We start from the raw sequence: 128,583 nt of genomic DNA on the forward strand, positions 1-128,583 counted from the left end.
TGAGCTACTAGTTGTTTGGCAGTCAGTGTTGACTGGGGATGTCGAAGTAACCATTGTTCCAGCATTCTTTGCATGTAACCTCTCTGACTAGGGTTACTTGAGTAGTAGCATTCCAACAGATCCATGTTTTCACCTCTCATCCATTTCCTCCGTCTTGTTCCAGTAGCCCATATATATATATATATATATACATATATATATATTATATGAAAAAAACATTACAATCCCATAAACTGAATAAATGCTGATGGTTTCAGTCTCACCAAGATGACTTATGTGATCAAAACTGTGTTTCCAGCATGTGCCTCTCAGAGACTTGGCTGTCAATGGTGATTTATTGTGACAGTTGGTAGCAGCTTATTCATCAGGCTGTTGAATGGATATCATCTTTCCATTACAAAGGTATTGGTGCAGCTGGCAGGGACCCATATTTAGATCCCCCTGGCAGACATAAGGTCCCAACAGCTTGACATCACGCTAAACTCCTGCCATCGCTCCGGGAGAAGTAAGAGTGACTGTTCAGTGATTATTAGAGACCATGATACAGACCAGAGAGGCACTAAACGCTGAGAAAAATTCCTACTTTATGTATGATTGTCACCCAGGCATTTAGTGATAAACCATAGGCATGATGAGAGGATCTGAATCTGTTGTTCTTAGAGGAACAGGATATTTCGTCCTGCCTGAAGCGATTCAACACCGTTTTACGAGAGGCCTCTGCGATAAATGGCAGCTTACAGCCCTGCTGCACATAATCCTCTGTACTCTATGTTCACACATACAGCTGCGTGTTATTAGACTCCGGGGCAAACGTTCTGCAGATTTAGGGAGAACGTTGACTGTCCAAACTTGGGGTCAGAAGGTCACGTTGCTCATTTCCTTGTCAATTTGATTTTCTAAATGGCGTCATCATAAAAGCACGGCTCAGGAAAATGTCAGCGTGATAACGAAAACATGTCATTTGAATGTTCAGGGTTGTTGATGCCTGGTGAAGTACCCTCCACATTTGACTGTAAAACACTAGTTGATACTGTCAATACAGTATCAACAGTACAGTAATACAGTAACACTACCTCAACATACAGTATGTGTTAGGGCATCTGTCCAGTGGTTTATGAGGTATTTTGCTAACAGACAGACAAACACACATGTGCTCAAACACATATTGTACATAATCACCCACCTTTAGCTGTGGACGATAAAGATGACAGAAGAAAACAAAGTCTTACAATTCCGCACATAGCAAACCCCAATTAGATGCTAATTTTCTGGATCTTTTCTATGGAAGTAACACAATAGAATTTATTCTGAGAGTAAAATATGCACCTTTGATACAATATGTGTAATTATGCAGAAGTATCAGTGCAGATTTTAAAAGGGATGTAAAGATTAGGTCCCCTCCAGCCCATAGCTAAAAACAAATCCATCCTGTCTAATGTTACAAATAGATGCAAGAACACGGTCAGCCCCCCTTGAACAATAAGTCCAGGGTTGTTGTACAATGGATCTGAAGTGTAACATAGTACAGTGACACTTCACAAAAACAACAACAACAAAAGAGGAAACACAATTGACGTTTCGGACCAGAAACAGGAAGCAAACAGGAAATAACTTCAACCTGCAGGAACAAACTTGGGTTATAATCACAAGCAAAAGCTGGCCTCCTTATCTTTTCTGGAAAATAGGATAAAAAAAAAACAACCAAAAAATAACAAAACAATTAATAAATATAAAAAAATGTTCTGTTTTTCACTTTAGGGCCACTGTACTAATGTGAAGCTTTGCCATTTGCACTTTTAAAGAAGTCACTGGCCAAAAAGAAGGACAAAAAATACATGAGAAGAGAAAAGAAAGGAATGGAGAGGAAATAATGTTGATTTAGCAAAGACAGAGAATAAATACATGAAAACAGAACAGAATTTTTATATCTGAAAACAATATGCTGTATTTGTGTAAATTGTCATCTGGTGTTTTTTGTGTTCAGACATTTTCATCATCATGACCTGAGGAGGAAAAAAAGTGTGATTTATTGCATTTTGCAAGAAATGGGTTCAGAATACACACCTAAAGGCTAAAGGGTGATAATGTTTTTGCCCATGTGTCTGTGTGTGTTTGTCTGTACAGTTAGTAAAATATCTCATGAGCCACTGAATGGATTTTAATGAAACTCTCAAGAAGTAATTCTTGGATGTGCATCTACAACTCATTGACTTTTGGACTCAACCCAATTCAAGATGGCCGCCACAGTTCATCAACATAACCCGCTCAGTGTTCCGGATAATGAGCTCAAATCTGGTGTGGTAGTAGCTGAGAGTCGTCTCCAACACACGCTCTGAGCACTAGACATCCTGTAACAGATGGCCGCCATTACCAACACAAAAATGGCGACTTAGCCAACCCAAAGGTGATGTAGTGAGTCTCATTCTCAAAACTTACTTTGAGCGCTACATGTACATAATACATCATGAGATCATAACCTCAATTTTAAAGTATGCATTTGTCAACACAAGGTGATCTCATTTTACAACTCTGACATGAAACCCGGCGGGTGATAGGCATTCCTTCAGGGAATATTCAAATTGTTTTAGGTAAAAATAAAATAATAACTGCCAGTGCATTTCGCGGTGCACCTCATAATTGAAGGTAATTAATTAAAACAGCAGCAGTTGAAGTGCATATAACTGGACTAATGCAAATAATGGATATAAAAAAAATACAAAAAATGACAAAAAGAGGAAACCCAGTGGCTGAACCCAGGATGTGAGGCTGAACGAGCAGCGCTGTTAATGTCTTTTATCAATTAGCGGCAGAGAGAGCAGGACCTCGCTCTTCCTGCCTCCTCATTGGTCAGAAGGCTGAACTCGTAGCGTTAAGCGCTCCCATATAAACCCATGCAGACCTGACACCGCTGCTATCTGTCATGCAAGTCCAAAGCATAGAGAGGAGAACAGTGTAGGGGAAACAGCCGGCCGCCGACTTCTCATCACATACTCAGCCTTTAGGTCTGCTCCTGCGAGAAGCTTCTTGGAGCCTCTCTCCATCCATCCATGAATCCCTCACAAAGCAGGAAGTGTCTCTGTGCATCCAGTGGCTGTGTGAGCTCCTGCGCTGAGAGGACGATGCTCTGGAGGACCGGACTTTTTCTCCTGATGGTGCTGAATGCATCTGCATATGAACTGGATCAGAACGAGTCCCATTCGCCCAGGAGGGCACGCTTCTCTGTCAACAGCCCTTGTAAGTACGGCGCCGCTTCCATCAGAGCGCACTGTCCAATTATGCTTTTTTTTAACATTGATGAAATCTTATCTTTGCTCATTAATCTCGTGGAGGTTGTGTCTCCCCCACATACTCCCTCCTTTCCCTCCCTTCCCCTCCCTCCTCATTGTGTTGGCCTATGCAGGCGTTTCTGTGTGAATGAGCGCGGTGATTCACGGATTAACGCTGTGGTTTTTGCCGGTCTCCTGCCGGCAACAGATGAGCATGGAGCTTGGTGCTGCTGACACCTGAGAGCGCAGGCTGTGTCTCTGCCTGCTGCATATATAGGTCCCACTAATCAGCATCGTGCTGTACTTTAGGAGCGGGGGGGTTTCAGGGCATGAAAAACACAGCGTTTCCTGTGCAGCCCTCCCCGTGGAGCTTTTGAAGTCAGATAAAAAAAAGAGAGAAAAAAAAAAGAAGAAGTAGGTTACACCTCGGCTTTCCTCATCAGGAGCTGTACTGTTTGCTTTATTGTAATTATTATTATGATGATGATTATTAGTAGCTGACATTTCTTATCTGGCAATAGAAAGGAAAACCCAAGTGGGAAATCATTTGTAAAAATCATTGCAAAGCATCAAACCCCTGATTTCTCCCCCACACACCTTTTTTTAACACAGATGAAAAGCAGTCACGGGGATGCTCATTCCCTTCTGCAGAAACTGCTTCATCATCACAAGATTTGCAGCTCACTCTCCTAATTTTCAGAGCCCATCTTTGGTCCCTGCATGACAGGCAGACTTCATCTGACTGTTCGGGTCAACAAAGGGCCCCAGATTCCAGAGACCGTCTCCTCTGAGGCATCTCTTTTAATGGCTGTTATGTAGGATTTGTGCCTGGCTGCTCTCCATCTCAGTGGATAAAGATTAAGAAAGGCCAACCTTCTGGATATGCTGAGTTGCAGATTATGTTGTATAGCTTTGTTTATGGTGTAAAATTTCAAGTCTGCTGCACAGACTTTGAGCTATGTCTTTATAATGAGCCAAATCTGTTCATGGATCTAAAGACTGATTGTTGCTGCAGGGTTTGTAGTTTCAAAAGATCTGAACTATTTGAGTCATGTGACACCCTGGAGATGACAAAGTAGTATGTGCATGGGATTGATTCTGGCTATCAGGTCTTGGTTTAGAGTTGATAGTGTGTGCGCAAAGGGTGTATTTTTGCATCTTATGTTGGCATGCCAACAATGTTCAGCAAACTCTTTGGTATTTCTGGTGCTGCTCATCTAAAAAGAACCAAACAGTAGAATACAAGCCCCTGCCAAGAGAGGAATGCAGCTGTGCCAAATACTCTGTGAGTTTCTTGGAACTATAAGTTGTCCAAACTCAAGTCAAGTCACTATTGGTCATGAGTGACTGTACATCTTTTGTGAATCACCAAAGTATGAAACATCCTTCCTTTGTTCACTGCATTTTTTTTAGCCGAATCCCTGGCAACCCTTGTGTAAATGAGCCCAGTGAGTGTGCAGTGACGCCCAGTGTTGGCTCCCATGCTGATGGTTCATTCTCTGTGCACACAGCAGATGTGGCACGCTGTCTCAACAGTGCCCTCCAAGTTGGCTGCGGAGCCTTCGCCTGCCTGGAAAACTCGACTTGTGACACAGATGGTTTGCATGACATCTGCAAGTCCTTCCTGTACAGTGCTGCTAAATTTGACACTCAGGTACACGCTTTGATTCCTTTCTTAATTCTGTGTGTTGGGTAGGGTTACATGGGCGTAACTGCCAGGGCGAGAATATGTGAAGCACTGCTGTTTTCTTTACAGGGTAAAGCATTTGTAAAGGAGAGCCTAAAGTGCATTGCCAATGGCATCACCTCCAAGGCATTCTCAACCATCCGTCGCTGCTCCACCTTCCAAAGAATGATAACCGAAGTCCAGGAGGAGTGTTACAGCAAGCTGGACATCTGCACCGTGGCCCAATCTAACCCAGATGCTATCGGTGAAGTGGCACAGCTGCCAAGTCATTTCCCCAATAGGTGAGCTCCTCTCAAACGCCACATTGTTCCACATATTCGTGTTTCTTTGTCTGCTGTGAGCTAAGAGGAGAGAATGATGCACATAGACAAAGAAATGAGCAAATTAAGAGTTATTCTTTTGGTTTCCTTTTAAACAATTTTCCGTTCAAAAAAATAAAAAAAATAAAACAGGAATATCAAGTTTGAATGTTTTTGTTCCTTTTGGCTGTTGGGATTGCAGTTTGGGAGGACACAAAAGGATCGGAGGGTGGAGCACAAGGCGTTGTAGTGACTAGAGCTACAGTTTGGTTACTCCCATATGCATGCCATCAGATTATCCACGTGTGCATTCATTTATGTCTTCTTGAACCGCTGCATATTTTTGTCCCTCCAGGTTGCCAGCTCTTAAAAAACTGTGATGTTTTTTTGTTGTTTTTTTTTGTTTGTTTTTTTGTTGACACAGATTTTACGGTAAGCTGCTGCAGAGCCTGATGGACTGTGATGAGGACACGGTGGACCGCATAAGAACCAGCATGGTGTCACGTCTGGGCCCGGAGATGACCATGCTCATCCAGCTGCTGCAGAACAAGCCCTGCCCATCCACTGCCGTGGCTGCAGTTGCCGCTGCCATCCCGACTGGCGTGGAGGCCCGTGGGAGCTGGCGCTGGTCCACGGGTCCCAATATGTATAAGATCCAGCCTAATCTGCGAAACAGAGACCCTGCCACTCATTTAGGCAAAAAGCGCTCGGCCAGTGACAACTCCTAACTTCCACTTCGATTTAAACAAAACAAAGCCCCACACACTATTCTCAAAACATCATGAAAGTTCGCCGATTCCCCAGGGGTGCAAACCCAACCCTCTGCTAGATTACAAGTTACTGTAACACACACCTCTAGGGAATACCGGACTGCCCATGGAGTTTATATCAGTTTGATTGTTGTTATATTATATATCCTACACGTTAGGCTTGAGAGAACCCTTCTTCCATTGACTGTTTTTAAATATGTCCGCTCACGAGTCAGTGTTGAACATGTGGCTGTTGCTTTTGTGCAACATAGTCTTGGTCACCTATTTTCATGTCCTCCAACAGAAATAAGTCCTTAACAAGTCTTTTGATGCCTAGCAAAAAAAAAAAAAAGACAAAAAATAAATTATTATAATGGCCCATGCCATTAGAGCACAAGCCAGTGGATTAAAAGACAAAAAAAATTGAATTTTTTCATAAATATATGTCAGTAGTTGGACTAAATATTAGTAATCTGGAGGAATGGGAAATTATTGGTAGATGTATCTAATGTTTCTGCACTGAGACCAGCCAATTGTATGCATGAGAAAAGACTGTCATAGCACTAACATAAACCTTAAATGTACTGTAAACTAACTTATAACAGACAGCCATAGCTAGCCCTCTGAAAGAGTGCTCAAACGTGAGTGAGGTTTTTAGGATTTCATGAGAAGTTTCCTTAAACCGACCAAAAACCAAACCCTTCAAACTGCCCTGAATGCTATTCTTAAAAATATCAAAATGATGTAGAGCTATAGCACTTAGATTTTATGGTTTGTTTTCTGATGGCAGGTAAAGCCATGGTCATAGGTTTCAATATATAATTCTGTACAGAAGGATTGTCCAGGTCATGGCCATGTCTATCAGAAAAAAAGTCCTTTTGCATATTTTATATCCAGACACTTGCAACGCATAAGACTGTTGAGCTGTACAGTATATGTGGGACCAGTTCATTTGGATCCATGCTCTTAACTGAGTGTGAAGCAGTTGTGTGCATGTGTGTACGTGTGTGTGCGTGCGTGCGGGTGTGTGCGGTAGCTGAAAAACATGCTCACTGATGAGACATCATTCTCTAAGGTGAGTCATGTGACATACACGCTGAATTTTTTCTATCAAGATAGAGAATGAATATTTAAAAAAACAAAACAAAAAGAAAGCCTTGTTGGAATGATATTTATTTTCCTACTATATTATTTAATGAATTTTTTTCTATTATTTTATTGTGTTATTATAGTTTGAGTTAGTTTACAGGTTAAAAAAAGCAGTTTTAGTCAGAACTCCTATTTGAACATGAGCTCTATGCCAAAAAAAAAAAAAAATCTGGTGACTGAATGGGACCCATGTCATGACTCTGTGCTGGCCATAGGGGAACACGGTTGGTCATTCATGTCAAGTGATCTCATTATTGGGCGTAACAAGAGAAAATAAAGGTTGCAGGTGCTTGAAGGCTGACCGAGTTGGTAAAACAAACACCAGTGTGACAAATCCTTTGAATAAAGTCTTTTGATGGTTCCGCACTACGCTGCAGCACCTCTTCTATCGACTAACTAACACTTTATTAGCTAGATCTGATTAAAGTTAATTGGTAACTCTAAATTGTCCTTATGTGTGAGTGAGAGCATGAATGGCTGTTTGTCTTGTTTGTCTCTATGTGGCTCTGTGATGGACTTGCGACCTGTCCAGGGTGTCCCTCGCCTCTCGCACAATGTCTGCTGGAAATAGGCACCAGCTCCCCTCCTTTACCTGGTTTTCCTGCATGGAAAAGCGGGTAAAGAAAGTGTATGGATGGATGGATCTGGTTCTTTTGGCCAATGCTGATTTGGGTTAGTTTGCTCCTGGTTGATCACTTAGTTAGATTCACTTGAAATGGCACGCTGTAGCTGTCCATCTTTGCAACTAAAACTACTGGCAGGTCTTATCCGCTGAGCAGTTCTTTTTCACAGGAAGACAATCATACAGAATCCGTAGTTCAGGACTGAGCCATGCAGGCGCTGAGAGGGGTCTTCATGCTGGTGTTTGCTTTTATTTGCAGATAGATGATGGCAGAATAAACTATAGACTGCATATATGTAGACCTTTAAACCGAGGCCTGAAGTTGAAGCCAGAATGAGCCCAGCTTTTCTTTATACTGGTGCCAGTTAAAGTTCGGCCACCTTTACGAAAACAAACTGAACATTTCTCTTGTTCTAAAATCACAACATGGCAGCTCCCGTAAACCGGGTCCTGTTGCCTTCAATACCCAATGAGAAATGGCAGAAACACTAAATAAATAAACCATCTTTGGTATAAAGTTAAAGACACAATAGACAATAGATAGCTTATGTTGATTTAGAGCAGAGTTAGTTGAATACCTTTATAGTAAATAATAATTCTTTCTGCACATTGAAACTGCAGCATAGAGAGGACCTTTGAGCCAGTGATCAGGTTTGGTTCAAAACTTCCCTTACTTGAAAACTGAAACCTTACAAATTGGTTTAATTAGAACCGATTTATAAAAACACTCAAATTTGGATTTATTTTTCTCCCCACTTTGACTCAGTGAAAAGAAAAGAATTGTGTCTCTTTTAAAACTAAAAGGACGTTGGCCTGGTTTACGGAGAGCGAAGCTTGAAAAGGCAAACTTTTCTTTCTCTCAGACTCAGCTGAAGAGCTATGTTAAGAATTCCAAACTATGCAATAATCACACGCAAAGGATTCAGAGCAATGCAGAAATTGACCTTTCTTTCGTTCAGTGCCAGCTGATGCTGTAAAGAGTTAGGAAGCAGCATGTGCGCTCTCACGCTGCACTCACAGTGTGAAGGCACTGCTCCTCTATAATGCTTTCTGTTTCTGAGTTTCTTTGTTCCAGGAATAAGGATAATTTCTTTAGTGTCATGCTGTGCAGAGGGAGAGACATTCTGAAGAAATTTCTTGGAAAGTTAGGAGTTATTGTGACACTGTAATATATATACTAGCTTATGGTTTATTTTGAATATGCACTTTGCATTATAACCACTATAAAGGGCATTGAAACATTCAGCACTCGTGCAACAGAGGCATATTTTATCTACCCTGTGAATGGAGATGAGTTTGAATATTTAGCATCCTGAAGGGTCAGGGCTTCTTCATGTACTATCGATTCATACGTCTGCATCTTTGTTGTCCGTGGGTAAATCCAAAACCCAACAGCTGCTGCTAAAACTATCCTGTATGATGCTGTGCGGTCGCCCCCTCTGCTGAGGTCGCTCTGATCTGTCAACACGATGAGCTCAGCATCCGTCTACATTTTCATTTTAAACATTTTGCGTGTTGTTTTCGTATTTATTTGAACATTCTTTCAATGTCAAATATCTTTTGGCAATGGCAAACAGACTGTTCCTCACCAAGTAAAATGTAACAGAAAATTTAGAGAATGTACCCGTAAAATGAATGTCTCTTTCGATGAGGACGTGACCCATGAAGGCTCGTAGGAAAACCAAAAGGAATGAAATTATTTTGATTTCTTTCTGCTTTAGATTCTAATCCAGGTATAGGGTGCTCAAGGTTGGTACTGGAGTATTGGTAAATTGACCCATGGTGAGGTTTTTTTTTTGTTTTTCCTTTAAGACTGTTCTTGTTTCAACTCGAGACTAAAACCTCCCTCACTTCTGGCACTTCATGGTACTCTTTCCCCTCAAGACTTGAAATAGACTGATAAATGTTGTTGTGCTTAATATCAAAAAGCTTCAGTGACTAGTAAAGTTTGTCTTGTTTTCATATATAAAAGATGGTTATTTTACTATCAGATTCAGAAACTTGTTGCAGATTATAGTATATTAACTGAAACTCTTGATACAGATGCTATGTAACGCATGATTGACCCTTGTGAATCACTTGCACTTTAAAATATACCCATACACATATATGCCCACACTGTGTATATGTTTGGGGTTTTTTTCCTCTGTACTGAAAAGTCATGAAAGATACAAGTGCATCAATTGTGTGTCTTTTGCTGATAAAGAAATAAATATTTCTCAAATGTGGCATATTGTGTGAAATGTGTTGCTTTGCTCTTCTTTCATTTATGTGGCTCCTCTAGAAGTTGCATACCTGCACATTAATCTGTTACATTACAAGTCTATCATACAGTGAGCTGCAATGGTTAAAAAATAGGTGTTTTATATGTTTCTTAATAATAAGACAAACTCTGTCAAGACAGCAAACTGAAAAGACCCTTGTCTCAAACATGGAGTCAGTTTATTCTGCATTGCTGCCACCTCCATCTCTACCCATCAACAACTAATTTCCTTTGCAAAAGATATAATAAAAAAGGAACTGGTGTTCAGTTTGCTGCCACGCAAAAAAAAAAAAACATTTGGCAACCAGCTGCCAGAGCTAAGAATCCAATTCAACTTGTTAATTTTAAAGCCTAAAATAATCCTGGAAAGCAAATAAAAATCAATCCAGTTAAAACAGTGGCTTTCCTAAGTGTGTAGGAAAGGAGGCTTCAACCGATAGTTGATCCATGGATTAAGGTGTGGTTTTGTCCAGGTTGTGCAACAGTGGACCAGATCTTTACTCTCTCAGATGTATGGGAGTTTGACTGTCCAGTAAAAGGTGTGTTACAACCTAGGCAAAGGGTTCAAATTCCTGGTTTATCCACCTTTCACCCTCACTGATGGCCATGAGATATGGGCTTTGGTGAACTGTAGAGCAAAGCAGATTATTATTGTTAGGCAAATTTCTGATCTGCCCCTTTTATATTATGTCTTTATAAAAAAAAAGATGCATTGATAAAGAAGAAATATTGAGAAAAACACTTAAATGAAATGATTTAGGATGGAAAAAGGGTGCACTGGTTTGTGAGCTGTTAATAGGAGGTTCAGCTCTATGTTTTATTGCTCTTCTCATTATGTTTGTCCTGGAGGTGAAGTGAAGACAATTGCTCCCTCTTTCCTCTTAGTTTGAGCTCAGGTAGTCAGGCTCACCTTGTAGAGATGCCTGACTTCTTTCATAACAGCCAAAAACTAAAATAGATCTCTGAAACAATGCAAATGCTCTGTGTAGCATAGAGAGTCCTGATCGTGTAGCGCTCGGTTCTGCGTATCATTTTAGCTTTTTTAATTTTTTTTTTACCACAATATATTTCAAAAGAAGACTTGTGTACCAGTAAGTTGTGCACCACATGTCCTGAAATTAACATAGCATCGCATTCTTTCCACTGAATGATGCAATGCCATAAGCCCCAATAATTAGAACAAAAATTGTTCTGGTTAACCACATGCCCGCAGCATATGTTACAAATCCTGCAGCACACCAAGCAGGAAGCTGAGGGACACATCCAGTGCCTCCTGATGAAAATGAACTTACTTAAACTTAGCACAAATGAGCTGAAACTGCAAAGTGCTGTTTGGTTTGAGAGCCTGAGGAAAAAGAGGGGGCAGAGCGCAAGAGGCTCCATGAGCACTAATCTCAGTCAGAGGGAGATATAATTTCATGCCTATTTAGAGAAGAGTCCTGAAGGGCTTTTTCAGCTGCTCTCCAGTCTCATGGATAGGTGATGCAGCAGCTCTGCACACAGATTCTATCACGTCCTTCTTTAAAGAGACAATCCCTCTCAGTCCGTGCACAGATAAAGCAGAATGGACAGAGCACAACACCTTTCAACATCACCAAATGGTCTCTTTAAAACCGTGTCTCGCGTAGCTGTAGTTATGTAGTGGGCAACTTTTAAAAAGCAATTTGGATGGAATTACTGCTTTCAACACGGAGGAGCATCTTGTTGCCAGGAAACATTTGAGCAGAATTTTTGACCCTGACTATTCATTTTGTTGCCTGTTGCTTGGACTGCTGCCGAGCGTATCAGCACCCTGACAATCACAGCCCAGAGTAATAATGAATAATGACAAAATTACATTGTCATTATGCAGATGCAATCCATACCATCTGCTTGTGTTTTCCTTTGTGTTTCTAATTTGATGCTACAGCTTTTTCTAAAACTGGTAGTGAAACTGTGCAACGTTTGAGCCATGAATGCACCGCTGTGGAGCACTCCTCTCGGAAATGATAAACCTTCTGCAAGCGTGCAAGTGCGCAAGATAAATCTGCATGCAGTCTTTGCAAATGCGAGCAGCTCATGCATACATTTCCCACAGACAGGCCTGCAGAAAATAAACTCTCATGCACAGTTTTATGGGGTTGCATTCCCTACGGGTGACCCTGACATCAGCGATCATAGCGTTTGCAATATGCAGGCGAGCAACAGACCCAGCATAGTTTGTCATTGTTTTAACCTCTTGATCAAATTCTGCGGGAGGAAAGCAATGTATTCATAGTGCATGCAAAGTGGCAGCAATTTGATGGGGGGGAAAATGAACAATGCGCTGCGGTTAGTGCGGTACAGCAATTCTTCCCTCTCCCAGTGTGTTTTATATTCATTATGTCCTCCTCTTTCCCATGAAACTTGTGGCATATTCATCAGCACTGTGACAAATTAGATGTGCAGTGAAATGGATTATGACAGAGAGCAGTGGAAGATTAGATCCACTCCAATCTTACCCAGCAATCACTATCCCTTCATTTCTGTGGGGAAATACCCAAGGACAGGAAAGAAAATTAGATCAAATTTTACTGAAGAAAGAGCTGGAGTGGCAGGGGAAAGAGAGGAAACAGAGCTTCTCTTTTTTTTTCACTTCTGCCAAAGCATCTGCCTCGAAACGCGTTTGTCTTGGAATCAACTGCAGTTTTTTTCTGGTTCTGAATAGGCCCAAACACATACAACTGGAAAACGCGTGTAAAGATAAGTAGGTTCTCTGCTTTCTTTCATGATCCAGTTTCACAAAGCTTTGCTATTCCTGCAGGAAGAGTCTGTTTTTGTCTTAGGGACTGATAGAGCCAAAGGAGCAACAAATTCAGTCACTTGACAGCTTAAAACGCTTTTGAGGACCTTCAGAAGCAGAAGGTTTACCAGCTTTGTAACGAAGCACAATAAAAGTACACTGTACAAGGTGCAGCAATGCTCCACGCAGACAGAGTTTACGGTTATCCACAGTTGCATTCTTGCCTTTTGTGTGAGACCTGGAGGAAACCAGAAACACGCCTACACAAGACCGAACCACGGTTTTTAATCTCACGTGGATGGTGTCCTTCAGAAATGGAGCTAAACTTTATTTAACGCCTCGTGCTGAGATTCAGACGCACAAACTGCCTGTATCTGGGGGGTTTATATGTCTTAAAAGTTTGTATTCAACAAGGTGCAAATAACATAATACTCCAGAAATTTAGGGAATAAAAAAAGCATCTTTGTACTTAAAACAGAGCAGCAGGGACATCTAGTGGACAAAAATGGGTTTCACCAAACTTATTATTATTATTATTATTATTATTATTATTATTATTATTATTATTATTATTATTAGCAGTGATTCTGTAGTTTGACATGTCAAATGAAATGTTTTATAAGAGTTGTGTTCATTTCATAATTCACTTATTGGATTTTTCTGTTTTAGGGATGTAGAACAACCATAAAACCTCTCATATGTTTTCAAACTACAAAGATGCTGAGGGCACTCAGAAAGTGTGCTTAGTTTGGTAAATGGTAGGTAGAAAAACAAAACTCCACACCATTCTATTAAATATAAAACATAAATTGCCCCAAAAAATTAATTTTAAAAAGTGAGGTAACACCGGTTTATGGGAGTTAATAAAACAAAGCAAGTTTGCTTTAAATTGGCTTAAACATACATAAAAAATACATGTTGCTGTATTATTAAAAATAAACTTTTTGCAGAAATATTTAGATGTTCAGATTTATTACAGATGTTTAGCAGCAAATAAAGGAAACAAGAAAGCAAAGTTTCTGAAAACTATTCAGTTTTTATCTTTTTAAAATTTTTGACAAAGCTTATCTTTTATTTCTTTTATTTATCTATTGAACTATTTTTTTTTTGTTGTTGTGAAATGAATGTACATGTATCCTTATTGGACCTCCTCCTCCCCCAAAGTTATAGTTTATTGTTGGATTTCTGATGTTATCATGAGGGAAGTTTTTCCACGCAGCTTATATTAATTTAGTTGCACTGCGTGTTTCCTGTCAGATCTTACCATAACATCCTGTTGGTTTTGACTGACTGAAACTGACTGAAAAAACAACAAGCTTTTATGAAACAGTATTTTATGATGGCAAAAGGTAGTTCACTGTATGACCCTGTTGATTTATTCATTCTTAATTCAAGAAAATTGATTAAATACATTATTTATTTTTATTATTTAAGAGTTACTGTACAATCATTTTACCCCACAAAAAGAACAGATTTGGTAATACAGTGACCCATATGTTGTTTGATGGAGTGCAGTGTTTCATTTTTCTTTTGAACCCGGCTCCTTAGATTTATTTATCTGTTGTGGCTAAATGTTGTTTCTTTCACTTTGTCTCTCTTTGGGAGTCTCATAACTGCTCTTTGTTCAACATTAAAGTTCCTAAAACTTGACATAAAGTTAGTGCTGCATGCAGTACCAATGAATCCTCCTCCTCTTCAGTTACTTTATCAAAGTAACAACCACGACGTCCATGTTTGACACTATATGCTAAGGGTTGACAAGACTAATATTAAAGCTCTTCCATTTTGTCTTTTTAAAGTAAATAAAATGCTGGAAGGTAGAAAACATGCTTCAGTCCTTCTATGACGTTGCGTGATTTTAAGCTAAGACATTCTTTCTGTTTTTATCCGTCTGTTCTCAGAGCTTGTGTTTGATTATTGAGGTGATGGCTGAAAATAAGATTTCCTCAGATTTCACACTCCAGTGTCGGCGGTCCTGTTCAGTCTACAGCTCAGTTCTGACCTCTGGCGCACCCTTCTGTCTGAAGAAGCGCCTTTCAGCTTCACTAAACCACAATGCACATAATGTAGAATGTAAAACTGTAACATATCTCATGATTATAGCTGAAAGGTATCCTCCTCTCCTAAATGCGAACATCATTGTCACCTCAAGTTTAGGATCTTTAGCTGAGGAAGGCTGGGTTCAGTTTCACCCCCTGTAAGTCGACTCTCTCTCCTCTTTCACCTGCCTTCAGCCTCCTATTTTACTGTATGATGAATTAGGGCTATTTGTGGTAAACTGCACGTCTTATGTTACAGCGAGGGGGACACGTGGTGGAATCAACAGGAAGGGCTTTCAAAGATTTGAAGCTACATTATAGGCGCAGAGAGTCAGGATGGGCCTCGCTTCGAGGCTTCACAGAACACCGGTGCAGTGATTAAGGCGTCAGCTCATCAAGCTGGACGTGCAGAAATGCCCCTGGTGTCAAAATGTTATGTCGTTTGTACTTTTGAAGATCAGGTTTCTTGGTTTGTACGTTTGTGTCACAAATTGTAGCCTGAAGATCGAGTTTTAAAATCCTGTTTAAAGCCTCTGAACAGAAAGCTCTCATTATATGAAACACTGGGCCATGAAAGCGCACAGAGTACAGCAACACATCAACTAAAATCACATTTTAAAGCAAATTTAATGTCTTCTTGTCATTTAGATCCCCTCCTCTGGTGGTCTGCAGAGTCGGCTGACAGTGAGGTGGTCTCTCTCTCTCTGGTTGCAGGCTGTTAGTCTGCATGCTCACCTTGTGAACATGGATTTTATTCCCCAGTGGAAGAAATGTGTCTGAGTGGAATTGCTCTCAAAAATATTCAACCCGTGACAAAGAGCTGATCATATAGGGATGACTTTTAAGCCTTCCATCATAATAAATGGTTTATAAATGACATTTTTTTTATATTCAGAACTGTTTTTCCTGTTTGCTTTGCTGGTAATAACTCATTCTTTTGTACTCTAAAAGCAAAGATAAAAACACATCTGTCTTTAAACAGCTCAACTGTCTTGGACAGGTATGTTCTGTAAGACCTGGCTGTACCCACAGAGCTCAGTAAACAGGAAGAAGGTCTGGAGTTTATTTCCTGTGAGCTCAGGTGAGCAGTCTGAGCACAAAATATAGGTTGTGGTTAAAACAAAAAGGTATCAAAAGGTTTCAATAAACACTGAGAACAAATGGGATGTGCACACATTGTTTAATAGATATGTTTTTTGTGAATATTGTAGAGATACAAGAAAGTAAAAACGTACTTTTGAACAAATCAATAAAAGCAACACAAAAGGTACAACAAAGGACTGGTTGTCTTCCCTCAGGCCACTAAACAGCACAGCAGACTGTACTGCAGCTGCACACAGAGCAGCTCCACAAAACACAAACCAGTGAAATTTAAAAGAAATCATCGTGTCTGATGATTGCAGGTGTTACAATCCGGGCCAGTAAATGCACGGTTTTTGATAACCAAAATCAAGATTTATAAATGTGTGTGTGTTTTTACTCTTTATTTGGTTCTATTAATTCTATTTTTCACACCTTTGGTCTGTATTTGTGACTGCTCTTATCTGGCTTAATAATATGTAGTGAGTACAGCTTGACTAGATGGATGATTAAATTGTTATGGTTTATTTGCACAAATAATAATAATAATAAGAAGAAGAAGAAAACCTGTTCCTTACAGGCTTTTTAATCAGATCTGTTTTTACCTGCGGGGCTCCTTTGTAGAAGTAGGTTCTTGTGGTGCTCAGTAAAAGTCTATGTAATCCTATATTTTTTCCCTCAAAATGTAAAATTTACACACACGTGTCATCAGCTCCCTTTCTGTGTTTTTATACATCAGCGAAAACAGGAGTTTTATTGAAATAGTTTTTTTTAATGCATGGCAATTAAAGGTAACTTTTAAAATGTTAAATGCCAGGGACTTGTAGTTATGAGTTAAGGATAAACTATGAGTGTTTGAGAGGCAGTTAGTCTGTTTTTTATTTACTAGATACTCAGACATCTTAGTCAGAAACAGGCTGATTTGTACAAACTATGAGGACATATCCAACCAAAACTCAAAAGAGCAAAAACTAAGTTGTGAAAGCTAAAAGGAGCCCAATTTTACCTCATAGCTAAATGTAGAAAAATGTTGCAAAACACTAGTCAAAAACAAAAAGTCAGGAAAATGCCAGCTAAAAGTAGCAAAATTCTACCTAAAAGCTAAAACTAATAAAAGGCTATTTGAAATTAGAGTTAGCAAAAGCTTAGCTAAAGGCTAAATAGAGCAGAAGTCTAAAGCTAAAAGAAAACAAAGCTAGATAAAAGCTAAAAGTAACAGAAGTTCAGCTAAAAGCTGAAAACAGCAACAGGGAGCAGATCCAAAAGGTTCAAGAAACTTCTCCAGAAAATTAAAGTTTTCTTTCATAAGTTCCCAAAATATTATTTTAAAAACTCACTTTAAATTTGAAGTATTACAAGTGAAAATATGAAGAATGCTAAACTTTTCAACTAATTAATTCATAAATAATGACTTTCTGATTTAGACTTTCCTGAAACTCTGCAGGCTGGATCATGTTGACTGGATTTCTATGCCTTTCTGCTCCTGCTGTCTTCTCCACCTGTTTGCACGTCTCTAACTCTCTGTGTTTCTTCAAACTGTGGTTTCTCATCACTGAGGCTTTACAGAAACATTACAAGTATTGTTTTTTTATGACATGATTCATATGACTTATTCTTCCTAATATGTGCAACAAGTAAAATTATAGTTATTTTACAGAAGTTTCTTTCGGACTTGTGGACCTTCTGATCACTGAGGAGATGATGAAAACATGGTCAGAAGGAGGGAAATGGTGACGAGAGGATCAGTGATCAGTTCTGTAAACTTCTCTGTAAATAACTAAGCAGTTACTTGTCCGTCAGGATGACACCCCCACTTAGAATAAGAAAGAAGGAGGCTTAATGAAGCGGTGACAATAAAGTCAGTCAGCATTTACTGTGACCTGAGGGGACAAAAAAGAAGAAGGCATAAGATACAGCAGTGTTGATTCCCTGAGAGACTTCTCATTCACCACACAGTTTGATTTCTCATCAGCTGGACAGCACAATAAGATCAGCTAAGGACTGATCAATTCTATATGTCTGCAACTATCAGGAACATCTCATCAAAAAAATGAACAAAGACTGAAATAAACTCATAAAATGATGATTGATAAATAGGATCTCTGCTTGTCCTCTTTTTATGTATTTACAAAGCTTTTATCAATATATATTTTAAGATATTCTTCATTCATTCAAGTGTTTAAACCCTGTCTTTGGTTTCTTTTAATTTAGGACTTCATTTTTCATTACTAACAGAGCTTTTATGCCGATCAGCTCCTGTTCTGCTCAGAAGTTACAGCTTTCTTTAAAGTCTCCATCTGTTGTGACTCCTTCGGTCCCAGGACACCGCAGGACCCTTTTCAACAAACTCAACAACAGCTTAAACCTGTCTGAAAGAAGGGGGGGTGTCGGTCCTCGTGCAGGGGGACAGGTCGTGTCTCTGTCTCTGTGGACGCGCGCGTCTCGGCCTCAGTGAAGCATCGCGGGCTGGCGCCGCCGCCTCTCCACTTCCACAACATCAGGTGTAAAGTTACTGTTTGTTGTGGCCTGAAAGGGCTAATAACAAGGCTGGAAAACAATGAAGCTGTTCCACACCGATCCCCCCAACACACACATACACACCTACACACACACACACACACACACACACACACATACATACATACACACACACACACACACCCAGAGGGAGCTGATTAACAGGATTAGTGGCTGCACCAGAAAACAGTTTTGTCAGTCTGGAAGAGTTTCACTTTTTACAAATTTATTTATGTTCTTATTTTGAGCCAGCTTTGTTATTCAGAAATAATTTCATTTTTTCTCCAATTATAATTAATTATTTATGTATTTTATTTAATTCTTTTTTTTTTTTTTTTACTTAACAGCGCGGCTGGAGCTTTATTATTATTATTATTATTTTACTTCTTCTGCTTTGTTCTTCGTTTAGTTAAAAAAATTATGTTTTATTCAGAATTTCTCTTGTAGCATTCATGCTAAAGATCCTTGGCAGTCTGTTCAAAAATTAGGCGTGAAACAAATACCAAAACTGTTTAAAATGTGAGCCTAATTTAGTTATTTACTAGAAATAAAACGTTCAAATATACCAATTAAATGAAAAATGGGATTAGAAAACCCTTCAGGGTTACAAAAACATCTCATCCTATCCCTATACATGCATGAGAATTAAGCTCCAAAAGTAGACTTCAGATGACAGAAACAAGGAAGATATTTTGATGGAAGTGTCGCTCTACAGCGCAGCTCGTTCTGGTTTTGACCACACATGAACTGGACGTCTAGCCCTCCGTCTGATCTCCTAATGATGCTTCTTAATGAGTCTGTTTCTCGTTGACAGAAGGGCGGATATGATGCGAGGTGTTCCTGAAAGGTGAGAAGAGCAGAAACTACAGGAGTGTGCGCGCGCGCGGCCTGGGTGTTGGTCAGTGTGTCTGACGGGGACCGATATCTATCTCACTTGCCCATTAGCTGGGCCCTTGAAGGACTTAAATCATTCTGAGGCCCCTCGCTCATCAGTCAGTGAACAGATCCGGCCATCATCCTCAGAAGCAGCATTAGCAGCACTAGCAGCAGCAGCAGCAGTAGCAGTAGCAGTAGCAGTAGCAGTAGCAGTAACAGCAGCAGCAGCAGCAGTAGCAGCAGTAGCGCACCGTGCGTAAAACCAGCTGCGGCAAAAAGGTCAGGATGCACCCCGGTTCAACGACCTCCACCCCGTTTTCTGTCAAAGATATTCTGAGGCTGGACTTCCACGATGAGTATGAGAGTGACTTTTTGATGAGTGATCAGGTTGTTCCGATGCATCACTATCATCATCATCAGCTCGTGCGCGCTGCGTCCAGAAGCTACGACTTTTACGACTGTCCGTCTGAGAGGCGCGTCTGTGGGAGGCAGGAGAAGCTGGAGGCTCACAGTTCGGCCGCAGGAGAAGAGCTGAGGGGGAAAGGTGAGCCGATATTCCAAAATACAGGCACTGATGTGTTCATTTATGCAGCTCTGCGGAGTCTCCAAATATCCAAGAACCTTATATCACATTTTTATTTCCAATAATCATTTGAATTTATTAAATTCTCACTTAAGAAAATAACTTTCTTTCCCTGCATTCTGAATAAAAGGACCAAACCAATCTGATTTAACTGAAACCTAAAACACAAGATAAATGCAGACCAGATGGAGTTTGACAACCCCCAAATTAAAACCTAACGTTTAAGAAACTTTAGAGTTCGATGCCTTCAAGCTTTAAAAATAATCACTCAGATAGCTTTAAAACTTTATTTAAGTTCAGAAGTCTATTTTTAACAGGTGGCAGAATAATTACTAGTTTTTTTTCTTTTATTAGACGTTGTATGTTTATTTTGACTTTTCTTCAGTTATAATGATCTGTAAACAGCTCTAATATGTAAACTGAGTTTTGTTTGCAGTTTTCCGTTTAGTTTACTTTAGCTGGCACATTTAAAATAACCTTTTCCTTTTTTCAAAAACATGTATTCCGCCTTTTTTTTTTTTTGTTCTGTGCAGATATGAGCAGTCCTGACTCCCCACCTGACTGGGACAGGGATGAGAGACCCAGCAGCAGGCCGCGCAGGAAGCCCCGGGTCCTCTTCTCTCAGGCGCAGGTGTCCGAGCTGGAGAGGCGCTTCGGGCAGCAGCGCTACCTGTCCGCCCCGGAGAGGGAGCAGCTGGCCCACGCGCTGAAACTCACCTCCACCCAGGTCAAAATCTGGTTTCAGAACCGGAGGTACAAGTGCAAGAGGCAGAGGCAGGACCAGTCTCTGGAGCTGGCGGGCTTCCCGGCCGCGCCGCGGCGCGTGGCCGTGCCGGTCCTGGTGCGCGACGGGCAGCTCTGCGGCGCGGCTTCGGCTCCTTATAACGTCACGGTGGGACACTTGAACCCCGCGTTTGGGTGCGGGAGCAGCAACTTCTGCGGCTTTCCTCATCACAGCGGGTCACCTTCAGGCCAGATGTGCAACAACCAGCTGCTGGACCGAACAAGCAGCAGCGAGGGGCTCCTCCAGCAGCTCCACGCTGTCAGAGGCTGGTGACCACTTTCATCATTTGAACTTTTCAGACGAGTAAATAAATACATAAATGTGTTTTCCACCTTTTTTTTTTTAACTTTTTGGTAACTCTGATAGAGACACGTTTTGCATTAAAGAAAAAAAATCTCGCTGAAGGTTTTTATTTCATTTATAGCTCGCAAAATATTGTCGCCTGCTCTTCATATGCATCAGTCGAATTTGTAAAATTAGGCCATGAATTCACTGGAGAATGTCGACTTTATTTGTTTCATTCCATCAAATGTGACCCGGATGTCTTTCATTTAGAATCGACGGAAAACATCCCACCTGATCAGAAAGCCCTCGGAGAGCTGCGCGCCGTATCAAAGGGAGCCATCCCAGGGCCTAATGGATGAAGCGACCTCTGACCTTTCTGCGCCGCTCTTCTATCAAACTGAGCTCGTTATTGTCCCGATCCCAAACTCCCTGATAAGGCTGCAGAGAGCCTGTCCTGTCCCGTGGCTCTGCTTGGTAAACAAACCCGCAGACAGAGTGGCTCTTCAACCCTTTTTTTTTTTTCAACCAAGCTTTCAGTCAACCTTCTGCTCGGACCTGTCACTCACTGATCAGCCTCTAATGTGGAGACCATCACACCAAAAACTCACCTATGTTTTATCACTCCGAAGGACTGGAAACTAGTCTTACTTTGCTGACTGATAACTGAAAATGCTGTAAAAGAAAAAAAAACTCAGTTTGGGTCAGGATTAATAGAAACACAAGGGGCCTTAAAGAAGCATCTCTGCACAGATAAGAGGCTGCAGACAGAGAGGAGATGGACAGATCAGATAATACCATGTGTGTGTGTGTGTGTGTGTGTGTGTGGTTTACAAGCTACTGATTTTGTTTGATGATTCTTACTCACACAAAAGTGTCAAATAAAACAAATTATACAGTAATGTTGGATTGTACATTAAAAGAAACTGCTGCCTGAAAAACCGGCTTTTGAATGTTTTTATGCTGATATATTTTATTTATGATATGTATGGATTAATCAAAATCTGTAAGTGGGAAAGTAAAGCTTGTTTAAATGGTACCTTTTACAGATAAAAATCACAATAAAATACAATGCAATACAATAAACAGTACTAAAAGGTGGTAAGAACAGATCTAAATATGAAAAGAAAAACCTCCTCATAATAAAAATGTCTTCAGCTGCTTTTGAAAAGACTCAGCTCTGTCAGCGTGTCACAAAAGCAAGTTTATTCCACAGGCGAGGTGCAACGGCCCCTCTAATAGTTTCTGCTTAGAGGGCTAAGAATTAAAACATAAATCTTAAACATTTCACAAATATACTCAAGAGCTTGGCTGTGAAAAGCCCTGAAAGTCAACATCAATATTTTAAAATGACTGTACCAGGTAACCAGATAAGAGACGTTAAAACAGGATCCAAAACAATTTTTTTTTTGTTTTTATAAAACAAAGCATTTGAACTTCTGTTCTGCAGTTGAAGAGCTTTATCTTTCACTGGAGCGTGTGGCTTTAAACTGCATGAGATGTTAAATCTTAAAAGAGGAGTCGTGTGAGTTCTTCTGTTTCTTCTATGGAAAGTCTCGCAGCAGCATTTTGAGCCACCTGAAGACAACTGAGGGCTTTTGTTGTTAAATCAGGTAAAAAAGTGAGTTACAATAATCTAAGCAAGATGCAGTAAAAACATGTCTGATCATCTCCAGTTCTTGTTTTGACGGCAGACTTCTTAATGTGGAGACATCAGCTTCGGACCAGTTGTTTGGAGCGGCATCGACTGGTGAAACATAACACCTCAACTCCTCAGGTTTGGCTTGGCAGCTGAGTTTAAACGGCCAATTTGTTTCCTGTTTTATCCCAATTTAACTCAATTTTCATTTTTAAATCTCAGCTTCTGACAGGCTCTCAAACAGCTCTGACAATTAAAAACCTCAAAGGTCAGCTGGATGTCATCTGCAAAATAAATAAATAAATGTTCGGAAGTGTTATTACATTTATTAATATTTTCTCGAAAAAGGGAGGATGTACAGTGAGAAAAGGATTTATACTGATGCATCATGGTGATGAAGAGGAAAACCTCTCTTCTTGTTGACGATTAGAGCAATAATTAAAATTTTACTTTTTTATGTGAACAAGGAGGAGAAACAAACCTGGTCCAGCTGGTAACAATCAGTTTTTAAAATTGTGTTTGTCCAGAAAGCTTTACTTTAGAATGAACTTACGAGTTAAGCTTTAAAATACATCAGAGAGAGAAACAAAAACACAATGTTCTCTCTGCAATATGGTGCAATAAAAATGAACATATAATATATGTAGAAAAATAAAACATGAGCTTTAAAGCTGTATAGCTCTAAAAGAGTGGCTTCTTGGTCTGACGTTAAACAGTGGCAGTGCTGCTGGTGGATTTTAAAAGCAGTTTTAAAGCGTCCTCTAGTGGGAAAAGACAGCAACTTTTTAATGGCAAAGGCAGAAAAATTAACTTGAACATTTCAAGTCATATCAGGGTATGATTGATTGATTTATTTATTTTTACAATTTCAGACCCCCAAAAAATGAAGAAGTAACCATGCAAACAGTTTTGTTTTTGTACTTTAACTTTTGACAACATCTTAGAGCTGTTTGAATAAAGCTGCCACTAAAGATCTCAGCCCATTTTCATCTGAGAGTAACAAAAGCTTTCTTGTTTTTACTATAAAGAAAGTTAAGGGGATGCAAAATAAAACAACCAAAGCCCAGAAACAAAGATAAACCTGTTAGGAGGTGTGAGAGTGGTTTTATGCAGCCATAACAAACAGAAAACAGCAGGAAATGAGAACAGTGGACAACAAGTTACGGTCTGTAAAGTTAGAAACATTTTGCTTTTTGATCGCAAATGGCCAATGTGTGTTCGGTGATGCAGAATTGTATAAAATAAATGTCTTTTAAGCTCAAGAATTGAGCCTTTTTTCTTGTGTTCCAGTCAGGGGGTTGGGGATTATTTCACTGATTGTGCAAAAAGATTAATTAATAAAACACCAGCAAAGTCTGTCAGTAAAGATCAAAACATTTGCAAATATCTAAAGATTAGGAAAACAGTTTCTTATATGACAGAATATCAATCTGAAATGCTTTACAGAAAATATTTGGACGCAAACCATTGGTTTGCTTTTGCTTTTGCTAACAAAGCAGTGCATTCAAGTCAGCATTTACAGGACTTTGAGTCTGAAGAAAATGCGTGAAAATCTCACAAATAAAAATAAAATGTTTCAGTGGGGTGCAAACAGTTACAATGTATGACAAAGTACTTGCCTGACTAACCTAAAACTGACCTTTCAGAGTGACAACATATCTGTTTTGTCATCCAGTGAACAAGAGGGAGCATTTTCCTAAAAAAAAAAAACAGCTGAAGGATACACTACAAAAGTCTGATGCTGAGCAGATAGCAGGGCAGAGTTGTGACAAACGCACTGTAAAGCCACAACAATATACCCCTGCTTGTCGTTTTACACAATGAAACAGCAGAAGACTTGATGGCTCAGCGACATGCGGCGACACAAAGAAAACATTGTCACCGCATCGTTTATACTGCAGAAGACAAATGCCTTCTCGGGGTAAAAAGGTCGAAGCACAAGCAGGCGGCAACATACTTGGGCAGTGAACGCACGGCAAACACAATTAAAAAAAAAGGAAAATGTCACTGATTTCAGCAGAAAGACAACCGTGTGGATTGTCAAAGGATTTGATCCAGGATCATCTTCTGCCCGTATCCTAACAGAATGAAGGCAGGGGATGACAGCATCGGCCTTTGCTTAAAAGACCTGTTTTAAACATAATCCCCCTCCAACAGAAGCAACACAGGCCCTGACTCTTACTGCTGACTTTGTTTATACTCTTGTCATCACAGAACAGAACCAGTTTTCTCCAACAATGAGAAACCTGAAGCGAAAGAGCTTTTGAAGAAAAAAAAAACACAAATTACATGTTGATTTGGAGCAACTTCCAGGTCTTTAAATAAACACTTTTTCCCAGGATTTAAACATTTGTGACATTTCTTTCTTGTCTTTATTGTAACTAAAACTCAATAAACTCAGGAGATTTTAGGAGAGAGCCGAAAAATTGTGTCTAGACGTTAAAGGATAAAGGATCTCTTTGCTTACAGTTCAACATACCAAAGAAGACAGAGAGTCACAGACAAGGTCAGGGTGAAACATATCACACAGCTGATCTTAAAACTGTGTTGACAAGACAGCAGGTTATACTGGAAAAAAAGTCTCAGCAGATTTAAAGTAGATGTTTTGGGTTTTTTGTATATATACTGTGAATGATAGACAGAGTAGCAGCACTTGAATCACAAGCTATATTTTTATTGCACGTCCCACCACTTCCTGTATTTAAATGGACGCACCGGCGTGTGGTTGGAGTTAGAGCCGGTGGGAGCAGAGGGCGTGGTGGTGGTGGTGGGGTCATGTTTATCATACCTGAATTCATGGTTTTCCCTAATGTAGCATAAAATCCCAGAGCAACACGGTAAACGCCTCAGTCGGCGCAGAAAGGTCAGCCTGAGCCACGGAGAACAACAAATAAACAGCTCCCAAACAATGAGAGGGTGCATTCAGGAGCCGGCCTAAATGTGTCAGACTCATTAGTGCTCTGGGGTGTTTGACCACCCACTCTGACCCCCCCCCGTCATACTGCAGACAGAGCAGTCTCCCCGAGGCTGCCAGGTCACTGAGCTGATGGGGCTGAGAGGATGAACACATGAATCTATTTAATGGGACTATGTGCTCCAGTGTACTTAAGGAGCTCACAGCTTTACAACAGAGGAGCATTTTCTTTGAAATTGTCAATGCAGAATTCATTCGTAAAGATTATTAACAAACACCTAAACTTGATTCCCATGAGTTAAAGTGTTTGATTAGCTGAAACATACAGTAAATTCAGGGTTCAGAGGTGCAGATATGTGGTAAAGACAGAACAACTAACCAGCTATCACATAAATGCTCATTTAGGCAAAGCTTGGATGATTAAATGAATGATTTGCCAACATTTTCTAAACTGAAATATGACAGATTCAGAATTGATGCTTCATTTTGGATGTTATTGACAAAAAATAAAATATTTCTTCATATGTTTGTTGTTGAGTAAATAAAAAACAATGTCAACATCTAAAATACTGTACTTTGCAATTTTTTAAAAGAAAAAATTAAGCCAAAAATCTGTGTATAAATAGGACTTACACAAACCCTTCTGGATATAAAGTGGATAAAGGAACAAAACTGAGAAGTTTGACTTGTTCAGATTAGTTTAGAGACGATTTGTGACTCAAACAAAAAACATTATTTTAGATCAGGACTATTGATGGTAAGGATTGTCAATATCAGAGTAAATATCACTATAACATTTTCTCAGTTCAGATTATTACAGTAATAGTTTTTTGCGTTGCCAGTTTTTTTTTTCTAAAGAGTTTTTTATTTTTTAAATAAAGTGTCAAATTTTTTAATGTTTACTGAATTGCAGAGATGAATATGTTTTGCATAATATTTTGTTTTCGCTCGGAATAAAGGCACAATAATGAATCATAACATTAAAAGATGCAATTTGCTTGGAGTAATTATAACTTTCTCTTGTTCTCTCTCTCAGTAGTTCTTATCAAGTCTAAAGAGGCATAGCAAAGAAAGTTAAAACCCGCCTCCTTCACTTTAGGCCGATTGAACCCGCCTCTGCACTTCACATAAATTCGAACCTTGCGAGTGTGTGAGGACACACACACACACGCTGCCTCAACCGCAGCTGTCTGACACAGAGAGGCCTCGGCTTTCTGGGACACTGGATGGAAATGTCCGGCACTGCCAAGCCCCTGACGTCTTTCCTGATTGAGGACATCCTGTCCGCTAAGGACAGTGCAACAATGGATGGCGAGTGCTGCTCGATGAAGATGGACAGATGCTCACCGTGGGAAGAGGAATCTGAAAAGCTGTCAGCGCATGCTTATTCTCAGGAGTCCATGATTGGAATACAGACAGGTGAGCTTCCGCTTGAAATACAGCAGGAACGTTAAGGAGAGAAAATCCTGGAAATTTTGTTTTTGATAGCTTTGAAAGTGGAGTTTAGAGTTTAAATTTAATGAGATAAATAGTACTGTGCTGTGGAAAGTTGTAGCAATACATGATAATATATGATACAGCTTTAAAGTGTTTTTGTGGGAACCTTTTATTTCATATTAACGCTCGCTTATCTCCCATTACCCTCGTAAATCACAGCCGTTTACTGACACGTCTCTGTCCTGCATTCTTCAGAGTCTCACACGTCCTCTCCGGGCTCCTCAGAGTCAAGTTTGTCCTCCGCCGGGAAACAGAAGCGCTCCAGAGCTGCCTTCACCCATCTCCAAGTGCTTGAGCTCGAGAAGAAATTCAATCACCAGAAGTACCTGTCCGCCTCCGAGAGGGCCCACCTGGCCAGCACCTTGAGACTGACCGAGACCCAGGTGAAAATCTGGTTTCAGAACCGGCGGTACAAAACGAAACGAAAGCAGCAGTCGTCGGAGGTCTGCAAGGATGTGTACAGAGCAGAAGGACTGGGTCTGAGGGAGGATGTGATCAGATCGTCACTAATATCCTCTTTCTGTAAAGCGTATCAATACAGACCCTACCTGTGGGACTACAGTGGTGCCTGGGGCCCCATGATGTGGTGAAAAGATTTGTAATATTTACCAAAATCTTAGTATTAATAAACTTTAGATAGACGTTTACTGTTATTTAATTTTTTCTCTGTTAAGTGAATTCAGTAACTTCAGCAGACTGTTTTCTGAGCTAAATGAAGTTGTGTGGCATTGTTGATCAATTCATTAATAAATTATTGTTGATACAATTTACTTTTCTTTGACGTTCTGCATAAAAATTCTTCACAGACTTCGGGAATACCCATACTTTACCTACAGCTATGAAGTTTAAAATGTTTCAGAAAACGTCATTTTAGATTTAGCACTATTAGAACTGATAAAATACACAAAAACAAACTGATGTTGTTACAGAAAGGAAAACTCAAAGGAGTAAGACAGAAAAAATGAAGGCTGTGTACAGATTTGCTGCCGTTGATTTTGTGTTTTAAAGACACTTAGTTCTGACACGTGAGGCATTTCGCTGAAAACATTCAAACTATCTGCATGAACTCAATGAACTCACTAAGACAAGTATGATGCTATCAATACGGACTGAAGAATGAGAACTGATTCCTGTAAAGAGCCTCTGATCTGATTACATGAAGATAAACAGTTCTTCAGGTTCTTTGAGAGAGATGACATCATGTGGGAAGTTACTGTGTGAAACCAGACCCAGACCCAGACCCAGACCCAGAACCGGACCCAGACCCGGACCTATACCCAGACCCAGACCCAGACCCGGACCCAGACTGAGAGAGTTAAATTTATGCACACGTGGTCCAAAATGCGAACATTAAATTTGAGATTCTGTGTTGGTCGGAGTGTGAATCAGTATCAAACCAGATCTCCAGATGACACGTCAGGCTAGTTTGCTTGAGCCACAGGAGTGTGAAGCAGAACAGCCGCGTTCTGGAGTCACTTCACTTTAATGGTGCGTACGGTATCACAGCAGAGAGCCAGAACAGTCACAGAACCTGTTTGCTGAGCTGATAGCAGCACAAACACAAGACAACACATATAGATGCGGTTCATACTATACATGCATACTTGTTCCAGTTTCAACATATCTGATAACGGAAATGGAAACAACAACGCTTCTTTGTTTTACTGACTAAAAAATGTTGTTTTTTAGGGCACAGGCTCATTAGCAGGTGAGTTTGAAGTCATTGTGAAGCAAAAACCTTCAGGTTTAGCAAACTGTAGTGAATGACATTATTCTTTTCTCATTCAGGATTAATGCTGGAGTGTCAAAATCACAAATATTAACATGACGAATTTTGTCCAAAATCTATACAAATAAGAAATGTAATTGTATGAAATTGTATGCATTCCAGTTTGAAAGACAAATAAATTTTCATTTTAAGGATGTAAATAAAATCTTTGTTAACAAGAATAACACTTTAGAACAAAATACCTGAACAAATGTTTACACTTCTTTGAGGAAAGAGAAAAAAAAAAGAAGCCAGTACATGATTTATTACACAAGCCGAATCCACAAAAGGTTTGGACAAAATGTAAATAAAAACAAAATGCAATGATTTGCAAATCTCAAATCTATTTCTCTCAACAACAAAAAAAGATAAACAATGGAACAGTAAACACATCAAACATTCAAACTAAGAAATTGTACAATTTTCAGGTAACAACAGTAACAGAAAACTGAGAAAACTTTGACACTTCCATGAATCATTATCTCTAAACACAGTTCATCACACCATCCATAAATGTTAATTAAAGCTCTATCACACACAAAAAAACCCACATGTAAACACCATCTGTAAATGCAGCCATTTTCTCTTGACCAAAGCTCATTTCAAATGAACTGGGGCAAAGTGGAAAACTGCTCTGTGGTCAGACAAATCAAAACTTAAAATTCTGTTTGGAAACCATGAACTACACAAACTCCGTACTAAAGAGGAGAGGGCCCACCCAGCCTTTTATCAGCGCACAGTTTAAAAGCCCGCCTCTCTGATGGTATGGGGGTGCATTAGTTCCTCTGCCATGAGCAGCTTACACATCTGGAAAGAAACCATCAATGCAGAAAAGTATTCACAGGTTTTAGAGCAATATCTGCTCCCATCCAGAGAATGTCTTTTTCATGGAAGCCCTTACATATTTCAGCAAGAATAATGCTGAATCTTATACAGCAGCCATTACAGCAGCAGGGCTTCATAGCAGAAAAGTCCAGGTGACCTGCCTGCAGTCCAGACCTCTTCCCAATTGAAAATATGTTTTAAAAAATGGAATTTATGAGATTTGCTTTATTTAAATTTCCCTTATTTAAATGCTTATTTGAAGGAAATTACTAAGAACATTAAGTTTACAATGTGTCTCTGAGGAAACACGTGGTGTAAAATCTTCTACTGTCATTTGTGTAATATGAAAAAAAAAAATTATTTATTAGATATTATGTTGTCTAATCTTTAGGACTGCAGTCATTTACTGAAAGCATCTTTGAAATATTTATATATAAGCTGAAGGCCAGCGATATGGTCTGAGTCATGCAGGCTGGTATGCTGAGCTGATACCATACAGTGACTAATGGTGCTGATAAGATGGTACGCAGGATTTGGGGCTTTACATTTTTAGGAAGGGCATGTTTGTAGTAACGTAACCAAAGTGTGAGCTGAGTGTTGATGGAGCTGATAGAGGAAGATTTGAGAGCTCTCAGCCACTAATCTGACTTCATGAAGAATCCGCCCTCACAGGAACCTGGGTAACAAGTGACTGAAGACTTCAATCATTTTCCTGTTTACTTTTATCTGTGTACTTAATCTCAACTATCATACACAGCTCTAAATTATATCATCGCATTGAAGCAATAGATGTTATAGCATATGTTTTTGTGGAAAGATTATGAATTTATAATATCTTACCTGTTGAAGATAGCACTTTTAGCATCATCAGTTGATTGCTGTGTAAGAACCGCTATGACATTTTTGAGATTGGAGTTGTTTTAAAACGGCAGGAATACACTCTGGTCTTGGCTCCAACCGGACAAGCTGTTAGCACGTCACTCTGGTTAGAATTAAACTTTATTCCTCCAAGCTGAGGTCATCTAACCAGCTACCTACAACAGGCAAGATACTATTTATAACCCCACTTCAAAAGATCTGAATTATCACCTCAAAAGCATCATTGAAATTTTATTACTGCATTGTCAGCTTATACACCGAGCAGAGTATTAAAAAATCATGCGAGCAGCCGCTTAATCAAACACAAATCTTAACTTTTATTGATTTCCTTAAACTGAAGTGAGTTTTTATCAACAGTAGCAGCTGAACTATTCACTAAGCCCTCAGAGTAAACAGGTAATTAGACATGAAGAGGGCAGATAACATCTGTTTTGACGGCACAGAGAATCTGGGCGTCTCTCTCAGGCTGTAGTATATGAGCAGGCTCATCAGATAAGGGAGTTTGTGAAAGGGTGAAGCTGAAGGTTAGGAGAACTGTCCCTATTGTCCTTGCTATTGTGATACCTGCACTTCCGCACGCTCAAAGAGACACGGTACATTGACTCCCAAACAGCAAGGACTTTAAACGCCAACTTCTTAACAGTCTCCCTCTCATTCAGCTCGGGGTGTGTCTGCAGAGCTGTCTGTGGGCCACCTGTGCTCACTGCATCAAGCAACCAAAAACCTTATCTGTACTTTGTCCTTTTCTTTGTATTTGAAACGAGACGTTTTCTGCGAGGGGAGAATCATAAACTGTAACAAATAAACTTTGTTGACACACATAATGGTTTTTCTTTTAAAGCAGTGACTTACAGTTTCCTGGTTTTTTATTAAGCTGCACTTGTTTTGCACTCTAACTACTTCTGCATACTTTGTGCTAATTTAGCCGTTCATGCATCAAAACGTTCAGCTCATTCAGGAGAAGAGTACCGTGACTTTTGGGTTTTTGTTTTGTCATTTAACACATTTCACAATGTTGAACTTTATTTTAAATGTTTTCCCAATGGAAATACATTGAGATCTTTTCAATTCTCTTCGAAAACAGTTCTATTTGAAATCTACTTCCACATACTTGTTCTAGTTTTGTCTTTTTATGCTACTTGAAGATTTTAGCTTCCATTCTGCTATCTTTAGCATTTAGCTATCCCCTGGTTACTTTTGGCTTACAGCTAGCATTTTAATACTTTTAGCTTCTTGCTAGTATTCTTTCTTTTTTAGCCTTAGCTAGTGTTCTGCTATTTTTAAGCTTTAACAATTAAGTTTCAGCTTCTTCTGCAAATTTCAGACAGCATTTCCACAAAAAATGCCATTTCCCTGGGTGTATTTTTAATTTGCCTCCATGCTTTTGTAGTCTAATGCGCAGATGTGGAAGTTACTGTGGTTCCTCTTCAAGGTGGCCAATGATGCTTTAAAAAAAACACAAAAAAAAACAAGCAGATCTCTAAAAGAGATTAGGAGAAATGTAACCCTGACCACAAAGACAGACTTTGTCAGTGCTCCAATATGCCGTGACTGTCTGACAAATTTGTCAGAGCTGATAAGGTGGTTTAACGCAGTCTTGATCTTCCCATGGAAACCCTTGAAGAACTTCCTCTGACATTGTAACTGGATCCCTTATGTTACGTACCCAGCAAAGCAGCTGCCTATTCTTCTCCCATCAGCAGCTATATGCCACACAACCTCCAACTTTTCTGATGGGTAACGTCGATTGTGCTGCTGCAAACAGTGCCTTTTTGTGTGGGACAGAGAGGAAAGAAACACGAGCATGCAGACTACGAGAGAAAAGTAATTTTCCAGCGGTGCTATCTCCGAGATAAAGTTATGAAGTGGTAAGACAGTTTACTGCAGATTAAAGTGATTAGAGAGAAGTACGACAAGATGGAGGACATGGACGTGAGGGGCGCTCATTGTGCGCTTCAGATAAACAACCTGCTCAGAGACAAGGGCTAAAATCAAACACTCCGGGGTTACGGCATAAGTGTACGTGTCCAAAGACATGTTGTTTGGGAATAAAGATATGCACGTTCACATATTTTTTTTTTTATTACATCAGTCCCCCCCCCCNACACCCTTTTTATTTTTTCTGTTATGGGAACGAAACAGAAGGCCTTACATGAAAATTAGGAGTCCTGCAAATTTTTGGCAATATGTTTATGGATGGCTAATGCAAAAAGGATAATAGTAACATAATGAAGGCAAATGACTTCAAGTCGATTAGGGTCTTTTAGAAGTTTTCAGTTGCAGCTGTTTTCCCCCCAAACATATCAGATGTTTTTGTTATTTTCTACAACATAAAGTAAAGTGGGCTTTAAAAGGTTTATCCTATGAAACCGCACTTAATTCTACTTACGTCAGACCTTGTTTTCTTTTACTGATGTATTGCTCCTCTGCACCCGCACAGGCATTTCATCCACAGTCCAACAGTCTATGGTGTGGTGCATAGTTTTTTTCTAATATTCTTGGTTTTTACTTTTTATGCATAATACTATTAATTTTGAACAGATTCTAGAGCAATTCCAAAAATGTTGGGATGGTGTGTAAAATGTAAATAAAAACAATGCAATAAAGCCATATTTTTCTTTCGCAATGGAATACAGTAAACATGTCAAATGTTTAAACAAAGACATTGTACCATTTTTTGAAAATAAAAAAGGTAATTTTGAATTCGATAGCAGCAACAGTGAAGTCTTCTGTGTGGCGAAGCTCATTTAAAATCAACTGAGGCCTGGTGGAAAACTGTTCTGCTGTAAGATAAATCACAATGACTAAAGAGGAGAGGGCTTATTATTAACACACAGTTCAAAAGCCTGCCTCTCTAATGGTATGGGGGTGCATTCATGACTATAGACTGGGCAACTTACACATCTGGCAAGGCACCATCAGTGCAGAAAAGTAAACACAGGTTTTAAAAAAAAAATCTGCTCCCATTCGGATTAAATGTTTTTCAGGGAAGGTCTTGCATATTTTAGCAAGACATTGTTAAACCTCATCCTGCATCCATTACAAGAGCATGGCTTCATAACTGAAGAGTGCCGTTCCTGAAGTGGTACAATTTTTTTAGTTTCAAGATATGATATGTTTTTATGTTCTATTGTGAGTGGAATATGAGTTTCTGAGGTTTGCAAATCCTTGCATTTGGTTTTTATTTATGTTTTACACATCTTCCCAACTATTTTGGTATTGTACAAGAACTGCAGATTTACAAAACCAGTTATCGCTCACAGAAAATGCACATTATTTTTTGAATGACTAAAACACGCCAACATTTTGACAGCTTAATGGATCATTTGGCACAAACTGAACAAAAAAAAGGTACCTTGCACTTTGCTTTTTTGAATAATGGCTACCAAAGCCTTAGCAAACAAAAAATGACTACAATTGAGCTAGAATCTGGTGTGTTAGTCACTCTGAGCGTTAAGAAATCACTTCAGATCTTTGTTTAAAATGTTGGCATGCAAGACCATAAGCAATGTGCTTTCCTTCAGTAAATGCTACTTTTATTTGTTTTGCTTCTTGCTACAGTCACGTTATGCTAAAAAAAATAGCAATTTACGATGGTGTCAAATTTCTTTTGCAATCAAACAGTCAAGAATTTTGTATTGCTATTATTTTTAGTTCCCATATCATTTGAAATCCATCTTTACAACTTTTTCTTGAAACATTTTGCAGCACTAAATCTTGCTGTTAAGATATTTCAGCAAGGAACACTAAAATAACAGTGTAGGTAGGTAGGTACTATTGCTCCTTTCTATACATGATGCTACACTGCCCTCTATTGGAGATCTATAGTGACTGCTGGACAAACAGGGATGCAGAAGAGAAAAATCCTTTAAATTACACTTTTTTTTCTTTATAAAACTATTCTTATTTAGAAACAAATACAAAGCGAAATACATATAAGCCAGATAAAAGGTCTGCCCTATTTTAACATGCTTTAAATCAGAGACCATTAAACTAAAACACAACTGTGTGAAAAGTTTTTGTAATAAATTAGAATTTAGAGTATTAGGCAAACCATTTCTAAAGAAGTGAATAAAACTCATCTTTTAAAGCTACTGGGGAATCTATCCTAACGCTGAAAGAAGAGGAAACATCTCATCCATCCTCTGCAATTAAAACAAATGCTATCCAAGCAAATACAGCTTTGAAATCAAACACAAACACATCACATTCCTCGTCTCCATTTATTTAGTTCAGCTCCAGTGGTTTCGTACTGTAGCAGCATTTTCACAATCATTTGTTGTTTGCATTGTCAAACTTCCAAACATTCCTGTTTTGGACAGAGAACTCAGCAAGAAAAAAATAATAAATCACTCCTGCTCCTATTTTTCCATCTTTTGTGCATAAATAACACGAAAATGTTTACAATATAAAATTTCCCACATAAGATCAACAGCTTTCCTCTGCAATAATAGAAAAAAAAAGAGTGCTGATTTAAAACCTTTCTTCCATGACTTTCTGTCATTAACACAAAAAATAAAATAAAAAAGACCGAGTGCCTGGCGACATTTTTGTTTTGTTCTTCGCGATTTTCTGAATGAACAGTAGAGAAATGTTTTCTCAGAGTGGACCCAACAACACAACGTGTGCAACAACTTACTGAGACGGGAAATGGGAAAAATGAATTTCACCATTCAGGCTGCTTTTATACTCAAGTTGGCAAACATCTCGCTGCCGTGTCTGCGCTGAATCCAACAAAAGCATCAAACTCAAACAGGTCAGCTGAGAAAAATTAGGTCACAATTTAACTTCTCAACCCAAACACAAAAACATTCAAAGACATTCGTAGAAACGTGTCGGTTCCACTTTCAGGAATGCGAGAACTGCAGAAGAACTCAACCTACGAAATTCAAGTTTCTCGTTACCAATTTAGTGCTACTTTGAGGGGAAGCTGTGAGGGTCGAGGAGAAGGAATCAGAGCGCTTCAGGATTCAAAGCAGAATGCGACGCCCGTCTTTGGTTCGTTAAGGTTTGCACGTCTGCGAGCGGCGGGAGCAACCGGCAGGGTTCGTAAGGACCCCTACAATCTATCTAGGAAAAAGAAACAAAAACAACCTTCATAGATGAAATCAAATAAATCAAGCTGCTTTCTGGATTGCATCAGTATCTGGCAGAATGTCCGGACCGCCGGATCGAAAATAGACTAAAGGCTGGACTAAGCAGAGCGCACACAGGAAACGTTTAACTACAACAGGATGAAGGAAAATAAAAGATTTAATCAAGGTTTTTTTTTGGTTTTGTTTTTTTTTTACTGGCTAGAAAAGAGTGCACAGCATTGTTGCTTCTTTTTAATAACATTTCATTTGTAAGGCAGCATTCAGAATCACAGAATCCGCGTGAGAAGGATCAAATAAACATATATTAGGCATTTATAAAATCTAAAAAAAATTTCATATAAACCACAGGCCACACAAAATCTAAACAGCAAATGTACAAAAGCGTAGGATCCATTTCCATCTTCTGAAGTAACAGACTTCTTCTGATCTTAGTTATTAGTCACTGTTGGTATATATTCATGTCTTGAACACATATAAAGTGAACCGGCTGCCAACATTCAGCAACAGCTACGGCTCTAAATTGTGCGTGATTCAGGAGCAATGTAGTACTGCACTTTACCAGGGCTAATAATTGGACCGGTACGGCCTACAAGTCTTAAAACGGAGAAAAACAAGATCTCTCATGATGGAAAAGTTCCAGCAATTAGTGCTTAACGCACACAAAATAAGACGAGAGTTTGTTTCTGAAAACGCTTAAAACACCATCCAGTTCATCACGTTTAGAGTTGACAAATTATGACTTGGTTTTATTTTAAAGTTCTGATTTATGGCAGCATTGTGCGTTTTTATTATGTAATGAACCTAACAAATATAAAAAAGGCTTCCTATGTGAAGAAAAGAAAATATAAAAACAGTGGAAGCTGCGTTTGATAATCAAGAGGCACTTGGAAAGAACTCCCGTCCCGACCTCAGAGGAGAGGAATTAAAGAATATGTTGTGATTTTTTTTTTTTTTTTTTATACAAACACATGATAAAAACCAAACAACCGGCACTGTGTTTCTTCCTCATCCATTAAATACAAGCTAAAGAACGCTGAGAAAATAAATAAAAAGTTCCAATATTTAGAAAAAAAACAAAAAAAACCAAACAAACATTGCTTAGGCGACTTCATCGTTAGCTCATCCCACATGGAGATCTTGGTAAAGTTGGGTAATGGAGTGAATTCGAGAAGAGATTCCACTCTTCATCTGTGTTGCATAGCATGACTGAGCTGCCTCACCGCAGCTCGGAGACAAACCTAGATAATAAAAAGGAAAAATGAGGAGTGGCGATCGACTCCACCTGGAGACTTCCTTGTGAGGTTGTACATGGCGCCGTTCCCCCAGCAGGACCCGTCGAACCACATCGACTCACACGCCTTTACTGTCTTTCGTCACTCGAAGGCGTCTGCAGCTCCACCTTCCATTACAGCGGCCCGGATCCAGCCTCCTGCTCCAGCTGCTGCTTCGTCAGGAAGTATTTGAAGAACTCGTACACCGACCAGGCGATGGCGGTAGAGGGCATCTGGTAGATCACCCGGGCTTGGACCCCTTTGAAGAAGGCCGCGGGGCCGCCGAGCCGGTACACCGTCCTGAAGGCGTTGGCCATTCCCGTCAGGTGGCCGCTGATGTTCATGGAGTTGAGCGCGACGTTCTCTTGCGTGTTGAGCAGCGTTTTGCAAACGTCCAGCGGCGTGGTGACGGCAGCGGAGACCGCGCCCGCCGCTGCTCCCGACAATATGTGGCTGCCGGGGTTGTAAAGCCTGTGGGGGTTCAGCTGCTCCTGCATCAGCTCATAGGTGATGAAGTGAACGGCCTGGAAGGGGATGTTCATGGTCAGCTGCGTGCTGTAGCTGCGGTAGAAGGCGCCGACGCCTTCCGTCCGCGTGATTGTTCGAACACAGTCCAATAGACCTCGATATGGAGAGTTGTACATCTGCATCCTCTGCTTTATCACTGAACAGGAGAGCACCAGAGACCGCATTAGCATGTTTCATTACATTTATCAGGAACAAATAGATATGTAAGAAGAACATTCTATATATGTATATAACCAGGGTGGAGTAATAACACCTGTTGTAGCAGTGTATCGTATTTCTGTGTAAATACCTTACAAAATTTAATTTCTGTTTGTCCTCTTTCATTCGTTCTGCAGACTTCAGCAGCAACATCAACGCATCTCAACTCCAACACCTTTTTTATTTTGCTTCTGTCATGACTTAGCCCTGCCTGCGCTCATCCTTGCAGAGCTCAAAAGAAAAATGTATCCTGTTCTCATCCTTTTAACAAATGTTTTGTAAAGTTTTAATCCCCCCCCCCCTCCCCTCTGCCAAGGACCGTGTAAGATTTTGTTTTTGGTTTTAATATTTTGCTGTCCAAGGAGGTAGACATAATGCCGTGTCCTTCGCACGATCTGAGCTTTGACACAAACTGTTTTTCAGGAAAAAAGATTGTGCATGTAGTTCACTGTTTGTAGTGTCACTGTGTTCATATATCAGTACTACATACAGCTCGTACGATACCTCCTGATTTCTGCAGCAGAAGAGTTCCCTCTGATTCTTGAACTGTTTACAAACCTGTGTACTTTTTTATCTTTAGGGTTTCTTGACGATGTTGCCTGTTTAGCTATAATAAGGTCCCAAATGGACGATATTCAAACAGTCCATGAATCTATGAAACATGTCATTCTTTGGCATCTGTTTGTAACTTTCTTATATAATTGGGCTAATTAAAAACTACAAAGGTACACAAGTTTGTTTCCATGATTACAGAGTTACTGACTTGTGTATCAATGAATGAATTATTTCCCACTTTCCCTTCAATGAATTCCAACATCGGGGCAGTATTTTTTAAGTTATTCTTCAGAACATTTTTGTTTGATTGTTTTTTTTTTAAAGATAAATATTGCTCAGTACTGTGCAAAGATTTTCAGTTCTTCCTTGTCCAAAGAGTCAGACTTTGTCATCATCTTTCTGGTGGTTTTGATCAATAGTTCGCCAGATGTTTTAAAAGTCTTATTTTGTAATCATTTTTACTCCAGTATCTGACCATTTTTTGAGCTATGTGTTTTTGTTTGTAACTTAATTTTGAGTTATGATTCTTTAGGGCCTAAAAAGGCTCCTAAGCAAAATGTTGTGTTGCATTTTTACTAGCTGTCTCTACTACTGACTTATAACTGCTGATTAAAAGCAATTCAATAAAAACTACAACAAAGTCTGCTTCTTTGGAGGCAAAATCAGGGTTTTGACATTTTGTACTAGAAAAAGTCTAAAATAGTTGAACATTTAGGTGAAATTGCAGAGGTGTGCAGTGTTGAGCAGTCTTTTAATCGGCATTCTCCATCTTGAAGATGTTTTTCTTACCTTCAGCTGGATTCATGATTGCATCGTGGAGAACAGTGGCCACACTCCCTGCAACACCTGATGAAACAGCAACAAACCTTGTTGAGTCTGAAGCCGTGACGGGGGTCACTAAAGCTCAGTTCTTACTCATTTTAAAGCAAGGATTTATGCCAAGTTGAGCTGAATGAGCAACCTTTTCCTCTTGAAGGAAAACAGAATAACAAACGGCATGTCCTGGATGGGATTTCTCGTGTTTCTTTCCTTCCTACTGTAAACAGTTTATGAATCACACTAACTAAGCGCTTCCAGGATACAGTGCTTAGTCTACTGTCCGAGCGGCTGATAAGATGTTAGAGAGAAATAAAAGCGCGTACCGTTGGCGATGTGGCTGTTGCCTCCACTCTGAATGATGTCACTTAGTGAGTGCTTCACCCGTTCGTAGCAGGCGAAGTAGAGAGCATGGGCCGGCCCCGCTCCCATCATCGTGATGTTGAGTCCCCTCAGCGGCCTGAAGACCCCCTCTGTCCGGATGATCTTCTTCAGAGCTTCATACACACTCCTGTATTGTGCATTAGGGTCCGGCTGCAGGCTCTGCATCCTCGTCTGCAGCAGAGAAAGAAACAAATGTGACAAATCTTTGTCTTAATCATCACTTATCATTTGTTATCAACTAAAAGCTCGGTACTGGCGCGTGACTTTAGCTCGGCGGCCTTGAAGAGAACACCTGGTGCTCAGTGAAACTAAATCCCTGATTTCTCCATCTGCTGTAAAGCTGTCGCGTTCTTCGGGCACAAAGTCCTGGCATAACTGCGACCCCCGAATCCAGGCTGGCGTAAGAGACTGTGGCAGCTCTTTGTTTTGCGCCACTAGGCCAAGTTCTCTGGACGACACAAAGCATGTTTTTTGTTTTTGCGAGGAGACAGGCCATGTCTATCTCCCTCAGCACGTCCGTCAGGGTTTCCTTCCTTCGGTTTGACAATAAAATATCAATTTCATTTCCGCTGGACACAGATTTGGGAATTTGGGCACATAAGAAGTGGGCAACACGGTTCACGATCCCAGCTTCTGTGGCTGCATGAGCGTCGAACACATCAAACCGCACAGTTCTGACTCACAGCTCACAAGGTTGGAGTACCCGAGGTCTGTGATAGATCAAATTAGTTAAAATAGTAAGATCAGTTTGCTACAGATACACTCCTGAAGTTTTATTTATGATAGAAGATAAGAAACCTGTAGAAAGTGCCAACAGCTTAAATGTTTGTTTTTTTTTTGAGCACCTGATGGATGTTTCTGAATTAACTAAACCTAGAGATGATTAATAAAAATAATCAACAAATACTGAAAGTAAATACAAATGTTTAACATTGATTAGTCAGAGATGAGACAAACCAGATCAGAACCATAACCTCAAAAACACTCTTTCATCTTGCAGCTAATAAATGTTGACCAAAAGATATGAAAAAAATAAATAAACTGAGGTTACCGCTAGTATTAAAGTGATAGTTCAGATCTTTAGAAATGGGGTTCTGGTTGCAGACAGCTCTTTGAACACCTCAGTTTGGAGAAAGGGTTCATTTCTGAGAGGACTCGTGAGCTAACGATCACAAAACCTCACTTCAAAAGATCCGAACTATCCCTTTAACAACTCGTTTCAAACTGAACTCTTTATGTTGAATTCCTGCAGCTGTAAATGTAAAACTGCGGGGTTTCAACACGACTGTCACAACCACCTGATGCAACAAAACAAGAAGCAGATACGACAGACAGACACAGCCCCAACTATTTCCCGCAGATTGGGCCTTATCATTTTAACTTTGTCTTATATGACTGTTTACTAATCACTTCTACAGAGAGGCAGCAGCGTACACACGCCCTGCGCTGAACGGGGCCGATTCCGAACCTGTGTGAGACCGATAAGACACCCCTCCTCGCCTTAAAGCAGGCTACTCCCTGATTCCTTTATCTGCGTCAGTTTCACTGGGAGATGGAGACAAACGCCGGGTGGACAGTTAAGCCTTTTCAGCAGAGCTCGAAATCTTAAAAAAAAACCAAACACCCTTCTCCTTCCTGTCCGAGCATCTCGGAAGATTAACGCAACACTTCCTCTGACGCGCCTCTTCATTCAACTGTACCTCCAGGGACTCTGATTTTTATTCTGTTAAAAATAGTGTTTTTCATGTCAGTGAAAACAGGACACGGTTGGGATTCACGATGCAGTCTGTCATCATGTTTACATGAGGTGAAACGAACAGGAGGTTTGACTCCAGAAATGCACCGGCAGCGCTGAACGGAGCTTGTGAAAACTTGGAAAACCCTCAGAGGAAATGACAACAGTGGTTGTAAAACCTCATGGGTCAATGTGTCCACGCATCAAGACGTCGACTGAGTAAAGTGGGAAGAATTACTCCATTAATGGCCGCGAACGTAACATTTCAAGACACCAACACGTCCAATGATCAACAACACCACATTGTTAGAGAACAATGGCTGAGCAGAAGCAAAGGGGGGGATTGCAGGTTCACACCAGGAGGCTGACATTTACTTTGGGGCCAATTTTTAACAAGCTCCAAACTACCTAGTAATTTCACTAAATTACTAAACATTCACTTGTTTTGCAGACTGTGGAGAGAACACCAATCCGAGCTACGTCCTGTTCCTCCTGCTTCCACCTCTCAGCCCATACGGAGGAACTTCAGATTTGAATAACCAACTTCACAACAGTTTTCTTACATCTTCTGACCTGAAACTTGATTTATTTTCCTCAGTTTTATGTTTGTTTGCTTTGAGAGGACCATAAAATGCCAAGGCTTCCTCTCGAACTTCATCACATCCTCAGAATAAAACTAATTCAAATATTCTTCTTTTTTTTTTTAAACCGTTTTCATCCCAGGATCAATATCGACTGGCCTCTGCTTCGTAGTATTTTTCTAATTACAATCAGACTATGACTGCCAATGCCTTGAAATAAAGCAAGAAACTACTTTTAACATTTAAGATTTGAGTGTGAAATCAGTAATAAGCTGTATTTGTATTTGTATTAAATAACACATTGTTGTTTTTTTATTTGACAAAAAGGTCTCAAAAAGTTCAAATCTGTCACCCATATTGTTAACATATGTTCAGATATGTGCCTAAAATGTTGTGTCTAGTGTTGTTATATATTTGTTTACCGTCACTAAATACTAAAATAATCTTTTTATTGTAGCTATGTATTGAAATCAACTGATCACAAAGGCACAACTGCTGATTTGGTCCAGAAATATGGTTTAATTGATTAAAATGTGCTTATTTTGCAGATGCACCACCAAGTTTCCAACAAAAGTAATAAGGCAGTTTTTTTTTTTAAACCAAAACAAACACACACAGTGGACACATTTTTTTTTCCTGAAACAATTAAAGCAGCCTGTCAGCTCGGACTCAGTTTATGATTTCAACAAATGAAAGCTCCGAAGTGATCCGGGTGAGCTGGTTATTGTTGCACTGACTGGGCGTTAGATAAGTAAGCTTGTTTATTAGTTTAACAAAGTTTGCATCATGGCACCGAGACGCCTGCTCGTTTCACGGAAGGTCTTTTTTTCAAATATTTTATTTTAGACTCTGAATCACCTCCGCAGCCTGTTGAACTAGTTGGTTGGGTCTGTTTGCGGTAAGAAGCGGCTAACACGCAGAGGCTAACAGGGGATGAGGAAGATTTCCCCAGCTAGCTGTTAGCACGCGCCGTCGGTGGCGCTCCTAAGGGCGGCTAGGCGTCGGAGCTGGAAGGGGTAAAAAATAATAAAATAAAATAAAATAAAGGGGGCGGGGTGGCTCGCGGAGAACCGTTTGTTTGCCTCGCGGCGCGTTACCTTGACAGAGTCCACGGGGTACATCACCGAGTGCTCCAGCACTCCTGCCACGGCTCCCGCTGTCATGTGGGTCGTCACGGAGGCATGAGGCGGCAGGCTCTCGTAGCTCTCCCCGTCACTTCGCGGAGACTCGTCGTCCTGACTCTGGGTCTGCGACATCTCCAGCGGGGCCACCACACGGTCCGAGCTCAGCTCCATGCGTGGGTGAGCTCTCACGGGCGGTGTTCCGTACGAGACGGCGCACGGAGAGAAAACTGCGGCGGCGTGGATAACCACAACATCACTTTACTTACATCACTTTACTTTTGCTGGAGTTCCAGCGCCCGTGTGACGTCGTCCGCGGGGGGGCGCGGCTCGTCCGAGCACCAACCAATCAAATTCAAAATTAAGACAAAGAAGGCGGGCTCTCAATTTGAGCGTCCAATGAGAAGTTTCCCTACTAAATTCCCGTTACGCCTCTCTTCCCCGTCAGTGTAACATTTTGTTCATCCATAAGTTTTTGAATGGGTTTGACAGAAGGGTGATTATCGCCCGTGCCTGCTCGTGTAGGATAAGCAGGTGGGGTCTCCTTATCTGGCAGCTCGTGCGCAATAATACAGAGAAACAGTGCTTCTTTTCTCAATTCAAGATACCCTATCTATCTGCAGCATGTGGGTTTCCTCTCACTGAAATGTACACGTGCTCAGACCATAAATAAATTAATAAATTATAGACAAAGTATCACAAGTGCAAGGAAAAGTATTGGTCAATTAGTAGTCCAGTTTATTTTGATCGATGACACAGCAAAATGTAGTCAAAAATGAAGCAAACCTACCTGGAATTCTACTAAACTGGAACATGATGATTTGCAAATATCCTTCTAACTGAAAATCATGTGAAAAGCCCACATGAAAAACAGCCTGGAGTGAAGAACAAGTTGTTCCGCCACGTCCGTGCTTTAGTTTCAGCTTCTGAATAAGAAGCATGGCTTTGTTGTCTCACTTTCAGACTTGTATGTTTGTGTCATCTTGCGGCTGATGTGAATTATTTGCTGAGACCTTGCAGTTTCTTACCCTTTAATGACTCTTTTGATGCTTCCAGAGGCTCTCACTTCTCTTTGATAGTCGGAAGACAATTCAAGGAAGGAAACGAATGGATTTATTTAAGATTGATTGGGGCCTCTGCCAGTTTACTTTCCTCCTTCCTCCAAATAAAATGGTCTAAACTGTTTGTTTGTTTTGTTTTGTTTCTTTCAGATGACTTAATCTGAACAAAATGATAAAACCAGTTAAGCACAAACAGGTTTGGCCTGATAAATGATCTTGTGTTGTGTTACCAACCATTGAAACATAAGTTCTGAACACAAAAGCACTCTGTCACTGTGGGCGTTGACAAAGCTTTGTGTCGTATCGCTGCCTTAGCATCATATGGGCCCAACAATCACGTGTTGTAGCAACATACTTATAACTCAAGCTCACATGCTCAGTAAAAAAGAATGTGATCACCAATTTATGGACCCGATAAATAGACTCGAGTCCTTCTCTCTCTCTTTTGAGGGCTTCCAGAGTGTTGATATGATATTTTTTAATTAGAGGAAACTGGCTTGAGTACATTAGTACCTGACAGGTCGTAAAGCTTTACCAAATTTTTTGTTTTTACATAAAACTTTAACCCTCACCTTTTAAAAAGTTAGGCAAATTAGCTCAATAAATATACTTGTTTTGGATTTCTTAATAAAATGATTTAATAAAACACACCTACAAGTGACAAAAGTGGTTTTTGGTGGTGCACAGCCTTGTGTGTCAGTATCTTATACGATTTGAGCAGCAGTTCTTGTGTCTTTATATATATATTTCATCTCAGGAAACGCTGGTTTGGTCTGTTTTACTCTTCGAAACAAAATATCTCCAGTGCACAGATGTTAATTGGTTTTCTCACATTCAAGTCCTTCTGCAACAGTAGTTTCCAAAGTTGGGGTTAGGACCCCGTTAAGGGTCACGCAACACAAAATGGGGGGTCCTTAAATAATCTCCAGATAACAACTTACATTTTAAAAACGCCTGATTATGGCATAATTTAATTATAATTGTTACAAAGAATAAAAACATTTGTTTTTATAAATAAACAAAAGTCATGGTGTGGTTATTGTAACTGTCTGTGTTGTCATTAAGCTCTTTTTTAATAGGGTTATTGGTAAAGTTTGGATTTAAACCGGTATTAAGGTCACAAGCCTTTGTTATTAATATTTTTGGTCAGAATCGCCCCCCAAAATGGGAACCACTGTTCTCCAACATGACTTTGACCAAACCAAATACAAAGCCTTTCACCCTGTTGATATTTAATTGTTTCTGGTGGGCTGACCCGCACACTTTGGGTTGCTGTTTTGCATAAATCATACTTTCTTTTTTTTTTTTAAAGGAGACACACACCCTTTTTGGTTGAATGTACCCAACTATAATTTCATAATCAAAATAAACTTATTAAGGTTACTCAGAACAAAAAAATTGAATTATTTTCCTAAAGGTATCTTTGAGTAATTTCTTCAAAAATATTTTAGAATCTATATGAACATTGGATGTTTCCAGACATATTTGACAAAAATGAGGCAAACTGGGAAAAAGGTGCAACATCACTATTTGCCCATCCTGGTGTCACTCAGCCAGAGATGAAAAAAATGGATTCATTTTTCTGCTGAAGCTGTAATGAAGGCTTTAAAATACCCCCTGCAGATTATTGCTCAGAATGGTTTCAGTTTCTTCTCCTGCAGACCATTCTAATCTTATTCTGTTCTGGAAAAAAAAAATGCATTGGCCACTTAACACATTAACATGGGGAATATTGTATCATATTTTTGCAAAATCTCAATACAGCCTGTGCGTCTCTCAACCCACACCTGATAAATCTGTTTTTACTAACAAGTTACAATTACATTATTCTGTTTTCTCCTGTTTCCTTCATTGAGAGTGGGGGGGGCAAGGTTTTAATAAGATAACACCTGACTGTGTAATGTCTGAATTCCAAGTCTTCTCTATGTTATGCATGGATTTCAAGACATGACTGTGTTCTGTCTGAATTCCACAGTCTGTGAGGTTTTCACCAAATGACCCTGTTACTCTTCACTGAAACCAGACTGACCTTGCTTCCTGTCTCTCCTCCTCACCTACCAACATTCTAATACCTCAGATATAAGCTCCTGTGTGGACTCTGGAGGGAGAGCTTTGATTCGGAGCTTCCTGTTTGGGCTGGGACTCTGATGTTAATTCTTAATTGTCTTTAAGGCTCTCTGTATGTCGTGCATGCACCATACATAAATAAACCTGTTTGAGTGTTTTCATCTAACAGTGCCAGGAAATTTATTTCTTCCACAACAAGAGTCTTTCTTTAGGTCAAGTCTAGAAACACCTCTCTCATCTGATCTGCCTGTCGAGCTCAAGCAGTCATTTTTATTGACATGCAGGCTGTCAGTTACCGGTTTGAGTTTTCACTTACATTACATCCAGACACCTCTCTGTTGGACTGAGCCAATGAAACCAGCAGACACGAAGCATCTCATAAAACCTTTATTACCGTGTTGCGGATGCACAACAGTTATTCCACATTCAGCTGTGAAAACACTTCACTAGAGTATTTTTTTTTCTTTAAATAACAGGACTTCCCCTTTCATTTACAATCTCCCCACAGTAGTAGTGATACGACAGCTTCTGAAAATGAAGCTTGAAATAAATATGTGTACCAAACATCCAACTTAAGTCAGAAAACAGAGGAAGGATTTTTCCAGCAGGGCCTTCAGGAGGGACTGATTCTCGGGTCAAAAAGGCAGATGGGCTTTTGGAGAGTTTCCCCAACAGTGACAAGGACATATATTGCACTCGGAAAGCTGATAAAGGCCTATTCTGCAACATAAATATGCAGAAACAGACAAACAATAAACACTTCAGTCGGGGCATGCAGTTGGACTGCATTTCAAAGTGCTTCTACAATTATGAGTAAACCCTATTGCATTAGAAGATTCTGGACAAATAAGAGACGGTTTATTCCAACTACTAGAACTGCAACAAAAATGTCATCACACACATAAAAAGACACAAAGAAAGGCAAATATCCACACATATAAACCAAATCGGATGTCAGTACAGTACATATGCCCAGTATGGTAAACTTTAAAGTGTAGACCAAGTATTATTTGGGAATAAAAAAACTGAAGAGAAACGTACCGATGTGGCTGTGATGTGAAAAAAAAAAAAAATAGAAAAATAAGACACTTGGAGGCAGTGGCCCTTGTGTACCAGAGGCAAAATTATGATGAAAATTATAAATTAATAAGATAACGAGACAAATACTGAACAATTTTCCTTATTCATCCAAAAGACAATAGTCTACAGCCTTATAGACACAAAGAGCAAGGAAACAGTCTCTGAAAGAAGCGATGTTTGGCTCTGCGAAGCCGGACTGACGGAAGTTCAGAGGTTGATGGGGAGTGTCGGGGAGCCGAGGCCCTGCTCCAGCCACGGGACAGAGGAGGGGGTGTAATGCTGCGCCGCACGCCGGTGGATGCGGCGGAGACGCAGCACGTACAGCATGTTGGAGAGCAGCACAATGAAGAAGCAAGCCAGAAACAAGTAGTGGTTGTTGACAAAGGAGAAGCTGTGTCGCCAGTGGGAGTGCGCTCCTTTCAGACTCTCCTGTGGGATGTCCCTGGAAGGGGCAAAAGCAAAAAACAACCCGGACAGATCGGTTTTAAACGAGAACAAAACCAGGATCTGAAAAGAGCTTTTCATAGATCACTCGTTACCAGTTAGGCACCGGGGAAGTCTGATTTAAAAACTGATCTGGACTGAAGTTTTTAGCTTTATTTGACTATTCTGGAGTCTTAATCTGAGCAGCACCCCATGAGCCTAACCTTATTTATGTTGTTTTTTTTGTTTTTTTTTTGTATAATGATTATCCTACCTGGGGACATGTACATAAAGCCCTAAACATAAAAGGAACTACAACAAGGCCACATCTGAGTCCTTTGACCATAATGAGGACGGGGAAGAAAAATAGAAGTGAAATTTACCACAAATTGACTTAAAATCTGTTGCAAAAATTAACCTTTCCTAACACACTACTACAACATGTGCATTCGTAAAACACACAGTCACAACAGGATTGCAGTTGTAAGTCACTAATTTGCAGAATTTTATTTCTTTTCTTAGAAAAGAACTTCAGGAAATTGCACAAGAAATTGAAAAACAGACGAATAACTGGTTTTTTTTCTTAATTGTTCCTTGTTTGTGTTTTCTTGGCTCGATGATTAGTAGTTCGCTCGAGCTTTGAACACTTTTTACGGAGACTGATGGTATTTCTCATCTAACAGAGCTGTGGGTTCTGCAAGCCTGAATAAGTGCCTAGTAGCGGCCTACTTTCTTCTCGTGTGTTAAGTACAGGAGTGCTCTTATTTCAGGCAGCTCTGCAGATTACCCAGTCATTTGTTCACAGACATTCAGGTTCAACGAGATCAAATTTCACGAGATAAAATTGAGGGTAGACGGGACCGAGGAGGAGGCAAACGTGAGAGAAAATCTATCTTACCTCAAAGGTAGAAACCTTGTTCTATAAAGAATAGCTCCGAGAGTCCACTGGACCTCCTTATCGTAGACCAATAAGGCAGTCCTCAGGTTTTTGTAGTTGGTTGGGAAGGAGAAACCCGAGTGCAACACTTCATACATCCAGGCTGATTTGAAGCACTGATACCTGCAGACATCAGAATAAAACTGCCGGTGAGCATCCGAGTGGTTAGGAAGCATCCCGTAGATCTATACGACTTACATCAGCCTGTGGAGGTCTGCATGTGAAGCGTACAGGCCGGAGTCGAAGCGCTCCTTCAGTGTTTTCCACTGGGTGGCGCAGTAACCCTGTAAATGTTGAACTACATCATTACTGGAGCCACCAAAGCAAAAACATCAGTTTTGAGCGGATCGGCCTTTATGTGTACTTGCAGACTTATACTTTTAAACCTACAGTAGCACTACACTGACAACATTCAAAGGCCAAAAACAAATAGATGTAATGTTTATTTACATACTATTCGGTCCTAGTTAGTACCTTTTTTACTTCATTTTATAAATGTTTAGGAAAGTTATATTTATGTAGCACTTACCCTGGCTGCCTGGGTGTATTTGGAGGCGTTATAATCCCCACCCATGCGCAGCACGTCCTCTGTACAGTAGTAGAACTCAGAGAAGCCATAAAACTGGCTGTTGCTGTAGTCGATCGCTGGCTGGTAGACGCCGTTGAGGGAGGTTTGGGTGTCGTTGGTGCGGTTGAGGAACGGCTGGAGAATCAGTCTGCACTGGTCAAAGTCTCCCGTTCCTCGCAGGTGGAGCCTCTGTGCAGGTGGTCCGATCTCATCCTGCAGGTCTGTGGGGAGACAGGGGTCCAGGAGCGGAGACTCCGCCGTCTCGCCGGCATGCTGACCAAAAAGTCTGAAGAGGTCAGAAAGACGTGAAGGTGATACTTGCAGTGCTGTGTGCCGAGTTCTCAGAAACATTCACAACTTAAAGTCCTAGCATTCCCTGAAGGAATGCCTATCGCCTGCTGCCTTTCATGCCAGAGTTTTAAACTAAGATCATCTTACATCAAGAAATGATGAAGTTGTAGCTGTTTCGGACAAAACTTGAAAATAATGACGTGCAACACAGTGAGTTCGTATCATGGTTCATCGGATATTTTGCCAACAGACAGACACACAAGCACAGACATGAGCATAAACATAATCGTCCACTCTCCCCTTTTGGCGGCGGGCGATACCAAAGCAGAGCTAAAGAGTCGGTGGTCTCACTTGTTTCGGGCAGCAGTGTTCCTAACGAGGCTCTCCTCGTATCTTTGGCGCGCTGCATTTCCTCCGAAGCCCAGAAAAGTGGACACGTAAACGCGGTAGACGTGATCAGTGCTATGTGCATCACAGCCTAAGTTGAACTCGGCTAGTAAGTTCTTGGCCACCTCCTCCTATGGAAGAAACACAAATGAGTCTAAGGAAGAAAAAATATATCAAAATATGCTCATACAAACCCCACATGGGGTTCACACTCACAAAGAAACACTTTAACTACTGAAGCAGATCAGACCAAGTTTACAACCACATGAGAGAAAAGCTAAATATAATCAGCTGAAGTGTATCTGAAGATTATGCGAGCAACTTTACAGTACATAAATCACTACAACAAATAAAAAAATGAAATAAATCGACAGGGGCGAGGACTATAGCTGTTGGTGGTTCATGTTCCCAGCCTGAAATCCTGCTCTGGAGTCATGCAGCTGGCTTACAGTGTGTGTTCGACAGAGATGAATGGAGAGCGGATCGTCTCCACGGGACAAAATGGTGCACAGAAGTTTAACCAGAGAAATGAAAAGGAGGTCGGAAGGAGGAAGAAAAACAAAGCGTAAGTGACAAAAAAACAAGGACGGCACGAGAACAGAATTGGTTGTGGATAATAACCTGCTGTGGAGAAGCAAAGCTTACAGTTTTGGGCACCTCGTACGCAATCTGGGTGGAGACGCCGCCCATGTCCAGGACACCGGCTGTCCTCTTCCTCATCATCGCCTCCTGCTGATCGCTGCCTGGAACATGGACCTCCACCACAGATCCCTCCTCTTGTGTGATTAACAAAAAAAAAAAAAAAGGAAGAGAGACACGAGTGTAAGGCAGAAAAGGCACGTCATGTAATCACTGTGATACTGGAGGCTTGTTTTCTTTAAAACTAAATCTTGGTAAAATCGTTCACATATGTCCCATGAGATGTTTAACAGCAATACATCTATGTTTTAAGACATTCCGCTTGTGTGAGGCCTTACCATTGTGCACATGGTTAAACCTTCCAAGGACAAAATTTATTCCAATCCATGCATAGACACCTAAAAGCAAGGAATACAAATGTCAGCGTTATAAGATAAACTTTTCTTAGTATTTTAAACACAGCTGTGTCTCTACAATCCAGCAGGAACTGTATCAAAGATCTGAGCTAAAAATACTGATTATTAACTCTCAGTTTTCCGTCTATTTACCTTCTTGTTTTCCAGAAATCACCTCCACATGGGAATCGGAGAAGAGGAAGTTGAAGTTGACCGGGATATCTGTGCGCAGATCCTCGAGAAGTGCTTCTTGCTGACTGGGAGTGAGTAACACAAAGACATTAAAGACCAGTTCTTTCTGTTTTCAAGTGTAATTTAAAGCAGTGTCTTTCAATTCTGAGGTCTGAACGTTTTCTTTTTTTTTGTTTTTGCAGCCACATTGATGCTCTTTGAATATTTGCTCATTCAGCTCATGTTTACCTCTCTGGTAGGATTCTCATCCCAGCTGTGCACAGGATGTACAGGGGGGTTTCTTGGTGCTTATTTTTGGGAATGTGCTGGGCTGCAAAGCTTAGAAGCGGATTTATGTAATCACTGGCCTTTTCCGGCGTTTTAGCCAATTTAGAGATTCCTGCGAGGAAAACACCAAAAGAACAGAATTTAATTACTACGAGTATATAAGAGAGTTATGATTACATGTTGTAATAACGGCGTAATCCAGCAGAATGGCGAGAAATTTACACTTTCTGCTTAAATGTTTTGATGAAAGAGAAGCCGAGAAGCGAGTGCCTCACCAGGCTTTATCTTCATGACCACTGGCTTGCGGTGTTGATCTCGCATTTGCCGGATGTCCAGCAGCTCACGAGGATTGCCGTTGTGCCGGGGCCAGCAGTACACAAACACCCTGGAGCCACTGCTGCCACAGTCCACCACCAGGCCGTAGTTCAAGTTGGGGTTGCTCGTGTCTGTCGCATCCAGATCCGTAACTCTCGCCAGGTGCCTTTGAAACAACGAGGAACTGTTGAGGTTAACCACAAACTGCGTCGCTAACGCCTGCTTTTGAGCAAGAGCTCGTCGCTTGGCGTACCGGTGGAAGCGATTCTCCTTGGTGACCCAGCTGGCGTGTCCCTTTGCAGCGACAAGCAGCAGGTAGAGCAGCCCGATGAGGCAGACCACCAGGCCGATGAAGAGCAGCTGTCTGAGCGAGGGCACCAGAAGGCGAGGGAGAACCTGGGACGACAGGCTGAAATGCCACGAGGCTGGGAAAAGGCATGAAAAGCTGATCCTGCCGACGAACAAAACGAGACGAGACTTTAAAGATAAATGCTACAGACAGAGGGAAAATAAAACGAAATGACATCAAACCCACCTTCCCATGGTGCAAATGTTCTTATTGGTTTATTATTTATCAGACTGATGAAGGAGGGAGATTGAGCTCGTTCCACAGCTCCATTATCTATTCATGATTTGTGACCACGACCTTTGGGAAAGAGGTATTATATAAGATTATTCTGGTATTAAACTGTTAAAAAAGGCCCATAAAGTGCTTCGACAAGTAGACTATCCAGACTTATATAGGATAAACTGATACCAATCGTGTACAATTTTGACTTATAGGAAGAACAACCAGGAAGCAGACTGTTAAACACGAAGCAGTGTTGTATAATATTACTGTAAACATGAGCGGGGCTTTTTTTAGTATCGCGAACTTCGTCTCAAAACACCTGAAACTTGTGTTTTTTCGCTGATAGTGTCCTTTCTGACAGTAACTTCATCTGACAGAAGATCATATTAGAGTTAATACTTACTAACAACCCCCACTTTTCCAGGAAACATGATCATTTTCGAGCAGCCAGATGCTCACCTCTGTGACGTGTAACACCGGCACCGCGTTGCGTTTGATTTTAATACCCGCGCAGCCCGGAGATAAAGCAACAAAACCGGCGGACCGTTAATAGCCAATAGCGGCCCACGTTACCGTTTCTTTTACAACTTAAGCGTTAAAGAAATCATTAAGACGTGTCACTAACAAACCTTGGATCTATTCGTTTAATTTAGATACTCATAAGGGACTCATAGGAGTTCTTAAAAGATAATTAAAGAGTTGTCATAATCCCAGCTGTATTTCACCGCAGAAGAATATGATTTTAGGTTCCACGCCTGTCAACTCTCCACGTGTCCTACACTTAATGTGCAGTTTTTTGTTTGTTTTTATAACATAATTCTCCCAGATGCTGCTAATCTATCGTTCCTGTTCGCTGTTAATGAAACGCACAGTCCAGACGATAAAAACGAACTAACCGGAAGTGTGCAACCCTTCTTCTTTTACGCACAATGAAGTGTTTCAATTAGGATGACAACTCATTACTGCCACCTACTGCCCAGCGCCGACAGCAGCGCCGTAATGCGACTAGTCCGAGTGGTTTTCCGCTTATAGAAGATATTTATCGGTTTCTCGTTTCTGTTCCACTGACAAAACTCGTTTTTTTCCAACCACATCATCAAAATCCCTTCTGTTCTACTGCTTTTATTACACTACATTATTTTAAAATGCAGATATGAATTTCTTTTACATTTTAAATACATGTCTAATGCAGTTGTAAGCCATAATGTAAATAATGCAAACTGTTAGTTGTATTTTTATCTTAGATTTTAAATTATAGTCACATTGCAAGCAAACACTACACATGTCAACAATGCAAATTTGAATTTTGAAGCTATAATCACCTTATTAAGTTTGCTATATCATGGCTTTTTATTATTCAGAGTGCTTTACAAAATATTTCATCAGAACAACAACAACAGTCAGACCAGAAAAGCAGCTTTTTATACACTTTTATTATAAAGTATTCAAAATACAATTTAAAAAGATACCAGGCTGGGTACCATCTGATTCATAATTTAAAATCAAAACACCAGATAAAAAGTAAATATTAGTCACACTTCTTTTGACTCTTATGGGACTTTACTGTGACACTGTAATAAAAAGAAACAATGTTTTACACACAATTAATTTTCATGTTTTTTTTTTCAGAAAACCTGCAGAGCAAAGAAAACCAACATGTGTAAATATGAGACAAGTAATAAAAATACAGTATACTATAGAGACTAATGTAAAAAAAAAGTGCTTTTTTTCCATGAATTCAAAGCCTCCTGAGACTGCTCTCACCTCACTACACCCAGACAACCTCCACTGAGCTGAACATCTTGCAGTTCATCCACTGGAGCAGACTGATCTCCCAGCAGTGGCTAACGTCCACAAGCCTCAGCCTCCTGCTGCGCTGCATCACGCTTCTCACGGTTACCATCTGCACGTCCGTTCGCACAAGGTCGAGGCGTCTTACCCGGCCGAGCGGCAGCGGGGGCGAGGCTGCTGCATCCGAGCTCGCGTGCTGCAGCGCGTCCTGCAAAACGCAGTCCAGAGGGCACGGCAGGGAGACCAGGGAGAGCTTCTCCAGCAGAGGGGAACCAATCAGGAGACACCGGAGCACCTTCCTCAGGGACATCCAGAACATGACGGGCCTCCTTTGGTTGGGATCGTGGGAGAAACTTCAGACATTTGGGAGACAAAAAGAAGATAAAAAAAAGGATCGATTTGAGTGGCTGGTGAAAGCAGGCGAACAGGTCAAATAAATTTATATTATAACATAAAACATGGGGCATCTGAAAAGTAAAATAACTTAAATGAGTGCACAAAATGTCACCATTCACCACCAAAAAGAAGTTTTACTCTACCCGCAAAGCTCCTATTAAACTGCTGTATTTTGGCTAAATAGTTCTCACCTCCAAAGCTGAGAGGCATTAATGTTTTTGCCCGTCTGTGTACGCGTTTGTGTGTTCTGTTGCCTGTTAGCAATATATCTCACGAACCAGCGGACTGATTTTAATGACATTCTCAGAAAGCAATCATGGGATGGACATCTACAACTGATTAACTTTGGGAGTCAACCCCGCTCAAGATGGCTGCCACAGCCAGCTATTCTAAGAAAACACAAAAATGGCAGTTTTACAGATATTGTGCGCTTCCTTCAGGGAATGCTTGGCTTTTAATGTTTCATGTTTCATGTCAGCACTGAGTCGGGGTCTGAAATGTTGGTTTTATTTTCAGGTTAAAAACTCATGCTGGATTAACTGCTTATAATAAACCATAACTGATGTAAATATGACATTAAATCAACTTCATATTGAGGATTTCAATTCAGCTAGATCCAAATGTGGGAGAATGAATTATTCTGTTCAGTATTTTTGGAATAAAACGTTTCTGCTTGTATTAGACTTCTGTCACAAAGTCTATTAGTTTTATCAGCATCAAGCCACAAGTGCTGTTTGTATCAGGAAAGAAAAAGCCTAAATCTATTGACTCTAAAGTGTTCTTTCAGGTAAGATTACCTGAGTTTGAGTGAGTGAAGATTCGGCAGGCGTGGGACATCGTCATCCTGCTGGTTGTCCTCGTACTCCAGCTGTGGCAAACCAGGAGGCTCGGCGCAGATGAGAAGGTCTCTGAGTCTGGGACACGCCCTGATGACCTCCAGCAGGGGAGTGCGAGGGCTGGTCTTCACCCCCTCCAGGGTGAGAGAGGTCAGGGACGAGCCCACAACCTGGAAGAGAAGGAGGAGGTCCCCCAGAGGGCCGGGGTACTGAAATGAAAGGCGCCGCAGCTGCCCCGACCAGGTCTGCAGGTCTGCCGCCAGCAGAGACCCATGTCCTCTCCCGCCGGTACCTTCGTACTTGTCGATGCTGACAGATAAGGACTTCATGTCTGGACATAAACGACACAGACTGTACAGAGAGTCACAGGTTACACACTGGACGTCCTTCAGCTGCAGGACCAGGCCTGACTGGGACAAAACTTTATGTCTTTCCTCTGTCTGACTGCAAGATGGCTGTTCATCTTCCTCACTCTCGTCCTCCTTCGAGTGCATGCTCTCTTCGTCCTCGCTCTCGTCCGTTTCTCTTTTCCTCTTCCTCGCCCAACTCTCCACGCCCTCTTCCTGCACCCTCTCCCTCCACACCTCTTCCAGGTGGGGCAGCCCCTCCCTGTCAGCGAACTCTTCCGTCCAGCTGAAGTCTCCGCGCTCGAGGAGACCGCAGGCCTGAGCGATGCCCTCCAACGCCACGCTTTCCAGACACGGCAAGGAGAGAAGGAGGTAGGCGGCTGCCGCTGTGGAGTCTTCCTCCTGCTCGCCGAACCCGATGTCCAGAGCCGACAGGCTGCTGAGGGGGAGGGGAGGGGAAAGGCGCAGGGACGGCGAGGACGAGGACGGACAGACGCCGCCAAGAGGAAGCAGTGAAGCTGGGGAAAGCAAGTGGCAACGGGACACGTCGAGGTGCCTCAACGAGCGGCAGTGGCAGACAACCGTCTGGATTACGCTCCGGTCGCAAGGAACGCCACAAAGGGAGAGGGAGCGAAGAGCCGGGAGGCTGTGGACGGTCTCACAGAGGACCTTCGAAGACAGCTGCTGGGCTCCAGAAAGGTCCAGACTCCACAGACCCTGAGAGACAGAAGAGGAAATACTCATTTCTAATGAACTGAGGAAATAAACACACACACACACTCATGTGTTATTTGTTAGTACTCAAGAGTATGTGTTGTGAATGACTCTCAGCTACTACCACACCAGATTTCAGGTCAGTCTCTGTAAAACTGACGGAGGTAGAAACAGTTTGGGCTAACCTGTACAGTTTTGTTTACCTCTGCCTTGAACAAAGGAGGGCAGATACGGATACAACAGCAGTATTTGAGCACAAAGACGAGAGCCGTGGACGTGGTGATTCCTGTTCTACCTGGCAACGAGCAGCGATGTGTCCACAGAGGGCCGCGGTCACCAGCCCGGGACACTTCTCCAGGGACAGGTCTCGGAGGTGGGGGACCAGCAGGAGGTGGAGGGCCGGTCGAGACAGCTGGTTCCTGTGGGACAGCAACAACGTCAGCTCCTCCACCAGCTCGCCGGCTGCAGACAGATGGGGGAGTCAGCCAGGAAGTTGTTATACCAGGATGAAATCACAGGAAAGTTGTAAGATTCACAGGACAAAGGTTTTCTTCAGCATGTTGGTCAGCATTACTCCTGTACGCCTCTGCGCCAAGAGGCAGCAACAAAGTGGGAGCGGACGGGTGTGTTAAAATGCATCTGAGCGTTAATGAAACCCTCACAGACTCACGCAGCAAGTTGAAAGGCCCCATGATGTATCTGAAGGAGTAATGGTCCAGGTAGTTGTTGGCGTAGTCCTTCACCCACACCTCCTTCATGTTGTCAGCCAGGTTCAATAGGCACGCGCGCCTCAGGGAAGGGACAGCGTCGTCCTCCTGGGACACACAGCAGCGTCCTGGCTCCCTTCGGACCTTCTGACCTCTCCGCTGGGGCTGAGCCTTCACCCCGGCCCGGTCACCCAACGCCCGAAACAGAGGCATGCTGGGACTTCTGATGGTTTCAGGGCCAAACAGGAAGCTGGATCTGTGTCAATAAACAGAACAGGACATGGAAACGCTGTTAAAACACCTGACCACATGACAGTGTAGTTACTTTCTCTTCTTTAGATTTTCCTGCAGTTTGGCAGCTGATTACATCTGTGCAGCTGACTGTTTGATTGTTTTGATGCAGGTAGTCAGGATCCAAAAGCAACAAGTAGGGAAGAGGAACTTGTATGAACTGTTTTGTTTCACAGGGTAACAAAATAAGTGAAACACACACATTTTTACATCAGTAATTCACAAGTTCTTGTCAACAGCCATAGTTAAAACCACGCTGGGAATTTTATTTATTTGGTTTACAGATTTTTAATCTTTGCAGTAGCTCAAAGTTGATTCTTGCTAGCATCTTTCCTGTTAGCTAAAACCGAAAGAAACAAAAAGCAGGGAGAGGATAGAAATAGTCAAAAGACACATACCTGGCATGTATTTGGTTTTGTTAGTTGGCTGGTTTAAAGAAAGCGTTGAAAAAAAGGAGAGTTTAGCAACAAACTACTTTTCAGGAGGACTTCCGGTTTACGCTTTCATGACGATGGGTTGTATTACTCCCTGAGTTCGGTCTCGCAGGAGCGCTCCTTCTCAGGCTGAAGAAGTCTCTGTCAGTTCTCCTCCTTGCTCTCAGCTCCACGTCGGACACAAACAACAAGACTTTAAGCGTTTTCTTGAAAGGAGCGGTGATTCACAGCGAAAGCCGTAACAAAGTGCTCCTTTAAAACCATATGTAGGGAGAAAAATACTCCATATTAATAAGGTGCGTTCACGGTCATAAAAAGTTTTAGTTCAAAGTCTAGTACCTCAGTGGGTTTATGGTATGCTTTAATAGCCGTAAACTATCTCTAGGGCAGTAATTATTAGACAACATGAGATATTATTTATACCTGAGAAATAAGGCTAAATACCTTCAATATATTAAACAACACTGAGTTATTATACTGTAACTACACAAATATATATATTTTTTATTTATTATTTTCCTCATAAACTACAACATCAAAATAAAGAGACCAATGACCTGTCTATAAATCGCCTCCCTGGCCAGACAGTCATATGCATAGTTTGTCTGTTAGCAAAATATCCCGTGAACCTCTTCAGGTTTCAATGAAGCTCCTGGTAAGTTATCGCTGGATGCACATCTTCCACTTATCAACTTCTGGAGTCAACACAACAAAATGGCAACAACTCAGACAGTTTTACAGATACCGAGCTAAAATCTAACCTGGTGGCAGCTGAGAGTTATACCTAACACATACTCTGAGCGTTAACAGACCGCATGAGGTCTTTGTTACAACTTTGGCAGCATACAAGGCAGCAGGCAATGTGTATTTTTTAATGGAATGCTAGTTTCAATCATAAATGTGAATTTAAGAGAGGAAGGGGTAAGCTTCATTACGTTGACTGTACTGTAATCAGGTAATAATCAAATATCAAGTTAAGAGAAAGTCAAGAACATGATGGTCAGGCACTGCCTCATGCTATTTATTAAATTAGAGGAGATACTCAAAATCCTTTTTTACAATTGGTGAAAATATTTGTTTTATTATCCTCATAACTGTTGAATAAAAATACCTGAGCTTAATTTGTTTGTTTAAATCTCTCATCTCTCACATGGATTCAAAGTTCATAAGTAGTACTAAAACAGATGACAGTAATAATAAATAATAACAGATGACAGTTAAAGTAAAACTGAGTTTATTATGTCCTTTATTTTGATTTTTATTATTACGTAACAGATCATAAAATGCACAGACCCTGACTTTCACACGTGAAGTTATTGTCATACAGTGTGATGTGACAAAATCAGCAACATATTCAGTAAAAAGTCAACTCGTCTTAAATAGCCAATAAAGAAAGTGCATATTTTAGGTCCACATTTCTTTAAAAACAAACAAACAAAAAAAACAACAACAACAAATGATCAAAATACAAAGCAATTTGAATTGAATCAAAGTTTAATAATACAATCAATATTCCCAACAGGTTCCCTTAAAACAGTAGTGAGGTAATTTGGCACCGAACACAATAAGGATAGGGTTTCTGGGATCATTTAGATAACGTTTTTTTCAAATGAAAATGGAAAGAAATCAATTGTCTCATAAAAGAATGCAATCTGCAGCAGGCTGCACTGTAGCCAAACAGAAAACTGCTGTCGAGAAAAATGTTTTAAAGTTGTATCCTCATGTCTCTCCTCTGCTTTAAATATTTAAACGGCTGCATTTTGATGGAGTGTCCTGTGAAATACTGAATTAGTTACGATTAAAACTCTATTCTAGCTTCAGTCATTGGCTAACAGAGCATTGTTTCACAACACAAGGTTCATCAAGCTGCAGACAATAAGGTCAGGCGATGCAGCCTCTGCTCCCTGAGTGCACCGAGAGGCACCAAGTCCCTACATTTGGAGATATTAGCAGCATTTCAATGTGCATGCGATTGGAAATATTTTTAAATGACATTCAAAGTTTGTCTCCCTGTTGGTTTAAACATTTGAGTAGAAAAGTCTGATGTTTAAGTGAAGAAAGAGGAGATAGGGTTTATTTTTAAGCTGACGTCTGAGCAGAAAGAGCAGAAATTTCAAGCATCTGGCTAATCACTAGCCTCAATTATTTCAGAAACCGCAAAGAGCGTTCAATGAGGCCCTTATTTCCTAAATAAAAGCCTGATAGGTATTTTTAACAGCCTGCCAGAATAAAAGTCAGGCTCAGCTGACCTCAGATCTGTTTGACCTGCATTAAATTGCATCTTTTGTCCTCCACATCTAAAAGGTTTGGCTGTACTAAATCTCTTGTGCACAAATCCGTGTTCACGCAGCCTCAAGTTCTTCAACTTCCATGTGATGCGCACGTTTCAGTCAGACTTTTCAGAGGCGAATGGTACCACCTTCCTCCCAGCCACAAACACCTCCACGATGTTTCGATCGTCACCTGGTGAAGAGCGAGCGAATGAGAAATTACACACAAGTAAAAATGCCAAAAAGTAAAAAAAATACAAAACCGCCACTCACCCAGGTTTAAGAACTTCTCCAGAAGGACCTGAAATTCAATTGTTCGTAAATTACTGATTCACTGAATTCTGGAGTTTCCACCTATTATTTATTTGTGTTTAGATAAATGAAGATGTCGCCTCGGTACCTTCGGTCCGTCAGACTGGATCAGATCGATGGGTCCATCTGGAGCTGCCACATTAACCCTTAAAGCGTCAAAGTCTTTTCCCACTTCGAAGTTTCCTATCTGGTCATCCAGGGACAAGGCTGCAAACAGAAATAACATCATAAAAAAAGCCATTGTGTCATTATGTACAGTATCTCTGACATGCAGATTGCTTATAGAGTCACTCATTTCTGCTGCAGCTTCTCATTTACAGACGATGCTCAGAGTCACTATAATGACTGATCAGGTCAGATATTTAGGATTTGTTTGTTGTTTGTTTGCATGTTAAGTCCAGGGTTGTAGCAACAGTACATTGCAGCAGAGAAATCAGGATTCATCGTGAAGCTCACAGCGTTTTTATCCACAAGCAGCTGTCAATCTGATCACACTGTCTCTTCGTTGTGTCCTGGATACATTTTAATGTTTTGGCAATAAGTCCTTACAAAGAACAGATTAGACGATAAAGACAACAGGACTAACAGAGGAGCTGAAGCAAAGTTAGTTTTCACATCTGGATGAGGCTGTTTCTGAGTTTGTTTGTTTTTTGTGGAGGGGTCTCACCTTGGCTGCCTCCCAGTGTGGCCAGTCTGAACACCTCCTCAAAAGAGAGCGTGTTGTGTTTCGGGTTCTGGATCGTCAGGACTTTGGAGGCGTCCACAGTTTTTCTCACGGCATCGAGCATAGAGGACGAGTAGCCCCCGGCCACATCTGGTGCACCAGCACAACCAGAAAACGGACATAAAAACACAAATACAAGGACTGATATGTTTTGGGAATTTGCCACTAACTATGAAGGGAAAATAACAGCCAATAGAAAAAATTCCAAAGGTTTGAATGAGGGATGGAAAGCTTCTACTTTAAAAAAATATAAGAATGAAAACCCACCTGTACCCAGCCCACACTTCACTTTGTGATTCAGGACATTACGGACATTTAACACTCCACTGCACAACCTGGGTGGACAAAAACACAGTAAAAGGAACTTTTGGAATGCACGTAATACCTACTTTATGCTGCATCTTTTAAAGTCAGATACTACAAACGACTGTCACATTGATATGTTTTAAAATCTGTATTCTGCACATCTGTCACTGATGCTTTATAATGAAGGAATACATGCAGCAGTTCTGAAGAGAGACTTACGAGAAGTTGGAATTGGGACAGTGGGACAAAGAGGCTCCTGTTTCCCTGAACAGAGCCAACTCTTCATCACTGAGGTGGCAGCCGTGGGCCATCACTGTCTGTGAATCATTGAGTGTTATCAACATCTGCCTGCGCGGATGTCATCTTTCACTTTTTTTGCCCAAAACCATTTAGGAGGTTGTGTTCTCACCTTGTCAGTGAGAAGATTGCACTTGTGATAGACGTCTGTGTAGGACTCCGAGCCGGGAAACTGATTCATTACGAGCATCACTTCCTCTGTGTTCTCGCTGATGTGACTCTATCGAGGACAAAACAAATGTTGGTTTTGGGCGGCGAAAAGAAAGAGTCGCCTTCTTTGCCGCAGTGAACTCACCTGAATGTGCAGGTTGTTGTTCTTAGCTATCGCTCCCAGCTTAGAGAGCAGAGCCTCGGTGCAGGACAGAGCAAACCGTGGAGTCACCACTGGCTTCACTAGAGGGTACTGTCCCAAATAACAACAGAGACAGAAACAACAATACTGATCAGTTTCTTCTTAAACCTTCTTCATTCCACTGCGTTATGCTTTCTTACCTTTTTGTTCAAGAGCTCTTTGATGAACCTTGGAGGAACAACAACAAAAATAAATAAATTGCAATTTGAACAACATTGAATCTTCTTATATCTGCAGGACAGATAGAATAAAACATGCCTCACTGTTGAACAATTAATATGAAGTCATGAGACCTAAATGTTCCTCCTCAGGAGAAAAAAACAGAAACTACATGAGCTCTGACACATTCATTTAATCTACTGGAACTAAAGTTGTTTATTTCATAAATTTCTCAGTGCTGATTTTTTGGTTAAATCTCCCTCAAATAAAATCCTGTGCGTCCTACTGTAGGGGGAGCCTGGAGTCTACCCCATCCATCACAGAGAACCACGAGACAAACAACCACGAACACAACATTTAAAATCAATGCTTGGTATTTTCAGAACGTGGAAGGAGACCAAAGCTTGTGAACGAACACGAGGAGAACAAACGGAGAACGTTTGAACCCGAAACCACAAGTTGTTTTTGTGTAAACTATGACTTTTAAGCTTGACACTCCCAATCTATAATCAGAACTGAGGAAGTCTTTAGGGTGAGAGGTAAAATTTCTCCACCAAAAAACAAAAAAGAGGAAGCCTTAGTTGCCTTTTATTCAATCACTCAGGGTTTCATGTTCTGGATGGAAAGCAGAAAATTGTCATTGATAAAAGGTTCAGAAAGAGAAATGAACAATTTTGCTAAATCTCAACGATATGTAATAAACTAAAATGGAGACCATTAAGGATTAGTTAAAACACTTGCAGCTAAATACGTGAAAAAACCAAACGTTTTTTTTTGCCCGCTGATTTCTTCAGGCTCTTGCTTGTCAAAAAGACAACTGTTTCCAGACGATGTTTACTTTTTCATGACTGATCATTCAAACAGCTGATACCCACCGATATGTCTCATCCTCGGACTCCTGAGAGGTTTCTTTGTAATGTTTTACAGAGCTGTTCGTGTCCATACACACCTTCCCCACTAACGCACGCTGTCCAAAGTCATCTGTAATCACAATAGAAATGAGTGAAAAATTGCCAAACGGGAATAACATGATGAATATTAGCAATACATGGCAGCTTTAGATCAGTCGTGATGCTTCTAAACATCAATCTATGTGGGTGCAGAGCTCTATAAATTTTGAGAAATGTTTTGGGGAAATCTACTTGATCTTCATGTCGCGATGTTCAAAATGAAACATATCCTGCCGCAGCGTTTCTTGTCACCTCCTGTTTGGGACGCTCAAACGAGCCAGATGGAAAGGACCCGTCTGCACCGAGCAGCCGTTTCACATGTGACGATGCGGATAAGCAGTGGCAGAACAAATGAACAGGATTATTCAAGCCGTTCAGTGGCAGCACTGAGGAGAAGCCTCGTTGTGCAATGGCTGAAGGATCTAAATGCAGGCTTACTGGCAGGGAAGATATCCTTTTTTATAAATAAATAAAAAATTCCAGAGAGTGGCGTGAAGCACAAAATAACAAAAAAAAAACACCACATGACTGAGGCCAAGATGACAAAGATTTGGAGTGAAAATCTGAGACTAAAAAACACAGTAGCTGAAGCTGAACATCAATTAAAGAAGTATTAAGGTAAACATAAATTACAAGATTATGATATAATAAGTTATATATTAAGGTAAAAAACAGGTAGAGTATGTTTTTGCTGGCCTGTTGAGACATTTAGGCAGAAATCTGTTGCATGTTGTCCTGTTCTGACCAGCTGCGATAAGGGAAATCTCAATGAAGCTGACAACAAGGTAAGTATGATGGCGTACACAGTCAGCAGGCTGGTCAAGGTTTACGTGTGCAGGGTTGGCATTTAAAACCAAACATTCAGTGTCATCGAAAACAGAAAATCAGCAAATGCTGTTCATCAAATGCCTTCCTGACACTCTTGGATAAAAAAAAAGCAGAAGGGATTTTTATTTGTGTGCATTCTGTGTTCTCCACTTAATAGTTAAACTGTTTGACATATACAGAAAGGAACAAAGTGTTTGTAAAATACAGGAGCTCAAACATGTGCTTACGTCTAACAGTTCTGTGGTCAGAACAGTACAAAGTTGAGGGTTCAACGACTGACCCGGGTTACATAAAACGACCGTGTGCAGCTGCCAAACCCGGCGTTGGATTCGGTGTGTTTGCACCCTTACACATTTATGTGAGCACATGTTCGGTGTTACGCAACGTGACAGGTGACAGTGAGACGATAAGGGTGAGGCATGGAGGTAAAAGGACAGCTCTCCCCTTGAGAAGAGGGAAAGAGACGTGAACAGAAAGTTTAAACATCCGTGATTAATCGGGCATTTTCCTCAGCACAGTCAGACAAAGAATGTAAGGATCGTGGTCACATTTTCATCTGCTGCTCTGCTTCTGGAACGGCAACAGCTCAAAGATGTCAGACAAGACGCAATTACACAAACAGAGGTCGTATTTTATGCAATGTCTGGCATTTTAAGGTTTCCCCTTTCTTCTTTTTCTTGTTCTGTGAAGTGGGAAAGGTCTGCAAAGTTCCAAAACGCTCACAAAAAGGGACGGAGAAAACTCGAGCAAAAAGAAGGTGGCAGGAAGTGTTGCAGTCATGTACAGTATGAGGGAAAAAAATTATGTTTGAACCTGAATGACCTTTGAATTATATGCACACTCCCAATTATGCTGGTATAGATTCTCAGTCATCCAGGCCATGGTAAATTCAAAAAAACAAAAACAACTGGACTTCTATTCTGTAGCTGAAGACGTTTCGCTTCTCATCCGAGGAGCTTTCTCAATTCCACACTCTCTATTTGTGAATTGAGAAAGCTCCTTGGATGAGAAGCGAAACGTCTTCAACTACAGAATAGAAGTCCAGTTGTTTTTGTTTTTTGACCTTTATGAATACACCCCCAAGTAGTAACTGATAGAAAACACCAAAGAAGGCCAGGGCTTGAAATAGAGATGAACATTTAGGTGTGTATGGACATCTTACTTGCAATCTGACCCAGCAGGAGTGAAGCATCAGTGTGTATGGTGGCAAAGTAGCATGCCGTGGTCGTTCCGTTCCTCAGGGTTCTTTTCTGTAAACCAGAAGCGTTTCATTACAAGATTAACACCTCATTTTAAAACACGTTCTGTGGTTTTAACCAGTGGCGTGTTCTTGGCACAACTACGCGAGTTACAAAACAGTTCACAAACGATGACTCCTTCGTCGGAACGATTCCTCTCTGTGCAGATTACAGTTGTCCTTAATGTCACTGAACGCTTGACAAACCCACCACCACTTTGGCGTAGACCTTCTGAGCAAACGCTAAGTCCTGGAAGCGTGACTCCACGGGAAAGGTGTAGGCGTTGAGCCACTGCAGCAGAGGCATGTCCAAGGCCGTGCCAATGTAGCTGTACTGGGAAGCGTGGATGTGGGTGTCCACCATCCCAGGCATGAAGAACTCACTGCAGAGCAGCAAAACACGTCTGTTTGGTTTTTTATACATACATGTTTGGCAGGGAGTTATTCTCCGAGTCGATCCACATTAAGACCTTTAAACCTGCTGGAGTGATTCACGTGTTTACTCACTGTTGCTCCAGCTGAGTGACTTCAGACGGACTGAACCCAAAGGCTTGAGACAGTCTCTGCAGATCCTTGCCATCTCCAATAAAAGCAATCTGAAGGCAAGGGTGGAAACCAGCCACGAGTTACGGGTGACTAAAATGTGATCAGGCTGTAAGACTGGACTGTAAACTTTGTATGAGCAGCGGCGGAACGCGACTCAGCACATTTTACAGCAGCTTTATGCTCCGAAATCATTTAACTCGTAGGATGGTTCAGATAACGTTATTAAAGAGACACTAGGCTCTTTCCTCACACAGTTGAATTAGTCAATGAGTAAAAGATTGGGTGATTTATTCTCATCGCAATTAGCAAATGATTTCAGAATAAACTAACAAATACATGACAAATTAATGCTGATGAGCAATTTTTTTGTAGTTTTTACCCACATGGACAAAATAAGTCTAGAATAAAATGTGCAGAAAAGTCCTTCCTCTTTGATTTTTTTTCCCCCATGCAGAGAGCTGTTAAACAAATTGTTGCCAGTTTTGTTTAATAAATGCACCTAACAAGCAAGCCAATTTATTTTCCAGTCGTTTCATGTTGTTTAAATCTCAAAAGAGTTTCATTATCCTAAAGAACATTTATTCTCCTCACTAACTGAGGTCACGTCTCTGTGGCTTTTGAGTTTACTGCTGGCGCAAATAGTCAGAACTGCTCAGTAGAAAGCTCACAGTGAAATATATTGAACATTTAAGAAATTTACTTCAACTTTAAAAAGAACAGTTTTTAATCAATAATTAAGGGTTGGTGCGTATTTCAAAAAGAAATACAATCATAAGGAACTTTAACATGACAAATTCACATTAATTAGCCTACTGAAAGGTGACTCGAATTTAAAAAAAGAAACTTTGTATTTATAATAAAAGCTGACTAAATTAGACAAACCTTCCCCTTGGTGTCCACTCCCAGGAGCGCATCCTCCAGGATCTGGAGCGCTGCTTGAGGGGTCGAGTGGACAAATGTCCCCCTGAAGACAAACACCACAGAGGAGCCGGACCTGTCAGAGGCTTCCATACTTCCAACACATCGGTCCGAACTCTGCGCTGAGATGCCACCTGCAGCAAAAAAAAAAAAAAAAAAAAAAAAAAACCCTCCGCTCCCCGCCCACTGGGAGGCGCACCTCCAGCTGCCTGCAGGGACAAGCTGCAGCCTATGGAAGGGCTGCAGTGAGAAGACAGGGTGTGTGTGTGTTTATTCACCACGAATGTGAATCATAAGTAGGCTATGTGTGCGCAAAAAAACAAAACAAAGCAAACAAAATATAAAAAAGACTTGATTCCAGTTTTTTTGCGTTTGGCAAGATGGGTCTTAAAATCTGACAGCAGATCAGTTTTCCTGCCAGCTTCAGATTCCTGTGTCAACAAGCTGCACTGGGCAAGAGGAGGAAAACCTAAAGCCACATGACTCCGTTTTAAAGATTAAAATACTTCTGTCACAGCATGTACCCCAACAATAAAACTATAGTTGAACGTCTTGGGCCAGGACTCCCCTGCAGCTTGTTGTTACATTAATGAAACTGATGCACAACTGACTCACTTCTGGAGGCTACTCGATTCAAGATGGCTGCCAGAGCTTTCCTCCTTTGTGGATACTGAGCTAGGTTTGGATGTGGTAGTAGCTGAGAGTCATTCACAACCCATGCACTGAGCGCCAACACAAATCGCCACACGGCAGGAGGCTGTGATTGACGTCACTTTTCAAGATTTGACCAAAAACAGCTGTAACTCCTTCATTTCTCAACATGAGAGGGTTTTAGTTTGAAACTCTGGCGGGCGATATGCATTGCTTCAAGGAACGCTAGGCCTTCAGCTTGTGCTTGTTTTAAAGTCAAATCAAGGCTTTTCTCTAAAAAGTAACACTTATTGGTCCAATAAATGAAGCTGATTTTTTTAGCATATACTACAACCATGGCCCAAAGATTTGAGAATGACACATTATTTGTCAGAAAATTTGCTGCCTCAGATTTTATGATGGCAGTTTGTGAGATGCATTAATCAAATTAATTGCAAAACCCTTCAACCCTGCTTAATCCCCCCAGAGGCCCCATTTCCACTGCATTTCAGCTGACTTCATTTCAGCAGGCATCAGGTGAGGGCGTCGATGAGAACGAGAACTGGATGCTTCCAAAGAAGGTGGTTCTTAAAATCATTTGTTCTTTTGGTAACCTACAAGAAAACACGTGCAGTCATTTCTGCTTTGCACATAAAGTGCTTCACATGTAAGGGTACCGCCGCCAGCGACACTGGCCTTAAATTAACCATCGATCGGATCGTGGAAAAACCTCAAGGAGACAGGTTCAGTTGTTGTGAAGAAAGCTTCCGGGCGCCCAAGAAAACCCCAGGACCGTCTCCTGCAGGTAGGGAGGATGTGGAGGATGGCCCAGTGTCAAGAAATGCAGCAAGAAAACCATCAGGGCCAGACTAACGTTCTGCGAAAGGTACATAGATTGGACCGATGAGATCTGATGAACCCTCGGTTGTTTTCTCAGCCGAGGGAGTCGGTCCACTCATAGTTTGGCTGAAGAACACAGCCATGAATAAGGAAAGGTACCTGAACATTCTTCAAGAGCAACGTCTCCCAACCATCCAGGAACGTTAGGTGATGAACACGGAGCACGATGGAGCGCAGTGCCATAAGGGCAAAAGAGATAAACAACTCAAATTTTGAGTCCATGGACAGAAAACTCCCCAAACCTTAATCCCTTTGAGAACTTTTGAGAGTTAGGAGTGGACAAACTCCAAGTTTTGATTCCACCATCAGGCCGGACTTGGCCCAGAAGCTGAATGACAGCATGACAGGGTGAACGGCAGCTTTGTTGCTGTCAGAAGCTATTTTTTAAATATAAATATATATATATATTTTTTTACAAACCAATTCAACCTAGAAACAACAGTTTTTCTGAAACGGATCCAGTAGTTTCTGGGTTCCCAAAATTATTATGTTGGCAGGAATTAATTAACAAATAATTATCCAACTGCTCTCTGAGACACAAAAAGTCCAAATATGAGTTAAAAAGAGGACACTCTAACGTTTCCTCTGTCCAAAAATATGAAACCATATGCAATATATCACCACTGCGCAACATCTTCCTCTTTATTTCTGTGGCATTTACTCTTCTTTGACATAATGCAACATGAACAGAAAGAAAACTGTAAACCAGCAGCACTCCTTCAGACACGACTTGCTAATAAAATTCCAGCTGAGTTTAAGTTTCTTTCTGAATAAAATGCCATAACTCTTTTACACTCAACAAACATGGCCAACACTAAGACTTGTTATGGCTGTGGTTTGAAATATTTTTCCCAATTTTCTCGTCAACTTTTGTTAAGGAAGCCTAAGATTTTTCCGCTTTCAGTCATGAGGGAATTAAAATGTGACCTGAGGTCACGTCAGGGTATTCAGTAAAAGGCAAACCCCATGAGATCTATGACTAATACCTGAATTTGTCACAATAAAACACTGTTTGAAATGATCGGGACCCCATAATAGATGAAGACATTATTTTTATGACAGCATGCATGAACCTTAACTTCAGCTCTATGATATGGGAGAGATGTTAAAAAATAAACTTTGTTCAAAGAAAGTCTGATCAGCAGCTGCACAAAAACACAGTGAGTGAACATATTAGAAACTGTATTTATATGAATTTCAAAAGAAACATTTATGAATCTAAAATCTGCAGTGACAAAAAAAATATTTCTTTGTCTGGGAGAGTTGAGCTCTGATTAGTGAATTACTGATGTGAAGATGTTTAAAAATGTCACAATATTTACTATTGTTGCTATTTAACCACAAACCCTGATGAAACCCTGAGGCATTTGTGTTCTTTAGCCAACACTCATTTAAAAATGTTCATTTGACGCCTTTCTTTCCTTTTAGGTGATGTGGTGCAATGAACTGAAATGTAAGCATAAACAGAAAATAAATAAATATGCCAGCTTAAAATTCTGATCCGCCCTGATGTGGACTTTATTTTTCTTCTAAGCTTTGCATCTTCAACTGATTCAGTCTGAGAGAAATCACAATGAAATGACCTCCTGTGATTTTACTGCAAAATTAGTTTAAAACAAACGTAATCATTAATGATGTGTGACCGATTTGTTCTGTGCCTTTTTTTGGTCCCGAGTCTCTGTCAAAAGTCATCCTTCTCATCCTCAGAACCATCAATGTCATCATCATCATCATCATCATCATCATCACTGTCCAAATCATCCAAGTCTTTCTTCTCTTCTTTGTGCCCTTTTTTTCTCTGCTCCTCTTCTTCCTGCTCTTTTTTGTCCAAGTGTGAGTTTACCCTGCAAAACAAGTGAAATGAGTGAATCACAGAGCTTCAGTTTGAGCAACAGCAGTGAAAGGAGGTCTTCTAAATGTTAATACATCACTAAATAAAAAAATAACTCATGTATACAAATGGGAAAAATAATCCGAGAAAGTTGTTAAAATCAGTTTTATCAAATCTCTTGTAATGTGTCTTTTTGTCCACAAGATGGCAGACTTTGGATAGAATCTGCTGGAACAGGTTGTGTTTGCCAGTGATCAAAAACTGTATATTCATGTCATTTAAAGCATATACAAAATGGTTTGATTAACTCTGTAGTTCCTTAAAACCTATATACTTAAATCTAGATATGTTTTGTAACAGTATGCAGAATATTCAGGATGAAACTCGAGTCAAATTTTCCACTTACGGAACAACAATGTCCTCTTTCTTCCCGCACTTGCAGCAGAGCTCCAGCTGAAGCGAACAGGGCTTACAGATGATGTGATACGCATCTTTCACCGTCTTCTGAGAGCACTTCACACTGTGGAAGGGAAACATGTGTTCATTCATTTTGAAAAACAAACATACTCAACAGAAACATGACAAAGTGTTTAGTTTGATGCATTTGACGTTCAAGTTTAATCTATAGTACCAACCACAACTGCTCACTACTTCTCCTAAGGTTTGATGCATTTAGACATATTGAACTCTAAGTTTTTGCTGAGTAGATTATGACACGTTGTGTTTTGTATTTTATTTATAAACTCTAGGCTAAGGTACTGACCAGATGTTGAGTTACATCTGGTTATATGCCAGATTCTAAGAAATTAAAGTGGCATGTTTACAAAATAATGGTACAGAGGGAGGGGAGAAAAGTGACTTAAACTACTGGGATTTTTAAACCACTTTAAACCCAATTAGATTGAAATGTTTTTAAGTGTTAACAAACTTTACTCACCATTTTTTGGCCTGTGTTAGGGGTTTGTATTTGTTGTACTTGACCTTCCACTCAAGAACTCCCTTACAGTGTTGACAAAGTCCATCGTGGATCTTTGAATTTCCCTTCTGTGGTTAGGACAAATTAAACGTAAGGCACTGGGGAAATTTTATAGTAATAGCCACAATGTGAAAAAAGCAAAAGTGATTGATGTCAAAATAAAAGCATGATTATTAGCAAGAACTCAAAGTAACAAAAAACAAGAAAGTTCATTTTTCCACCATCAATGATAATTACAAGCAGATAAACAGTCAGTATAGTAAAGTAGAAGCTATACTTTACGCACAACCCATTTGATCTATATTACAATAATCTGTCAGAGACATTAATTGAAAAGTCCAAGTCTGGCTCGCATGAAACACATTAGCAACAAAAGCTACACACCTTTACTTGAACACTGGCTCCATACTTGTCGTTTTTGTAGGCTGCTGCATTTTGATGCTTCTGCCCTCGTGATCGGGATACATTTCCTTTCTGGGTACTCATCTTATTTTCATGTTTTTTTTAGACCTTTTAAGGGCAAACAGATCCAACAAGCATGCGAGCGAGTTGAGGATACACGACTAACCCGGAAGCGGTTCGAGTACGTCACGAAACGTCATTCAGGTGATTTAAAAAAAATAAATAAAAAAGGCAAAGTTTTTTTTAAATAAAGCCGTTCAAATTAATTCACGTGTTTTAGACCAGATTTGTAAACGTATCTAAAAATAATAATGATAAATAATTACTCGCTTGACAAGCTTTATAGTCAATGACGTCACCTACTAAGAGAAACGCCCCCAAAAGCGGTGATTGGACCGTTTGTTTCTATAGTACTTTCTGATTGGCTGAAGCGAACGTCAACGGAAACATGAGGCTGCAGCTCCGCGGCTTCGAAGAAGAACCTCCCCGACGTTACCCAAACAACCCACAAATGGTGGAGTGGCCTCATCGAACTCGTCGCAATTGGTCCACGGAGCTGCCAGCCGACGCCTCTTCCTCCTCCGTGAAATATCCACAGCGAAAGCGGAGATGTTTCGGAGCCAAGTGATACTGCTGAGAAGTACTTGACAGACCATCTTCGACCTGTCTTCAGCGGAAAAAAAAGACTTATTTTTCTTCTTCCTTTTTCTTCTGTCCACACTTATGTTGCCGTTGAGCTGCACCTTGTTGAATGAATCGATCTTGTTATCATTCCGGACCATATGCTGAGAGAAACCAGAGGGGGAAGAAAGGAGGAAACGACCGTAGAAAGCGGAGGCTGCTGTGCGGACCCGGAGCTTGTGGTTCGGACGGGGATAGAACCAACGGGACGCGGAACCAAGGATAATCTGCCGCCCGGGATAGTCCCGACAATCTCCTGGCGTCGAACCGAAGAGAAATTAGCTGAGTCGGTGCGAAAATAACACCCGACAACTGCGACATTGCCACCTTTCTTTTTTTGTTTGGAAAAAAAAAAAGGAGAAAAACAAAACAACCAACCAGCCGCGATACAGGTAAGGCTGACACTATTTCTCTTTGGTTTTAATAAGCAGTTTCTCTTAAAAAACAAACAAACAAACACCTAAAAATCACTGTAATCCCACTGAACCTTCCGCTCCATCCACCACCGGGGCTCCAGCGTGTCAGAGGAAATCGTGGATTTATTTTTATTATTCTTATTTTTATTTATTTATTTACTTGGAGGACTGTGGGAAACGGCTGCTGCGACAGAGCCCTGAGGGATGCCACTTCAGCAAGACGCTGAAATAACTTCATGCATCCTGTGAGAGGGCACTTATAATCTCAAGTAGCTTTAAACGGTCCTAATCATCACTAGTTACATCCAGTGCTTCACATATGAGCTGCTCCAGCACGCAATTAAGCAGGGCTGAAAGCACGTGCGTCCAATTAAGAGCCTAAAAAAACCGAGGGGGTAACCAATTAGATGAGGACCATTTCAAATAATAAGTGCAGGTGTAGAGACAACTCTCTCCTTAGTTTTCTGTGGTCTATGTCCAGTGTGGTACACACCCTGATACAAAACAGCACAATGACTACTTACTTGTCATTCTTTAAATAGACAGACTGACTGAAAACGAGACTGAAGACGCCTGTGATGCTGATTACAGGACACACCTTAGTTTAATATTTCCCTATGGTCTGATTAGTTTTAATCTTTTCCACAGCTACTATCCTTTTTGTCCAGCAGGCCAGTTATTATTGACCTCCGCCAAGGAAGTTTGTGTTTTCGGTAGCGTTTGTTTGTCTATGCACAAGATAACTCAAAATGTAATGAACGGATTTTGTTGAAAGTTTGTGGAAATGTTGAGGTTGTCACAAAGAACAAATGATAAACATGTTGGTGGTAATCGGGATCACGATCCGGCTCCTACAGTTTTTTTTAAATTTTTTAATGACCCTAAGACCTAGACAGATGTTTGCGCTCTGAGTGCCTCAACGAACGGTGGTGATGACGTCATCGTGGATCAGTCCCATTATGACACTATGATAATGGCGGACATTTTGCGCTAGTTTTCTTACTACTTTTAACAGTTTCTTGTTATTTCAGTGACCACTGTGGGCTTCTCTCTCTTTCTTTCTTTAACAAACAAGTTTATGTGCGTCTGAAAGTCTCCAGCTGTTTTTAATTACTTTACATCCATATGCCCATTTAAAAATATATATTTATTCTGAACTCTAACAGTAAAGGGAGTTTTCTAAGAGGTCAGCAGCAATTCTGGAGCTTTTCTGTTTTCTCTAATGGTTTAGCTCTGTGGCTGCCAGGCGTTTCCAAGGTGCATCATCACAGGAGTCGGTCACATGCTTTGCTGCAGGACTGGCAAAACTTGTAGAGGAAACAATGAAATGAACAGTTTGGCACCATTCCAGTCCATCGTCACTTAAAAGACAGCTTGATAACTGCAAAAGACTTGATTTCTTTCCAAATGAGAGATTGGTTTCCAGCTTGTGAACAAATCCTCATGCCAAGCTGCACAAGTCCGAACGGTGAAGCTAACTTTGATCTGAAACAAAAATGTTTCAGCAGAACTTTGAACCAGATGTTTCCATAAATCTGAACTGAGCTTGAGTGTTTTAATCACCCAGAATTTAAATAAAAGAGCGTTTATGTGTGTAGTTGTAACAGAAACTATAAATTTATTCTAACACAAGTGTCTGTTTACAGAGAGGAAATGATTTAGACCTCAATGACATGAACTGACCTCTGTGGTGGTTTTCTGGGTATTTAACTGTAGGAAATGCACAAATGTTTCAGTTTGATGAAGTTTGTGCCCACATCTGTTCTCACTTGGCCTTAGTTAGTTCAGGTCAAATGTAATCTCTAATGTAAGGGACGTTCTCCTGCATTTTATTAACTGTCCCTCTCCCTGTCACAGTGTCTTAAGGATGAACCACTTATCCTTCAGCGAGTTATGTTGCCTGTTCTGCTGCCCACCGTGCCCCAGCAAGATCGCCTCCAAGCTGGCCTTCCTGCCACCAGAGCCCACCTACAGCCTCATGTGCGACGACAGCGGCAGCCGGTGGACCCTGCACCTCTCGGAGCGGGCCGACTGGCAGTACTCTGCGCGTGAAAAGGACGCCATCGAGTGTTTCATGACGCGCACCTCTCGAGGAAACCGCATTGCCTGCATGTTTGTCCGCTGCTCCCCTAATGCTCGTTACACCCTTTTATTCTCTCACGGGAACGCAGTGGACTTGGGCCAGATGAGCAGCTTCTACATCGGCCTGGGCTCACGGATCAACTGCAACGTCTTCTCCTACGACTACTCGGGTTACGGGGCCAGCTCCGGCAAGCCCTCGGAGAAGAACCTGTACGCAGACGTGGATGCTGCCTGGCACGCACTCCGGTCACGGTAAGGAGAAGAAATGAGGAGGATAAGAAAATATAAGACACAGAATCTTTAATGGATTTTGACTTATTGCCATAAGAGTCACAAAGATCTCCCAGGTGAGACTCACAGAATCTGTTATGTAGTGATGCCATCTATGCTGGCATTGAAAGAAACCTTAGCAGTGGTGTTGGTGAGGCCCAGTAAACGCTCAAACTTCATGAGAATTTTGAGGTTTATCAAATAGATTAACTCATGAAATTATCTTTTTTTTTTAACATTTAAGAAACCTACAAAACCTAGACTGAAAAAGGTAGTCATGCAGTACAGATGCCTATATATGAAAAAGCTGCATATATATTTAAATAGCTTTAGGTCTTCTTGTAAGGATTCCTCTGCCTGCTGTAACAAATGACTCCAACCAGCATGTAAATCATGAGGGAATAAGTCTTATTAATAGCAGCTCCCTGTTCTTGTTTTGGCTGACAGTTTTCGTTGCGAGTGTGAAATAATATTATGAATGACAACAGTGTTGACCTTGTTTGTGTTTTGCTGTGAACGTCAAGCGCAGATATGGAGAGATTTCCAATGGTGTTAAACAGGCAACACTGGATCCGAAGCACATATGACAGATGCAGAGAAGACGACACTGGAGCTGTGAGGGGATAATAAAAAATGAGCGTAAGAAGATGATAAGTACTGCAGGAGCTGGGTGGAGGGATTATTACCGAGGTGACGCTGACAGAAATATTTTAAGGATGATGAGGAATGGTTTCGTAGGGATGGCAAGATGTTCTTGTGGGTGATTAATAAGAAGCGTGGTTTCTGTGATATTGCTCTGGCCCACTGTAGATGTAGGTGTAAGTGGGTGTTCTGCTGAACGGTTCTTGTTTATGGACTTTTGAAGACGTTTACTGGCTTTTTAGCCTCGACTAATTTGAAACATCTACTCATTCTGTGCTTCCTGTTGATAATTATCCTTAACTTTATCACAGACCACTAATGTCCTTGTGGGTTTAATGTAATTTAATATCACACAAATACTGAACCAGGACGTATTGGGTTTTTTTCCCCTTTTTTAAGTCTTTTTTTTTAAAAAAAAAAAACAAAAAAACGAAACAACAAAAAATCCAGCTGACTTTAGACCAAACTTTTGTTGGTATCCGTGCAGTTTGAAGCTGACATGTAACAGTGACTCCAGAGTGAAAAGGTTAAATTTGCATATTTTTAAATTTGTGTGATGCGGGAAATGTCACCCAAGGGATTTAAAAGTTTATAAAGAACACCATCAGATGGACCAGGTATGAATTTTCTAAGTTTTAAAACGGGTTCCAATATGTTTTTTGTGGACAGGTGAATTTTCTCCACACTTTTCTAACAACAGAAACAGTTTCCCTGCTCATCTTTCTGTCTGGTGTGGTGTGTCACAGTTGACAATAAATTTGAATACTTTACTCCACTTCACTCCCTTCCCTCAGATGAGACACGTAAGCTTTATTTATCAGTTTGTTTAACCTGGTGTTTCTCACTTCCTTCCATCCATGATGAAGGATGTCTGCTTTTTGTCTTTAACCCTCTCGTCATCTCCTCCTTTTGTGTTTCGTGACCCTGTAGACTTGATGCTTCTTGTCTTTGAGAACGACTCATTAGGGGAGTCCCACAAATATTGCATACACAGGGCAAACACAAACAATTTGTTGAATGACCAGTTTTCCAAATCTGATAATTGTTGAATGGTTTGGTTCATTTTTCAGTCCAGATTTAAAAAAACCTATCATGTTTTTTAACTAGTAAAAACTTTGGTAGATCTGGATAACTGGCAGATAAATTGCAATCTTTTATTATCACTGATACCAGAGGTGAGATGAAAATAAGAAATGACTGTAGCTTTGTTCTAAGGAGGCCAAAAAGAGCAGCACTCGTTTCTTGGAGACCGTAAGACAAACATCCACACGCCTGACGGAACAGGATATAGAGGAGTTTACAATGTGTTCGTCATCTTTTTTTAAACCTTTTTTTTGGTTAAACACCGACCTTCTCAGGACCAGCTGTCCTTCGGTGAACCAAAAACCCCAAGCTCAGACTTACAGCGTAAAAGTAAGGGTCAAATAAAGGTAAAATGCATTGTTTGTGTTAGGCCGTACAGAATGGATGGCGTCCTAAAAAAAGCACAAGTGTACAGGCTTGTGTCTGAGGGAAAATATTGTTTTTGTTTATGGAAATGAGGAAATGTATCCAGAAGAGCTGCTTGTATTTCTGTACTTAATGGTGTGAGAGCCAAATCAGAGAGACTGATGTAGGGGTTTAATCTGGAGTAAATGGAAGCGTTGGCATCTCAAAGATTTGAACAAGCTAAAGAATAACTGTGGACGAGGCAGGGACGACGCAAACTTTATTGGCTGCAGACCTTTGCTGCGAGTTTCTCTCAGATGCCCTCTCCCCCAGAATGAAGCGACAGTTGTTCAGCTAATAAAGAGCTTCGCATAAGGAAGCTGGCAAGTTAAACAGGAAGCGTCATCAAAGGTTGGCGGCTGTGAAGAAGAACCTGCTTTTCTGGTGGTCACGCTTTGTGTTCACATTCTCTTGCTTTGGTGTCGACACCCTCCTTCATTTGTTTTTATTTCATTAAGTGTTATTGTCATGGATGCCGCTACTTGAAGAAGGAATGAGTGTGAAGGGTGGAAAAAAAAGCTTTTTTTTTTCTTCTTCTTTTTTGTTGGTACACCAGAGAATCTCTCCCTCCTACACATACAGTTGTAACATTTCAGAAATTAGCCTTGATATTAAATTTGACACAGACCACTTTCATTGTCAGCTTTCACTGCAAAGCCTGGCTTTTGTCCTCACCAGCTTCTGAAGAAGCACATTACTGTAATTAATCAAACGGCCTATCTATAATTTAACCACAACCCGTCTTGTTTGGACTAGTGAAATCGTTTGAGTGGGCTAGTTTGTGCCGGAAGAGTTGTAACAATCCACATATTGGAGCTGATTTTTACACTGAACAAAAATACAGACACTTGTTTTTGCTCCTGTTTTTCATGAGCTGAACTCAAAGATCTCAGACTTTTCTATGTACACAATAAGCCTTTTTTTTGTTCAGATTTGTGTAAATCTGTTAGTGAACACTTCTCCTTTTGCCAAGATGATCCATCCACCTCCCAGGTGTGGCATATCAAGATGATGATTAGACAGCAGGATTATTGCACAGGTGTGCATTAGGCTGGCCACAATGAAAGGCCACTCTACAACGTGCAGTTTCCTAATCCTGTATTGGAGGTTGCGTAAAAAACAATCAGTATCTGGTGTGACAACAGTTTGCCTCACGCAGCACAACACATCTCCTCCATAGAGCTGATCAGGTTGTTGTGGAATTACTCTACTCCTCTTCAACGGTTGCTGGATATTGTCAGGAACTGGAGCGCTGTTGTTTCGTTTGTTTCTTTCTGCCTGGTTATGATCATCAGGGCCTGCAGCTGTGCTAACTGGCTCGGTTATTCCAAGAAGAAACTTCTTTAAGATCAGAGGAGATTTTCGAGAACAAAAAAAATCCATTGATGATCAAGAAGCCAAAACTTGCGCACATACTGCCGGTTTTGTCGTCTCGTGATTCGTATTTACATTAGACTGAGTTGCTCCTGGCTTCTACAGTAAAGCTTAGCTGGATAAATTCAGATGGATGTCTTTTTCCTTCAATACAAAACGTCAGTGTTTAAGAACAAGTCATAAGATGCTGAGAATAAGCAGGTTTATAAAAAACTGAGTTAGTAGTTTGTTTGTTTTTTAATTTGGAAAAAGATGCAAAACATTTTTTTACTTGCGTGAAAGCTGTTGTAACTTAAACGTGGGTTTAAATATTGTGAAACATTTAGTTTTCATGTTGTCTGTCACATTTTTTTGGGTTGTGTAGTCACAAAACGGAGTGCGTTTACACTTCTAATCAGAAGGTGATCACGTCATTATGAAAATGGTGTTTATTTGATCAGATCACAGTTAACACCAGTGTTTTTTTTCTCTCTAATATCTTTTATTAATAAAGAGTATAAATACCCAAGTTACATGGCTGTTAATTCTACACACAATAGCAAACAATAGCCAGATTTATAATAAACTATCTGCGTGATTAAAAAGAGGGTACAAGCCAGCCTTTTGACCCCACTGAACATGAATCAGCTGGATCATGTTTATGACATCAAAGCTCTCTGCGTGGCCTCGCATTAGTCGGCCACCTGCATCTCTCTCTCTCTGTCTCTCTCTCATGTTGGATCAGAAGCTCAAGCTGCAGAGTAGCTCTCATGTCTCTCTTTCCTCTCTTAGCTCGATTTAGTTAATGTGCCTTATTTGTCACGAAGACTTGTCAGATTTGAACTTCTGCTTTTTGTTTCCTTTTCAGTCACGCAATCCCTGTCACCGCGCGGGTACTGACACACTTGTGTAGGCTGCTTTCACTTTGTTCAGCAGTCATATGACAGAAACAACCACCTGTCACTTTGCTGAACATTTAAATCATCACTGCAAAGCTGTGAACACCCCTGACCCCTCCCCCATCCCAACACACACACACACACCTCTTGAAATTCAACAACATTAGCCGGGACACTCCCTTCACCTGAGCAGGGAGTGTTTCTGATGATGCACTCGTTGTGTGAGTCAGCAGGTTTCCACACTTATCACACTAAGGATTACACATGATAAAGGGATGTGCTAAGTTTAGACTTTGTTGTTAGTCTCGACAAGGAAAATTTATAACATTGTCGTTTTTTTGTTTTTTTTTAAAGTATGCTTTTATTGCAGCATCCCCATGAAATTGTTTACTGTAATTTAGTTAAAGTGCTTAATTTGTTTCAGCTTTAATTTTTTCATTTTGGGATAAACAAAGTATTGAAGGCCTAGAAGTCCTTAAATAAATGCTTATTGCACACAAAGTCTTCAGCTTAAGAACGTATAACTTACGAGATCTCTTGCAATATTGCCAGTATGTGTTGTATACGACTCTCAGCTGCTACAATACCGAATATGAGCTCAGTATCTGTAAACGCAACTGTTATAGTCATTGTGTTTACTCGTGTTGATTGCCTGTGACTCTGTTGATCAGTTGTGGATTTTCGACCAGTGATTACTTTGAGAGCTTCATTAAAATTTGTCTGGTGGTTCATGAGACATTTTGCGAAAAGTAAACTAATAAAGGGTTGGCATCAGCAGTTAAGGCCAAAGGTTTGAAGCAAAGGTATCATACAATGTGTATAGTTAGGAGCTGTGGTGTCCAATCCTGGTCCTAGAGGGCCACTATCCTGCACGTTTTAGAGGTTTCCCTGCTTTGACACACCTGATTTGAATGACTGAGTGATTAACAGGCTTCTGCAGAACCTGAAGACCTGCTGAGGTGCAGGGAAACATCTAAAACCTGCAGGGTGGAGGCCCTCCAGGACCAGGATTGGGCACCACTGGTTTAGAGTATGTGCTGTGAAATCCTCTCTCGTTCTGCCACATCAAAAATTTAGCTCGCTATATGTTAGTGTTTCTTAATGCCAGTTTTCTGTGGGATCCATTTTTAATACTGGGTGACTCCAAAGGTTAATCAGCCGTAGATGTACACCCAATGATTACTTTCTGAAAGTTTCATTAAAATCTGTTCAGTGTTTCGTGAGATATTTTGCTAACAGAAGGAGAGGGTTGACAATAAAATTTAATGTTTTGAATGTCCTGTGCGATTAGTTAGCGAACGAAGTACATGATGGAGAGGACTCAGTTTTTATTAGTTTTGATTAAGATAAGTGTTGACTTTAGTTAGGCTTTTTAATTGATTAATTCTTCTTTGGAGCATATAAATTAGACACAACACAGCTCTATTTTAGTTTAGTTTTTTTTTTTTATCTTGTCACAATGACCCACCGTTGAACCAGTTTTCTGTTCAAGAGACAATTCTTTAGATGTCTAGCTTTCAAACCATCTGTCAAAAGTGTGTGTGTGTTTCCAATACAAAATGCCACTGTATCGTTTTCCTTTCTCTGAGGTGGAGGCAGGCCAGCAGTCAATCCTCCCAGTCTAATATTGAGCGGTTGCCTAGCAACCGATTTGCAATGAGCTTTTAGACCATGGCCTCCCCACATTGTGGCCAATAAAAAAAGAAGAAAAAAAACAAAATAGGAAAAACTCACTTCCTGGTCAGTCACCCTCATTGATCCCCATCAAAATACCATCCATCTTCTCAGACTCTGAACAGTGAGGGGAAAATGGTCAAACCCGAATTCGCTGGTTGACGTCCTGATGCCTATGACTGTTTGTCTTGCCTGGAAAAATCGGTCACAGTTGAGCCGGCAGACAAAGCCTGAACAGTCATTTGGGTGGAGTGCAATCACTCACCTGGCCAAGCAGAGAACAGGACAAATAGTTCTTTATAGCATTGCTTGCTTGTCATGTACTTCTCACATCTTCATTTCAGTGTGTGTAAAAAGAGAGAAGGCACCAATTCAGAGAACGGACACTAGTATTTCCTTATTGCCAAGAACAAACCTCTTGAAGGGAAGCCCTCAATGATAGGACAGACGTTAAATGGTTCTGAGCCTAATGCATCATCAAGCATTTCAGTGAAGACTCCCCGTGCTGTTGTACAGATGGTGCTCGGATCCGTTTTAAAAACACACTGTGCATATGTTCAGGTCTCCTGAAGATGGTGTTAGTCATATGCTACTGCTAAGGAATTAAAGAGGTGGGCAGTCAGGAGGGAGCGTGGTGCAGAAGAGTAGAACAAGGGAGAATGTGATGCAGAAAAGATTGGATTTGTGTCAGGAGACTAAATCGGTGAAGGTTTGGGGGAGGACTGTAACCAGGGAGCATGACTGACTGTGGCCTGCAGAGTTCTGCTGAAGCTCAAACACAGTGGGGTAAATTATAGACTAAACACGAGCACATCTGTGGCTCTGCTCTGCAACTGTCCTCCTTGTGTGGCCAAAAATACAAGATGGCAGAGAGCTTCAAGTCCCAGGTTCAGTCCTTGTGTGTTGTCAGGTAAAACACTCCTTGCGTCTCCGCTCTTGATAATGATATTGTTTGTTAACTAAAGATGTCGCTGGGAACGTCCCTGCTGTCTTTATGACCCTCTATCTTTTCACTCTGACTGATGGTTTCAATTTACACACTTTATTGATGTTGTGTAAACTGTACGCTGTTGGGACACCCACGGGGAGTTTGTGTCTTTGGATTGGCTTGAATTCAGTGGTCTGATATGAGATGAACGTTGACTGCATTCATTCAAACAGATAAACGTAAAGACTCCACTGATTACAAAAGGCTCATAATGATAAACAAAGAGCTGTGTTGACAACCAAACCAGGATCTTTTACCTCTGAGGTTAATAGGTCCACACCTATTGGCAAGAAGATTTCTTTTACAGATTAAACTTTCCATTTTTGTTTTTGTGATCAGAGCTCGAGTCGTTGCCCAGCCTCTTTTACTCTAGAGACTTTTTTGGGGGGCTTAAGTTTCTTAAATTCCCCAAAGTGGCAGTCATCTTCCAAGATGACATTCTTTATTTGTAGCTTCTTTTCACGTGAAGTTCACAGCTCTTAGTCCCTTTTCTCTTAAGGTCAGTCTTTTTTCGCCCCTGTTGCCGGTTTCTTTAAGTTTTGCAGATATCTTTTATTTAATTTTTGAGTTGTTCTCAGCCAAAGCCCTGAAAATCTTGGATTAACGTCCTTTTCACAAACTTTGACCAAAACTAAGCCTGTATTTATAACTTTTTATTTTCATACAAATCAATAAACTGCACTTTAGTTGATGAAAAGCCTGCGAATGTGGGAAATATGCTAGAAGGAATGTTTAGAACATAAACACTCCAAAGGGCAGCAACATTTTTATACAGTTTGTTTCCCTTTAAAGCCCATAAGCAGTAAAATAAGTATCAGTACCTCATGTTAAATACCTGAGAAGTCAGCTCCCCCTCAGCGTTAATGGCTCTTTAGTTCCCATCAGTCGGCTATCATTCTTTCCAAAGCTGTGCCAGTATTTTCACCACTATTTATACTCTCAGGACCAGCTGACACAGGGATGGTAAACAGTTCCTTTATTCCTGCTGAGGTCTGTCTGTAAGTCAGACTGACACATGCTACATTTTCACATTTTGTCTCAAGTTTGTGTTACGGCACTTTGCTCTTGATAGCAACAAACCTACATGAGCGTAGTTTGTTCCCCTTTTTAAAGCTCGTAAGTGTGGTACTCCATCACAGCAGTTGCCAGACTCGAGTGTTCGCGTGTTTATCGCGGTGTATTATAGGTTTTAGAGGCTGTATTGTTAAGTCTGTAATGTTGGTGTTTGTGTCTTTTTAATAAGAGAGTGGAGCAGGGGTTTTGTCAGGCCGTTTTAACCATTTATTTTGCACAGCTCGGCAATATGGCAGTAAGAGACAGTGTCGCAGTGTTCTCAAAGTGGGTTCCAGGTCGTCAGCTGACTGCTCGCTACAGTGGGTCACGTTAGCTATAATCGGCTGAGGAATGTCTTATTTTCCTTTTTTCCCTCTTTCTGAAATTATCCCTCACCCTCAAGCCTGTGTTGATGTCGTCTTTGCTCTGTTTTTGTTCATTTTTCTCTCCCAGCTCAGTCATGAGACCCCCACAGTGTTAGGCCCTCTCTAAAATCAGCTCTGCTTTCACTTGTTAAAATGTTGTTTTATTTAAAAAAAAAAAAAGAAGAAGAAAGAAAATCACCACTTGATGATGATTCTGCTCATCATAGTGTCTGTTTTTCACACAGGTGTGTGTTTGCTTGTAGAGCAGCGTGTAGGGGAAATGAGAAAACAATGAAAGATTACTGAACATGACGTTTACTTATTACATGAGTAAAAATAGTTCTGCAACAAATAACAGAACGCTAGACTGTGGATTGAGATAAATTATTTATCATTTTTTCTATCCTTTGTGTCAATCAGCCTTTAATAAATGACTAATGGCCTTATTGGAGTCTTGCCAATGTCTTGTTGAGCAGGCAGACTGTATTCGCTTCTGTCTGATACCTTTCACTATAAATATAATCTCGCTGATAGACAAAAGCGCAATCCTTTCATTCCATTTCTCTGTATTTTCTGTGTTCTTACTCCTAGATACGGCATCCGTCCAGAGAGTGTGATTGTGTATGGTCAGAGCATTGGCACAGTGCCCTCTGTGGACCTAGCGTCTCGCTATGAGAGTGCCGCAGTCATCCTCCACTCCCCGCTCACCTCCGGCATGAGAGTGGCTTTCCCTGACACCAAGAAGACCTACTGCTTCGACGCCTTTCCAAAGTGAGTGGACTCTGAACAGATGGCCCATGTGAAAACGGGGATACATGTATGGCATCCACCTAAAGGCTGTTTAGGGTTCAAACAGAGTAACTAGATTAGAAACTGCAGCACAGTATTAAAAAAAAAACATAGGGGGAAATGAAGACATACAAGCACATATCTGTCAGAAATATAGCACCATCTGGTGGCCAGTTAGTGATATAGCTCTGCTTTAGTTTTCTGTCGTGTTCATTGCTCCAGTCATTAAATGAAAGTGACATTTTTACTGACTTTCTTATATCCTCCTGTTTTCTTTTCTTTTCTTTTCTTTTTCTTTTTTTAAATCTCACAGTATTGACAAGATTTCCAAGGTAACGTCCCCGGTCCTTGTGATCCACGGTACAGAGGACGAGGTCATTGACTTCTCGCACGGCCTGGCCCTGCACGAACTCTGTCAGCGCCCCGTGGAGCCACTCTGGGTGGAGGGGGCCGGACACAATGACGTGGAGCTCTACGGACAGTACCTGGAGAGGCTCAAACAGTTCGTCGCACACGAGCTGGTCAACTTGTAGAGGTGCTCTGAGGGAGGAAAAAAAAAAGCTGTGGAATAATGAAAGGAGAAATGGTGTCCATTGTCATAAAACTGATTTTTTTTTTTTTTTTTTTTTTTTTTTTTTGGTGGCTAACTTCTCATATTCAAGGTCCTCACCCCACCTTGGCCCCCAGTTTGCCCAGGACTGCCCATGCCATTCATTCCACATTTGTGGACCTTNCGGACACAATGACGTGGAGCTCTACGGACAGTACCTGGAGAGGCTCAAACAGTTCGTCGCACACGAGCTGGTCAACTTGTAGAGGTGCTCTGAGGCAGACTTATTTCACGCTTTAGGATCTTGAGAATACTTCTTAGTTGTAGCTGTCTGATTGCGCTTTTTTTTTTTTTTTTTTTTTTTTTTTTGTGGTGGCTAACTTCTCATATTCAAGGTCCTCACCCCACCTTGGCCCCCAGTTTGCCCAGGACTGCCCATGCCATTCATTCCACATTTGTGGACCTTGAAGTATCCATCAGTTTGTTTTTGGTTTGTTTTATAGTTTTCTTTCTTCTTCTTTTTTTTAATCATCTTGCACATTGTGAGTTCGACTTTAAGAGGCAGTTGACATGTTCACTAACAACATAAGATGTGTTCATGCAATAAGAACAATGTCAAGAACACGTGTCATCCTTTTTGTCTTTCCGCCTTTTGAGAAGAATGTGGTCCACAGTTCTTAATGTAGACCTCCAGTCTTGGAAAATGGCCTTTTTCACAAACTACTTGCTCTATACCAACCGGACTCCGTTGGTCCCTTGAGTTCTTCACAATGTTTCCTTTTTCTTTGCTTTGGAGTACTGTTTATATTTTTATATACTACATAATATTTGCACATATCGTTTGACACCGAAGAGCTTAACAAAACGAACTGAAATATTACCCAGTTGTGCCAGTTTTGCCAAATGTTAAATAGATTGCAGAGACTTGTGCAAATAAAGAAATGTACTGCTACTTACCACGTAGAAACACCTTCAGGTTTGTTAGTTTGGTTAGGTCTGCAACTCTTTAGTATTTTAACAATGCTGTTTGACGTTAACTCCTAAGATGCTCGGTGAACAGCTGACTAAAACTTTGTCAGGCAGTAATGTGTTGGTTATTTCCACCTATGTCACTTAAACTGTTGTAACTTCTTAGTCTGATGTGATGTATTGTTGCTTAAAGATGGTTATCACACTGTTGTTGACGAACACAACCTATTTAGTGGGAGGGTGTGGGGGAGGAAGGTTTTTGGAGTTATTTGCCTGGATGTAGTGAGCCCAGTTTTGACAGTAATGTCTTTGCGTTCGGATGAAATATCATGTGTAGTAATTCTGACAGATTGTCCTTATGTATTTGGACCGGGTCTGGATAATTGTATGTTTGTAAATGATGAAACAGAACTACTGTAACAGCTGCTGTCAGTGATCTGATTACAACTTTAACCACTAACGCCAGTCAGAGGAGCAGGACATGTTACCATCACTGCTGGTGTCGAATCATTTTTCAGTTCAGGAAGTTAAAAATATTACAATGTGGTAGTTTTGAATAGTTTTCTCCTCCAGTATAGTTGAACTAAACAGTAAGTTGGTTATTGACTTGCTGTGTTTGTTCGGAAACAATGAGCTTTAATGAGCTCAGCGTTAAAGGCCTCCATCAGGGACAGTTTATTTAACTTTTGTCTTAATTTTATCTTTCTTCTGCATGATGTTTCCAAATCCATTGTTGCGGGTTGATTTGCTCTTTAATGCTGAGGGAGGCTAAATAAAGCACCAGCCACTGTCGGTGCCGCTGCATGCCATGAACAGCTTTGGTTTTGGACTGTGGCAAACGTTGAGTTGCAGAAGAAATGTCTTTTTTTTTTTTTTTTTTTTTGTTGTTTTGTTTTAACACCTGCATCAAACTTAAGCCTACACCCATGAAAGAAGAACACCATTATGCCAACTGGTGCTACTGTGAACCTTCAGGTTTGACTGCTCTCCTGCCGAGGGGCAGAAACAGCTTTTAGTTTTTCAGATTGACCGAGACATCGGGATCAGTTTTTTTTTTTTTCACGTTATTTGTTAAAATGTTTATTCTAATTACATTCTTATTTGACTTAAAAGTTTGTGCTTTTTAAATTTTATTGTAACATGCTCAACAAAATTGTTTTTGTATTATTATTATTTTTTTTTTTTTTCCAGAAGCATCTACCAGCTGGATGTTTTATTTCCTCTAAAACTCCATAATAAGGCTGTCATTCAGACAGTCTTTTGTACCAAACACCTTGACAGGTGTAATCTGATTACATTTGTAAAGCATCTTTCAGTACAAACAAACTGTGTATTAACAATTATATAGTAATTCTACCATGGATACAAAAAATAAAAATCGTATTTAAGAAAAAATTTTAAGTTGTGGTTGAAACTTTAATTTTTCTTAAAATGATTTGGTTTTTTTTGTTTTTTTAAATTAGAAGGGTATTCATTACAAAAAGCCATGCTTTGAATAATAATACTTTGAATGAGACTTTACTGAATGGAAGGTCTGAGGTTAATGCTTTTGTTCAAGTAACCCTTTTATAGGATCAGGAGATGACTGAAAGATTATAGTGGCTCTTTAAGAGGGACGGCTTTATCAATTTTACTGTAAGTACAGGAGTTACAGTATATAGTAATGTTAAAAAAAAAAATCCTAGGCATCGCCTCCCAGCAAGAGGTGAAGACGGACAACAATGTTTTCTCCCCATGTCTGAATGTGTGCATGTGTTTGTTACCAAAATCTGTTGCCACAATCAACTGTCCTTCAAACAAAGTTATAGATCAGTCAGTTTTACAGATACGGAGCTAAAAACTGGTGTGGTAGTTGCTGAAACTGATCACCCAGCGTATATTCTTCGTGCAAGACCTTTAAAGTTTTGCCAATGACTGTTTGCAGTCAACTCTGTCTGTTAGCAAAATATCTCATTTTAATAGAACTTTAAGGAAATGATCACTGGTTGTGCATCTACAACTTCTTATCTTTTGGAGCCTAACGAACTCATGATGGTTGCTGCAGCTCCGGCTGACCTTAGAAAATTCAACATGACTATAAAGATAATATTTGGTGTGTTTGTAGATGAGTATCATCTCCAACATATTCTTTGAACACAATGCATGCTCACAATGCTCTGATCAAAACAATTGATCAGAGCAATTTAAAAGATTAGTCTCCTTTGAAACTAATTATAAAGAAAATGTGAATGCTGTGTCTATGTATATAATGTGTGTTTATGGAGCATCTACTTTTTAAACCAGCAGGTGGCAGTATACCTCAACATGAAATGACTCCACTGCATAAGATAACATCAGTAGTAGATATTGACAAAATATGCCCCTTCACTCTGTTTATTTTGGTTTACATGTATTATTGTATTGATTTTAATAGTTCTTTGCATTTACTAACTCATGTCTGCGCAGCAAACCAGCAGATTACAGCTGGTGACATTTTGATGGAACAATGTGGCCAAAAACCTGACAGGTTGTCTAGTTCCGCCCTGTGTTTAAAATAGCAAAACTGTCACTCTACATGAACCACTTGCAACATTAGAGCACGTGTGGCGAAGATTTTGTTTCTGTGGTGGATGGTTAAAGCAATAGGAGCCCATATATTGAACACAGAGGGGAAAAAAGAGCTTTTAGCTAAAAACAGCAGAACTTCAGCTAAAAGTTGCAAAACAGTAGCTTCCATTTTGCCACATTTAGCTTTTTGCTACATTAATGCTTTTAAAAAAAGTTTTAACTTGAACTATTTAGTTTTCAGTAAATTTCAACATTCACACTGATTTGTACAGAAAATGAAATTTTTCCAGTTCAAGTTGTTTCCTTGTTATCTGAGGGCATCAGAGGTGTTGTTGGGATCCTGTAAAATCAAGAGCTCAGCTTAGAAATACTTGGGTTTTTATACAATGTTAGCAGTAAATGCAAGATGTTTTCTGCCTATAGTTGGCTTTTTCCTGCGTGAACTATAAACAAACTGAGATCAGGCACAGTTTTTGTTTGTTGAGGACATCAAGGGCCGGAAGACTGATGACGACAGGCCGCTTCAGGTCCTCGGGCCGTATTTTGCCGCGCGTGGAGTCTTCATTCGGCTCTCTTTAAAGCGCTGGTGGTTTTCCCCCGACTGTCCGTGAACGCATCCTCACTTCCTTTCTCCTCCAAGCCGCGCCTGCTTTCTCTTGGTGGGGTTGGGGGCCGACCGACCGACGGACGGACGAAAGACAACCTATCAGCAGAAACAAAAAAAAAAAGTAGGAGAAAGTGTGGAGAAAGTAGGCTTATATAAAGGAACGCGAAAAGCTCGAACTTGTCTGGGTTGTGTTCAGTGTCAGGCTTTCCTAACGGCTCCGGCAGAGAGCGAATGGACAGAGCGGCGAAGCAGCAGGACCGCCTCACCGTCCGCCCGGCCGACCACACTGACTGAGTCCGTCCGTCAACCAGTGGGGGTGGAAGAGGATTCACCGGGTGAGCCATTGTTTTCCTCCCGTGGGGGAGTCTTTTTTTTTAACCAACATTAGTTAGTAAGTTTAAGACTCAGGCGCGTCCCGGCTAATCTCGAACAAGTTGTCGCTACGTGTCCCAACTATAAGACCCGGTGCTTGCATTATTTCGCTTCTTTTCGGTTCTTCTTTTCTGTTGTGACGGGAACCAGGACACCCCCCCCCGCAATTTAACACAACGATGAAGTGTGACATTCATTGACTAAAACCAGACCCATAAGTCGCTATAAATAACGAAATGCATCCATTAAACCCGTCTTGTGGCTCAGCTTGGACCAGCTCCCTGCACAGTTCTCAGTTACAGAGCCGTGACAGCGCAGACATCCCTCTGCTCACGGTGACTCAAGGCTGGAAACACATGGCTTACACTCTCTTAACACAGCCAGTGTCCACGTCCAAAGAAGCAAAGAGTGATTTTACAGCTGAGGAATGTGCGATTGTCTGTCCAGCTTGGACTACACTGTCTCTCCGCACATCTGTTTGATATTCAGTAGCTCTAAAACCAACAAAAGTGCATGAGGGTCGAGGGTGGGAGTCCCTGGTTTTTATCCAACACAGCCCATTAGGTGTAGTTTGGCCCCGTTTAATTTGTGGGGAATGAAACCATTGCCTGAGAGGAAGTTTGACTCGTCCCATCACATCAGCACCCTTTTTTGTTAAAGTTAGTTTTCAGTGTGCAGGAGCAGTTTGACAACCCCATGCCGGGATAGCCAGGTTGAACTGGGTAAACTGGAGGTTGTGAAGTTTCTGATAAAGGTGTAGTTGTCCTGCAGTCCTCCATGGGGCATGGCTTTGTTTACCAGTTGAAGAGGTTTGTTGTTGCTCTTGGGTAAAATGATGACTAATTGGCTTGTCGAGACAATGGTCGTGTTGTGTGTGTTTGCCACTTGGCTAAATGATTCATTTGTACATCTTCGAATGCGAGGCACTGTTGCGTGACCAGGTTGCTTCCAACAATTGACGTGTGTTTTAAATTTTTTTCTATCAGCTGGATTCTCCCACTTGTACTGAGAGCACCTGCTAACTATTGCTCCACTTCTGAAAAAGTTGGGACGTTGTGTAAAATGTAAATGAAAACGAAACGCAACGATTTTCAAACCTCACATACCCATGTTTTATTCACAATGGAGCGTAGTGAACATGTCGACTGTTCAAACTCAGAAATTGCACCCCTGTCAGGAAGAAGAATGAGGTAATTTAGACTGTCATGGCAGCGACACATCTCAACAAAAGCTGGCACGGGGGCAGCAAAAGTCTGTAAAAGTAAGTGGTACGAATAGGAAGCAGCTGGAGGAGCATTTTGCAACTAATTTAGTTAGTTGGCAACAGCTCAGTAAGAGGTCTGAGTATAAAAAAAGAGCATTTTGGAGAGGCTGAATCTCTCAGAAGTAAAGATCGGCAGAGGTTCACCAGTGAGGGGAGAGAAAAAGTAGAACAATTTCAGAATAATGTTCCTCATAATTGGGGAAACTTGAATATCCCACAACCTACAGTTTATTATCAAAAGATTTCAATAATCTGGAGAAATCGCTGTGCTCAAACAATGAGGTAGGAGACTCAAGACTGTCGAACAGCTAGAATCCTCCATCAGGCACAAATGGGTCAACGTTCTCCTGAAAATGGTATCTATTGCAAGATTGCAGCCTTTAATAAGCAGATGTCCTAACTAAAACACCTGAGTTTGCATGATTGTTCACTTTAACACAGCCTACTATGAGCATTTTTTTGCATTTTAGGGAAAACTACACTTGAAAGTCCAGTCAAAATCAGAAGTGTGAGTCTTTAAGGATAGTAGTGAGTGTGGTGATTAGATCTGTTGCCTCACAGCAGCCGGGGAGTTTGCATGTTCGCCGTGCGCTCACGCAGGTTTTCTCTGTGTGCTCCGGTTCCTCCCGCCATCCACAAAAGTGCCCACTGTTTATGTTAATAGGCGATCCAAAATTGTGAGCTTGAGGGCGAATTGTTGTCTCTCCTTGTGAGCACAGTGGCGCACAGGCAACCCATTCCCACGTGTCGACTAGCAACACTTTAAAATGGGCTCCAACCTGCAGCTCTCTGTTGTAAAGGTCACCGAAAAACACACAGTAGCGAGCTGTGCCGTTCAGGGAGTTTGATGGAGAAAAATGCACGTCAGGGCTTTTCCCCTGCGCTGTCATTTCCTATAAGCATTGGTTTGCCCGTATGCCCGTATGACCTTTTCATTGTGTTGTGCTCAGATTCTGGCCTGGATTCTGTTTATACAGTCGTACAGACCCACCTCGCCTCCGCAGAATAAATAGAAAGTTCTCGCGCGCTTGAGCAGTGTCAGCACAGCGAGTTGGATTTAGACTCAAATAAGGTTAATTTAGGATAATGGGAGTCCGCTGGAAAGAACCCGAGTCATTGTATGCCTTCTGAAGTTAAATACAACTACGTGTGTTCACGAACTTGGTTACTTTCTGCTGTTTTTTTTCCATTTATGCAAAATAAACGGAGCAAAAAAAAAAAAAAACTTGAGCTCGAGCAAAAGCCCTCTCCTCCTTTCCTACTGTAATTGGTGCCATCTGTTTTGGCTGTATTTTAGTCTGAAGAATGTTGTGATCCATTTATTCACAACCTCTTTTGTTATTGCTGACATGAGCGGCCAATGTCGTGCTTCTCAACACAAATCAGTCGAGGATAAGGTTTGCCGTTTCGAAGAAAAGCTGAATAGTCTTTTCGAAACACGGTCCCTGGATATTTACCTGGAGGTCCAAAGCTGAGCTGCTTGGTGGGTAATTGCTTGTCCCCGCCAACCCCCCCTAAATAATTTCCTTTGCTTCCCTTGCCTCCTACTGTTTTTCCTCTCACTCCTTATGCCCTCGTGTCTTCTTCCTCTGCTTTGGCCTCCTCTGTCTGAATTCTTTCATAATCAGTCATTCATTTTATTCTTTGGCATTTTATTCATGACTTTATTCAATCACGATGTGTAACGTGATCTCGCTGAACCATCTGAACAAGACACTTAAAAAATAAAATAAAATTCTGAAGTGGAGTCAAATATTCTGGTTGAGTGGAAACTCTGAGCCGACAGAAATAAGTCCATAAGTGCATAAATCACATTCTGCATAAGTAACTTTCTTGTTTTTTTTAAAACATTTTGATCATTATAAGAATGGATGTGTTTGTGTAAAAGTCCATTTTGTGCCTTACACTCCTTTGTCTCCACCCCCCACCCCCACCCCCCGACTCCTCCCCCTCAGGTCAGTGGACGAGTGTACCATGCCGACAAGCGACGGGCCCAGCCGCTATCCCGTGTTTGTGGCTCTGCCTCACGGCAACCCCCCGAGGTGTCCCGGTTACGTGCCCGGACGGGTGGCCCCTGTCCGCTCACCTCCACCTGCCAAAGCTCCGCCGCCTCCACCGCTGAAACCACGCGGCCCACCGCAGCAACGGCAGCAGACTGCGCTCAGCCTGTCTGAAGGGAACCGCCTCAGGGAACTCGCTCAGAACCTCCAGCGACGGAAGAACACCCTGATCTGTTGTGGAGCGTCCCTGGGCGCATTCCTCTTTACACTCATACTTGTCCTAAGTCTTAAAAGTGGAAACGTGCTCGATGGTTAGTATTACGGACTGACATGTTTACGAATGTTCTTGTATACAATTCTGTGTGACTGTTGAGTTTTCTAAAATGTTCCTGATGGATCACGTTTTACAGAGAACTGTCCTGACCACGACCCATCTCTAAGTAGCTGGAATCCAGGCCTCCAACCAGACAAAGCTGTTGTTGTCAGGAGAGGACATTTGTTTAGACTTGAATCCTCTGCCACCTTTCATTCACTTACCATCCAATCAGGAGGTAAGAATACTGAGAGCAAATCCCATTTCACGTCTTCCTATTACTTTTCAGCCTTATTTCTGTGTTTTGCACATTCACGCCAGGTTGAAGATGTCTGTCTTTTTTGTCATGTAAGGTAAAAGGAATGGGGCTTTTTTAACCTTTTAAGAAATTTTCTATTTATTATTTATTTAAAGATTTTTATTTATTTTTTAGGGGGCATGCTTTGAAATTAAGGGGAATGAGCTGCACTTGCAAAAAAAAAAAATCTGATGTTTTACGTTTGGTTTTATTATCAGTACCCTGAACAAGCATAAACCAAAAGCAAAAACTGAGTGGTATTTCTTCATTAAAAATATTTCTCTGTAATGACTTGTTTGATCATGTATTACAGTTTGCTTTCGTCGATTTAATAACCAGTTTTTTCGTGCCATGTATGGGCATAGCGCCATGCTCCTCTTTGTGGCTTCAAAATAAGAGTCAAGAGGTAGAGGTAATGCTAGAAAATGGGATTTGACCTAAGGAATATTTTTAAACTGTAATGTTGTGTATTTCATTCAACCGTTATACATCAATTTATAAACCTTTTTACACAAGCCCTCCTTGTTTTCCTTCGATTTCTTACAGGTCGGGTAGTTTTTGCCGACAGTGTTGACGGTTCTAAGAACATAACCTTGAGAACCCATCACATCCTCATCGAAGATGGCGGAGCCTTTCACATCGGGTCGCCCAAATGCCGCTACCGCTCTCATGCGACCATTGCCCTCATTGGCCGGTCAGACAACAAAGCAGTCCCTGAGGTGCCGGGCCTGGGCCGCAAGTTCATCGGCGTCATGGGCGGTGGAACTCTAGAGCTGCACGGCGCTGAGAGGGTCTCCTGGTCACTGCTAACCCAAAGCATCCCGCCATCTGGGCTTTCCACGGGGGGCTATGCCTTTCAGAAGAACTTCAGCCGAGGCATCAACCTGCGCGTGTTCGACCAGGACACGTCCGCTTTGCTCTTCGACAGACGTTACGACACACACGATTCCCGTAACGACAGCCAGTGGCTCACCAAGCTCCTCCGCTCCCTGCCAGCAGGAAGCATAGTCGCGCTGGCTGTGGGAGACTCTGCTGTCAAAAGCTTGCTGGATGAAACCAAGAGCGCCTTTAAGGAGATACTTGGCAGCAGATTTTCTTACGATCTCAAATACAGGTAAGAATACAATAACCGTGCACAAGGATTGTTTCTGTTTTGGATTCTTCCCATGGGGAGGGTGCGTTGACTGTTAAACACTAACCAATGTGCAAGTGTGTTTTGGTTATCATCTGTGTTAACAACATGCTAGCTCTCCTACAGGATTTGTATCGCTCGCTCCTCTGTTTGTGTTCAGTGGAAATGTCTTTTGGAGTGTTTCGTTGACTCTTGGTCTCCTGGGGCTGATAAAAAAAGGTTAATAGGTTTTTCTCTGACAGTTAAGGAAAACAGTCCCACCTTTGAAGCCTTGATACTTGAACTGAGAGTACCAACATTTTGTTCCGTGCCTGTCCTCCCCTGGAAAAACGTCCTTTTCATGTACCGTTTCATTTGGCACGTTCCCTTGAATCTAGTTGCCCGTCTTCCTGTTTCCCTTGTGTTTTTGCTGTATCGCGCTTCAGCAGAACAAGGAAGCACGTACAGGATAACGGGGCCAAGGTCGAAGTTTAAGGGATTTGTACAAAATCTGCCAGTTCAGCAGATTTTATGTCTTGTGCTTTTTATCTGCAAAGAACAGATACAGAAGTTGATACAGGCTGTAGTCCTGCTCATATGGATTGGTGATAAATCATTGCGAAATAAGACGAGGGTTGTCAGTTTCACTGTACGTTAGATCTTCTGTTACTGCCACTCGGACACAAAAATGTACAAGATCAGCTTTTTCAATTGTGTTCTCTGCAGCTGGACCTGCTTAAGTCGTTATTTGACTGAAGCCAGGTTATGTTTCAGCTCTTCCAGCGTCACATTTCACCTCTGTAGGTGGATGCCAAAGCAGTGTAGGGGTTTTCAACCACACAGCAGCGCTCTGTGGAGCCAGTGGTGCATGTGAGTGTGAGTGTTCTTTAGTATAAATTTGAAACAGTTTTCTTGTTTTAATCTTAGTTTGATTTGTATTTGCTTAATGTAGGTAGTTTGCATTTATGTCAATTGATATATTGTTAAAGTTGGCTGATATAGTCTGAGAGTTAAATAATAAATCCACCTGTTGGCTTGAGCAATGATAAATGAGGTTCTGTTTTTGTTTTTTTAAAATATTTTTATTCTTTTGTCTGTACTTCAACTCCTTGTAAACGTTATGACCCCTCATGTGTTATAGTTAATACAACCAACTATTCATTATAAAAGAGTAGATGTGACAAAGCTGTTGATTTTTACTGCATTGTTTTGTTGTTTTTTTTTTTTCATAGAAAAATAATTTGCTGCCGTTTTCCCCAAACGCATTTCATATTTCAAAGGTTGGCTTCAGTGGCGTCAACAGTGCTTCCTGGCACAAATGAATCGTGCGTATGGGCTGCTGGCCTTCGTCTTTAATCTTTGTCTCAGTCGCACGCATTTGCGTGTGGAGACATGCGTTTATGGTCGTCTGCAGTGAATTCACCTCTGGCTTTCTCACATTTGTTGTTCCAGTCAAACAATGAAGCTGTTAGAAAATGATCAAATCCCAAATGGGGATAGGTCTGAAATAATAAACAGGGTGGGTCCTGTTTATTAGTTAGAACCACTGTTGCATCGCACAGGAATACATCCTTAAATTGTTATTATGCCAACGAGATCAGTTTGCACAAAGACAAATGTTACTTCTTTGGACCTGGATTTTACTGTACCTCTGAATGCACCACCACGACATGTTTCATTACACTGGTTTCACTTATAATTGCTATGTTCATGTTTATTTAGGCTCTTTTATCTAACGGTGGTCAGTACAGAAGCAAGACGTTATTTCTAAAGAAGCTGCAGTAATGTCATTTGAAACACACAAAACTGTATAAACTTCTGACACCGCCTTGATTTAGATCATACGCCCTCAGAAGTCCACCCAGTCCCAATCTTTCATCATCCACACCCAGAATATTTGTCTGATGAAATGATTTAATCTGCTACTTATTTAATCATTGTAATCCCATTTTAAAATAATTCCTGCTTTATAGCTTTCTATTTAATTAAAGTGAATAACAAGTAACTATATTAAACATATATTGTTCTTCTGAGGGATATTAACCTTCTCCCTAAAATCTCATGATTTAAGTTGATTAATTCCCTGACTTCTGTGATACAGTATTCTTCAGTATATTGCTTATTTTTCAATTTATTCTTCCTGGCAGTCAGTCAAAAGTACTTTAAATAACACATTTTCTACCTGATCCTTTTACAAAGACATACAGTAATCAGACAAACACAATTCATAACCAGGATAAATAAAAAGCTCTTTTTTTTGTCGCCATCTTTCTAAACTTTTAATTAGCTCACTTAATCTGGTGCTACTTTGAGAAAGTGTGCATCCATCTGTGACAGTCATAACAGGTTCATACTCATTTGTTGCAAATGCCTGGATATGTTCAATACACACATAGCATTTGATATAGGGCTGCAAGTTTATAGTTTAAAACATCATCATGAGTCTTGGTATTTAAATGATATTTGAGCTCTTATTAGGTTAAAATACTTAAACCAGTTCTTCTATTTAAATAATTTTTGGAAAGCTAAGGGCCACAGCTTGAGTATTTCTGTATTGTGATGTGGAAATATGACACTTCTAACTTCCTCCTTTTTAGTTATTTTTTTTTCTTCTTACTTTTCTTTTCATTCCTTTGGTCTCTTCAGGCAAGCGTGGGCTTTGGTCTCTGTGGTGGGAGGTGGTAACACGTCCTGCTCCGAGGAAGTGAGGGAGCATGAAAACCTTAACACGGGAGGAAGAGCTGTAGCGAGGTGTAACTTCACCACCATAAATGGAGTTGGTTTCTCTGTCACTGCCTACAGCGAGTGGAAGAACGGTGAGAACCAGCTTACGAGGATGAATGAGCTCAAAAACAAGAATTATTTGGTTCAGAAATAAAGTTATGATCCTTGTCCCTGTGGATAAAATGTATCTGATTCTGTGAACTTATACACTTTAAGAAAACTAGGCTAGAATAGTTTATTCTATATTATTTGCATAGCTTCTTAGTGTTTTAGATACTTAATTATTTGAACTTTTTAAATAAACATTAATTGTTAAATTAAACTTAACAAAAGCTAAAGCCGTCCGGTCTGCAGCTAAAACCAGTAGAAGAGCAGCTAAAAGCAGCTGAACCAGCATTCACACAATTATTTGGTCCTGGTTAAAATAGTAACTATAAACACCACTTTTTTTTTTGGCTGTTTTATTTCAATGAAATAATATTGTGCCACTCACCACAGGCTACCCCATCATGGGCTTCCAGGTGAATGCTGCGGACCAGGTGGTGCTAAACCTGCAGGATGATGTGCAGCAGACCTGGAAACCAGGCGACAGCATTGTAGTCGCCAGCACAGACTACTCCATGCACCAGGCTGAAGAGTTTACTCTGCTGCCCTGCCCCGACTGCACCAGCAGACAGGTCAGGATACAAGGTGAGGCAAACAGCAGCGGTGTCTGTGCGCAATTGATTTCTGCAACAGCAAACTGAATCCGACTTTAGGCGTGTCAGCATTTGTCCTCCGGAGAGTCTGCCTCTTTCATGAGCTTGAGCTGTTGTCATTTCTTTGAACAAAAACGGAACAAGAGGAATGGTTACGAAACCCTTATTACAACATTTGACGTGAGGATGTAATGATTTTTCTACAGAAGTCGGGATGGTATCACGCTTCATGATAAATATGATCAGTAGATGTTGTGCTAATAATCATCAGGTCCAGTGGGATCTTATTTCCTTTCCAGCAGTTATGGTGATGGAACATTTTAAAGGATTTTATTAGTTTATGTTTCATAAGTAACTTTGTTTTCTATTAACTGCAGGCATTTCATGGACTTTCTTCTGCTCCCTCAGTGATGTTCGCAGTCATTCTTTTTTATCTGACTTGCATCCTAATCTCATTTTTCTGTGGTCAACAAACACCCACTCCCTTCCTGGAGAACAGGGCGTATTATATGTGCTTAGTTTTATGTTGCTGCCTGGAGCGAAGGCTGAGCAATTGTGAATTTGTTAAGCATGACCAATACCGGCTGTGCCCTTTAGGCAAAATCAGTTTCTGCGTTGTTAAAAATCTGCTTATTGTCTTTTTTTCTGTTTTGATCACTTATGCGTTGCACATGTTTTGAGTTTGTTTGTTTGTTTTATTGTTCTTTTTTGGAAGCTTAAGTGATGCCATTCCTGCCTCAAACTGTTCTTCCATATATTATTTCGTATTTTTCTATATGATTTGTGCCAAAACCAGAAAGGGTAAGAAATTGGTGCCAAATTGTGGTTTTTCACTAGGAACTTTGTTTTAGCTTTTGACCAAGAATTTGCCCTTTCTGTGCTTCTTAGGGAAGCCTCGATATAACCACGTTGGGGAAATCATTGATGGGGTCGACATGCGTGCTGAAGTGGCTCTGCTCTCCAGAAACATTCTCATCCACGGAGAAATGGAAAACTCCTGCTACGGAAACAACAAGTGCCAGTACTTTAACCATGACACCTTTGGAGGCCACATCAAGGTGTGTGTGTGTCTGTGTGTAATTTCTATTGTATGTCTGTTGTTTAGGCTGGATTTCTTGGTAAAATCTGCAGCTGTCACATTATGGCTTTGCTTTTTCATGGAAAGTCCTCATGTCTGCAGGAATCTGCCTTACAGTTTCCATCCAATAAAAATATGTATTTATTCACACTTTGCACTTAAAGGAGTCATTCATGTTTAATTCATTCAGCTTCTTGTTCTCCTAAATTCTTTTTCCAGCCCATATCAAGCTTTGATTTTTGTTTTCATCCTTAGTCTTCAGCAGACTCTATAAATTTGAACAAACAAGAAAAGCTGCGGAAAGCTTTCATACATTCATAACTTCCTGACCCACATGGCTTTAATTTGGTAAATGTACATATGAAACCATTCATGAAACCGTTCTAGCACCACTCGGAATATGTAATTTTCTCCTTTTGTTTGAACAAAGAATAGTTTTTATTAACTGTAACATTTTTACTAAAAGGGGAAAAAAAACACTTTATTATGTCTGTCTCTAACGTTGTCTGTCTTTCTCTTGAGGTACACCATTTACTTTTCACATCGTTGCATGACTTAGAAACAGAATTATGACTTTCTGCATTTCTTAGGAACCGTTACATGCATATGTCAGACTTTGCTCCTGCTCGAGGCATCAGCGGCAGTCTAAACAAATTTTTTATTTGCGTGTTTGTGTTTGTGTAAGTCGCAGAGTGAGTGTGAGGAAGCTGGTCAGTTAAGAGCTGTGCGTATTTGGGTGAGTTTTAGTTTGCTGAGAGGATTGGCCAATTCCTCCCTAACAGAAACCAGACCCTTGTGGATTGGGCTCTACCCACAGAAGACCTCCAACAGAGCTGTGTATGATGTGTTCGCACTGACATCCATGTTTGCCTGTTTGTTGGGTTTATCTCTAGATGTGCTTTGTTTTGATTTATAATACAATAGCTGACATCACTGTTTTATTACCACTTGTGGTTTGGCAGGACTTTGACTTGGTGCTTCATGTTGTCAGTGGCAGTATATCATATAACAGTTTGATTATAGAAAGAAACATCCAGAAGAGTTATACTGAAGACCTAACCCATTTAATTAATCTTCTGTATCTGCCAGCTGACTGCTGATTAGGGTTTCTCCTCACGTAACCATTGGAATGGTTTCTTGGTTTGTTATACTGTAACGCTGTGTTGCGTAAATCATTTTGAAATCCCGTCTGTGCTCACGTTTCTGCCAACGCAGGTCTTGGCCAACTTCTCTTCGGTGCATCTGTCCCACGTGGAGCTGAAGAACATGGGCCAGCAGGGAGAAAAAGGCCGCTACCCGCTCCACTTTCACCTGTGCGGGGATGTCGACCAGAGGGGAGGCTACAGGGAGCCCACCTACGTGGACGGACTTTCCATTCATCACTCGTTCTCCCGCTGTCTCACCGTCCACGCCACCAATGGCCTTCTGGTTAGTAAAGTGTTTGCATGTGTGAGGATGCTTGTGTGTGCAGAAATGTAAAAAAGAAAGCAAGTTATAGATGAGTGATGCTTATCCATTACATCTTCAACCACAAGTTTATTGTAACAGCTTAGGACTGAAGCTTTCCTAACTTTGTGGAGGAAATAAGTAGACATTTTTGGATGTAATATACTAATTTTTCCATTTCCCTTTTTATTGTACCATTTAAAATTGCTTTCTCTTTAACAGTTTTTTTTTTTTTGCATTGCTTCAAGTACTGTGATATTTAGTTTAAAAAATTGAAGTATGTGGGGAAGCAGACACATTTAGCATTTAGAAATGTACCTTTTTTCCCCCCTTCGGGATGTTTAAAGTGAATGAACAGATGTTCCTCTAGCCTTGTTTACCAAAATGGTTTGCATATTTGAGTGAAAACCATATTTTCTTTGGATTGGGAAAAAAAAAGTTTTAATGAAACCCTGGCCTATTTATCTTCCCCCTCCTGCTGAGAACTCCTCTATAGTCCTTTTAGGCTCCTAATAAATCTTTGTGTTGTGTGTTCTTCCACCCTCCGACCCAGGTGAAGAACACTGTTGGTTACGACACACTGGGCCACTGTTTTTTCCTTGAAGATGGGATCGAACAGCGGAACACTTTCTACCACAACCTTGGCCTGTTGACTCAGCCCGGGACCCTGCTGCCGACCGATCGCAACGAGACTCTGTGCACCAGCATCAGGGACAACGTCTACAAGGGCTACACTCCCTCACCGAGCACCGAGTGCAAGTAGGAGGCTTTATCTCTGAATGTTCATAGTTAGAGATACGTGCAGAGACAAAGGAAACAGATGTAGGACAACACACGTTTCTGCTTATCGAGAAGCTTTATATGATTCTGAAATGTGGAAGTGAAAGCTGCTATATTTATGTGTGCGTGGTGGTGTTGAATGTGGTTTACCATTTGTCATAAGCTATTTATATCAACAAAGAGAAGGAGGCTGTCTATAACAATCCATGTAACACGAGTCAACCTTTTTACCAGCTTTATGTTCTGGTTAAGTACTATTAAGGGCATAATTAGAACTAATTTGAACTACTTTTAAATGCTTGCTAGTGTAAAAGTAAATCTTAGACTTTGAAATCAATGTAAGAAAGTCTGATACGGTGCGGACATCGTTTGAGAGAAAACAGACAGTTTACATCTGTCTGCGAGGAGATACTGTGCTCTGTAATTTTAGTTGAGAGCGATACCAGCAGGATAGTTTTATCAATGTGAAAACAACCTTCCCTCTCTGTGGGATGTTTTTATATCTAAGAAATAACAACAAAAATAAGCCTCTTTGCAGAAGGAGAAAGGTTAGTCTCCAGGAATTTGTGCATGTGTGTTTGTGAGTCTTGGCTCAACCATCCTGTTCATGAGTTCATGTTAGAGAGGTGGATTATTGAGAGAGTTGAAGAAGACGGCAAGTTTTTTTTTTTTGGATCCATGTCCTTTACTTATATTTGCCACAAAATCTAATATGTCCAAATATATCGTCTTTTACTTTTTTTTTTTTTTTTTTTTTAAGTGGATGTTTGTATGATTGTATCTTTGTGTGGATTCGGTGCTTTCCAGGGCAGTCTCAACGTTCTGGATCGCCAACCCCAACAACAACCTCATCAGCAATGCAGCTGCCGGTTCTCAGGTAACTACATCTTTGATATGGGAAGGCAGCTTCAGAAGAGATTCTTAGCAATAAGAAATAAAAAAAGTAAACAAGATAAGAAAATTGTTCATTAAAATGGGTAAACCTCCACCCTCCCATTAGATGTATGAACTGTTGCATCAGTGAAGGCAATCTTTTGGCCTACTTTATATAAGAAAATTAAAAATTTCCTTGCTCATAACAAAGTGATCTATCAATAAAATGGGAGTTAAAGGTTTATGTGTTCGAATAAGAAGTGCAATAACATTGTGAGACTTTTAATATATGAAAGCATTAAAAGATAACCTTATTTAGTTTGGTCCAAACAATGTGGAGCTCTAATAGCAAAGGGTTATAAGGTCTACAGCACTCACTTAAGCTTAAAAAATAAGGGTTCAGGGATAGAGGGGTTCAAACTTAATTCGTTTGATCTGGTTTATTATTGCTTTGGGACATAAAAAAGAACCGTATGACATCCTGCTCAGCTTATTGTATCCCGTCGCTTCTGTATTTTATCTAATACACCTATAGAATGATCGTATATAAGTGAAGATAATGAAATCCCTGCGGTTGTGCAGCAGCAGTAAAAATACGTTTATTCTGACACATTTTTCTACTTTTCCTTCCTTTCCCAGGATGCTGGGATATGGTTTGTGTTTCACAGCTCTTCCACTGGAGATTCTCACGGGCTGGTACCGGAGACCAAGGCGGAGCTCACTCCTCTTGGAATTTTTTACAACAACCGTGTGCACTCCAACTTTAAGGTATCACTGGTATTACATCCCACGGCAACATTAGATACTATTTAAAATCCTGTGTTGAGGACGAGCTTTTTTTTTTCAAAAAAGAAGCAAATTCTCTGCATACTTTCTTAATTCTTGCCAAAAATATGCATGGAAACGCATGCATGGATACACACAGGCATGCGAGTGGACTCTACAATGGTGCTCTGTTGTGCGATGACAGAAATCGGGCAGGTGAACTGTGAGCTCTTTATTCAGTCCGACCACAGCAGCCTCCAATAGAGGAAGGAGCCCTGCGGTCAAAAACTAAACCTCACTTATTCCAGCTCACAGCACGAGTTTCCATATACACAAGACATTCAGTGACATGTTGCATTTGTCATAGAATGGTACCACACTATTTAAAAAGAAAAAAAAATACACACTGCCTTTTTCACGTCAGTCCTAATGGAGTCCGTCATGTGTTGCTGCAGGAACAACTTGTTTGTTGTAATCATGCTTTAATCCTCTTAGGCTGGGCTGTTCATTGATAAAGGAGTGAAGACTACCAATGCCAGCGCTGCTGATCCACGGGAATACCTCTGTCTGGAAAACAGTGCCAGGTGTGTGCTCTAACATTTTGTAAATGTTATTGAAATCACTTATTTCCAGTCGTCTGTATATGTTTACACACGTAACTGTGCTCTTTTAAAAGTTTTTTGGTTGGTTATCGCATTCGTCTTAATGTATAATTACATTGTGTAAATATTTAGGTATTGGTGGTTTACTAATATGTTTGTTCAACATCTCAGTTAATAAATGCGTATGAATAAAGGTCCTGAGGGCCCCCTGTTGTATTTATGCCCCGGGACATGGCCATTGACTGGGAATGATAGCTGCATGGCGTGTTGCTGCATTTTAGGGGAAGTCAGATTTGTGTTGACAGAGAAAACACAGCTTTACAGATAGAGTTTCCACTCGGCAAATTCTTGCACAAACACAGCCCACAGCTAGATGGGAAAAAATCTTCTGTGTCCACTGAGACTGCTGGCCACGCACACACACATACATAGCCTCTGTGAGCGCAGAAACACGAGCAGAAAATTTCTAAATGTTAAACTGTTTTCTGCTAGTTGTGAGAGGGGAACATAAGTACTGTAAAATAACTCAAGTAAGAAGATATTAGATGGTAACAGTTTCTCAGAGAATGACTGTGGTTTTATGGAGCTTAAAATTCAGGTCAGATCTTTTCCCTTGAGGAAAACTTAGGTCCCCTAAGTTTATTTTTAAAACTTAGAGCCAGACATGCCACCTTATGCTTAAAAGAAAAAAAAAAGTGGGTTAGTGCTTGAAGGCTTTAAATAATGATGGCTTTCAAGTTATAAAGTCAAAATTAAGCAAATTAAATTTTATACAGTGAGTGTTTAGCTGGAGGGTTTTTCCGTTTTGTTTTAATGACAGTGTTTTCATTCCTGTAATGTCACCTTCAGGTTGCATTATGGGAAGTAATGAGCATTGCCCACAGTTTGTAGTATTTAAAATAAGACTTTTAACCTCTTTGTTTTGTTATCAGTTACATCATTGATTTGTGGCTAGGTTTTTTTTTGTGAATCGGCATCAAATAAATACAGCTGATGGAAACTGACACGTACAACAAGAGTGTGTTCACCGTTCGTTTTGCTTTTTAAAGATTTCGACCTCATCAGAATGCCGACCCTGCTCGTCCCCGTGTGGCAGCAGTCATCGACACCCTGATCTCCTTCAAGAACAACGACTTGGGCGCGTGGATACGAGGCGGAGACATCGTCATCCAGAACTCTGCGTGAGTGATCTGTTCCAGTCAAACGAGCAGATTAGAGGTGTCACCGCTGAAATGAGGAGTTTTGCTGGAAATATAATGCTTGAAAACCAACAGTGCCATCTGGTTTTGATTTTTTTTTAATCATAGATTTGCATCAGTTTTATATTTCAGTCCAATTTGTTTCACATTCCAGTGGTCATCCTAGGAAGTTTTGTGATTCATAGATTTAAAATTAAATCAAGTGTTCTTCTCTGTTCTGTCGAAAAATATTTGACCATTTTGGGACTTTATTTTTCAAATGCTAGAACTGAAATAAAATGCACTAGCAGCATTTTACTTACAGATTGTTTATAAAACATGCTTATAAATTTGTTTTTCAGCTTCGCAGACAATGGAGTGGGACTATCTTTTGCCAGGTTTGTACTTTAGCTTTTTTTTAAAAATCTTTTTTAGGTTTGTTTAGCCGTATTTGCTTTTGAACCTGCATGTGCTGCTTAATGAACTTTCCAAAAACCATCTGTGTTTATGTGACAGCAAACAACTCGTGCATTTAGCCCCAGAGTTTTGGCTGCCTCAAAAAGCACGAACTATCATACATATTTGAATACAGAATGTGTAAAATGCTACATGTCTGTATTATTTCATTCTACAGTGATGGTAGCTACCCTAAAGATGAAGGCTCCAGCCAGGAGGTGAGACAGTCCTTGTTTGTGGGTGAAAGCCGAAACAGAGGAACCAATGGAGGGCAGAATAAATACTGGGGAGTCGGAGGGGTCGATAAAAAGATGAGGACACTGCCTAGAAACAGGTAAGGGCAAGAAAAGAGCGACGAAATTACAAAGCAGGAAGTACTGAGAAGAGAAACATAATCTTAGTCAGAAAGGCAGTGGGTTATTGAGTGACTAATGACGCTGCTTTTGGCTGTTGAATAACTTGTGAAATGAAGTTTTGTTGTGACTCACTTCCCTTTCACGGTATCTTCAACAGTTTCTGACCAACTATGGTGTCATCAATTAGTAATGACTAATTAAAGCTAAACCTAAAAGAAATAATAATAAAGGGATATTTGAACATATGGAAGCAAGATAAAAACTATGTGAATCTACAAGAGTCAACAAAATCTGAGGTGTGCTTTTTGATTTTACCAAAGGTGCAACAGATCCCGTTTGTTTATGTCAAGGCGGCAGGACTTAAAAAGCTGTTCTCATCAGATGTCTAGATTATTACAGTATGGGAATGTTGTCATTTTTTAATTTTACCTTTAAGCTGTTTGTGGCCACAAATGACTTAATAAATCACCTCAGGATTTTTGTTCAGAAACAAGTCATTTTATTTGACAAAAATAAATGGATCCTAAGAAACATAAATTGTTCTCTAATGCAGCTTGCTGATGTGTATATCACTGAAAAGCATTAGAAGTAGTAACCCAAATTTTGACACTTCTTTATATGCTGCTGTGATTATTTCCATGATTTGAAAAGTTTGTTTTTTTCTTTTACATACAATCACTGTTTTTATTCCTGTAAATTCTTCTGCCTTATCGTGGACTATTTCTCTTTAAATGTCCGCCTCAGGACGTTCCCGATTCGGGGTTTTCAGATCTATGACGGCCCAGTGCGGCTTACACGAAGTACGTTTCGAGGCTTCAACTACACATCGGAGCGTTATACCAGTGCAGTGGGATTCAACCTGAAGAACACGTGGCAGCTGACCCCAAGAAACAACCTGACCCAGCTCAGCTTCCACCCCACTGTGAGGAAAATGTTTTTTTTTTTACCTGCTTTGAATATTTGAAGACCAAGTATTTTTATTTGTTTAGTGTCCTGGCTGAAACGGGCTGTAATAAATTCCAAAGAGAAGCCTTGTAAGGAGCCCGGTCAATTGTAAATCACTGACACCCTCTTCTGGTAGCAAAGTAATGCACAAGTAATTTTTTTGTGCGTCTTCAGCTCATTCACTTCAGTTTAATCAACGACTAATATTCAATGAAATGCAGAGATGGGACTCATATTTGTTTTCATAAAAAAGTATTTATGGGTATACAGCGTCTGCATTGAAGTCGACACCAAAATCAGAGCTCAAGCAGTGATAAGCTGAACTGTTTTGATGTGATTACCGGAAGTAGTGACAACACTCATCATAAATGACATCCCCAGGTGGAACTCCGAGCATTCTTTGGCCGCCCCGGACAGTGGTTTGAGGAGAACGACTTGGATGGTGACAAAAACTCCATCTTTCACGACGTGGATGGGTCGGTAACAGGTTACAGAGACACATATGTCGGCCGAGCAGACAATTACCTAATCCAGCATCCTGGCTGTGTGAAAATGCCCGAGTGGAACGGAGTAACCTGCAGCGGTCGCTACTCCCAGGTACAATACATCAGGATCAACGTCGGCGCCGTCCTTCCCCGGGTCACGTCCCGATCTTTGCTTTGCCACAACATTTGTCTTTCTGTCAGGTGTACATCCAGACTTGGGGAGCCCCCGGCCTCAGCTTGTCCATCAGCAGAGATGAATACCCCGATGCTCCTCTGGTACTGAGGGGGATTAACAGCCAGGGGGCGTCATCTCAGCAGTACCAGCCTGTCCTGATGATGAGTAAGAGCTACACCCTGCACTGGAGTGGACCTGCACCCAGAGAGCTCGTTCTCTCGCTCATCAATTTTGATAAGTGAGTAGGAACAAAAACAGCGTGGCTTTCTCAAAGAATGCATTATTTATTATGACGTCCATTAAGTTATATCCTTCAGCTGCTTTGTGTCTGATCTTTGCCACGTTACAAGCTCTAACAAATAAAAGTGTAATGAATTCTACTCACTTTAATTTGTGCATTATGTCTCTGTGGTTGTTTTACTCAGAGATGCCTGGGTGCTGGTGGGACTCTGTTACCCATCAAACACCACATTTCAGATCATGGGCGACATTTACGACAGGCAAAGGAACGTGTTTGAGGACATCACGGACTACGGCACCGTGTCGTCGCTTGCCGAGCTGGAGGCGAAACCGACGGAAAGGAAGTACTTCTTTGACAAACTTGCAGGGTGAGAGCACACAGATGCGGTCCTCGTTTTCTGTTGTTTGTCTTGTAACCTCTGCATGCACCCTCGGATTTAGAAACACTCTGCGACATGATTAAGTGATAAAGAATCAGTCGGAGGATTTTTTTTTTTTGACATTTAGTTTGGCTTTTAATCCTGACTGATGTCTGCATGTAAAGGTCAGTTTTCTCATAGCAAAGGTTGAGCAATCTTTAACATCAGGTTTTATTTTAAGTGTTTCATTTTTCTTTTGTCACGCTGACTGCTCTCTGATGCTCCTGACTTTATACCCAGCTTACTGTGGTTCTACCTCCGGGCCCGGCATGGTCGTGACGGTCACAGCTACTGTTCAATGAAAGGCTGCGAAAGAGTGAAAGTCACAGCCACAACAACATCGAAACAGACCTGCAACTGCACAGCTAAAGCCTACCCCAAGTACTCCAAAACCCCCTCAGCAGTGCTGTCCATGCCAACTCTAAACACAAAGCCCTGCAAGGACTGCGGCGCTCAGCAGGTTTGTAATGTTACATTCAGAATGACCTAGAATAAGCCACTTCAAACACAAGCTAGTGCAACAGATCATGTTTTGTTTGTTGTTTTTTTTGTCTCAGTTTGTGTTTTCTAGCGAACCGTGGACTTCCTATCTTCAGACACAAGTGAAGTCTGTCAGCAGCAAAGAGGAAAAAGATGACCCCTCTTTTATCACTGTGAGCTTGTTGGAATGCCTTAACACATCCCAAAAACCCCTGAAAACTACGATTACAAATGCAGAGCTTTGATCAGGTTTGTTTAAACAGCTTAAACGTTTCCTGTTCCCTGCCAGGTGAATGAAGTGACCATGCCCTTCTCTCAGCCTGGGTTTTTCCTGGTCTCAGTGGATGCCTGTTCTGGGAAAGTCATCAAGAAAACCTTTTTTGCTAAGATGGATAACAAGATGGAACAGTTTCTGAAAACTGGGATTCCAAAGCGGTAAGTCTCTGCAAATCTACTGTTTCATTTTTATCAGGAGTTTAAAAGCTTTTCGCCACGCTACATTGTAACAGAAGTGCGCAGAATGATGCTTCATGTACCAACCTGTCCGTCTCCAGGTCAGTCGTCCTCATGGCAACTCGAGGTCAGCCCGAAAGCCTGGTTGATTTAGCACCACATCTGGTCTCCTTTGGGTTGGCCAAAGCTGCTGATCTGCGCACTAAAGGTAAGCTTTATTTGCCGTCCAGCGGCTGCATTCGAAGTTCATTTCTCTCACGCACTGTTATTGCTGCCTTTCACAACAGACAGTCTGGCAATGTGGGGCTTCCTGGGTGGTTCTTTACCCCCTTCGTGGGTTTCACTGCAAACTGGGCAAGGCGATGATGTCCTGGGGCTGCAGGAGCGCTACTTGCCCCTGGGTTTGGAGTCTTACGGCTGTTCACCACCTGCGGCTCAAACTCGCAAAGACCTGGAGCTTCTCAAAAAGGCCACAGGGCTTCAGTGACCAATGTGAACTGAACAACATACTTACCCAGAACCATTCTTGCACACAGATACACAAACACACAGCCAGCTGATGAATGTGAACTGCTGAATTTTAATTTATTACCAGTGACAAGATGTCAAGTGGGGGAAAGGCGTAATAATATGAACGGGGTAAATATTTGTTTGATTTTGTTTGTGTGCGTGTTTGTGTTGGTTTGCCTCACGGCTATTAAGTCAGTGCACTTTCTGTTAAGAGATACAAAAACGTCTTAATCAGCCAAAACTTTTAAAAGGAGCTCAGCAGTAAATCTGTAACTTACCTTAAACAACAGGGGGAAAACAAACAAACAAACATTTAAAAAGCAAGATAAAGGCTTCTTTGCTTATTTTAGATGAAAAATAAACAGAATAGATTTGATTTGTTATCAAAATGCAAAACAGTGGATTAGTTTTTCACAAACCTGAAGGAAATTATGAAAATAAATGGGTTTTGTCTGGGAAATGAGATTGAAATGGGATGAGATCAGACTGGAACTGAAAAAAGGCATCTAAGAATTAAACAGTATTACATAAAAAAATAAACATTTTTTTGTTAGAATTTGAATATTGCAGCAAAACCAACTACCACCAAGCCATATTCACATGAATATTTAATCATGTGAAACTTTTCAGGCTGTTCTGCTTTCCTACCTGAAGAAATTCCATTAAATAGATAAGTTACTACTATGTAGGTTGGGTTTTTATTTTGTTCTGTTTTTACTCAGCATCTGTAACAGCTGAAAGTTTTACCTGAAAACCTCTTCTGATCATCGTGCAGCTGTACAACTAAAGCACCTTTTGTGTGGATTCCTACATGGACTTACTGGATCTTCGTTTCTTCTCCCCTCTGTTTGTATTTATCCTCTCACACTGATCTCTGACAACTTTGCCTCATGCGCAGCACAAACGGAGAGGACTTCTTTTTCCCTTTTTGTTTTCTCAAACACAACTGAATGTTTTTACCTGTCGTCGTCTGCCTCATTTATGACCTTTTTTTTTTTTTTTTTTTTTTAAATGTGCATTATTACCAAAACAGTATGCTGAGATTTAATTACTGGAAGCATTTTAAAAAAAATGTGTACCCAGCCTGTGCAGTAGTGAGCAGCAGATGCCTCCAGATGTTATACCTGCTGAGAGTTGCAGCATACAGCTTTACTTTAAGATGATGTATTCATTAATATGTGTATGGATGCGAGCAGGGCTCCCCCACTGAGCAGTGATAGGTTCCTGTTTATAACTGTGTGAGTATATATGACTGATCAAGTGACTTGGAGGGAGAACTATTACCTTGTTGCCTTTTAACCACTCTACTGTTGAAACGAATAGAAGAACAAGGGATAATCCGTCACTTGCCTTTTGTTCAGTTGATGCACAACCAAAGTTTGTCATATAGTTTGTAAATATAGTTTTGAACTTCGACTGTAATGTAGAAATCGTAGTGAATGTTGTGTATTTGCCGTCTTTCGGCTTCCTGTCAGTTGATCGACTCAGATTTTCTTTTAAATGTTTGATGTGAAAATGTAGCTTTTGTTATAAAGAAATCGTCAGTTAAATAAAACTTAATCTTTGTGATAATATTTTATGCTTTATTATGTACTGTTTGCCTTTACAGTATGGCCTCCTCGGTAAGGTCTTGGTTTTAGTTTGCACCAGTTGTACACTGTAGCTAAACCACTTTGGTCTAAGTCACAGGATTCACTTTGGAAGTGGGTTCGCTCATACTAGTCATTAACTGCTCATCAATAGGTCCAAGTAAAGCAGATTTCAACATTTTAAAGCAACTCCAATTTTCAAAATTTCAATAGTGGTTCATGCAAATGCTATTTTATAAACTTTTACATCGCTATCAGTTTTACATTACACAGTTATTTCAGCAAAAATATCATGATAATCCTGCCAGAAGAACTCCCAGGCTGCGCTGGAAGTGCTACAGCTAGCTGCTGCTGCTATTTGGGCTTGCAGAACTAATGGTGGTGAAACAGTCTATAAAATAGCATTCACACGCAAGTTTAGTTCAGCATTATGTTTATTAGTTGTTGTTTTAAGGGTTTCACTTTAGCAAGAAGAAGAAAAAAAAAAATAGAAACCTTTTGCAGAAAGAAATATGCAAAGCTAAGCTCCTTTGCATGGCTCAGACAGTGACTGTACTTTTCCGTGAAATACTCTGTGGCCTTGGCCACTCTCCACACTGTTCAGTAAATGATGAGGGAAGACACACAATGGTGTCCTCATTTACAGTCAAAACGATGACAACTGCAGCTCTTTGACACAGATATTTGCTGCACCGAGAGAGAAAGGGAGAAGAAATTTCACTGCCTCTCACTTAATGCTTCTAAAACCCATTCTTTTAGCTGGGTTTAGACACATTTTAACTCTCACAATGATACTTGATTATCAGGTCAGGCTGAGGGAACATTCCTGTCACATCTCCACTTGTGACTAGCATTTCAGACGTTTTGATATTAGTGTTCTCTGATGATCTCGTTTCTATGTGACAAAGAGGGGTGGAATATTTGTTACAGCTTAGCTTTAATTATGTAATACCAAGGCTTTTGAACTGTGTGAATACATCTAGAGAAATGCCAAGGCTAAAAATATGACGCTAGGGACCTGTGTGGGCAGCAGCCTTTAGCGTTATATTGTGTTTTATTTCACGCAAAGGCAATATCTATGGCAACACACTCTTACATTGTAACACAGTGGTTATTGTGTCCTTTATGTTTTTATTTTAGTACCCTTAACATAACCAAGCACATTTTTGTATTTGTTTCTGCTCCCTTCTAAAGCTAGAAAGGCTGACTGGATGAAGTCTAACACGTGAATAGAAAGCACAACTAAAACTTGCATGCCTTTTAATCTAGTTTACAACACAAGAAAGTAACTTTGAAGAGCCTCGTATCTATTTTCCTACACCTGTATACCCTAGTTAAAAATATATAAATATAAAGGCTGTAAAATATAAGTCCCCAATCCAAGCAAGGAAAACATTCCACTCAGACGAACCCTAGGATGAAGCTACCCCGAGCACCCTTCAAGGGTTTGTGTGGCAGTGCTAACCGCTGCACTTTCTGCCTTAACTAAGTGATTATAAAACCTTCAAAATCAATTTGCAACAATATTTCTTGTTTAATGGCCAAAAGTACAATTAAAGTCAAGCTAGAGCTAACAGCTAAAACTATTCAGCTAAACCACTTCAGGTTTGGCGGCTTTATTCTTTATGTTCAGCTACACTTTTATATATTTTAATAGAGAAGCAATATTGTAACATTGTTGACTTCTTTCCCACAAAATACAAGAAAGCGAGGACAAAACGCTTCGAGATTTAGCCAAGGTTACGTCTGTCAGTCCTAAGTGGGTTTGTGCGACTTAAACAGTTTTATTTAGTCTTCTCAAGCTGTTTTCCAGCTTTCTTTCGGTCTTTTCAGAGGTTCCAGTTGATGCCCTGCTGATGCTCAGTGATGGTGGTCCTGAATAATTAAACAGGTCTGACAGCCATGCAGGGGTCCGTTTCCATGACGACCGCTCTCCCTGTATCTCCACAGCCCCGAGGAGTAATGTAAATCTCCCGTCTGCTTAATGTCATTTTAACGCCAACGAAGTGCCACACACAGACACTCGGGTTGGGGTCGGGGGGGGACTTTTGATTACGCGTTCAGCCTCGGTTTCCCCTCTGCTCTGTGTTGTCGTTCTCACAAGGTGTTCTGGACAGCTAGTGATATTACAGCAGGGAGGTGCGTAAACTATTGTATAAACAAAAGTGACTATAACAAAACGAGCACAGATTTTCTCGAGCAGAGGTGATCCCGAGTGCTGTAAGGTGACATTTTAATGACGTCCATCTCCTCTGACAGTATGTTGGCCTGTCAGCGCTTACACGACGTGCAGCGATTTCCCCCACCATCCACACAACACAACTCAGACATAGGCAATTACCCTTTAACATCAAATGATTCATCAGTTCCCCGACCCATTAGACAGTGAATTAACCTTATCTACCTGCAGATGAAGAGGTATGGCTGTGACACCTAACAGCCCTGCACCAGTCGCAGCCGTTACCCGAAAATGTGCTGTGCACTTTCCACACAGCACGATAGAGGCTAATCACACCCTGAGAAATGCAATAAAAAAGGGATTATGACACAGTTATTTATCACCAGAAGTGCTTATTCTGTGTTTTAACCATTCTCTAATTTAATAAGCTGCAATGTGTTGGGGATTCAGTTTGGGGCCGTTACATTTTTTTTTTCTCTTTTAAGCTGTAACTCAGCGTGGTTCTTTTAAGGCCTAACTTCAGCTCAGTGGGACTCAAATGATTTGTGCTCTGGTGATGTCTGTAACAAAGATTAAAAGGTGCTTTAATTTAGCACTAATTTGTTTTGTTTAGCTATAAAAGCTCGTCGTGGAAGCCAGTCGTGCCACTGCTGAGGAATTTCGGAAAGCATTCTTTGCCGCTGCACATAATTGTCGGGCTCTGTTCTCAGAAGGCCATTAAAATGCTCATGAAAGCAGAAAGCCATCAGCGTATGGCACTCATGATGATGATGGCTATGAAAATGTTGATTGTCATGGCTACAATCATGCCTGTGTCAGCTTCAGCCTCCAACTGGGCTGAATCCTTCCAGCGAGACCAATGGCCTGTTGAAACAAATCAAGCTGAGATGTAGTGTGGTCACCAAACCAAGATAATCAGTGTCCCCCTGCAGAAAGCTTAAGGACTCTAGGTCCAGGCCATCACCAGTAGATCGTGTAAGTAAGATACAGCAAAAATTACTTTTGTCAGCCCCCATGGTCATTTCATGGTCCGAGGAGTTAGAAATGGATTTGTTTGGTGAATGAGAAAAGAAGCTTTCAGCCCCAACAAGTACCAAGCATGGCTGTAAGGATAGTCATTTTAGCCAATAGGACAGATAACCTAGACGTAAGCAATATCATAGAAAGAGAGAATTACCTAAAAATTCTAGCGACAAACACAAGACAGGAAGCAGAAAACCGCAAGACGATTATCTAAACGTTAACCAAAGTGGTCAAGAATGGGAGGGAGCCAGAGACCAGACCTGAACGCCTTCAAGAATCTTAAAACCAGAGGGATGGTGATAAAGCCTTCCAAGTTAAAAGATCCAGAAATCAACTCTGACAAGAACAAGCCCCAAATCCTGACATGCACTAAGCTAGTCAACAATCTAATATGAGTTTTTTAACAGTGCCAACAGAGTATCTGCCATAATTTCTAGTAGTGTTCAGTAGTCAGCCTTTTGTGCTCTTTGTTTTATATTTATATCTCCTGGCCCTTGACTGTAAAAACGCAGCATTATCTGTAAGGGTAAAATGAAATGGATGACTTTTGCAGAGGGCTTTGTGACATTGTTTTCCATTAAAGTTAAAAACCTAATCTATTTGTCACCTGATGGAAAATACTGTTGACTTTTACAACTTAAGGTCACAATGAATAACACATTTAAATGTCCCCTCTGCTGCTTTACCTTCTTTTTTTGCCACAGGGACCACATTGTTAATTATCTTCAGCACAACCCCCATCGTTACATCATTTTTCTATGCAGATTGGCTTTTTCTCACCATTATTTTCAGCTGTATGTGTCTCGTATCTAACATTTGCACTATGTTGAAGACATCTACCAGCTCACTGTAAGGTAACTGATTACTGACTGTACTGTCATCGACAATGTTGGATAAAATGTTACACCTCTCTTAATTGCTTCCTTTTGTTCACCCACTTTTTTTTTCTCAAGTTGTCCTTTTTTCTTCTCTGTTTTTAAGGTTGTAACAACTTTATTTAAGAGTGTAATGACTGAGGAGGCGTGTGTTTATGGGCTTCAGCCATGTGGGCCTGCAAGGTTGCAAGATACAGGTGTGTGGAATTACACGAGGCCCTGATCAGAGCCAGTTTTCACCTGACGTGATGGCCCTCTATAGGATTTATGAACTCTCAGCTGCACTGGTAAAGGCAGGCCTCGATGAGAAGAGGAATGTAGTCAAAGGAAAAGACAGTAGGAAGATGAACAACAACAAAAAAAAGAAAAGAAGAGTATAATAAAAATGAAAAAGCAGATTGAGGCTGGATACCAATGAACTGTGTGAGATGCAATGTCATGCTTATGTTTCCCAGCAACAGAGAGTCATCTCCGGGCCCTAAAGTGATCGGTAGCTTTACAGGGGCCCCTCACTGTTGTCTCACACGACAATTCCTCTCCTCTGTTGCTGTGGCGTCAAAGTGATCTCTTAATTAATTCATAACGCAGCACAGATCTAAATTTGCACCCGTTAGCCGCCCGCTGTTTGCTTATCTTTATTTGCTATCATTAGTCCTCCTTCCTTCAAACTGTGCTGCGAGAGTGTGTGTGTGTGTGTGTGTGTGTGTGTGTGTGTGTGTGTGTGTGTGTGTGTGAGGGATTCGGGTGGGCATCGTGACATCCTCACCTAGCAACCTGCGTCAGTGACATGCTCAAAGGCTCGGGATCACTGGGGGTACCGGGTGTCCCACGCCGCAGCCCCTCAGAGTAAATGTGACTCAGATGATTTTGTTGGTGACGCTTCACCAGCCTGATGCTCATCAGGCCCAGGAAAGGATCTGCAGCATTTCCATTTCCACTTTCACACACTAATCAGCAGGAAAGAGCAGAGGGGACCTGCAGCATCATCAGAAGGGGGGGAACCCAAACAGATCTGATCTTCATCACCTTCAGCTTTTTTTACTGCAACAGCTGCCAGAGAAGAGACGTCTGACTGTGAAAACCTTGTCCGAGGGTTCTCATAAACATGCTTTAATAGAGACTGACAGAGCCACGCTCACGCGCGCGTACACATCGATGAACTGCGTCATGCCCTATCCTCCAACACGCCTCCAGTAGCAGAGGGACGTCTTGCCCACCTGTGGCTTCTGACTCCTGGAGCCAACCACCTATCACAGCCACCACTTCTCTCTTCCACTTCACCGTTCATCTGGTGCTCTTCCTCATCTGGTTGCATTCCGTAGACAAAAGGAGCTTTGGTCAGAAGATCATTGAAAAGTTGAAGTGAAGGAAGGGCAGGAGGAAGACGTCATCCACATAAAAAAAAAAAGGAGGTGCTGGGACTTTCAGAGTGGTAAGACAGCCATTTTGAATTTGAACCCTCTTTGGGAGCTTTAGCTAGGAGTAATGTAATAAAAGGCCAGTGATGATGGTGATTTGGGTTCATATAACAGATTTTTATTGGGTGATGCTTTCTTTTTCTTTTGGATGAGCTTTGGTAACCAATCAAATTTTAAAAGTGTTTGACTTCTAGTGTGCTAAATAAGTTTATCTCTTTTTTTTTTTTTTCCTTTGCCCTTCCATCTGTTGGCTGTTGGACACTGAAGTAACCATATGCTCTTTATGTATTAATAATCTGCTCTAGCTCATTCCATTTTAGTTCAAGTTAGTAAAACATGGATGTAGCCACATTTCTCCAGAACAAGCCTTCAAGGTATTCGTGTCCTCTAAAAGTGTATATTCAAGTTTCAGCTTTTTTAAATTTCAGATACCTACACGTTTTTTTTCCCCTCCCCTTTGAGGACAGAATGGATTCATTTAATCACCTTTTCTGTTCTACACACAGTTACAGCTTTCTCCAGTCTTGCGTGGCTTTCATCTTCATGATGCAAGGCTTAGTCTACGGTTTGATCAGGACCTGATTACTTCGTGCTCTGCTCAGAACAATCCCCTTCCATGAGAATTGTTGGTGTTATGTGAGTGTGCACGTGGTTTGGTATTTTCTGTGTGATTCAGTGATTATATGATTTGTCTCTGAGTTGATCTGTCCTCAGACACAGATGAGCCATCTCTCATTAGACGTTTTTTTTTTTTTTTTTTAGCTTGAAAGCCAGCGTGAGTGACTCATTGAAACCTGCAAACACACGACAATTGCAAATCAAACTGCAAGCATATTGAGGGTATCATGGGCTTGCCGGCTGTCAGTCTGACTGTTATCAAACAGCCTGGGAGATGTGTAGGAGTTTCAGCTGCAATTTAAACAGTTTTGGTGACACTTTCCTACAGGAGCATGCCTTTGCTTGTGGCTCATCTGCTGTCGGAGCTTGGCAGCTTGTTGAGTCTTTCCCATCTGAATCACAGAAAACAGCAGAACAGCATGGTTAATGTGTGTTTTTTCGGCCTCGCTTATTTGACTCTTGTTGTCACACCTCTGTTGAAAATGTTAAAAACCGATCCCTCGTATGATAAATCTTGTAGCTACAGGATAAAAAGTCGATTTTGTGCATCTCCTGCTCTTTGGCCTGGGTTCGTGCACCTGATACGCAGGCCAAACATACTGTCAGACGTTCACAAATCCTGGCCAACAGAAAACACACATATTGTCTGTGAATGCTGCGTGTGAATAATTGATGGCACCAGCCTGCTTAAAAATGCATCCCCAACCTTTCTGTCGCACAGAGAGAGGAAACAGTAATTAGTGTTCAGATATGAGGGCAGACACACACTAATGATCAGCTGGGTAAACACGACCACCTGCAAACGTTTTTTTTTTTTTTAGACATAAATGTGCTGTTTGTTTACAGCTGATTTTGAATTTCAAATATGTGAAACTGACAGCTATGGTCCCTGATGAACATGAACTTTGGTTTCAGGGAAAGGAAAAATGTGTAAACATTCTGAGTTCATAAATGTCTTTGTTGACCTGGTCTTTAACAAAAAAAAGACAATAGGCAGCAAGGAAGCATAGACAGAAGATTTGCTTGTCTGAGAGAGGTGACCATGATCCAGGCTGACTATGGCACTTACAGCTGAATAAACAATACAGTTATGAACTAAAAACAGAATCACTTGGCCTAAATGGGCACTGTGCTGGAGTGTGTCACACCTGCCACGTCTTGTTAAAATTACAGGTTGTTTCCTAATTAATACGGGTCTCATTGGAGGATTGGATTTTTTCACCATCTGCTTAAAAAAAACACAGAATGGAACCTAATTGAAAAAAACAAAACAAATATCACTTTAACAGTAATGTAACCTTTTCCCAACAATTTTTTTTCTCTTCCATTAAACAGTAAAACATTTTCATTTCTATCTACATTTTCTTTTCATTAGTTTCCTTAAAGTCACATGTCAACTTACACCTTTTTTTGTTACCGTTTGGGATTATCGCCTTGAAATTGCCTGGTTTCTAGGTTGTCTTGCTCACACACCTTTTCAGCCCTGTCCAGCTCTTTACATGGGATTGAGATCAGTACATTTGTGATGACAACTCCAAAATACTGACTTTATTGTCTTTGAGCCACATTGTAACTAATTTCGGATATTTGTCCATTTGGAATGACCCATTTGTGCTCCAGTTTTAATTTCCTGGCTGATGTTTTGAGATGTCGCTTCAGTATTTCCGCATAATGTCCTTTCCTCATGATGCCATCTATTTTGCAAAGGTCACCACTCCCTCCTGCAGCAAAACACCCCCGCAACATGATGCTACCACCCCCGTACTACACAGTTAGGATGGTTCAAGCTTCCCCCTTTTTTTCCTCCAAATGCAGCGATGGTTATTGTGACTAAACAGTTCAATTTCAGTTTCATCAGACCAGAGGATATGTCTCCAAAAATTAAGGTTTTCTGCTGTATGAATTTGCAAACTAATCTGTTTTTTTGATCTGGATTGTGAGAACAGGACTTGTTTCCGTGTAGGTCCTACCAGCTTCAGCAGCATCTTCACAAGTCTGTCTTTGCTTTTGTTTTGGGGTTGATTTGCACATTTCGCACCAAAACATGTTCGTCTCAGGAATGCAGAACCCGTTTCCTTCCTGAGTGGCATGATGGCAGGACATTCTCACAGTGTTTGTACTTGTGTATGATAGTTTGAACAGAGAAACGTGGCACCTTCAGGCATCTGGACATTGTACCCAAGAACGAACCAGAGTTGTAAAGGTTGACAGTTCTCTTCATGATGTCTTGGCAGATTTTTTTTTTTTTTAATGACTTTCCCATGATGTCACACAAAGAAGCAGAATGTTTGAGATGTGCCTTAATATTCATCCACAGGTGTGCCTCCAGTTAAGATATCATCAACATCTGGGCTTTCTGAAAATTATTTAGACACGTAGTAATCTTAGTGTTTTTAAACTTGTGACTTTGAAGTATCTAATAAAAAAAAAATATCTGAAAACTGTTCCCTCATTTTTTGGGCATCTAGCAAATGGAATAAAACGGACCTAAAATAGTAAAGGTTTAGTTTGATTTAATGTCATGCAATGAGAAAATAAAACGATCGTGCTCTTTTTATACAGTCTATGTAAAACTATATTTTCAACGTGTTTTTTCTCTTTTTTTTTGTCTTCCCCAGCTTTTTTGTCTCCAAGGTAAAATGACAAGGAAATCTCACACCAGAAGAGTCCTGACTCCGCTGTGCACAGACATTAAGGTAGGGAAGAAACATCTGCTTCATCCTAAACCTTTAAAAAAAAAAAAACAAGAAGAACAACATCCCCAAAGCGACTAAGAATTTGGCGCATCACGGCTGCATGTATTCTACTGGCATTAAAAGAAAACTCTGCTTGCAATTTTTACTTTAATAGAGCGTTACACTGTTAAAACAAAACTGTGATGGTATTTTGCTTTAGTGAACTTTCTGTAAGTCATCAAAACTTTTTCAACATTCTCGTTTTAGTTTCAGCTTGAAGAGCTTCTTCCCCTGTGCCTGGTTTTACTTTCCGTCTTTGATGTACCCTGACACTCTCCATCTGTTCCTGTTTTATCTTGGGTATTTAGCTGTGTGTTTCTCCCTTTTTCCACAGTCTGTCAGTGTTTTAGTTTTTTTGTGTCTGTTAACACCTGCTGTTGCCTGTTCTCACTAATTTTGTGTTTACTCCTCTTTTCTTCCTCAGTTTTTGAGTTTCCTAGTTTTATGTCACTTCCTATATCTCTGTGTTGCTCTTAGCCTTTTGCTTCATTAACTCCTAATCAGTTTTCGTTTTTTATATTAACAACCTTTTGTATCCCGTAACTCCGATTACTTCTAGCTTTTAAATAAATGCTGTCTTTTGCTTGCGATGCCTGCCTGCATCGTACTGCATTTGGGTTCTTTAAGAGCTAAAACCTAATTACATGTGAAGGTAAAAAATAATCCAGCAGTATTTTTTTAAAGATTTTAATCAACTATCTAACTGCAATAGCCAGTGGTTAACTAACAGTTTTATCCAGCCAAGGCGGCACATTTTGCGAGGTATCCCACTGGTTTTCAGAACACTCGCCCTGAAGAAATCAAGGCTTCGAGCGGTGGTCCTTCTCAGTCTTTTCCCGCTCCCTGGAGTCATTTCTGATGGAGCTGGTTCTAGCTCCCAAACACATGTTCATCCAGTCAGCTGTTTGACTCTGCCCCCGAGCCACCTTCTGGAGATTCCTGCTACAAGGAAGCATGGTTCTCACAGAATTCAGAACATGTTGTGGAGGTTGTAATGTCCAGCAGCCAGGCGCCACCCTGCCTGTTTCTGACTAATTTGACCCCACTCGAGCTTTTAACTGAACTTACGCCTCCTTTCGTGTCTCCAGGGAGGTTGACATCTCTATAGTGACTGCTTCTGACACGCATGGTCAGTGCATATCCAGTCTCAGTGACAGAGGCATAATTAAAGCTCGCCAGGTTTAAGGCCCTTCTGTGCTCAGTTTAATCTGAGCCTGTGTTTTTAGAGAATATGATTTGGATTCTGTTTAACACATATTTAATATAAAAACTGTTCAAAATGAACAACGCACAGTCAACTCATCTAACATTCATATGATCAATCCAAACACCTTTTATAAGCTTTCTTATACCCAATGTGTGATGCTGGTTGAAACTTGTTTCACAGCTGGATGAGAAATTCACTCATGTGACTCAGCTAAATGGGTTCAACATGTAAAGATCTCAGTAATAGTGTAAATGTTGGGTTGTCTGTGTTTGACCATGAGTGTAGAACAACAAACCAATGGTTCCTCCATGGTTTGCCCAGCAGTGGCATTGTGGAGGTAGGGAGACTTTTCATTATGTGACCTTTTGAAATCCCAGGGCAATATAATTTTTATTGGAGTGATCAAAGGGTTTGCCACGCGTTTAAAGGAAAAAGCACTGCTGTGATGCAAACAAGTGAAAAGAAGCAGCAGAGCCATTTTATTTTTCAGCTAGTTGTTCAATGAACAAGTAAACATTGTTGCCAGCAGACAATACTCCTTCATGCTGATGGGAGATACAAGTACTTACAATTATTCTGGTACTTTTATGTAGATTTATTAATGGCAAAGTGAACAGAGTACTAAAGAAAAAATGTATTCAATTATCAAAAAAATATTAAGGAGTTTTAGCAGCAAATTTAAATGCATCAGGTCATTAAGATGTGAAAGTTAAAACGCTTTTGTTACTGCGGGAAGTGAAGAGAGGAAAAGATCAACTGATCTTCTGAAGGCATAAACTTGTAGATGAAACATTCTTTTTCTTAATTAATTGATCAAATATCAAGTTTGTCTATAGAACACTTCTTCATAAGAAGTTCAGCACAATTTTTTTTAGTTCCAATTGCATGCAAATCAGATCAATCCAATTATAAAATAATACAATCGGCTTCAGATTTTAGAGATTATTGTCTTAATTTAGCTGTATAGCATTTTAAAGTGAAAAAAAAAAAATAGAAATGAGTATCAAAAAGAGATGTAGAAATCCCCTTAAGTTTTACCTCACATCTACTTTATAGCAATGTTTCAGACTTTAATAAGCCCGTTCGGGGCTCTGATGTGATTGCAGTTATCATTAGGAAAGGCTGACTGGCGCAGCAGCTTCTAAGAAGTTGCCTAATGCTGCAGTGATGAAAATATTTCCAGCAGCAAGGGAACCATTTCACACGTAAAGGTGGAGGGGGGAGGAGTGGGAAGTGGGGGAACTGGATTCAAATAAATAGGGACAAATTATGGAAGCAAACATCACACAATGTGCAAAGATTAGCTGAAGATGAAAAAGAATTGCTCCTGTAACAACGTTTTGCCCTGGTTAGAAAGAAGAGGAAAAAAAAAAGACAATGGAGAAGATTTCTGTTCGAGTATTTCAAATATTCAGATTAGAAACAAAGCTCAGGATACATAAAAGATTTGCAAGAGAGGAATTATTTGTTCCACGTTCTCAGTGTTTTAACCGCGGTTGAAATAATTAGACACGACAAACCCCTCTGATGTGTTGGTGTTCGCTTCACACTCATTATCCGTAGTTCTGTCTCTGATTTGGATATTCAGCTGTTTTTGGACACAAACCTTTCATCCTTTGTAGACTTTGGAGCAAGAAAAAGGTTTTTTATGTAGAAATCTTACAATTATTTGATGGCTGTATTGTAATTAAATGAAATACTCTCTAACTAGATGTCTTGATTTTACACATTATCCTTTAAACCTACTTCTGTAGCTCCTATAAGGATGTATTTGATGCATAGCTCTATCCCTTTTTTATATTCCTGCTAAAATCTCAGATAGTACATATGACAATAACTTGGCAAATTTGTGTGAAACAAATGAAAACTAAAAATATGTTCGCAAGTAAAGGAATGTATTTTGTTTTGAGGACATAATTGTGAGGGGGGAAAAAAAGCAGTGATGCCGTATGTACATTGGAGGGCTCTAATGAAGCATGTATGACACAACATATTAGTTTTCAGGTTAGTAACCATGGCAACCACATGACACTCTGTAGGTGGATCGGTGCTGTTAAATAAAGGGGTGAGGGGTGGGTGGGAGGCATGCTGGTGTCGGCTTGAATGCACACAGGCTGTTGTCTAAACTTTTAAGTACTCTAACATTTTCAAACAGATCTGCAGGTTAAATTTTCAACTTTATCTTCCCTGTTAATTCGGCAAGCTGTAAACACAGACCACAGTGCACAAGCTGACATTTAAAAGAAGTTTAACAGCATGCTGATAACTGCAGGATCGAGGATAAAAAGGCTGCTGTCAAACCTGAAACGCACTGAACTTACTCAAGTCATGCTACAGGAAACTTATGTTTGGATGTGTTTTATTTAATTTTTAATTTTTTTAGAGTAACAGACTGTAAAATGGGCCATAAGTCACTTCTATATTGGCTTCACTGTTTAGCATCTATCAGATTTAGAAATGAAGTGTTTCTTCTATCTCATACCTTATTCTTTTGCATAGATTTGCTTCTCTAGGACCACTTTTAGTCTGAAAAATCAGATCAAAAATGACAAAGAATTGTGGTGAAGAAAGAGGGGGATGGTTCCACCGAATAATTAAAACAAAGATGCCCCCCAGCAATAAATGCAAGAAGCTATTATATTTTAAACTGCACTTTTCGACCCGGGGTTAGGTGTGTTTTTCCTATTCTGATGATTTCCCTCAGTCAGTCCAGTGGACAAAACTGCTTGGAGAAGGGAGACAAAGGCAACACACAGACTGGCACACAACCATTTCTTTAGTGGTAAAGTATAAATAATGTTAAAATTATTAAGAGGACCGTGGGTTCATCATTTCAGCCGTTACCATTAGCCCCTCTCACCAAAGGATGGCCCATCGTTGTGTGTCCCTTATACCCAGTTAAGTTTAGTGAAGGGTTTAGGTTAGTATAAAAAGGCAGGTTTGAGTCAGATGAATGAGTAGATTGGTTGGTATCCTTGTTTATGTCAGATAGTTGATCAGTTTGAGACATTTCAGTAGAAGCTTGTACTGAAGTTTGAGAGTTTGCGAAGCACTGGTTTAGACAATAAGCATCAATTCTATGCCCTGTCACTGGGTGGTTCATCAGTCAACATTAACGTTACATCAACATAGAAAAGAAGAGCATTTTGTGCATGACGAGGAATTCTCCCAAAACAATGGGAGCTTGTTTTTTTTCTTCGGCATCGGTCACCATTTCCTCCTAACCTTGAACCTTTCAACACAGAGTTTGATGACAGGATTAGGATAAAGTCTAAGAAAAACTGGATGAAACTGTTCTGCGGTTGTGGTTCTAGTGCAGAAAGCAACAGCGAGCATTCACAAGTTCATCTGCAACGACACTGTTTCTAAAAAGCTCCGTACGACGAGCCAAAACAGAGACAACAAAATTTTAGCTTTTGAATAAATACACTTTGGAAAGCATTTTGTAGAAATATAAATCTTTCGAACAGAAACCACCAGTTGCATGTGGATGGGAGGTGCAAAAATATATGTGTTAGTGTGAACAGGTCTTCAAATGTGCTTTGTCCAAAAAAACCCTGTAATTAATTTCTGTTGGAACACCAAGAATGACTGAGAATAAGCCAAATTCTTTTAACTTAAGGGTCGCATTAGTTTGGTGTTGTAAAGTATGACTAAGTAATTGCCAAGCCGATCTTCCGTATCACTTAGTCATTGTTACACATGATTCTCAAAAGTGTAAAAGATTTTTTATTTTTATTCTGCCATTTATGGAGCCTTTTTGATAAAATGTCATAATGAGAAAGATACTAATTATGTGTTTTTTGGTCTTTTAGAACAACAGCAAAGGCTGATTGAAATGCCTCTGTGGTTCAGTTCACTGTTTGATCAGAACCGGTGTTTGTGTGTTTTAGCTCCTGCCGTCTCCGCGTCTCTCTTTTTCTTCTGCTCTCCAACTGTCATTTGTTCCCTCTTCCCTCCCTCCCCACTGTTGTTCTTCAGGGGATCTCTGTCTTGTTTTTTCACAGTCTTTCACATTCTCCGTCAAGTCATTCTCTTTTTGTCTCTCTCTCTCTCTCTCTCTCTCTCTCTCTCTCTCTCTCACACACACACACACACACACACACACACACACACACACACACACACGTACGTGCACACATCCACACAAGTACAAACCGGAGCGTACTCCCAGGTGGTGAGTGGTTGCTTTGAGCAACGGCAACAGTGTCCCAAGTGTTCAGACACTGTCACCTCTCCTTATGCTGCCTCTCATTCCATTATCTTATCTCTATGTCCACCTCTTTCTGCGTCTCTCTCATCCCGTTTCACCAAATATTTTGTTTTCTTTTGTTTCCATAATGCATTCAGCAGTGTGCTTAGACTTCATTGGCAATAATCTCAGTACCGGATGTAAAGAAATTCTCACCACTCTTCTGTTAACTCCTGAATCATGACTTGGTTTTTGACACATCAGAGGACTCTGAGTGAAAGGTAGGAGAGCGGAGGAGGAAGAACAAGAGGAGATCACAGCTGTCAGGTTTTTTATTTTTATTTTTTATGTGGTGCTAAATCTTGTCAGTTGTGGCAAAGAAATTGCAGCTCTGGTGGCATTAACTCATGAACTATAAGCCAAGAAAGAGAATGTTTCTGCACGATAAAGGTGAAAAGAGTGACATGGTGAAGGAAGGCAGGGGGAGCAGGAGAGGGAGGAGGTTGAGATTTAGATGGAGTGTGTATTCGGAGCAGAGATTTATTGAATGGGGTGTCTGCATCTCAGTCAGCTTAAACCATCTCTGAGCCTCATTCAATAGGAGCCCTGCACTCCAGAGACTGATGCTTGTCTCTTTGTTTTTCCAGCTTTGACTTTTTTCCCCCTTCTTCATTTTTTTTCTACACCTGCAATTTATTCTTTTGTTTTTTCCTGCTCATTCCTTTTTTTTTTGATTGAGCATTTTATCTCTATCTTGAAGCCCTTTTCACCCATATCTTAATATCTTACCCCTCCTCCTAGCTCCCTCTCTCCCTCTTTGCCTTGTTTCCCTATTTTTCACTCTCTCGCTCTCTCTCTCTCTCTCCGTGAGAAGGGAAAACAACATCAACGGCTGAGCCACACTAACAGCACATGCAACAGGGAGCAGACTGGATCTTCTGCTTCCCCACCTTCCTTTCTGAATATTGTTTTTTTTTATGGAGAAAGGTTACAAGGAAGAGGAGAAGATTGCAGGAGTGGAGTGGAGCTGGTTCAGACCTGTTGCAAAACTCTGATGGGAAAATCAGAAGAAAGGGCAAAAGTAAGACAGACAATGAGAAAGGAGTTGGAAATTTCATGTTGCATCTTTTAAAGAGAGAAAGAAGCCCTAACAAAAGAGGTGAGACGGAGCGTTAACAGGTGGCTGGGACTTAAAGTCAGTGAAGATGCCACCTGTGGCACTGGTTTGACTCAAGAACAGCCTCCTCATTGAACTGCCCTCCTCTCTGTGTACCTTGGCTGAATTTCACAACAAACGATGGCGTCCAAGAAGAAGTGGGCAGAGAGACGAGAGTTAAGAAGGGACCGTCCATTCTCCACCCGGGACGATTCATCTGTTGCGTCAGGAGCATCTGGGCCAGGGCGTCCAACCACCAGGGGGCGTTTCTCAGAGTCGTGGAAGAGGCTCAGCTCCAGAGGGGGCTCCACCAAGAGGGGGGCGCTCAACTCTCAGCAGCCACCGGTAAGATAGTTCGAGGGTAGGCAGACCCCCTCTACTTGTTCCCCAAAGATCAATCGATGACCTGGGTGCAGGGAGGGAACTGGGACAGGAAAAGCTGGAGGAATGAAACATCTGTGAGGGATTAGGAAGTAAACAGGGCAGAGGAATTTGGATTTGGTTGCAAATTTGCCAGTTTGGTTTTCGAGGACTTTAATAACATCATTTATTTGTAATGGCTCATCCATCCCTGTTTACTGTGTTAACACTTGAACATCTTTTGTGATTATTCTGTTAATTGGCACCGCACAGATGTTTTCATTTTACCACAATCTTCAGTCACCTTGGAAACAACTCAAAGGGTTTTAGGCAATGAAGTCAATTTATGCTTTACTTTGTTTTATGTTCTGTAAATTTTCCAAACTACTATGGTCCTAACTTTTGTTTAGTGCTAAACAAGTGATGTTAGTTTTTTTTTTTTTTTCTTGGGAACTCAACAACAAATTATCAGCCAAAGGCTGTTGATGATTACAGTGCCTGCACTTTCTCTACATAATAACTAAAATGGCAACGAGCTGGTCTGTGAAAACCATCAGTAGTGGACATTTAATGGGAGAAAATGGGGCCTAACTATAGCACATCACATAAAATAACCTTATTGGTGTCTGGACGAAAGATGAGATGTGTCTCACTGGCAAGTTAGACATTTCTTTAACTGCAGTTGTTGCTTTTATGACTTTAAAGGCAATGCCTAATGATTAGTGTGTATCTAGTGAAGATGTTATCATATTTTGAAGAACTTGAGGTCAAATAAGGTATCTATTGTGGCAACAACATTCAGCTATCAGAAAATACAAATTCCCTAATAATTGACATTGTCAAGTAAACACTACAAACTGATAAGTGACAGCATTTTGTTTAAATGAGCATTTGTAGTAGGTTAAGAACAGTTAAAATACTGGAATGGACAAGCCTTTCCTGCAAAACTTGGCAAAAAACGTACAGCCCAATAGTGAGTGCTGATTTTTGAAGCAAAAAAATTGCAAATTTGAACAGGGCATATTCCTCAGACAGTTCTGAAATCGACTGGCTTATGCACATTCAAGCCTTGGTGTGCTTTCTTTTTCCTGTTCTTTTCTTCATCGATTTGTTTCATTCGCCTGCTTCAGGGTGTCGGGGCGTTTGCCCTCCTCTTTCAACGCACCTTGTTGGAGAAATTCTCCACAGTCGCCGCAGTGGTGATGAAACGTCTCTGCAATACAATTGTGACAGATCTAGGGTTCCATCAGTTCTATTTTTGAAATGTAGAGCTTTACTGATGTTTATGGATCAAGGTCAGAATGAGTAAGGCCGTCTGCCGCTCATGGACTATCACACTTAGCCAATCTGAGGAGCGATTTTTGGCAGCAACATCTGAGCTGGGAGATGAGTGGGAGACCGAGATATGCTTGGGTGGAGATTTGAGATCCATTTCTGGTTTTTCAGTTGCGCTCCAGTAACCACTGATATTTCGTATGGTTCACATATTTTGATTTCTATTTTTACAACTTGGATTACATGGTTTTGTTTCAGATGTACTTAAGGTCTGTGGAAATCTAAAATATGTGAATTTTAACAAAGTGAAAAATAGGTAGACGTGTTTTGTCTGCATCACCTGCTGCATTTATATACTTTATTTATGTGATGAAGGATACGCTGAGATATGTCTTGTGGGATATATGTTGCTTAGATAAGAGCCCCAGTTACCAAAATACTATGCTAGTCTCAAATGATTACTTAGTTTAAGTCTTTAGGAGGGCTATTTGCACATGTACTCACTTGTCTGCTTTATGGCAATTCTGTGTGTGACTAACCAAATCAGTGGGATAGAAAGTTGTGCAAAGAAATTGGAAAACTTTGAAAATAGGAGAATCCAATACTTATTGATCGTACTGAAAGAGAATTAGAGGCTGAGGGAGTTAGGAGGAGGGAGATCAAAGAGCCTTAGGAGAAGAAAAACAATCTCACAGTGTGTTTCTTTTAGTTCACAGTGAATGTCTGTGTGTTACAGATACACGACTATCTGTTGCATTCCGAAAATTAATTTGGCACTTAGGTGTAAAGATATCCTTTCATGCAAGTTAACCAAATTTAAAAATGGAACAGAAGTCTAAAACTCGTGAATGAAAACATTTCTCTTGAATATATTTTCAAGCTGTTTGAATTTCAGACTTTCATTCAGTGATGTGTAAATTAATCCACACTTCACAGGAATCAGTCCTTTTCACACAGAAAACTGCAGCCATTTATTTTCATACTTAACTGGTTGAAATGTTTAAGCATGCTCACTTTCAAAATGAAATGGTTCTTGTTCATTTATTAATTCTCTGTGAGCTTAATGACATCATACAGTAATTGGTATATTTATTGTGTGAATGCTATTAAGCATTCACACAATTGTTTTCCTGTTTCTCTTTCTTATTATTCTTTCCCTATTTCGTACGTTTTTCGGCACCTATCTACTTCTGCATTTTTTCAGCTACTTCAACCATTCATATATCAAAACGTTCAGCTCATTCGTGCCATGTGGGCTATGACTTTTGGTATTTGTGCAATTTCGGCTGTTTCAGATATTTAGCTTTTCCAGCCATTTTTTTCTCATTGAAAATGAATGGAGCTGTGTTCAACTCTTTGAAATTCAGCTTTTTTCTTTCTGTTTCAGCATTTTCTGCTAATAATACTTCTGCTAATGCAAATTCAGCTATAGTTTCAGCTAATTCAGCTAT

General features: G+C 40.7%; 11 protein-coding genes and 1 long non-coding RNA gene across 15 annotated transcripts in view; 6 read left to right on the forward strand and 6 right to left on the reverse strand.

Annotated features, from left to right (window-relative positions):
- The first annotated feature begins 2,904 nt into the window (after positions 1-2,904).
- Positions 2,905-10,000, forward strand: stc1 (stanniocalcin 1). Of its 2 annotated transcripts, none has more exons than XM_017417153.2 (4): positions 2,905-3,234; positions 4,778-4,920; positions 5,023-5,234; positions 5,677-10,000. In XM_017417153.2, the coding sequence occupies exons 1-4, from the start codon at positions 3,048-3,050 to the stop codon at positions 5,978-5,980; spliced, it is 846 nt and encodes a 281-aa protein (XP_017272642.1). In that variant the 5' UTR covers positions 2,905-3,047; the 3' UTR covers positions 5,981-10,000. The 2 variants fall into 2 exon arrangements, with proteins under 2 accessions (XP_017272642.1, XP_037835069.1); XM_037979141.1 differs by having other exon boundaries at positions 4,781-4,920.
- An 8,996-nt stretch (positions 10,001-18,996) lies between these two features.
- Positions 18,997-20,968, forward strand: nkx2.7 (NK2 transcription factor related 7). Its single transcript, XM_037975980.1, has 2 exons — positions 18,997-19,942; positions 20,425-20,968. The coding sequence occupies exons 1-2, from the start codon at positions 19,594-19,596 to the stop codon at positions 20,946-20,948; spliced, it is 873 nt and encodes a 290-aa protein (XP_037831908.1). The 5' UTR covers positions 18,997-19,593; the 3' UTR covers positions 20,949-20,968.
- A 5,717-nt stretch (positions 20,969-26,685) lies between these two features.
- nkx3-1 (NK3 homeobox 1) lies at positions 26,686-27,726 on the forward strand. Its single transcript, XM_017417360.3, has 2 exons — positions 26,686-26,929; positions 27,203-27,726. The coding sequence occupies exons 1-2, from the start codon at positions 26,737-26,739 to the stop codon at positions 27,595-27,597; spliced, it is 588 nt and encodes a 195-aa protein (XP_017272849.1). The 5' UTR covers positions 26,686-26,736; the 3' UTR covers positions 27,598-27,726.
- A 6,962-nt stretch (positions 27,727-34,688) lies between these two features.
- Positions 34,689-43,053, reverse strand: slc25a37 (solute carrier family 25 member 37). The gene is made up of 4 exons (XM_017417359.3): positions 42,741-43,053; positions 39,270-39,498; positions 38,917-38,973; positions 34,689-37,510 (listed from the first exon to the last, which is right to left on the reverse strand). The coding sequence occupies exons 1-4, from the start codon at positions 42,936-42,938 to the stop codon at positions 36,981-36,983; spliced, it is 1,014 nt and encodes a 337-aa protein (XP_017272848.1). The 5' UTR covers positions 42,939-43,053; the 3' UTR covers positions 34,689-36,980.
- A 3,211-nt stretch (positions 43,054-46,264) lies between these two features.
- entpd4 (ectonucleoside triphosphate diphosphohydrolase 4) lies at positions 46,265-52,762 on the reverse strand. Of its 2 annotated transcripts, none has more exons than XM_017417098.3 (13): positions 52,361-52,762; positions 51,922-52,032; positions 51,640-51,837; positions 51,347-51,552; positions 51,033-51,183; positions 50,766-50,869; positions 50,556-50,615; positions 50,224-50,354; positions 49,543-49,709; positions 48,862-49,186; positions 48,531-48,616; positions 48,294-48,455; positions 46,265-47,414 (listed from the first exon to the last, which is right to left on the reverse strand). In XM_017417098.3, exons 2-13 carry the CDS (start codon positions 51,927-51,929, stop codon positions 47,180-47,182), a joined length of 1,833 nt encoding a protein of 610 aa, XP_017272587.1. In that variant the 5' UTR covers positions 51,930-52,032; positions 52,361-52,762; the 3' UTR covers positions 46,265-47,179. The 2 variants fall into 2 exon arrangements, with proteins under 2 accessions (XP_017272587.1, XP_017272586.1); XM_017417097.3 differs by having other exon boundaries at positions 50,200-50,354; positions 52,361-52,757.
- Positions 52,763-53,370: 608 nt separating this feature from the next.
- si:ch211-214j8.12 (uncharacterized protein LOC100000539 homolog) lies at positions 53,371-57,595 on the reverse strand. The gene is made up of 5 exons (XM_017417137.3): positions 57,438-57,595; positions 56,712-57,004; positions 56,337-56,503; positions 54,942-56,044; positions 53,371-54,101 (listed from the first exon to the last, which is right to left on the reverse strand). Exons 2-5 carry the CDS (start codon positions 56,959-56,961, stop codon positions 53,726-53,728), a joined length of 1,896 nt encoding a protein of 631 aa, XP_017272626.1. The 5' UTR covers positions 56,962-57,004; positions 57,438-57,595; the 3' UTR covers positions 53,371-53,725.
- A 1,095-nt stretch (positions 57,596-58,690) lies between these two features.
- Positions 58,691-66,493, reverse strand: gda (guanine deaminase). The gene is made up of 14 exons (XM_017417126.3): positions 66,337-66,493; positions 65,416-65,504; positions 65,120-65,291; positions 64,834-64,921; positions 62,769-62,874; positions 61,875-61,902; positions 61,678-61,785; positions 61,495-61,602; positions 61,305-61,402; positions 61,047-61,114; positions 60,723-60,869; positions 60,144-60,262; positions 60,017-60,044; positions 58,691-59,936 (listed from the first exon to the last, which is right to left on the reverse strand). The coding sequence occupies exons 1-14, from the start codon at positions 66,463-66,465 to the stop codon at positions 59,860-59,862; spliced, it is 1,365 nt and encodes a 454-aa protein (XP_017272615.1). The 5' UTR covers positions 66,466-66,493; the 3' UTR covers positions 58,691-59,859.
- Positions 66,494-68,937: 2,444 nt separating this feature from the next.
- lg1h9orf85 (linkage group 1 C9orf85 homolog) lies at positions 68,938-71,300 on the reverse strand. Its single transcript, XM_017417157.3, has 4 exons — positions 71,094-71,300; positions 70,671-70,777; positions 70,140-70,253; positions 68,938-69,746 (listed from the first exon to the last, which is right to left on the reverse strand). Exons 1-4 carry the CDS (start codon positions 71,193-71,195, stop codon positions 69,584-69,586), a joined length of 486 nt encoding a protein of 161 aa, XP_017272646.1. The 5' UTR covers positions 71,196-71,300; the 3' UTR covers positions 68,938-69,583.
- Positions 71,301-71,612: 312 nt separating this feature from the next.
- Positions 71,613-84,493, forward strand: abhd17b (abhydrolase domain containing 17B, depalmitoylase). Its single transcript, XM_017417105.3, has 4 exons — positions 71,613-72,184; positions 74,066-74,542; positions 83,614-83,793; positions 84,125-84,493. Exons 2-4 carry the CDS (start codon positions 74,076-74,078, stop codon positions 84,342-84,344), a joined length of 867 nt encoding a protein of 288 aa, XP_017272594.1. The 5' UTR covers positions 71,613-72,184; positions 74,066-74,075; the 3' UTR covers positions 84,345-84,493.
- LOC119617344 lies at positions 84,408-85,016 on the reverse strand. Its single transcript, XR_005233579.1, has 2 exons — positions 84,825-85,016; positions 84,408-84,541 (listed from the first exon to the last, which is right to left on the reverse strand). It is a non-coding gene; the product is annotated as an uncharacterized LOC119617344 (long non-coding RNA).
- Positions 85,017-88,573: 3,557 nt separating this feature from the next.
- On the forward strand, positions 88,574-110,079 carry cemip2 (cell migration inducing hyaluronidase 2). The gene is made up of 24 exons (XM_017417357.3): positions 88,574-88,819; positions 92,076-92,431; positions 92,531-92,671; positions 93,278-93,845; positions 96,489-96,658; positions 97,065-97,256; positions 98,153-98,322; positions 99,558-99,770; positions 100,342-100,547; positions 101,376-101,445; positions 102,081-102,209; positions 102,702-102,790; positions 103,858-103,989; positions 104,349-104,384; positions 104,621-104,776; positions 105,543-105,720; positions 106,125-106,340; positions 106,430-106,641; positions 106,829-107,011; positions 107,303-107,522; positions 107,620-107,715; positions 107,832-107,977; positions 108,097-108,203; positions 108,283-110,079. The coding sequence occupies exons 2-24, from the start codon at positions 92,095-92,097 to the stop codon at positions 108,480-108,482; spliced, it is 4,167 nt and encodes a 1,388-aa protein (XP_017272846.1). The 5' UTR covers positions 88,574-88,819; positions 92,076-92,094; the 3' UTR covers positions 108,483-110,079.
- A 15,559-nt stretch (positions 110,080-125,638) lies between these two features.
- trpm3 (transient receptor potential cation channel, subfamily M, member 3) overlaps positions 125,639-128,583 on the forward strand; it is a 146,449-nt gene continuing 143,504 nt past the window's right edge. For both annotated transcript variants that reach the window (XM_025006129.2, XM_037977343.1), the window contains exon 1: positions 125,639-125,842. In XM_025006129.2, the coding sequence (XP_024861897.1) occupies positions 125,639-125,842 (204 nt within the window). The remainder of the gene's footprint in view (positions 125,843-128,583) is intronic.

The sequence above is a fragment of the Kryptolebias marmoratus genome, linkage group LG1 (assembly GCF_001649575.2).
Source record: "Kryptolebias marmoratus isolate JLee-2015 linkage group LG1, ASM164957v2, whole genome shotgun sequence".
Lineage (NCBI taxonomy): Eukaryota > Metazoa > Chordata > Actinopteri > Cyprinodontiformes > Rivulidae > Kryptolebias > Kryptolebias marmoratus.

Bases quoted from the DNA above. Each gene is read 5' to 3' on its own strand.
- slc25a37 (XM_017417359.3), bottom strand. From the start codon at position 42,938: ATGGAGCTGAGCTCGGACCGTGTGGTGGCCCCGCTGGAGATGTCGCAG. The intron at 39,499-42,740 runs GTAACGCGCCGC...TCTCTGCTGCAG, and splicing joins ACCCCGTGGACTCTGTCAAG to ACGAGGATGCAGAGCCTGCA. The intron at 38,974-39,269 runs GTACGCGCTTTT...CTGTTTCATCAG, and splicing joins CAACAGCCACATCGCCAACG to GTGTTGCAGGGAGTGTGGCC.
- abhd17b (XM_017417105.3), top strand. From the start codon at position 74,076: ATGAACCACTTATCCTTCAGCGAGTTATGTTGCCTGTTCTGCTGCCCA. The intron at 74,543-83,613 runs GTAAGGAGAAGA...TCTTACTCCTAG, and splicing joins TGGCACGCACTCCGGTCACG to ATACGGCATCCGTCCAGAGA. The intron at 83,794-84,124 runs GTGAGTGGACTC...TAAATCTCACAG, and splicing joins TGCTTCGACGCCTTTCCAAA to TATTGACAAGATTTCCAAGG.
- nkx3-1 (XM_017417360.3), top strand. From the start codon at position 26,737: ATGGAAATGTCCGGCACTGCCAAGCCCCTGACGTCTTTCCTGATTGAG. The intron at 26,930-27,202 runs GTGAGCTTCCGC...TGCATTCTTCAG, and splicing joins CATGATTGGAATACAGACAG to AGTCTCACACGTCCTCTCCG.
- nkx2.7 (XM_037975980.1), top strand. From the start codon at position 19,594: ATGCACCCCGGTTCAACGACCTCCACCCCGTTTTCTGTCAAAGATATT. The intron at 19,943-20,424 runs TTTATTTCCAAT...TGTTCTGTGCAG, and splicing joins CAAGAACCTTATATCACATT to ATATGAGCAGTCCTGACTCC.
- stc1 (XM_017417153.2), top strand. From the start codon at position 3,048: ATGAATCCCTCACAAAGCAGGAAGTGTCTCTGTGCATCCAGTGGCTGT. The intron at 3,235-4,777 runs GTAAGTACGGCG...CTGTGCACACAG, and splicing joins CTTCTCTGTCAACAGCCCTT to CAGATGTGGCACGCTGTCTC. The intron at 5,235-5,676 runs GTGAGCTCCTCT...TTGTTGACACAG, and splicing joins CCAAGTCATTTCCCCAATAG to ATTTTACGGTAAGCTGCTGC.
- lg1h9orf85 (XM_017417157.3), bottom strand. From the start codon at position 71,195: ATGAGTACCCAGAAAGGAAATGTATCCCGATCACGAGGGCAGAAGCAT. The intron at 70,778-71,093 runs GTGTGTAGCTTT...TCCTAACCACAG, and splicing joins GAGCCAGTGTTCAAGTAAAG to AAGGGAAATTCAAAGATCCA. The intron at 70,254-70,670 runs GTGAGTAAAGTT...TCCCTTCCACAG, and splicing joins CTAACACAGGCCAAAAAATG to TGTGAAGTGCTCTCAGAAGA.
- si:ch211-214j8.12 (XM_017417137.3), bottom strand. From the start codon at position 56,961: ATGCCTCTGTTTCGGGCGTTGGGTGACCGGGCCGGGGTGAAGGCTCAG. The intron at 56,504-56,711 runs GTGAGTCTGTGA...ATCTGTCTGCAG, and splicing joins GGGGCCTTTCAACTTGCTGC to CCGGCGAGCTGGTGGAGGAG. The intron at 56,045-56,336 runs GTAGAACAGGAA...TCTGTCTCTCAG, and splicing joins ACATCGCTGCTCGTTGCCAG to GGTCTGTGGAGTCTGGACCT.
- cemip2 (XM_017417357.3), top strand. From the start codon at position 92,095: ATGCCGACAAGCGACGGGCCCAGCCGCTATCCCGTGTTTGTGGCTCTG. The intron at 92,672-93,277 runs GTAAGAATACTG...GATTTCTTACAG, and splicing joins ACTTACCATCCAATCAGGAG to GTCGGGTAGTTTTTGCCGAC. The intron at 100,548-101,375 runs GTAGGAGGCTTT...GGTGCTTTCCAG, and splicing joins TCACCGAGCACCGAGTGCAA to GGCAGTCTCAACGTTCTGGA.
- entpd4 (XM_017417097.3), bottom strand. The intron at 50,616-50,765 runs GTAAATAGACGG...CCTTGCTTTTAG, and splicing joins GATTTCTGGAAAACAAGAAG to GTGTCTATGCATGGATTGGA. The intron at 48,617-48,861 runs GTAAGTGCTACA...CAACATTTACAG, and splicing joins AATACACCCAGGCAGCCAGG to GGTTACTGCGCCACCCAGTG.
- gda (XM_017417126.3), bottom strand. From the start codon at position 66,465: ATGGAAGCCTCTGACAGGTCCGGCTCCTCTGTGGTGTTTGTCTTCAGG. The intron at 65,292-65,415 runs GTGAGTAAACAC...GCTGCTCTGCAG, and splicing joins GTCACTCAGCTGGAGCAACA to TGAGTTCTTCATGCCTGGGA. The intron at 60,263-60,722 runs GTGAGACCCCTC...TTCTGTTTGCAG, and splicing joins CACACTGGGAGGCAGCCAAG to CCTTGTCCCTGGATGACCAG.